Below are 144,179 nucleotides of genomic sequence, written 5' to 3'. Positions count from 1 at the left end.
TGTAAGTTTCTCAACATTGGTCAAACACTGCATCACAAGGTGAATATACACCTAGGTCTTCAACTGATATCATTTCACTTGATGAATATTTACTTCATTAGACTCTTGTGACTGATATCATCATTATCTCGCAGACATATTAGTTAAATTAAATCTCTTCGCTATTTTAATCTTTGATGTTGCTGTTACTTTTCCAACTGCATTATAACAGGTACTACACAGTCTAATATTGTATCTGTTGCACATTATTTATTGGACTATGAAACTCTAGCACAGTGGTTAGCACTGCTGCCTCACAGCACCAGAGACCTGGGTTCAATTCCCACCTCAGGCGATTGACTGTGTGGAGTTTGCACATTCTCCCCGTGTCTGCGTGGGTTTCCTCCGGGTGCTCCGGTTTCCTCCCACAGTCCAAAGATGTGCAGGTCAGGTGAATTGGCCATGCTAAATTGCCCACACAGTGTGAGGTAAGGGGTAAATGTAGGGGTATGGGTGGGTTGTGCTTCGGCGGGTCGGTGTGGACTTGTTGGGCCAAAGGGCCTGTTTCCACACTGTAATGTAATGTAATGTAATCTCTGTAGACAGAAATAAGTCCTGCCATCGAAGTGGTATTAATTTAAAGCATTCAAACATAGGATAATTCAATTGTTATTCACTCAAATCAAGCATAAAATATAGTTCCATGCTTCTTTAAAAGGAAAACACTACTTTGACACATTTTCATAGTTTAAGCTTTATGCATATAGGGTCTACAAAGAGTTTAGCTCATTCTTTCCAGTAGTCTTCAATGCAAGGCTTTTTAAAATGAGAAAAAAATTTGGAAGAACAGCAGATGCTGGAAATCAAAAACAAAGTCAAATTGCTGGAAAATCTCAGCAAGTCTGGCAGCATCGGTGGAGAAAAATCAGAGCTAACATTTCAGGTCCAGTGACCCTTCCTCAGAACACATTACAATATTAGATTTCATTTCACTGCTTCTCTTTTTAATCCCTCTTTGTATTCACTTTATAACATTCAGTATACAGTCTCTGTTTTGCATGTGATAGAGTAATTTTTCAGTTTGTTTTCATATATAGTCATCAGACTCTAATTTGGCATTGACAGGCTCAGAAATTCACAATGATATGAAAGTGTCATTACTGAAGTTGTATTATAAATAATCTGAAGTTAATTACAAGGAAGATATACATACAATATATTCTAGAACCTTACACAACTTGCATCTTGACTCTTAATTTCTTCCATTAACATTTCACAACATAGGAGACCATTCAGATTTCACAAAATGACCATGTCATCTTAGCAAGCGATGCATTAACATCATTCCAGCTGATACAGCAGCCATACAATATAATATGGATATAATATGGTTCAGAGACTAACATGATCCCTGCTGAAATTGTTTCAGTGTGTGAAAATGAGACAAACTGCAAGATAGTTGAAAAGCGAATGAGTATCCAGCCCCAGAGAATCATTTTCTTCAAGTATCAGACATCCCAATTCTGAAGTTCATATGTGACAGAAAAAGTTGTAAAAACGCCCGAATGCCATCAAGTTTCAAACTTCAAACCACTTGCCACAGAGAGCAGCTTAAAGTACTTTCTCCAATATATTAATTTTCAAATAAGATGCAACTGAGTAAATCAAAAGTGAACACTGTACCTGAACCACTGGATTCAGGATGTATTACTTCAGCATACACTTCAAATATCTTCTCTGGATTTTCCCTGTATCAATAAAAATCATTCTCAGCATTAGTCACACAGAAAGGAAAACTGAACTGTTACAGTAAATCTCAGCAAACAACAGCAATACGAAGGTACTCTTAAAATTCAGGAGCTTTCATTATCACGTTACACCAGTTTGTTTTCTGAGATGATAATCAAGATCCCATTTTTTAATGAAGAGTGAAATGTAATAATCCGTCAAATCTGTTGTGATTTATTTGGGAGTGATGGTTTCCATTCCAATATAGCAGCTTACAAACTTTTTCTGAAAGCCAAGAGAAAATTTATCACTATCTACGGAATGCTTTCAGTTTTGCATTGGTAAGCAAGCAGCCAAATTGTTTTAAGGCATAATCAAATGTCACAAAGCTAGTAATTATTTTACTAAAAGCTGTTCCTTGGCTCAAGGAAACTCTGCCGTTTTTTTTTTCAGAGGGGCAGTAAACTGGGCCGGGCTCCAATCAGTCTGGTTTGGTACGGAGATGAAAAGGATTTTGAGAGGCCTTTTGTTAACATGTAAGCAGATAAGATTTCAGGCCAAAGTGGTCATGGTTTAGAAGTGACCTGTATAAAAAGAGAAGAGTGGTCAGCTCTCCAGCTGAGCAGGTTTAGTTCAGCATTGAACTAGGAAGTTCAACAGGGAGCTGTGTGGAAGCTCATTTGCTTTTCTGCCCTTCACCTTCAACCTGTAAGCATGTGTTCCATTTATACTGGGGTTTAAAGGGAGTTTGCGTATTGTGTATATTCAGAACAGCATAATTAAGTCTAGTTGGATAGGTTCAGTTCTCAAGGGGTTCTTTATTCTGTTCTTTGTGCTTCATTGTGTAATTTTGTGAATAAATTTTTATCTGCTCTAAAATCTAGTAGTCAACCTAGCTATCTTACTCCGGTTAATTTTCACTGTGCAATTTGTTTCGGTAAGTGTAATGTTATGGTCTGGGGCTGCCTACTTAAGAATATTTTGAGTGGTCTGGCCTAGTCCATAACACAAGCATAACAAACTCAGCTTCTGAGAAGATACCTCTTCCCTAAATTTCTAATAGTTATTAAAGAAAAAGGAACCATCTATTCAAAATTCAAGTAAGGAATTACATTAATGCCCTTATCTGATTTCTTTTCATACTGTTTCATTGTAATACTCCAATGCAAGATGTAGCGTCATAAAGGTACAAGCATCTAAAAAAAATAAATTAACAAGCAGAATATTTGAAGCGATGTTTACAACAATTTAGGTCATATGAGTGTCAAAATATATACCATTGCTGACAATCAGCCAAAAACATTACAATTTTGCTTAGTACCTTTCACATAGAACTCTTCAGATGAACTTTACAAAGGGGAAGTATTTGATAATGTCTATCTGAAGATGCACAGTGCTGCTCATGTTCTTTATAGTAACACCATCTTCTGCCATTGGACTAAGTTAATCATTATATTTCTACAAATCATTCAGAACATAAATATGGGGCCTTTATTATGCATTAAAAACCTTGATTTTCAGGAAAGACTTAATGACATTGATTAAAGAAAATTTGATATAATGCCAAGCAACACAAATATTAACACCTTCTACAGTAAGGGGAAATTTCAATAGGACCACAACAGAAAGAGGGGACAGATATGACTTAATGAGTGTATTAACGTGACAGTATGGGGTATTGGCAGCAGTGAAATATTACCTCAATTACCATTTGGACATTAGGCTAATAAGAATGCTTTCCTCTGTCTTTGTAATCTTCCTCATCTCCTGAAAGTTTGACTTATGGCTGATGCTGACATTTGTTACCTCAAAATGAGTGAGAGTGTGGTGCTGGAAAAGCACAGCCAGACAAGCAGCATCCAAGGAGCAGGAGTCGACATTTCGGACATTAGTCCTTCAGAATTTCGACTCTGATCTCCAGCATCTGCAGTCCTCACTTTCTCCTTACCTCACCATGAGTCTTGATCATAAGAATTTGGCAAGTTCTTCCAAAAGTTGAGATGGCAAGGCAAGCAGACATGATTCTGCCTTCTATGACATCCACACATAGACAGTGATCAGATGTGGTAAACCACAGCTTCTTTTACACTCCTCTAACCCAAAGATATTATAAGCAATTTGCGTTGTCTTTAACCATTAGATTCAGAAGAACCCCAAATTTAATTCAGTTTGGTTTTTGCTTGGAAAAAAAATGTAAACAAGTATTAATTATCACAGGAGAAAGTGAGGTCTGCAGATGCTGGAGATCAGAGCTGAAAATGTGTTGCTGGAAAAGCGCAGCAGGTCAGGCAGCATCCAGGGAACAGGAGAATCGACGTTTCGGGCATAAGCCTGAAAGAAGGGCTTATGCCCGAAATGTCGATTCTCCTGTTCCCTGGATGCTGCCTGACCTGCTGCGCTTTTCCAGCAACACATTTTCAGACTATTAATTATCACAGTCAGTAAATGTGTACATTTGCTATGAATGCACCAATTCTGGGTGAATACATCTCAAAGCCAATTTTGCCTCTAGTTCAGTAATAGATGCACAAACAGCTGGTCAGATTTGGAGTGCTCTAATTTCAATTACAGGACTGATAATTTAGTTAATAGCGCATGTGAGGTAGTTGGCTCATGACAATTAACCACAACATTTCAGAAATACAAAACTAAGTGGAAGTTGGCTCTTGCCCTGATCAATATCAAAATGACCCCCCAGAAGGACCACTTGGGCAACATACCACAAAGATGCTAACTTTCACAGAAATATGCCAAAAACATGAATTAGAAATATTATGGGAAAAATTAGGAAAACTCACCAAGGATGCTTCTATAGCACTTCCAAACCCACAAAGGGCATCAAGTATAAAGAACCACCATCAGCTCCAAGCTCCTTGCTAAATTACAAAATGTTCCTTGCTCAGCATCTTGAAGCTACCTATTAAGTGGTACGGTGGGAGCACCTTCACCGTGCAAACTGTGATGCTTCAAGACATGAAATCACAACCACCTTCTCAGGGCCAGCGAGGGGCAAAGGATGAAGTATTAATAGTCTAACATGAAATGAACTCTTGCACAGGACTATGACCTTGAAGAGATCTTTTCTTTTAAATTGTGTGTTCGCTTATTCCTCAGGTATATTTGGTTTATAAACGCATTACACTGGACTGAATGTCACTCTTAAAACAAAGTATTTTTAATCTGTGATTACAGTTTATCATTTTTGGCTATTCCACCAGTAAATCTCATTAATAAGAACAATATCTGTTCTATTTGCTGCTTTTTATGAGGGTCTACTGTAAATGCTAACTGTTCTTTACTTTGAGAAACTTTGCTCAAGATATTTGCAAGAATGACCATTGCTGATTTCAACAAGATTACACAGCAAGGCCCAATTAACACAGATAATTACCCTGAAGTGACAAAAAAAGCTGAGTTACAGCTAATATTTTTAAATACCACTCCAAGTACACAATGTCAAATAAAAACAGAACTGCTGGAGAAACGCAGCAGGTCTGGCAGCATCTGTGAAGAGTGAAACAGAATTGATGTTTCAAGACCAGTAACTCTTCTTCAATTTCTCTCATTTTTTGTTTCATAATTTCAGCATCCACAGTTTTGGCTTTATAGAATGCTGTACGTTGTGCCACTTCAGACAAATCAGTGAAGCTTATCTGATGCATTAATCTAAAGATATACAAAGACTTACATTATAAAAGTATCGCCCTAGACCTAAGGTCAGATGGACCGGTGGGAACAGGCTTGTGTGAAACTAAATATTAGAGAGAGAGAGCGAGAGAGCGAGAGAGCGAGAGAGCGAGAGAGCGAGAGAGCGGGCACTTGGCAAATTCTATGTTGTACACCTCCTTGCTCTAACATGCATCAATTTTTGTAATTGGTGTCTCCTTGCAGGTCTTTTGAAATTTACTTCTGAATTATCAGATCAATAACAAATGTCATGTGAATAATAAATGCATAAACATTTCTTTGCAAAGACATAACAAATGATTGGTTGCAGTTTAATGAAGCTTTGCTATTTCCAAAGAATTAAAGGCAGCATTTTGCATAAAGATTAACATTTAATTGTCGCTTAAATTACAGATAATTAGCTGCTAGCCTAAATTATTGTTTTAAAGTTGCACCCTGTGGCTCCTCCTTTGAACCATTAATTATAAATAGAATTCACACATGACAGGGCATTACAAAAAATTCATCAAGAATAGCAGAGTTAAACTACAGGTTTGATTTCACAAAACTGATATTTATTCAAATTCTGTGCCACACAACACATCAACAACAGTTTTCCAAACAAATCTATAGTACCATTACTTATTCTTTCCTGTTGCTAATAGCAAGAGTTAATGTCAGGTGTAGGAACTCACAAGGATTACTTCCACTGGAACATCAGAGAAGCACACACACATTTCCTCATTAGTTGTGGAAAAAACTACATACATTAAAAGATTTTTCCAATTTCACTTGTTAATCAGAATGAACATTTAGGTTATTTCTTTTCATTGTGCATCTTCTATTTTCCACAACCACTATCTTCCACATTCTTAGTTTACAAAGGCATCATTTCGGATATTACTTTATAGGCTCCACTGGCTGGAGTGGAAAGAAACATGAATCTTGCTGTGGGAAGTCAATCATTTCAGCTTAAAGGACATTACTGATGTATTTGTTTAGGATAGTAGCCAAAGTTCAACTATTTTCAGTTTTGTCGTCATCACTGTCCATCCCTCCATCAAAAGTTTAGAACTGGAATTGTTTACTGAAGAATGTACAGGTTTCAGTTTTATTTACAACTCCTCTGATGATGGAACAGTCCATACTCACATGTGATAAGACCTGTATTACATTAAAGGCCATGACTGATTAATGACAGAATCTGCCACAAAATTGAAGGCAATGGCCAATTCCGTAAAACAGGGAGAGTCAGTGACACCATAATCGTTAAATTCCCCCTACTATTAATATCCCATTAATAGACTAGTCTCAAAAATGCTATGGCTGCAATGACAGCTCAGACACTGAACATAATGGTGAATAACTCACTCCCTGACTCCCCAAAGCCTGGCCACCATCGAGAAGATACAAGTCATCAGCTTAGACTGCAAACTCTTAAAAACTTGCAACAAGCTTATGAACATCCAGCATTTCCCAAGCCCGTAACATCTACTTCCTAGAAGAACATAGGCAACAGGCTTAAGGGAACGACCAAATTCCCCTCCAATTTATACACTGTCACAACTTCATAATACATTGCCATTCCTTTATCAGTACTGGGTCCAAATTCTATGATTTCCAACTAATACACCATGCAAGCTACACTTACACATAGCCATAAAGCAACACAGAAGATACATCCCAGAAGTTCTCTTTTAAATACCACATAGGTGCAGTTGAATCAAAAACATTTTTTAAATTTAAACTTTATTGTTCACATGTACTCAAGCACAGTGAAATGTGTACAATGTCACCATACACGGCACCATTTTAGGTACAAAGCTAAGACATAAATAGTAACATACAGAAATAAATTTAAAAGTAAAGCGTTACAGCTGTTCCTAGTATAAAGTAGGAAAATAAAGAAATAAGTTAACATTACAGTTCTTCCTAGTATGAAGTAGAAAATTAAATGAATAAAGAGAAAATTCAACAATCTTTCTTAACTGCACCAAGAGCAAAGGCTTAGCCTCCTCCACGTTGGCCCACTCTCTGAGAAACCTTGAGCTTCCTGCTCTCAATGCCACAGATCCCAGGGGACTGACACTTCAGGCTTGCTCTAGCCACACTGGACTCAGGCCCACAGCCACTTCCATGCACCGGATCTCGTGCCAACATTAAAAGTACTGTGCATTCCATCAATAAGCCACCTAGTAAGTTAGAGGAGAATTTGCTCCTTACTTAAGCACTGTGAGTCTATCTTCATTATACAGAGTCCAGTTACTCAATAAAGCAGCCGACCATCACCTTCTCAAAGCAATCAGGATATGTAATACTAGACCCATCATCGATGTCTACACCCTGTGAATGAATGCATTTCATGGATCAAATGCTTTATCTCCGTCAGTTTTTCCTTCCTCCCACAATCCCATAACTTTCAAGGGAGGTGCCAGAAGACTGGAGGGTGGCTAACATGGTACCATTATTTAAGAAAGGTGGGAAGGATAAGCCAGGGAACTATAGACCAGTGAGTCTGACGTCAGTGGTGGGCAAGTTGTTGGAGGGAATCCTCAGAGACAGGATTAAATGTATTTGGAAAGGCAAGGACTGATTAGGGATAGTCAACATGGCTTTGTGCATAGGAAATCATGTCTTACAAACTTGATTGAGTTTTTTGAAACAATAACTAAGAGGATTGATGAGTGCAGAGCGGTGGACATGATCTTTATGGACTTCAGCAAGGTGTTCGACAAGGTTCCCCGTGGGAGACTGATTAGCAAGGTTAGATCTCACGGAACACAGGGAGAACTAGCCATTTGGATACAGAACTGGCTCAAAGGTAGAAGACAAAGGGTGGTGGTGACCAGTGGAGTGCCACAAGGATCAGTGCTGCGTCCACTACTTTTCGTCATTTATATAAAATGATTTGGAGGTGAACATAGGAGGTCTAGTTAGTAAATTTGCAGATGACAAAATTGGAGGTGTAGTGGACAGCAAAGAAGATTACCTCAGATTACAACAGGATCTTGATCAGATGGGCCAATGGGCGGATGGAGTTTAATCTAGATAATTGCAAGGTTCAGCATTTTGGGAAAGCAAATCTTAGCAGGACTTGTACACTTAATGGTAAGGTCCTAGGAAGTGTTGCTGAACAAAGAGACCTTGGAGTGCAGGCTCACAGCTCCTTGAAAGCAGAATCGCAGGTAGATAGCATAGTGAAGGAGGCATTTTGTATGCTTTCCTTTATTGGTCAGTGCACCAGGTTTTGGAGTTCAGAGGTCATGTCTCAGCTGTTCCAGACTTTTGTTAGGCCAATTTTGGAATACTGTGTGCAATTCTGGTCTCCTTCCTATTGAAAGGATGTTGTGAAAATTGGAAGGGTTCAGAAAAGATTTACAAGGACGTTGCCAGGTTTGGAAGATTTGAGCTATAGGGAGAGGCCCGAATAGGCTGGGCTGTTTTTCCCTGGAACGCCAAAGGCTGAGAGGTGACCTTATAGAGGTTTATAAAATCATGAGGGGCATGGATAGGATAAATAGACAAAATCGTTTCCTTGGGGTGGGGAGTCCAGAACTAGAGGGCATAGTTTTAGGGTGAGAGGGGAAAGATATAAAAGGGACCTGAGGGGTAACTTTTTCACACAGAGAGTGGTGCGTGTATGGAATGAGCTGCCAGAGGAAGTGATGGAGGCTGGTGCAATTGCAACATCTAGAAGGCATCTGGATGGGTATATGAATAAGAAGGGTTTAGAGGGATATGGGCCAAGTGCTGGCAAATGGGACTTGATTAGGTTGGGATATGTCAGCATGAATGAGTTGGACCGAAGAGTCTGTTTCAGTGCTATACATCTCTATGACTCTATAACGAAGCTGCATGTTACCCAATCATAACTCCTTACAAGACTCATTTTTTTTCTTTAAAAAAAATGTAGTGATGCTCTGAACTAAGGCTTTAGATTTATTAGGATTTTACAAATTAAGAACAAAAAAAAGTGAAAATATTTTTCTTTATTCCAGATTATTCTTACCATTAAAACAGGAATCTAATTTTGAAGCTCAGGTGCATTTTAAAAGTATCTCAGTTCTTTCATTACATTTTTGAAAGTACAGGACACCAAAAAAACTGCAATTCTTTTTCCACAGCTGTCAGACCATTATTTGAAAGTCTAACAAGACATAAATTGCCTGTGTGGGTATTCATAATGGAAGGATGAATCTGACCCAGCCAATAACATTGTCCCTATCAATAAAGTGAGCAAAGAAAATATCAAAATTAAATTCCCAGCTGTAGCATGTGGAACAGTTTATCTGGTGCCCACTATTCACTCTGAGGAGTCAATCTCTCAAACATAGTAGTTTCACCATACATGATCAGGGTCATGTCCAGCATCTGTGCTCTTTGCTCGTGTAGAACTCAGAAACCTCTCCCATCCACCTTAAGTGGGAAGCAAGCCATGTTGACAGTTGCTTGTACATAACGTACAAGATGATGGTGGCTCGTGCGTATTAAATAAAATAAAGGCCAAGACGGTGCCTGGGAGAAACTGACCAACATCCAACTAGGTTCCAAACCGAAGCATGGGCATCAATAGTCCAGGTATTATCAGCTCATGTTTTTTTCTTGTTTGCTCGCCCAGTAACAAAGATAGGTCCTGTATTGTAGTAATTCATGGTCTGCCTCTTAGCAACCAAAGGCACATTGCTATCCTTACTGTACTGAAGAGACTAGCTGCTTGGGTTGGATGTGTTGTCCTGTTAGAGAGCTGGGTGAATAGAGCAAGCAAGCTCCTGGAACGCCGCGGCCTAGCACTGCTCAACAGGCTGAAGAATAGCACAACGTCTCGAAATCCTCACAGCACAGAGAGAGAGAGAAAAATAAACTCACCTTATCCTGGATCCCATGGTTGCTCGCCGTATAACCACGCTGGTGCTCGCTTTTAAAGAACCGGCACAGAAAAGCCGAGTATTTGCTCCTTCAGCGTTCACGCAAAACCAAGGAACGACATGGTCACCAAGGCGGAGAGAGCACCCGCAGAGCTACAGGGTATGCTAGGAGCTGTAGTCCAGCCACCACCACCCGCCCCCTTATTCCGATGACAAACGTCACGCTAATACCTACAACTCCCAAAGTGCACCGCGCCCGGGGTAAGGTCGCAAACATAGCCTCACGCAGCATCTGGACTTTGCCAACTTTTTCTCCCTCAGTGTCAATGACCAAACAAGCCCGTTGTGATGTGACACTAAAACAACTGACTCCCTTTTTATTGATCCACATAAGTTTGCAAACATTGCGGGACTAAAGTGATAGTCTGATATGTTGTCACGGCCATTGCTTGTGTTTTGATTGCATAACAAAACTTGATGAGTGTGGCTCAGTCTGAAGAAATCAGTGCTTGAATTACATAACTACAAAGGACTGTGTGTGCTTAGGTGAGGTGAAATGTTTCAATGCCAGGAGCTGTAATGGGTCTGGAGGGTTGGCATTGGGGTGAATTAACGGGCAGTTATGAGTCTTTATAATTCTGGATTCCTTCTTTCCTATTTTCCGCATTTTGCCAAAAGTGAGTGCACAGCAGGAGGAGCTTCCAAAATAAAATTGGAAGACTCGATCAGTTAGTGTGAAGTGTTCCAACCATGACAAGGCAAGATGCTGCAGTTCAAAACATTTCTTCCCTCAGTGTGTGCAATCAGGTTGACAGGTGACCTCCAGCTTCACGGAAGACACCACATATTTATAGCAGTCCACTCACATGCAACAACCTTGCTACTTCTTTCAATGGAAATCAAGGAGTATAATTTTAAGGTGAGAGAAGAAATCTTTAAAAGGGACCTTAGAGGCAATGTTTTCATACAGAATATGGTTCGTATGTGGAATGAACTGCCAGAGGAAGGGGTACCAGCAGGTACAGTTACAACATCTAAAAGACATTTGGATAGGTACATGAATAGGAAAGGTTTGGAGGGCTATTAGCCAAACACGGCAAGTGGAACTATTTTAGTTTGGGAAACTTGGTCAGCAAGGAAGAGTTGGGTTGAATAGTCTATTTCCATGGTGTATGACACTATGGCATGGAATTAATTCATTGAGCTGCACCTTCTACATATGGTGAGAGCAAGAATAGAAGCCACATCACTGCCAACTCAGTCAATGCCCTTCTAAAAGGCAGCTGTGATGGACACCAAAATACATCTGGAAGGAAACGAGACCCCAAATGCAAAGAATCACTTCTCTCAGAATGCCTATCCAAGTTCCCCTTGCCTCGAAGTGAGTAGTGAGTTCTCTTCTGCAATGAAAAACTGCTGAGGTATGAATACTGGTAACATATGTTATGAAGATGTGGGTGTACTGTACCTTTAAAAAAATTAAAAGCCAGCAGAACTACCTGACAGCACTAAGTGTTCTGAACAAGATACAATGTAACCTTTTGGTCCAGCAACTAGTGTAGCTGGTTGCCTAGAGACAGAAAAAAACAAATTTAAATTAGGCCAATCAGTTTAAGTTATACCCCCAAAAAAAACAAACTCCAATCAAGTTTGAATTTAGTTTACTGACAATATTAAAAGCCAATGGCACAATCCAATGAGTTATAGAAAGGAGTTGTAAATCGTAGTTAGTTAATTATTCTCTGTTATAATTAAGAAATAAAGTTGTTAATTTTACTTTAAATACAGACCTTTGGGATAATTCTTGGCCTCTCGAATTTTCATAGATTACTGCATGGGATAAATCTTTTGTGTGTTGCTGGTTTAAATTAAGCAGCAGGGTTTACCCATGTCATAACAGTTTGGGAGCTCATCATTGGGATTTGTACTGGTTTAGACAGATTTGAATAGATTTGCGGGTATGAAAAATCCCAGCAGATTTAAACACTTACAGGTTAGTGTCCTCGATCTTTAAATAAAACATAGGTGGGGCAATTTGTTTAATTTCGGTAACTTGTGGTTGGTTAAATTAAAAGTGAGAGAAATGTCTCTTAAAATTGCTAAAGAGGTTCTAGGATTTGAACGTGATTCTCAAATTTGCCAAGAAAGTTTAGAAGGAAAGAAAAAGGCCATGCTTTTAGAATTAACAAATAAGTTAGATTTGGGTTTAACCAAGGACAAAAGCCAAGCTGAAATTGTAAGGGAATTACTCAAACACTTAAGTGTGTCGTATAAACAGACAAGTGCAGTAGAGGTAGAAAAACCTAAATTACACTTGAGGAAAATGGATTTAGAAGATAATCAAAGGGAGAGAGAGAGAAAAAAAAGAAGCGAGAGAGAACGAGGGAGAGAATTTGAACTTAAGAAGTTGCGACTTAGCAAAGTCAAGTTAACAGGATGGAGATTAAAAGAGAAGGTAGTGATGTGTACAAATATGTCAAAACTCTGCCGCATTTTGATGAGAAAGATGTTGAAGCCTTCTTTATTTCATTTGAAAAATTAGCGAGGCAGATGGAGGATTTATGGGTAATGCTAGTTCAGACTAAACTGGTAGGCAGAGCAAGTGAGGTATTTGTCGCACTGTCAGATGAAGTGTCAAGAGATTATGAAGATGTTAAACAGGCTATTTTAAGTGCGTATGAATTGGTACCAGAAGCATATAGACAGTAGTTCAGAAACACAAAGAAGGAACCATGTCTCACTTACGTTAAGTTTGAAAGAATTACACATAGACATTTTGATAGATGGGTGCATGTTTTAAAAAGCAATAAGATATTTGAGGCTCTAAAAGCGATTATTCTGCTAGAGGAGTTTAAAAACTCACTTCCAGAGATGGTAAGAATTCACATACAGGAACAGAAAGTTCAGGAAGTGAGAAGGATTCCAGAATTAGCAGATGAATACATGTTTGTGCATAAGACCAGCTTCTTGGTGGACCATTTAGGACAGAGATGAGGAGAAACTTCTTCACCCAGAGAGTGGTGGCTGTGTGGAATGCTCTGCCCCAGAGGGCAGTGGAGGCTCAGTCTCTGGATTCATCTAAGAAAGAGTTGGATAGAGCTCTCAAGGATAGTGGAATCAAGGGTTATGGAGATAAGGCAGGAACAGGATACTGATTAAGGATGATCAGCCATGATCATATTGAATGGTGGTGCAGGCTCGAAGGGTAGAATGGCCTACTCCTGCACCTATTGTCTATTGTCTATTCTAAGAATGTAAGAGGATCGTCGTGATCAGTATACACAATTGTCTCTGACACATTGCTTGTGACATACACGATAAAATGTTGTAAGGCCAGTACCAAACTTGATAGTTCTTTTTCAATAGAGCAGTATTTCCTCTGGTGAACGTTGATCTTCTTGGGTGGCACAGTGGTTAGCACTGCTGCCTTACAGCGCCAGAGACCCGGGTTCAATTCCCGCCTTGGGCAACTGTCTGTGTGGAGTTTGCACATTCTCCCCATGTCTGCGTGCGGGTGCTCCGGTTTCCTCCCACAGTCCAAAGATGTGCAGGTTAGGTGAATTGGTCATGCTAAATTGCCCATAATCTTAGGTGAAAGGGTAAATGTAGGGGAATGGGTTTGGGTGGGTTGCTCTTCGGAGTAGCAATGTGGATTTGTTGGGGTGAAGGGCCTGTTTCCACACTGTAAATAATCTAATCTAAAAAAAAGCAACCAACTAGCAGTTCAATCCCATCCTCATCTTCCTATAGGAGTACAGCTCCAACTCCTATATCACTAGTATCGATTGTGACTTTAAAAGGTTTTGAAAAATTTGGTGTCGCTAAAACTGGTTTTGTGGTTAATATTGATTTCAAATGGTTGAATGCCTCCTGTCATTATTCGGTCCACCAAAACTTTGTTCTTCTTCAGCAAATCAGTTAACTGTGCCACTATTCTGCTGAAATTTGAAACAAATTTCTGATAGAATCTGCTGAGTCCTAAGAATCGAAGCACCTCTTTCTTCGAGGTTGGTCGTGGAAATTCCTTGATGGCCTTTGGCACTCACCCATCCACGGAAACATGTTTCCTGCCTCCAGACTGTCCAATCCTTTAATAATCTTATATGTCTCAATCAGATCCCCTCTCAGTCTTCTAAACTCAAGGGTATACAAGCCCAGTCGCTCCAGTCTTTCAGCGTAAGGTAGTCCCGCCAATCCAGGAATTGACCTTGTGAACCTACGCTGCACTCCCTCAATAGCCAGAATGTCTTTCCTCAAATTTGGAGACCAGAACTGCATACAGTACTCCAGGTGTGGTCTCACCAGGGCCCTGTACAGCTGCAGAAGAACCTCTTTGCTTCTATACTCAATCCCTCTTGTTATGAAGGCCAGCATGCTATTAGCCTTCTTCACTACCTGCTGTACCTGCATGCTTACCTTCATTGACTGGTGTACAAGAACACCCAGATCTCTTTGTACTGCCCCTTTACCTAAATTGATTCCATTTAGGTAGTAACCTGCCTTCCTGTTCTTGCCACCAAAGTGGATAACCATACATTTATCCACATTAAACTGCATCTGCCATGCATCTGACCACTCACCTAATCTGTCCAGGTCACCCTGTAATCTCCTAACATCCTCCTCACATTTCACCCTGCCACCCAGCTTAGTATCATCAGCAAATTTGCTAATGTTATTACTAATACCATCTTCTATATAATTAACATATATTGCAAAAAGCTGTGGTCCCAGCACTGATCACTGTGGTACCCCATTGGTCATTGCCTGCCATTCCCAAATGGAGCCGTTTATCACTACTCTTTGTTTCCTATCAGCAAACCAATTTTCAATCCAAGTTAGTACTTTGCCCCCAATACCATGCGCCCTCATTTTGCTCACTAAAAGAACGCTTTAAAGACAAGAATGTGAGACTATTTTATTGGAGTCTTATAGAGTCATAGAGATGTACAGCATGGAAACAGACCCTTCAATCCAACTTGTCCATGCCAACCAGATATCTTGACCTAATCTAGCCCCATTTGCCAGCACTTGGCGACATCCCTCTAAACCCTTCATATTCAAATACCCACCCATATATTTTTTAAATGTTGTTACAGACTTTTAATTTAAAAGTCGTACATGTTGCGGGTCATAAGAATGTAATCACAGATGCATTATCACGGATTTAACTGATAAAGTTCAGATGAGATTTATATTTATTTAATGATATATATAAGGTATATGGGAAAAAGTTAAGGTGAACTTATATTAAAGTTATCTGTATGTTAGGGTAATGCGTTCAAAGAATAGAAAAAAAAATGAAGCCACCTTTTCATTATGATGGTACATTTTTTATTAAGGGGGTAAACGTTATGAAGATGTGGGTGCACTGTACCTTTAAGAAAGTTAAAAGCTAGCAGAGTGGCACAGTGGTTAGCACTGCTGCCTTACAGTGCTAGAGACCCGGGTTCAATTCCTGCCTCAGGCGACTGACTGTGTGGAGTTTGCATATTCTCCCCATGGGGAGAAAGTGAGGTCTGCAGATGCTGAAGATCAGAGCTGAAAATGTGTTGCTGGAAAAGCGCAGTAGGTCAGGCAGCATCCAGGGAACAGGAGAATCGACGTTTCGGGCATAAGCCCTTCTTCAGGAATGAGGAAAGTGTGTCCAGCAGGCTAAGATAAACGGTAGGGAGGAGGGACTTGGGGGAGGGGCGTCGGAAATGCTCCCCGTGTCTGTGTGGGTTTGCTCCGGTTTCCTCCCACAGTCACAAAAATGTGCAGGTCAGGTGAATTGGCTGTAGTGTTAGGTGTAGGGGTATGGGTATGGGTGGGTTGCGCTTTGGTGGGTTGGTGTGAACTTGTTGAGGTGAAGGGCCTGTTTCCACACTGTAAGTAATCTAAGCTACCTGACAGCACCAAGTGTTCTGAACAAGATACAATGTAACCTTCTGGTCCAGGAGCTAGTGTAGTTGGTTGCCTGCAGACAAAAAGAAACAAATTTGAATTAAGCCAATCAGTTTAAATTATACCCTAAAAAATACCAAACTCCAATCCAGTTTGAATTGAGTATATTGACAATATTAAAAGCCAATGACACAATCCAATGCTTTGGGGATATAAGACCAGGAAAAATTGAACAGTTGGGGGAGAACTGCCAAGCCACCAGCATGTACAGACTGCCCAAAACACAGCTCTCTTAAAGGTGTATTTATCTATCAACGACCTGTGAAAGAGAAATCCTAAGAAGAAAATCGCCAGAGGAAGATACAAAGAGAAGATTTGACAGCTGCCTGGGTTTGGAATTTTGAATTTTTGGTAAAGCTTAATCAGGGGTTTTATTGGACTAGTATTGTAGAAGGGGAAAGTAAAAGCTAGGTTAGAGAAAGGAGTTGTAAATCATTCAATAATTATTCTCTGTTATACTTTAAAGTTGTTAATTTTTACTTTAAATAGTGTCAATTTGGGATAATTCTTGGCTTCGAATTTTCACAGATTACTGCACAGAATAAATTCTGTGTTGCTGGTTTAAATTAAGTTGGGGGGTGGGGGGGGGTTACCCATGTCACATATTTTATGCAGAGAAGAAAGGGCACCATTTGGAAAGCTTGATAATGAAGTGTGGAAGAAGAGACTGAAAATGAGTCATGACTGCTTAGAAGAGGATGTGAGGAGCTTGCTGAGGGACCAGTGGAGCTTTGGACTGTGGTGCAAAGGAAAGCTGGGCAAGATCGAGTGTGGGGATTGGCATCTGAAAGTGTGATAATGCACACTGGCCTCCTTTTGATACATTTCTATCCTTCTGAAAACTCCATTCTATCCACTAATACCAATTCTCTGTCTTGATAACAGTCTGAAATGAAATGTATCTTTGGTGCCATATTTGACTCCAAGGTGATTTATGACATACCTCAATTAATACCTTCCTAACCCTCCAAGATATCCTATTCATCTATGGGCCCTTAAACATCCATGAGTTAATTGTTGCACCATCTTCAACTTCCAATGTATATATCTTTTGTATCTTATACTTCTTTTTATTATGAACAATTTTTATTTGTATTCTATATGAATTCTGCATCGATGATGGGTTAATCTTAAGTTTGTGACTTGAATTGTTGCTTGAGTTAAACCAGGGTCGCAATGTAACAGGGCTTGATTGTGTGAATTAACATTATGAATAAAAGACGGGTGGAAGGGATAGATGTTTGAGCTGTGTCACCAGCTGTGATCAAAGATATACTTTGAAAGATAATTTTCAGTTATATCTCAATATGGATACCAATCATTAAGTTTGAAGAATGTTTACACAGGAAAATGTTACAAGTGGGGTGATGAAACCTCTTTTTTGATTCTACTTGTGCCTTTAATTATAAGGCTTGTAAAAATTGTAACAAAATCACTTGATAATCCACTACTAGCTACATTGATTCTGTATCGTAATAGGGGAAGGTTACTGTTGGACTGTTTTAATTGGACATTCAAACCTGCCTGTAAAAGAGTTGGTATTGTGCTCATGACTAAGTGCTGGATGCAGTCTCGGGAGCCCAGAGGAACACAGTCTTAGAGTGCTGAACGAACCACTGGAGCAGACGTTGCAACATTCAATCAATATCAAGACTGATCTTACACACTATTGGGCTAATATGTTTCAACATGAACTTCCAGAGGAAGTGGTGGATGTGGGCACAGTTACAATGTCTAAAAGACACTTAGATAATAGGAAACGTTTAGAGGAATATGGGCCAGGAATGGATAGGTGGGACTAGTTTAGTGTGGGATTATGGCTGGCATGGACTAAAGGGTCTGTTTCTGTGCTGTATGAATATAACTGCCCACAACAATATTTGTGCTTATTTTGGCATAAATGTATGTTTAGTGTTTCCAAATGCACTTTTTATTGGTTTTAGATTTCAGTAGACAAAGTGGTGTGTCTTTTCCAGATTTTAGATGATCATTGTAGAACATGTTCATATTAGTCATTTAAGACCATAAGGTATAGGAGCAGAATTAGGCCATTTGGCCCATCGAGACTGATCCACTATTCAATCATGACTGATTTTCTTTTTAACCTCATTCTCTGCCTTCTTCCTGAAACCCCTGATCCCCTTACTAATCAAGAACCTATTTACCTCTGTCTTAAATACACTCAATGGCTTGTCCTCCACAGCCTTCTACAGCAATGGGTTTCACAGATTCATCACCTTCTGTTTGAAGAAATTCCTCCTCATCTCAATTCTAAAGGGGCTGTCACTTCATTCTGAGGCTGTCCTCTCTAATCCTAGTGTCTCCTAGTGGAAACATCTTCTCCACGTCCACTCTATCCAGGCCTCACAGTGTTCTGTAAGTTTCAGTCGGATCCCCCGTCATCCTTCTAAACTCCATTGAGTACAGATCCAGAGTTCTCAATCATTCCTCATATGATAAGCTCTTTAGCCCTGGCATCATTTCTTTAATCCTTGTTTGGACCCCGCAAGGCCAGCACATCCATTCTTTGATGCAACACCCAAAATTTCTCTCAATGTTTGAAATGTGGTCTGACCAGAGCTTTTTACAGCCTCAGCAGCACATCTCTGCTCTTGTACTGTCGCGCTCTTCAAATGAATACTAACGTTGCATTTGCCTTTGTAACTGCCAACTGAACCTGCATGTTAACTTTAAGAGAGTCCTGAACTTAGACTCCTAAGTTGCTGTGCTTCAGTTTCCAAAGCATTTCCTCATGTTCAACCACAATTTAACCAATATTTACCTCATGTTGATTGTGGATGTTAGAGTATAAATTATATGTCTAGTAGATCATTTTACTATTCTAACTTTATGTAGTAAAGTTTATTTCATTTAATTAAAAGGCCTGGAAATTTGTTGCATTATTCTCTTAGTGAGTACTTTGGAACTCAAACTTTGCCAAATGAAAATAAACAGTAACAGGTCACTAGTCGGATCCCAAAATAAATTTAGCAGTGTCATCCAGGATTGTAATAATGAGCTGTTTAAGTGCTGAGGTTTTTTTATTTGTTGTGGGTGGCAAGGTCAGCATTTATTGTCTATTCCTAAGTGTCCTTCAACTGAATTGTTTGCTCAGTCATTTCAGGGTACAGTTAAGAGACTACCACAATGCTATGAATCTGGAGTCACATGCAGGCCAGACCTGTCAGAGTTTCTTCCATAAAGAATATTTGAGAACCAGATGGATTTTTGTGGCAATCAAAAGTGGTTACATGGTAGCCATTAGAATAGCTTTTAATTCCAGATTTTTATTTAGTTCAAATTTCACAAGCTGTCATGGTGGGACTCAAATCCATGTCTGCAGAACATTAGCCTGGGACTTGGAATTAGTAGTCCAGTGACACTACCAATATGCCTGCACTCCCCTCTTTGGGTTGCAACCACAGTTCCACAACCACTAACAAATGAAACAACAAAGTCAAACTACAACAGCAATACAGTATATTAGAACATTAGCACAATATTGGAATATTAGCAAGTCCCGTGGCTGCAGAGGATAAAATGAGACACTTGAAGGTATTTGGTGTAAAGGTTCAAAGTAGACAAATGGAGAGAAAAAAGGAAGGAGTCATGAGCTGTCTATACCCGGTAGATTTACCTGAACTAAGATATCAACTGCCTTCTTTGGTAAGTATATCTTTTGATGCTTAATAAATTATTATGACAGCTCCACTCTAAGTGATTCCTTGTCCAAAATCTATTATCTGGTCTGTGGATTTCTTAAATCAGAACCTAAGGTCCGGAGTTTTGTTCTTAAAGCATTCCATCTCTCTTCTGTCCTCAAAACCTGCCTCTTTGGGCAAACATTTGGCCATCTATCCCAATATCACCTTTTGAGGATCAGTACCAGACTTTACTTTATAAAGGCAAATGTAAACAAAATGTTGTAGATGCTGGAAATCTGAAACAAACACAGAAACTCTCCAGCATTTTCTGTGTTTGTTTACTTTACAAGGCTTCTTTGAATTACTCTCAGGTATTTTGTTATGTTAAGTGTGATATATAATGACAAATTGTTGTAGAAAAAATAAAATTGTTCACATTACATCTTGGTGACATCTCATTAAAACCCTATGAAGTTGTTGTAAGTTTTCTTTTTGTTTATACACTACAGTAGTCACTTTTTAATAAAGTACAATATCCCATTTGCTTTCCTAATTGCTTGTTGTGCATGTATATTTGTTTTCTCTGGTTCATGTACACAGACACCAAAGTAACCCTGAATACCAATATTTCCTATCAAAGTGATTAACTTCAGATTTTTCCCAAGTTCTTGTCCAAACAATTAACCTGTGTAATTTTATTTTTGCAATTTCTTTGCAAACTCATCACAGCTTATCTTCCCTCTTAATTTTCTATTATCAATGAAAATTCAGCAGATCAGTTAGAGTCCTTGGAGAGAAATAGAGTTATGGACAAAATTTAATTGAGCCCACTGTAACAGGCTACGTGATGAAGTGTTGGGGGGCTGCAGCAAGGGAAAAGGATCAGTAGTCAGGCAGGAGTACCTGCACAGAATTTTAGGAGGAGAAACAGTCCAATGTGGATATCATGAATGAGCCACTTGGCACTAATTACACCTGAGCCCACTGGAATTCAATGTTGGGCAACAAGCGAGCCATGTAGGGCGTGCCTTTGTTCTTGTGGGCTTGGCACCTTGTCAAGTATTCATTGCCCAATTAGGGTACCTGGCATTCAGACTGATGGGGCTGCTACATTATGCATAATTAAGTTCATGCCTCTGCCCTGGCCCCCACCCAGCATCTCCAGTTCTACCATCCCATACCCCACTCATCTGTGTCCTGGCATCCAGTGTCGATCCTTGGATTATCCCACAGTCACCAGATGCACTGATACTGCTGAAAGTAGAAAGTCTTTAGCATTTTGACCAGCAGCTTTTAGCACGTGTTATCCAAAATCCAGCAGAAGCCTAATGCTGGCCAATTGGGAATCACCCAAGCAAATAAAGCAGTGCTGCCACTGATTCTGCAACTGGGTGGGGGGCCCTCACCCCTACAAGTAAATCCTGGGTAAAGTGTCAATTCATTTGGATTCCATAAGAGAAGAAATGATCCATTCAGATTCACAATGTCTGACTTCATGGTTAAGATAAGAAAAGCTATTCTATTGTAATTTATGTTTCATTATACAGGAAAGTTTTTAAACGTATTGCAAAATTTTATGATTTTATCTGAAAAAACTTTTGCCTGTAAAGGAAAGCTGACAATCAAGGAGAAGAAGCATGTAAGTAATTAATCAGATGTCAAGTTTAATCAATAGATGAGAATTGATGCATTTATGGACCATAAATCATTCATAATTGTTCATTTAGTAGCAGACTAGGGATTTTTTATTAGTCTACATTAAAAATTCCAGTCCAAGTTAAAAAAAGTTACAAAAATATTTTCTACATATGAATGAGGATTAAGCTTGATATAGATTGGCATATTACAATCATATAGATGATAAATATTGATAACGGTCATGGGGATATGATGTGAATGAGGAATAGATATAGTGTGTACATGTATGCAGCAAATATTTTGATGAGGTTAAAAGCTTAACACACAGGTTGGGATTTCTTACTTTAGTTTCAGGAAAGTATTTGACAAAGTGCCACCTCAAAGGTTACTATGCAAAATAAGAGCTCATGGTTTAGGGGTAGCACATTAGCATAGATCAGGACCTTCCCCCCCAGCTCGACCTCCCTTTCCCATTTATCTCTCAGTCACCTTCCCCCCGCCATATTTCTGATGAAGGGTTTATGTCCGAAATGTCGATTCTCCTGCTCCTTGGATACTGCCTGACCTGCTGTCCTTTAGCAGCACCACACTCACGACTCTGACCTCCTGACATCTGCAGTCGTCACTTTCTCCTCCTCCCCATTTATTGGCTAAGGAAAAGCAGAGAAAAATAAAAACAGAAAGTGCTGGAGAAACTCAGCAGATCTGAAAGCTTCTGTGGTGAAAGACATAGAATTAGAGAAACAGTTAACATTTCAAGTCCAGCAAAACTCTTCTTCAAAGTGGACATTTTCAGGTTGGCATGATGTGATAAGTGTCAAGATTGGAGTGGTGCTGGAAAAGCACAGCAGGCTAGGCAGCATCCAAGGAGCAGGAAAATCGACATTTTGGGCAAAAGCCTTTCATCAGGAATGAGCCTGGGAGCCTCGGGTGGGAGAGATAAATGGGAGGGAGTGGGGCTGGGGAGAAGGTAGCTGGGAGTGCAATAGGTGGATGGAGGTGGGCATAAAGGTGAAAAGTCGCAGAGGAGGGTGGAGCGGATAGGTAGGAAGGAACATTGACAGGTAGGACAGTTCAAGAGGGCGGTGCTGAGCTGGATGGTTGGAATTGGGGTAAGGTGGGGGGAGGGGAAATGAGGAAACTGATGAAGTCGTGATGCCATGGGGTTGAAGGGTCTCAAGGCGGAAGATGAGAAGTTCTACCTTCATGGCGTGATAAGTGGTGTGTCACAGACATCAATGTTGGGACCTTAATTATTTATAAATTACATCAACACCATGAATGAAAGGATCACATACAGATGAACCTCAATTATCCGAATATCAATTATCCAAATATCGGATTATCCAAAGGAGATCTCAAGGTCCTGATAGAAACATTACATCAAAGACATGTTTCCAACATCGATCGTGTTTTTTGTTTACAGTGATTAAACAGGCACTGTCTTCAAATGATCTACCGCCCGCTCTCTCTCTCTCTCCCCACACTTTCCCTGGAGTTCTACACAGGGGTAAACCCTGAACCCCTTTCCCCAGATAATTTCTCCAACATTGTCCTGTACAGGGCAAAGGTGGAACCTGTCAAAAAGGTGTGTGTGTGTGTGTACACACATGCGCTGTTTGGAGACATATCCCCCCAAAAGGCAGCAGCAGCAGTCTTGTTGTTGATGTCCAGTCCAGCTGCCCTGGAGAGGGGGCGGGGCAGACATGGGGCGGGGCCACAGGAGGGTGGGTGGGGGCAGTGTTGGGAGGATTGGGGGTCAGGGTTGGACTGAGTTGTGGGCAGGCGGAGGGGGCGGTGTTGGACGAGGTTGGGGGGGTCAGTGGTGGGCAGGGACGGGGCCTTGCAGGGTGCTGCTGCCCTGCCTCCTGAATGGGGAGCAGACTTTAAAAACTCCAAACCCCAGAGGAAAGGCATTTAATCGATTAACCAAATAATCGATTATCCGAACGAAATAGTGCTCACCCATCTCATTCGGTAACCGAGGTTCCTCTGTATATGGTTTCTAACTTTGCTGATGTTACAAAAAGTAGCTTATGAAGAGGAGCTAAGGAGTCTGCAAATGGATGTGTATAGGTTATATGAGTGAGCAAAAATTGGCAGATTGACTAAAATGTGCAAATGTGTGAACTTGTCCACTTTGGTCGGAAGAATACAAAAATCAATATATTAAATGGGAAAAAAATTGCAGAATTCTGAGGCACAGAGGAATCTGGGTGTCCTGGATGTAAAAGTATAGATGTTTTGCCAAAGTTTATAAGGCTTTGTTGAGGTTGCATCTACTTACATCTGTGCTTATAATGTTGGTCTCCTTAATAAAGAAAGTATCTAAATCAGGTCAGAAAAAAAATCACTCAACTGATACCTGGAATGGGAGTTATCTTACAAGGAAAGGTTGAACATGCTGGGCCTGCATCTATTAAAGTTTAGAAGAATGAGAGGTGATCTCATTGAGAGGAATTAGAACATAGAACATAGAAAAGTACAGCACAAAACAGGTCCTTTGGCCCACATGTTGTGCCAAGATTTAATCCTAATGTAAAATATAATAATTTAACCTATGTACCCCTCAACTCACTGCTATCCATGTGCATGTCCAGCAGTCACTTAAATGTCCTTAATGACTCTGCTTCCACCACCACCGCTGGCAACACATTCCATGCATTCACAATTCTCTGCATAAAGAACCTACCTCTGACTTCTTCTGTATACCTTTCTCCCAATATCTTAAAACTATGACCCCTCATACCAGTCAATCCTGCCCTGGGGAAAAGTCTCTGGCTATTGACTCTACTTATTTCACTCATTATCTTGTACACCTCAATCAGGTCTCCTCTCTTCGTCCTTCTGTCCAGAGAGAAAAGTCCGAGCTTATTCAACCTTTCTTCATAAGGCAAGCATTCCAGTCCAGGTAGCATCCTGGTAAACTTTCATTGCACCCTCTTCAAAGCCTCTGTATCTTTCCTGTTATAGGGCAACCAGAACTGGATACAACATTCCAAGTGTGGTCTCACAGGGACTTGTAGAGCTGCAGCAAAACCTCGCAGCTCTTAAACTCGATCCCCCTGTTAATGAAAGCCAAAACAGCATATGCTTTCTTAACAACCCTATCCACTTGGGTGGCAACTTTGAGGGATCTATATACTTGCCCAGATCCCTCTGTTCCTCCACACTGCCAAGAATCCTGTCTTTAATCCTATATTCAGCATTTGAGTTCAACCTTCCAAAATGCATCACTTCGCATTTATCCAGGTTGAACACCATCTGCCATTTCTCAGTCCAGCTCTGCATCCTGTCTATGTCGCGCTGCAGCCTGCAGTAGCCCTCAATACTATCGATGGCACCTCCAACCTTTGTGTCAACCGAAAATTTACTAACCCGCCCCTTAATCTCCTCATCCAAGTTATTTATAAAAACTACAAAGAGCAGAGGCCCAAGAACAGAGCCCTGCGGGACCCCACACAACACTGTCTTCCAGGTAGAATACTTTCCATCTACAACCACTCTCTGCCTTCTGTCAGCCAACCAATTCTGAATCCAGATAGCCAAATCTCCCTGTATCCCATACCTCCTGACTTTATGAATCAGCCTACCATGGGGAACCTTATCAAATGCCTTGCTGAAGTCCATATACACCACATCCACTGCTTGACCTTCGTTGACCTGTCTTGTCATTTCCTCAAAGAACACAATAAGATTTGTAAAGCATGACATACCCCTCACAAAGCCATGCTGACTGCCTTTAAACACACTATGCTTTGCCAAATAGTCATAAATCCTACCCCTCAGAATTCTTTCCAAAACTTTGCTGACCATAGATGTAAGACTGACTGGTCTGTAATTGCCAGGGATTTCCCTATTACTCTTCTTGAAAAGAGGAACAACATTCGCCTCCTTCCAATCCTCTGATACGACTCCTGTGGAGAGTGAGGTGGCAAATATCCTCGCCAGCGGCTTAGCAACCTCCTTTCTCATTTCCTGGAGCAGCCTAGGATAAATCTGGTCTGGCCCTGGGGACTTATCACTCTTAATATTTTCCAAAATTTCCAGCACATCAACTTCATCAATCTTGATCTGGTCAAGACTGTATCCCAGCTCCTCAAAGTTTCCATTCACAGCAAGGTCCCTTTCCTTAGTGAAAACCGAAGCAAAAAACTCATTTAGGGCTTCCCCTTTCTATTCAGACTCTACGCACAAATTCCCTCTGATCGGCCCTACCTTCTCCCTGATCATTCTCTTATTCCTCACGTATGAGTAAAATGCCTTTGGGTGTTCCCTCCTGACTCTCCTCAGTCCATTTCTGACCTCCTTTCTAGAAAGCCTATAATCCTCTAAAGCTGTGCTCGATCCTTGCTTCCTCCACCTTACGTAAACTGCCTTCTTCCTTTTGACAAGAAGCTCCTCTGTTCTTGTCATCCAATGTTCCTTAATCTTACCCCTTCTTACCTGTCTCAGAAGAACAAATTTGTGCATCACTCGCAACAACTGCTCCTTAAATAGTCTCCACATGTCTGCTGTGCCCTTTCTGTGTAACAATTGCTCCCAGTCTGTACTTCCCAACTCCTGTCAGATAGCGTCATAACTTCCTTTTCCCCAATTAAATATCTTCCCTCGGTAACTGCTCCTTTCCCTCTCCAAGGCTATGGTAAATGTGAGGCAGTTGTGATCACTATCACCAAAGTGTTCTCCCACCGCGAGGTCTGACACCTGTCCTGGCTCATTGCCGAGCACCAAATCCAAAATGGCCTCTCCCCTTGTCGGTCTGTCTACATACTGAATAAGGAGAAAGTGAGGACTGCAGATGCTGGAGATCAGAGCTGAAAATGTGTTTCTGGAAAAGCGCAGCAGGTCAGGCAGCATCCAAGGAGCAGGAGAATCGACATTTCGGGCATGAGCCCTTCTTCAGGAATGAGGAGAGTGTGCCAAGCAGGCTAAGATAAAAGGTAGGGAGAGGGACTTGGAGGAGGGGCGTTGGAAGTGCGATAGGTGGAAGGAGGTTAAGGTGAGGGTGATAGGCCGGAGTGGGGGTGAGGGCAGAGAGGTCAGGAAGAAGATTCCAGGTTAGGAAGGTGGTGCTGAGTTCGAGGGTTGGGACTGAGACAAGGTGGGAGGAGGAGAAATGAGGAAACTGGAGAAATCTGAGTTCATCCCTTGTGGTTGGAGGGTTCCTAGGCGGAAGATGAGGCGCTCTTCCTCCAGTCGTCGTATTGCTATGGTCTGGCGATGGAGGAGTCCAAGGACCCGCATGTCCTTGGTGGAGTGGGAGGGGGAGTTGAAGTGTTGAGCCACAGGGTGGTTGAGTTGGTTGGTCCGGGTGTCCCAGAGGTGTTCTCTGAAACGTTCCGTAAGTAGGCGGCCTTGGACATGCGGGTCCTTGGACTCCTCCATCGCCAGACCATAGCAACACGACGGCTGGAGGAAGAGCGCCTCATCTTCCACCTAGGAACCCTCCAACCACAAGGGATGAACTCAGATTTCTCCAGTTTCCTCATTTCCCCTCCCCCCACCTTGTCTCAGTCCCAACCCTCGAACTCAGCACCATCTTCCTAACCTGCAATCTTCTTCCTGACCTCTCCGCCCCCCCACCCCCACTCCAGCTTATCACCCTCACCTTAACCTCCTTCCCCCTATCACATTTCCAACGCCCCTCCCCCAAGTCCCTCCTCCCTACCTTTTATCTTAGCCTGCTTGGCACAGTCTCCTCATTCCTGAGGAAGGGCTCATGCCCGAAACGTCGATTCTCCTTGGGTGCTGCCTGACCTGCTGCGCTTTTCCAGCAACACATTTTCAGCTACATACTGAGTAAGGAAACCCTCCTGAACATACCTGACAAAAACTGCTCCATCCAAACCATCTGCACTTAGGAGGTTCCAGTCGATATTGGGAAAGTTGAAATCACCCATAACAACAACCCTGCTACTTCTGCATTTTTCCAGAATCTGCCTGCCTATGAGTTTTTCAATCTCTCTACTGCTATTAGGTGGTCTGTAAAAAAAACCCCAATGCGGTGGCTGTTCCCTTGCTGTTTATAACTTCCACCCATACATAACCCCATGTTCTGGGGTGGAATCAGGAACTTGGAGTTGACGCCACAATCTGATCAACCATGATCTTATTGAATTTGAATGCAGGTTAGAAGGACCGAATGGTCTTCTCCAGTTCTAATCAATATATTTGCATATCTTCTTATGTGTTTGCCAGGTCGTAGTTTTCTGTTTATTCACCATAATAAATGGAAATCCTGAATGATGATGCAGCACAAGAAACTGCATTCAGTGTGCTAAATTCTTATTAATATCAGCCTCCTAAAATGTAAAGTGACTCAAGTCACTCAGAAAGTATAACATCTATTACATGCTACCAAACATCCAAATATAAAAATTCAATTTAGCTCTAATTTTAGACAGCTGCAAAGTGAGCATATCTTTGCATCTTCGACATAAAACACTGTGTTTACTCAGTATATTCATCATCACATGCTGCCATAAAAAAACCTATCTTTCTTGCCACAAAAAATGGGAATGCTCATATGTATCATAGAATCATACAGTACTGAAGATGCCCTTCAGCCTACCAAGTCTGTACCGCTAAAAATACACTGCTACTGGCACTAGTCCCATTTTTCTGCACTAGGCCTCAAGCTTTGAAGTAGCTACCATGCCTGAGTTTTCACAAGGCAAAGACCTTACCTGCCATGTCCTGACTCACAAAGGTGGTGCAATGGAAGTCAAGTCCCACTATTCATTTAATGCGAAATTTTGTGTAAATCACCAAATTGTCCAATTCACCCTTCTACTTTAGATTTAAGAGTATGCACACGATGTTTTCCTTTAACAAGAAAATAACAATTGAGTGTGATCAATCTGTTTTTAACCGATGGCAAAGAAAAAAGTTAAATTATGCTCTCTACTTAGAACTTTGTAACTTAATCAGCTTTATAATTTCATATTCATTCAGACAGATGCACAAAAACAGACCAGACATGAATATTGTAGGTAGAAAAAAAGTTTAGGGAAACACAATTCAATAGCACCAGTTCAGACCACAGACATCAATCAGCTATTTTCTTTCAGTACCTTTCAATTCCTCCTTTGCTGATGAAATAACATTGTGGATATATGATTCTCAGGGTAAAATCCTATAAAGACTTAAACAAGGGGAGCTATGGTGAGAAATCTGGATGAATCAATTGAGAAGTTGATCAAGGCCTTTCTCAATGGCTGGATGAAGTACCTTTATCTAATAGAGGTTCTGGACATGAAGACAAGATTCTTGTTCGAAAGTGGCAAGATGGCCCGTTGAATTCTCTCTTTCCTGATACTGCTGGGCTTGCTGTGTTCTTCCAACCTCCTGCCTGTCTACTTTGGATTCCAGCTACTGCAGTTTTTTTGTCTCTAACCAAGATGTCTATTGACAGGAAATATTGTTCACTGTCACCATCATTCCCCCCAAATCTCACCTCTTCAATGTGCAGGTTTCTATTCAACCATGTGCTAGATAGAAACAAGACACTGAAAACTCATGAAATGAAAGGCAGTGTGAGTATCTGGCAACTCCAGCTTGCTCCTCCACTCCTCCATATTGGACGCTTCGCACAAACGTCTCAGGGCACGTTTCATGGCATTATCTGCATGCAACCTATCTCCATGGATGTTGGCATCCAACATGTGCCAACCTCTCTGCACCTCATGACTTACCTCCAATTCACTTACAGTGTGGTTCTGCAGTGTAATATTGTACTTTGGAGTGCACCAGCTCTTCTCAATACAATGTTGCTACAAGGGCACTTTACTCACAGGGACAGGTACCCAGCTCATGGATTTGTCCAGGCTCCATCTTCGGGCTGTTTGTTAGCCTTCCTAGCACACTCTCACTTTGCAGCTATTTAGATGCCTTTTATTTGACTGCAGTCACAAAGCTAGGCAGCTCGTCATGGTTGTCAGCAGTCACCATTGAGTCATACAGCACGAAAACAGACTTTTCGGTCCAACTTGTCCGCACTGACCAGACATCCCAATCTGACCTTGTCCCAATTGCCAGCATTTGCGTCATACCTGTCTAAACCCTTCCTCTTCTTATATCCATCCAAATACTTTTTAAATATTGTAATTGTACCAGCCTCCACCACTTCCTCTGGCAGCTCATTCCAAACACATACCACCCTTTCCATGAAAAAATTGTCCCTCAGGTTCCTTTTAAATCTTTCCCCTCCAACCTTAAACCTAAGTCCTCTGATTCTGGACTTCCCTAACCTGGGAAAAAGACCTTGGCTACCCACCCTATCTATGCCCCTCATGATCATATAAACCTTTGTAAGGTCACCCCTCAACCTCTGATGTTCCAGGGAAAATAGCCCCAGCCACTTCAGCCTCTCCCTAACTCAAACCCACCAGTCTGGACAACATCCTTGTAAATCTTTTCTTCACCCTTTCAAGTTTAACACTGTTTCTCTAGAAGAGTGACCAGAATTGTATGCAGTATTCTGAAAGCAGTGTCAGAAATGTCCTGTACAGCCACAACATGAGGTCCTAACTCCTATATTCAGTATTCTGACTAATGGAGGCAAGTATGCCAAAAGCCTTCTTCACCACCCTGTTCATCTGTGGCTCTACTTTCAAGGAACTGTGCACCTTCACTGCTAGGTCTCTTTGTTCAGCAGTTCTGCCCAGTCCCTACCATTAACTGTATAAGTCCTGCCCTGGTTTACCTCACAAAAAGAGAAGAACCTCATATTTATCCAAAATAAACTCCATCTGCTATTCCTTGGCCCATTGGCCCATCTGATCAAGATCTCATTGTGCTCTGAGGTAAACTTCTTCACTGTCCAGTAAATCACTAATTTTGATGTCATCTGCAAATTTACTAACCATGCTACGATATTCACATCCAAATCATTTACATGAATAACAAAAAACGGTGGTTCCAGCACCAATCCTTGTGGCATACCACTGATCACAGGTCTCCATTCCGAAAAGCAAACCTCTACCACCACCCTCTATCTCCAACCTTCAAGCCAACTTTGCATCCAATTGGCTAGCTCCACCTGGATTCCATGTGATTTAATCTTACAAACTAATTTACCATGCAGAACCTTGTTGAATATTTTGCTGAAGTCCATATAGACATCTACTGCTCTGCCTTCAATCATCTGTTGTTACCTCTTCAAGAAAACTCAAACATGTTAGTGAGACACATCTTCTCACTAAAGCCTTGTTGACTGTCCCTAATCAGTCCTTGTCTTTCCAAATGCATGTAAATCCTGTCCCTCAGAATCCCCTCCAACAACATACCCACCACTCATGTAAGGCTCACTGGCTTATCGTTCCCTTGCTTTTCCGTACAGACTTTCTTAAATAATGGCACTACATCAGCCAACCTCCAGTCTTCTGGCACCTCACCTGCTGTTGATGAACCAGTCCAGGAGATGGACACATCGCTGAATGTCACTATGTTAGCTTAGTGTTACAACTGCACCATATGTCAACAGTGTATACAGCAGACTCACAGCATATGCTTCAACCAAATAGTCACAACTAAAAGTCAGACAGGAATAATGCAGTCATACCGAGGAAGACACCCTTCAGTCAGAGTGTTACAGCACAGTGAGTCAAAAGTAGCCTCCAATGTCAACCCAGGGAGTTGCAACTGTTACTTGGCTGGTCAGAATCAGGACTCTCTCCTTGTAGGGGATGAGGGGCTAAGTGTCACATGCTCCACCACTCAGCTCTTTCTGCCCTTTAAAACCATATAGTCCTGGGATGAAAGGGGGTGACATGGCTGTTAACGTTGGTGAGGATAGGGAAGATGAGTGTGTGCTGAGCCAGTGAGTAGGACCCACAGAGGTCATGCAGGGTTTAAAGTGTGGGTGAGGCAAGTGAGGAATGCTGTTGCATACATGGAGCAAGAACTTTGAGAGATGGCTGCAAAAGCATAGGTGTGTGTGTCATTGACCTCCTTCCTATACTACTGGACATCCTCCCAATGGTTGGGACAGCATTTACCCTGGTGGCAACCTTGGACCAGGCTGGCAGGATCTGGTGAGCAGCCTCCTCTACTGGGCCTGGGGGAAGTTTACATTCTACCTCTGCACAATCATCTACAGGGAACTTCAGGTCCCTGCTTGCAAACGGGGTGTCAGTTTCCTCTTTTCGATCAAGTCCATGGCAAATGTTATGAACTGTACAGGGCTGCTCTGGAATGCCAGTGCTTAGCTGGGTACTCCACAGCCTTTTACAGATGGCGCCGGAACTAGGAATTCTGCGATATCCTGGCAGTAACAAGCTCTTTAGGTTACAGAGAGTGGTAGAATTGGGTTAGCTTTAGTTAAAGGAGTGCTATAGTGCAAGAGTAGATAGTTAATGAGGCAAATGTAAGATGATAGAACAAGAAAACTGATTAGGTCTTACAGAGAGAAACCCTCCATGAAGCTCAGTGAGAAACATTGTAAGACTCAGCCCTCAGTCTTTCTTTCAGCGGTTGAGGATTTACCCTTTCAGTGCCTCTGAATTTGTTTTTTTTTCTCTTTTCCATTCAACAGGGGATTTGTGACACAGCAGCTCACAAGAAAAGGTGAGGGACAGCAGCTAGCTCCTCGGGAATTTCTTTTACTTCTCCACACAGAAGGGAGAGAGGGAGAGCTGGATGCTTTCTCTGGATTTTTTTCTGTATTGTTTATGCTGAGGAACCTATCGAGTGGCCCTTACTATACAGAGCCCTCCTGAGCCAATAACAACTGATGCTGAATGAAAATCCAATCAAAAGACTGAGCAAAATTGCCTTGGGTATGAACAGGCAGTGGTGATTTGTCTGGAAATTTCCCTCACTGCTCATTAAGACAGCATTGTAGAAACAATTACAATGTGGTCCAGTAACATGTTTTCTAAAACCACAAGTATATCCTTACACAGTTTCCTTGATTTAAAGCCATATCTTCTCCTATCTAAGTCCAAATGTAGTCCTTACAGCTGAAACAAGCATTTTCTGTCAAACCAGTGATACAAATCAGATGAAATACATTTAATGATGTAAAAAGAAGCATTCAAAAACTACATCTATTGGTAACAATCAAGTATGATGCAGCACCCAGAGTTAATGGCCATCAGTTCAAGGTCCAGTTCACTGTTAAGTTTCCAGTTGGGAGAAAACTTTCTTGGTACAATGCTACACAAATGACTGCATCAGTATTTCAAAAAAACACTAAAAGGTAAGGCAGAGAAAATATATCTTTAATCCTCATGCAAATAATTTAGAAAAATAGTCATAGCTTGGAGATGAAGAGAAAAGAAGAACTGCAACAGATAAAACAAAAACCAATGTATAATTACAATTCTGGATGACAGAGTAGAGACAGAAAGAGGTTCGATGTTTGAGAGCCTCTGATTATGATTGGACAGCTAAGTGTGACACCAAACAAGGGTGGCCTCACTGTGCTGGTTTAATGGAGGGACAGTATGGAATGTGATCAAATGTGTTGAAGGCTGTCGAGAGATCTAAGAAATACAGAAAAAAAATTACCTATGCCATGGGAGTAGAGACCTGATTGGCAGGATTGAAATAAACTGTGGGAAAGATAGTGTTATGATCGGAGTCAAAATGGACCACCGATATTAAATTCTCAACACTTGACTTTAATACCTGAGAAATTAATGAACTAAACCTAATAGAAGTTTATAAAATCATGTGGGATATAGATAAGATCAGTGTCAGGTGTCTTTTCTCTCAGTTGGGGGATTTCAAAGCTAGGGGGCTTATTTTTAAGGTGAGAAGAGGAAGATTTAAAAAAGACATGAGTGGCTTTTTTTTAAGTTGAAACTTTATTGCTGGAACAGCACAGCAGGTCAGGCAGCATCCAGGGAACAGGAGATTCGACGTTTCGGGCACAGGCCCTTCTTCTTGGTACAATGCTACACAAATGACTGCATCAGTCCCTGGATGCTGCCTGACCTGCTGTGCTGTTCCAGCAATAAAGTTTCAACTTTGATCTCCAGCATCTGCAGACCTCACTTTCTCCTGGCTTTTTTTTAAACACAGAGTGGTTCATGTATGGAATGAACTTCCGGGTAAGTGGAGATGTGGGTACAGTCACAATATTTAAAAGACATTTAGGTAAGGACATGAATAGGAAATGTTTGGAGGGATATAGACCAAGCACTGGCAGGTGGGTCTAGTTTAATTTGGGATTACAGTCAGCATGGACTGGTTGGACCAAAGGGTCTGTTTCATGCTGTATGACTGTATGACTCTAGTTTTACAACAAACACTGCTGACTAAAATTTCTGTTCTGTCACACTGAGAAGCCCAGGCAATGTATATAGATTGAACAAAATCAGCTGCCTTGGAATTACTATTTTAACAAGAGGCTCAGAAGCTCAGTGAAGTGTAGAAATTTATGTTTCATGTTTTATTTAAAGTAGCATGATAATTTCACATATTGAAGTTAAAACCTTACCTGCAGAGTGGTCAGTTTGAAAAAGTAAATGGATCTAGACTTAGAATATATAACAAAGCATCATTCTGTCGCTTGCTTTGAGCAATTAAGCAGATAACGACATGGACTGATAACAGCAAGTATACTGGAAGTCCTTCACAACTTCTCTCTCAATCACAGAAACCAACGGCAGTGAAAAAAATGACTGTTCACTGAGAATTTAAGATCAGCAAATGTTTTTATTGCTCAGGTCTTTTAATTCTTGCAACCTAAGAGATTCTTAAGATCTATAACTACATTTGTCTTTATCTTTTTGTTTGTCATTGACAACCCTCTTCCTCACTTATCTCATTACATTTGTATGTGTGCATTTGATGCTATGCTTTATTATGCTTTGTCAAGGAATAGGTAATCCATGTCACTCATTTCCACTAAAGAAATCCTTGCAATTAGCTCTCATGCATTTTTCAGCTGGTTAGCTAAGTTTAATTGAAGTGTGATAGCTACGTGCTAAGAAGAAAGCTTTAAAAACACAGTTGTGACTGACCAAAGGGGATTAAAAAGAGTGGTGCCATGACCTCTTCTCACCTGGTCATAACAGTGGGCAAAGATTTCAAAACAACAGTGTGCTGAATTATTTTGGGAAAGAAACAAAAGTTTGAAATGGAGCAAAAATACTTCCTATGAATAACACCAACCAACCTGGAAAGAGGGATTAAATGGCTTTGGAGAAAAGTCACTTGTCAGATGGAATGGTGATCAGGAATGCAAATGGGAATGGGTTAAAGGATTTATGACTAGGAATCATGGATTAAATGAGTGTGTGGAGGAAGATTGGAGTGAAAAGTGAGAAGAAAGATTCAGGGAGAAATGTAAGGCAGAATATAATGTGGGACAGGTGGCCCTGGCAACTAGTTGCTTCAGGCCTCAGCTGCTGGCTTAGCCAACTACACGCACATCTCATGAGTGAATAAAAAAAATGGTCAAAACTTGGTCAAGGTTTTAAGAAGTGTCTTAAGAGAAAAAGGTAAAGGCAAAGAGGTTTATGACAGACAATTCTAGGGATGTGGATCAAGATGGCTGAAGAATCGTAGAAGATTTAAAAAACAAGGTGACGTGATAGCACTTCTGCATATAGATAAAAGAAAAAAAATTAACTTGGGCACAAAAGTCTCTTGTAACACAGTGTTAATATACCTATCTCTAAGCCAGGAGACCTGGATTCAAGTTCCACCTGCTCCACAAATGTAGAAGGACAGGTTGATTAGAAATATCTTGAAATCAGGCACAAAACACTCTTGTGACACAGTGGTAGTGTCTCTACCTCTGAACCAGGAGACCTGGGTTTAATTCACACCTGCTCAGAAGTATGAACAGGTTGATTAAAAATATCTTAAAATCAGGCACAAGGCCAGAATACAGAGACAAAAATTGAAATAAGGCATGAAAATAGAAGGCAAATATTTAGGGCTTTTTGTGCAATAGTAATGTCCAATCTCGGAGCCAGCGGGGCTGAGTTCAAGTCTCATCTGCCATGAGACATGTGTAACAACATCTGTGAGTTTTATTAGAAATGTCTCTCGGAAAAATGAACATCAGAAGCAAAAGCCTGAAAAAAAAGTAAACAAAATTTTGACAATTACATGAACTGTCCTAGGGACTCCAATACTTTTTTTGAAAACTTAAATTTATTGAAATGAGCCAGGGTCTCAGGATGCAGCATCAGTGTTTGTTCAAGAGATGTTGAATATCTTGGGTGGACCCAAAGCGTGAAATTTCAACTGGAACTCAGAGACAGAAGTGGTTGCTGAGGAAAACGTTGTGGTTGTGAAAGCAGTAGCTGATACAATATGAGAAGGAATTAGCAGTCAAAGAAGGTAAAAGAGCCAAGCAAATTTTCTGTCAGAGAGAAAAGCAGAACTTTCTCAGGGGAGGGATACCTGGAAGAGAAGTGGCAATGGATTAGATACAAATACAAAGGCAAAATATTGCAGGTACCTGAAACCTGATGAGGATTTATCCATCTGAAATTGTATCTTTGCTTCTCTCTTCACCTTTGCTGCCAGACCTGCTATGTTTTCCAACTTTAAAAAAAATTCAGATTTGTGACATATGTAATATTTTGTTGTTTTTTACATTTAGGGTTTTTGTTGTTCACAAACAAGCATACTCAATATTTTTTGTAACATAAATTATTGATGTAACATGCCAAATGTCATTTATGCAAGAGAAATAAAGAATGGTCATCTCAACAGTGATTATATAGTCTAAGTTTATTTTGTACACCAGTGCTTTTGCTATTGTCTCCACTGTCCCAAGCGCCAAACTGCAACTCTCTATTTGCCTCTCAAGAATGATTCATCTCCAGAATTCAAGTATTGTGTATCCTAAAGTTGAAATTTGGGAGCATGTATATGTTGATATTTTTAGCAAAAAAAAACAAAGAACTGTGGATGCCAGAAATCTGAAACAAAAACAGAAGTTACAGGGGAAACTGAGCAGGTGTTCCAGCATCTGTGGAGGGAAAGCATAGTCAGCGATTTGGGTCCAGTGACCCTTTTTCAGAATTGACTTACCTGCTCAGTTTCTTCAGCAATTTCTATTTATGTCGCTATTTTGGTCTACTAATTGCTTATCCTAAATGTAAATTGTTTAACTTCTAATTGTGTGATCATAACACATGATGGTTCTTCTCCACACAGGTGTATAGTCGAAACCTGCTATGGTTTAATGTTTCCTCAGTGCATCATTGTATAATGCTTCTTCTAATATCCTCCTTCCTAAATATTTTTGAAGATGCTTTGACCAGAATTTGGTATGATAATTCAAGCAGAAATACATTAATAAATCACAACTTCTGAGTATTTTCTTCTGGGATTTGTAAATCACAGCTCTGATTATGCAGTCTGGTTTTGTTTAGCCTTTTCATTTCCATTCTTGTATTTTGGATCAACATTTTTATAAATATATACCTCAGATTCAGCGCAATGTGTGATGGTGAATACATGTAATTGCTAAAAAAAAGTATTGTCTCATATTGCTAACACAGCATGTAACTTGATAATCATGCATTCAGATGGTTAAGTCTTTATTCATCTATTCAATTGATATCTTGTCCATGATTAAACTTATCCTTTTAGGTAAATTAGTATCATCTGCAAATTCAGACATTCAAAATAGAGAATAGACTGACCTCTTTGAGATGCAGTATATCATGGAGCCCTAAATAAACAATTATTCTTTATAAATTCTTACTGTTTTTTAATAACCAAACAAGCTCACTACCTTTTGATTCCCTTTGACATTACTTAAGCTTTGTATGTACAGTTTTGATGGAAGTTAAGGTAGGTTATTTCTACTGCACTATTTCACTTACAAACCCAAATATATCCTCAGAAAATTCCAACAATTATTTTATTTTGTAAAGTTGTGACAGGCTTTTGTTTATTACCTTCGAGGAGAAAGTGAGGACTGCAGATGCTGGAGATCAGAGCTGAAAATGTGTTGCTGGAAAAGCGCAGCAGGTCAGGCAGCATCCAAGGAGTAGGAGAATCGACGTTTCGGGCATGAGCCCTTCTTCAGGCTCATGCCCGAAACATCGATTCTCCTACTCCTTGGATGCTGCCTGACCTGCTGCGCTTTTCCAGCAACACATTTTCAGCTTATGTTTATTACCTTCAGTTTTCCCACATTACCTACTTTAGCCTGTTGAGTCTGCTTCAATATTTAACTTGATCCCGAATTAATTCGAAAGCAATGATGCACATTTTCAATAGCTTTCTAAATTTATGGTTCTTATATTGACTTACAAAGATTGCAATCTAAGACATTAAGTTGGCTCTGAATGCTACAAACTGATGAAGGCAGACATTGTAATGGGGAGATTTTTGCAAGACATAGCACAACAGCAGGCACACTCAAACTAGGAAGTAGTGCCAGATCTGACGGAAGGGTAAGTGTGAAGTATGAAAACTTCCATGCTTAGTGAGAATAACATCAGTTACTTCATTGCCACAGATAGAGAAGTCTAGTTTTTTTCATGCACTTTCTCCAACGAGTAGCTGCTAAGTACATCAGAAAGGTTTTAAGTTCAATATTTCTTTTGTGCTGTGTTATCTGATCTCAGTCTAATCTGCAATAGCAGCTCTGTAGTTGGGCCTAAGTCACGGGGTGGGGGGAGTGCAGGGAAGGGCAATTGAATGGCTATTTCTCCTGAACACCATCCAGCAGCACTTTTTAAATTGATGTGGTGTGGCCATTGGGTGGTGATAGCGAAGTGTTAGGCTGTGATACCCGTATGGGTGTGGCTTGAAGATGACAACACCATTTCGACAACACTTTGCTACTCATGGAAATGATGTTCAATAAGACAACAGTGGTTTCAGGATAATAAGAGAGATGATTAGTGAAAAAAATAGAATGAGTAAAAGCAATTGTTGAAGCATTAAAAAATTAGAAATGTATTTTGCTTTTGTAAGGTTGATGTTATTTACAATGTGTTGCATGGTAAAGGATATATATAAATGTTTTAATTTTTTTAAGTGATGTCAGTATAAGGGATAAGATATGGCTGCAGTTTTCACAAAAGAACTCAAGAGTTCAACATCTTGTTCAAAATGAGCAATATTTGTTAGATATGACCATAAAGGAGAAGTCCTACACTCAGGAATTATGTTGGAGCGTGTAGCAGTAGAAGGTTTGGACAATCAATTTATACAATTAAAAGAAGTTAACTTGACCAGCTGCTTCACCTTTAATTCAATTTTTCCACCTTATTTTCTTAAACTCGTCTTTCCTTAATCGCATTGTCATATAAATCTCCATCTCCTCTTCCCTGATTTCATATCCTCTTGATTCGATCTTTCATATGTCTCTCAAACAAACTTCTTTCACATCTTATCAGCTTGAGTTAAATGCTAAGTATTCTCATGATCCCCAGTCGTCAGTCTCCTCTCACATGAGCATCACTGGCAAGGTCAAAATTTGTCACCCATCCTTGATTCCCATTTAGCTAAGTGGTTTATTAGACCAATTCACAGTATAATTGAGAACTATCCACACTCCTGGGGTGGGCAGGGTGGGGGAGGTAAGGTCAGATGTAGTAGCCCAGATCTGATGAGTTTTTACAATGATATATAATAGTTTCATGGTCACCATTATTGAGACTAGTTTTCAATTTCTGTTTTATTAATTGAATCTATATTGGACCATCTGTTGTGGTTGATTTGAACCTATCCACAGCACTAGTGAAGGCCTTGAGATTATTAGTCCAGTAACATTACCATTGTGCCACTATCTTGCTCTAAATTAATCAGAATTTTTAAAATGTTTAATTTAATATTACGTATTGAATAAACTCAGATTTTGTACTTTCATATTGACAACAAACAGTGTAAGATAGCAATTGAAAATGTGCCTACACTATATAGAACAGGTGAAAAGCAGCAAAAGGAATGGTTTTGAGCTAATGTATAAAATACAGTTTCTGGCAGGTGGGTAGGTTAAATTCAACCCATATAAGTACATTTTGAGAGAAAAATTATGCTGCCTGGGATATACATGTCCCTTTCACTTTAATAGTTGCACATTGCATTTCAGGACTAAATTTGTTTAAGAGCGAGTGCTAACAGCTTTACAAAATGGCTTTCACAAAATCGGTTAAGAACTGCACAACTTATTTGATCATTTTACACCCTGAATTTAAAATTGACATTTTTTTTCCAGTTTGCCAGAAGCAAACATATTCAATAAATCAAAATTGTACACTGAACAAAGTAGATATTAATTTCTATAACAAATGTTTATGAAGTTTTTACTTTGGATGGAAAGAATATAATGAAATTCACAAAACGCTTAATTATTCCTTACTGTCACTTAACCAAACTCTTCACCGAGAACTAACCTTCACATATGTACAGGAAGGGCATAGAATTATGTGGAAACTGTGGCACACAATCGTGCCATTCAGCCCAACCAGTCTATATTCCACTTCAGCCTCTCCTATTTTTATTCATCCAAATCCAATTTCAGAATCATATGTTTGCTTCCCCCTCATATGCACATCTAAATGAATTTCTACTAATAGTTTAATCAACTCCCATAGTAGCACTTTCTGTGTTCTCACTACCTTTTGGGTAAAAAGATGTCACCTTATTGAACTTCTTGCCGATTATCATATATTGATTGCCGATTATCATATATTATGCTCTTCCCTACAACTGGAAACATTCTCCATGTCCAGTCTGTCAAATCTTTGATCATTTTAAAGCCCTCTATTAGATTATCCCGTGGCATTCTTTATTAACATGGAAAAGATATGTAGCCTGTTCGTCCCTTCCTGACATGTATACTCACACACCTCTGTTGTCATCCTTTTACATCTTTTCTGCGCCCGAGCAAATGCATCTACATTCTTTCTATTGTATAGAATAGGAACAACGTACAGTACTTTTAGGTGTGGGTGTGGCCTTAGCAAGGTTCATCAGAGGTTTAGCATAACAAAGCCAGTACCTGGTTTGCTTTTTTATCACCTTGCTAACCACACTGCAAATCCCTTTGTACCTCTAACCCACCCAGATTTGAACCTTCCTATTCCTCCTACACCTCACATTTATCTGCGTTGAAATTCAATTCCTAATTATTTGTCCATTCTGCTAGTTTATTCATATTTTTCTATAATTAGTTGCAGTCTTCCTCAGTATTGACTATCTGCCACAATTTGCAGTCACCTTCAAATTTAGAAATGTTGTCTTTGACTACAAAGTCCAAACCATTGGTGCCAATCGTGAACATCTGTGATCATTATGGAACGCTCTTTTCCACCTTCTATCACTCTGAATAACGACTCTTTATTCTCAACCTGCCATTTGCCCTTGAATTCAAATTCTCTGACCTTTATTCAGTAGTATATTATGGGCATCTTAATAGCATCCTTTTAAAATTCCAGATACAGTACATCTACTTCAATACCTGTACCTTCTCAAAAACGAACAGTAATATTGGTCAAGTAAGATTTTTCTATTGAAATCCAAGTTGACTATTTATTGCTATGTTTGTTGTCTTTTCTAAAGTTTCTTCTCTTCTATCCTTTAGTAGGAATTCCATAATTTTCCTCCCCTGATTTAAGCTAACTGCCATGTTCTGCCATCTTCGTTTCTTAAATAGCGAAATAACATTGCAAGTCACCTGGCACTGCACTTTTCAAACAAATTATTAAATGGGTGTATTCAGACCTTTGTACATCTTTCCTAAATTATTTTAAAATAAATAGATTTAGATTTACTATAGCCTGGAAACAGGCCCTTCGGCCCAACTAGTCCACACCGATCCTCTGAAGAGTAACCCACCCAGACCCACTGACTAAAGCACCTATTGCTATGGGCAATTTAGCATGGCCAATTCACCTGACCTGCACATCTTTGGACTGTGGGAGGAAACCAGAGCATCCGGAGGAAACCCATGCAGACACAGGGAGAATGTGCAAACTCCACATAGACAGTCACCTGAGGCTGGAAGCGAGCCTAGGACCCTGGTGCTGTGAGGCAGCAGTGCTAGCCACTGTGCCACCCCGATATAATCCACCCTGATGAGAGTTTGTGACCTTTGGGTTTTTAATCAATGTATCCTTTTATATGTACGAGAGATCATCTAATTATTCATCTTATTATTCACTGATTTTTCATTATTTTGAGCAAACTGAAACTGTAACCCTGATTGGCTGTTTCAGAAAACTAACCAAGAAACCATTGTCGACATCTGTGGAACAACACAGCGTGAATACCACTTATGCAATCTAACCAGTTTTGTTACTTTCTTTTCTTATCCTTTAACTGCATTTGTTTTTTTTTTTGTCTGCCTGTATTTTATGTGAACAGGGCTAGAAACAGGTTTCGGGGTTTAAAGCATAGACCAGTTGGATTTTTTTGTATTTTGATTTTGCTGAACTAAAGTCATTTTATTGTGAATAAATTGTTGAGTCTCTTGTTTAAGATACAAACTCTTATTGAGAATTGATTATTTGCAAAGTCTGGTATTGGTTATTCAAAATATCTGGCTAGGAAACATTGGGATCAATTTTGAGGGTCTTTGAAAGTTTTAATTTTAATATGTTGCTAGAAGCAGGTAGAAAGTCTGATTTGGTTTAGCTGTCTGTCTCCATTTCATTATAAATGCCATATCTATCAATTCTATTTCTCTTGTAAAAATCAAAGTAAAATAGAATGGAATGTGGCAAAATAACAGGCTGTACACTTTGGCAGGAAGAATTGAAGAGCTGAATATTATTTGAATGGAAAAGACTGAAGCCTAGGAATTTGGAGATCCCAGTGCATGAATCGCAAAAAGTTAGTGGGCAAGGCAAATGGAATATTGGCCTTTAATTCAAAGGAACTGGGGTATCAAAATAAGGAAGTCTTGCTAAATTTATATGACATCATAGCTGGAATGCTGTAAATGTTTTTAATCCTCTTTCCTAAGGAAAGATATTTTGATATTGGAGCCAGTTCAGAGAAAGCTCACAAGGTCGATCCCAGGTAAAGAGGAATTACTTTTATGAGGAAATGTTGGATGTGTTAGGTCTGCACTCATTTGAGTTTGGAAGAATGAGAAGCAACCTTGTTAAAACTATAGGATCCTAAGAGGGCTTGGTAGGGTAGATACTGAGAGGTAGTTTCGAGAAGCAAAAGTTATAATCACAGAGCAAGGGATCAACTGTTTTAGGCAGAGTATCAAAATGTCTTCTGTCACAGGATAGTGAATCTGTGGAATTCTTTACTACAGAGTGTTTTCCTTTAAGTTCAATACAATGTTCCAGGATACAAATGCTAAAGGAAGGATAGAAAGGGAGGCAAGAGAGAAGAGGGAGTGGCATTTTTGATAAGGGATAGCATTACAGTTGTACTGAGGGAGGATATTCCTGGAAATACATGCAGGGAAGTCATTTGAGTGGAACTGAGAAATAAGAAAGGGAGGATCACCTTATTGGGATTGTTTTATAGACCCCCTAATAGTCAGAGGGAAATTGAGAAACAAATTTGTAAGGAGATTTCAGTTAGCAGTAAGAATAATAGGGTGGTTATGGTAGGGGATTTTAACTTTCCAAACATAGACTGGGACTGCCATAGTGTTAAGGGTTTAGATGGAGAGGAATTTGTTAAGTCTGTACAAGAAAATTTTCTGATTCAGTATGTGTTTAGAGAAGGTGCAAAACTTGACCTACTCTTGGGAAATAAGGCAGGACAGGTGACTGAGGTGTCAGTGGGGGAGCACTTTGGGGCCAGCGACCATAATTCTATTAGATTTAAAATAGTGATGGAAAAGGATAGACCAGATCTAAAAGTTGAAGTTCTAAATTGGAGAAAGGCTAATTTTGACGGTGTTAGGCAGGAATTTTCGAAAGCTGATTGGGGGCAGAAATTCACAGGTAAAGAGATGGCTGGAAAAATGGGAAGCCTTCAGAAATGTGATAACGAGAGACCAGAGAAAGTAAATTCCTGTTAGGATGAAAGGAAAGGCTGATAGGTATAGGGAATGCTGGATGACTAAAGAAATTGAGGATTTGGTTAAGAAAAAGAAGGAAGCATATGTCAGGTATAGATCGAGTGAATCCTTAGAAGAGTATAAAGGCAGTAGAAGTATACTTAAGAGGGAAATCAGGAGGGCAAAAAGGGGACATGAGATAGCTTTGGCAAATAGGGTTAAGGAGAATCCAAAAGGTTTTTACAAATACGTTAAGGACAAAAGGGTAACTGGGGAGAGAATAGGGCCCCTCAAAGATCAGCAAGGCAGCCTTTCTGTGGAGCCGCAGAAAATGGGGGCAATACTAAACAAATATTTTGCATCTGTATTTACTGTGGAAAAGGACATGGAAGATATAGAATGTAGGGAAATAGATGGTGACATCTTAAAAAATATCCATATTACAAAGGAGGAAATGCTGGATGTCTTGAAATGCATAAAAGTGGATAAATCCCCAGGACCTGATTAGGTGTACCCAAGAACCCTGTGGGAAACTAGGGAAGTGATTACTGGGTCTCTTACTGAGATACTTGTAGCATTAATAGTCACAGGTGAGGTTGTGAAACTTGCAAGGGTTCAGAAAAGATTTACAAGGATGTTGCCAGGGTTGGAGGATTTGAGCAATAGGGAGAGGTTGAATAGGCTGGGGCTGTTTTCCCTGGAGCGTCGAAGGCTATGGGGTGATCTTATAGAGGTTTATAAAATCATAAGGGGCATGAATAAGATAAATAGATAAAGTCTTTTCTCTGGGGTGGGGTGTCCAAAACTACAGGACATAGGTTTAGGGTGAGAGGGGTAAGATATAAATGAGATCTAAGGGGCAACTTTTTCACGCAGAGGGTAGTACGTGTATGGAATGAGCTGCCAAAGGAAGTGGTGAAGGCTGGTACAATTGCAATGTTTAAAAGGCATCTGGATGAGTATATGAATAGGAAGGGTTTGGAGGGATATGGGCCAGGTGCTGCCAGGTGGGACTAGATTGGGTTGGGATATCTGGTCGGCATGGATGGGTTGGACCGAAGGGTCTGTTTCCGTGCTGTGCATCTCTATGACTCTATGACTCTATGACATTCATGAAGGAAAAGAGAGACATTTCTAATTTTGTGAGAAGATTTGTAACTTGGGTGCTTGTTGCTGTGGTTCTGTTCGCCGAGCTGGAAGTTTTTGTTGCAAACGTTTCATCCCCTGTCTAGGTGACATCCTCAGTGCTTGGGAGCCTCCCGTGAAGCGCTTCTGTGGTGTTTCCTCCGGCACTTATAGTGGCCAGTCCCTACCGCTTCCGATTGTCAGTTTCAGCTGTCCGCTGTAGTGGCCGGTATATTGGGTCCAGGTCGATGTGTTTGTTGATGGAGTTTGTGGATGAGTGCCATGCTTCTAGGAATTCCCTGGCTGTTCTTTGTTTGGCTTGCCCTATAATGGTAGTGTTGTCCCAGTCGAATTCATGTTGTTTGTCGTCTGCGTGTGTGGCTACTAGGGATAGCTGGTCGTGTCGTTTCGTGGCTAGTTGGTGTATTTCTAATAAGGAAATCAAGGGTTATGGGAATGAGGCAGGAATGTGAAGATGATAATGATCAGTTCAGCCATGATCTCATTGAATGACGGAGTGGACTTAACGGACTGACTGGCTTATTTCTGCTCTTGTGTCTTGTGGTTTTATGATTTTACAGCCTTTTATCTCTGTATATACAGATTCGAAAGTTATCTTCCTGATAACTGTTCTCCTTCTCTTACTGCTAATGTATTATTCCTTCTAAGAACAACTACTCTACCACTCCTTTTTCCCTCTTTATCTTTTGTAAATATTTTATTCACTGACATGTTTAATTCCCAGTCATGATTTTTATATAGCCATGACTCAAAGTAATTCCTGTTATGTCTGGTTCTTTCCAATGCATGATTGACTCCAATTCCCCTGTTTTAACATGAATCTGGTTAAAGGTATCACTTCAAATAGCACCCTTGACTCTCACTTCTCCATTTTCTCCAAATTTATCCTGCGATACCTCTCCTGTCCTGAGTAGTTAATCACACAGGAATGTGATTCTATATGCCCAGCAAATTGATAGGAAGAATTCTTGTTCAGTGGGCCAATTTTCCTTTGTTCATAATGAAATCTTTCCTTTCAGAGAACTGCTCCATGTAGAAACCTGCTATCTCTATTGTTGAATGAGAAACAGCTTCTGCTCAATGCATTAATGGGTTCTTTCTTCTTGCAGTTATCAGAAGATTCCTGAATATAATCCAACAAAGCTACAACTCTAACTTAAAATTCCATTGATTTGGAGCAATTTTATAAATGAGTTGACAGCACTATGTGCGACTGATTTCTTAATTGAAATGTAATTGACTGTGCAACAATAAACATAAACATGTCATAATTACCAGAAGAGAAAGCATGTTCCCATGTACTTCAATTTTCCAAGGTTACAGATTATAAGGTTATTGTAAAGTCTCTCATTTCAGGGAGACAGAATGCCTAATATTCTGACAAACAAATGATTACTGGAAAAAGTTTGAAATGGTTTCCATTTCTCTGCAAGAAAAATGACCTTCTCCATAATGACGTTTCAAACCCTTTTAAGATCACATGACAAGTTTTGCATTTCTGTGCAGCAACCATAAAATTCACTTTTGTTCCTTTTTTGCACTAAAGACTTTTATTTTGCCTCTCGTACCAATACTTGAATACGAGAGCTGCAATTTTGAGATTTTTATTTAATGAAGCTCCTGGATGAAGTTTGCAATTAGAAGTGCAATATTAAAGTTGGAGGAAAATGTTGTAATTGTTGATAAGATCCTGTGTTTTGTGACATAATATCTGGGAGTACATTATTATTTCTAATCACATTATCCTGTCATTCTCGTGGTAATCTCTTCATCTAAATACTGCTCCTACAGGTAGTTCAATTCATTTGTCATATTCTCTGGGATGGAGTAATGAGAACTTTGGTACATGAAATAGGATGTAGGAAATAAAAGCTGAATGCCTCAATGTACGAGCATTCCCTGGGTTGTAAATGGGTTCTATTCTGGAGTCATTTGCAAATTAATTTGGACCACAATGCAGGACAATATAAAGGAGCCATTTGTGAGTACAGATCCTTAAACTTATATCCCTGTATGAGATTGCGTTCGTGAGTATGAATATTCATAAATTAGGGAACCCCTTTATATAAAGAATTACATTCCAGTTGTGCTCCTACAGAAATGGCTGGTTACCAATAAAGGGCAATATTAGCACGTAATAATATGCATATGTAAGGGATACTAAGTTCTACTATGCTAAAATATGCCAGTTAGCTGGTTGGGGAGTGAGGTGGTGGTTAGCTCAGATGGGCGGATAGCTGGTTTGTGATGCAGAATGACACCAACAATTTGGATTAAGTTCTTCCACTGGTTGAAGTTACTGTGATGATCCCACTTTCACAATCTCACTCCCTCACCTGAGGTATAGTGACCTTCAGGTTAGGCCACCTCTCCTATCCCTTGCTGTGATAGATAGAAGAATGTTCTCCAAACCTGGATTTTTCAATTCCAATTCTTGAAATAAACCCACAGCAAAATTCTTTGCTTTTTATTTCCACATGCACAAGCAGTCAGGAAATTTAGGAAAACTGGATGGAAGAAGAGATGGGTTATAAAAATTGCAAGAGGTATTAAAATCGGTTCATCTGAGTTACAACTTCCTGGAGGTCAGTGCCATCTAATAGTTTCTGCAGTCAGCTAGGCCTAGTTGTGTTTCTTCTTGCTGGCAAATGGTAGACTTCTCTCTGGCCAGTAACTTCTAGACAGAATGGCGTGTCCAAGGCAGGATGCCAATTCAGCTTGGAAACCGACTTTCCCTCTGGAGGTCAAACAGCAAATGACTTAGACTCCCAGAATTTTATATTTAAGTTAATCAACAAGCTTTAATTTTAGGCTTGTGACAAATATCAGTATTACAGGTCCAGATGGCACAATTTGATTAATTGGAAGTTTAGGTTAACAGTGTATCTTTAGCGTCTTCAATAGAGTTTCCATTGTGAGGTGGGAGGCAAGTGTAAACGTATTGGCACTCATTACAGTAACGTGATGGGGATTTATTCGTAGGTATTCCTTACATCCATATCATTGATTATTCATGGAATATGTCCTGGCAAACCTCTTTGGATATCTTTAAATTTCCCAAGTTGGGGGGTGGGGCTCCGTACTCTCCCAATGCTATTTGGTCAGGACTGGGAATGAGCTTAAGACTTTGGTGTCAGCCAGCCTGGCAACTTGATGTTCACCTGGAAGATCTTCCAGTCTCTCCTTTACAGTTGCCTTCTGGCAGACTCTCATCAGCTACCTGGGCTGCATGGGAATCTGTTTTATCAGTGCTTGAAATTCCTCTGTGGCAGTCACAAGTGTAGTGGAACTTCAGGGAACCAAACTTACATTGTTCTGTTTGGTGAAGAGCTGGCCCAGCAAGTCCTACATCCTTTGGCATCCTACTGCCCTCAGGTGGCTGCGCAGCTCTGGTGGTGGTACACTGTGGTCCTTCCACTTGATGATGCCTTTCCCTCACCATCTGCATACCTCACTGGGCAATTATCTGGTCTCCATCTAAATTCAGGAAGATGGCCTTTGCTGGCCAGACCTCTGCTCATCCTGCAAGGATGGGGGTTTCCTTCCCTTTAAATTCTATTGCCTGGATTTGGGATTTTCCTATGCCCCTATTCTTTAGCAGTTCCCAGTTCACAGGAGGCTGGCTAGCTACTATTGCTCTGCTGTGTAGCTCTTTTAAATGACAGTCAGGCAGTTACCTAGATCTATTTGGAGATCCCCATTAAATTTGGAAAGAATTCTTATTCTCAGGGGCAATTAATGATGCGGGAACAAATGCTGGCCAGGTGGTGACTCCTGTTTCTCTGAAAGAACAAATAAAGGAAAGGATTCTCGGACATACCTGATGACTACTGCTGGTGACACAAAGACTTGGAACTTAATGTCCATTCCCCGGCAAGCTGGTTGGAGATGTCAGCATATGTTCTCAATGGGGATTGATCTCTGTCCCTATTTGCTTCATTGATCCAAAATAACTTCTAGGCCAAAGTGTTTGTACAATAACAAAGTTCACAGTAAATTTCAATCTCATTTTAGTTCCTGAAATTTTAACACGAATAACTTCTTTAAGTCTGCTATTACATAGAGCATTTATTTCTAACCCTGAGTTTCCCAAGCCTTTTACCGGTTACACTCCATTTTAGTGCCTCAGGTTCGTTCTGTGGTGGCCTGGGAAAGGAGGACAGTTGTTAATTTGCTGGCAAGATGATCAAGTGAGTGCTGTCCACTGCAAGGAAGGGGTGATGTTAAAACTGCTGGGTTTGTACCTGAAACAACTGATAGGTTGTAAGGTTTTTGCAGGGTGTGATTAGACCAGCAACTGGGCCTTAGAGAACAGGCAACTAAGCCGTGCCCACTGACAGGAAAAGAAAGTACCTAAACATGGGCCAGCATGGTGCCTCAGACCACAGAGACCCAGTCCATTTCCAGCCTTGAGTCACTGTCTGTGCAGAATTTGCATGTTGCCTGCTTGGGTTTCCACCAGGTGCTCCAGTTTCCTCCCAAAGTCCAAAGCTGTGCATGTTTGGCAGACCAGCCATGGTAAATACAGTCTTATGGGGATGGCAGCAGGGAGTATTTGTCTGGGTGGGATGCTCTTTAGAGAGTTGGTATGATTCAATGGGCTGAATGGCCTCTTTCCACACTGTAGGGATTCTACGATTATAAACATTTGAAGGGCCCTTGCACTGTCAAAACACTGTCAGGGGCAATAACACAGCATGGGTCCTAGTAGCCAGTATTACAACAGACCAGTTAGCTTAACATCAATGGTAGGGTAGGTGGTGGAAATCTTTATCAGGGTTTAGATAAATTTTTATTTTAAAAGTTAATCAAGAAGAGACTCCATAGGCCGATGTTAGGGTGACATAGACTATTGAGGGATTTTGTAGCAGATTCAGATGAGACATCCAGTAAGATCTATCTCAACATTGAAAACATCTCGCACCATATTTTAGATTATTGGCAAGTGACGTAGGGAGTTTCTGTCTCGGCAGCATTGAGTCGCTAATAAGGGGGATTGTTGCTTGTTAATGATCCAACCTGCCTCGTTAATGTTCAACTTCCTATCTTACTAATTTTACCAAACAAGCTAAGTGCAGAGAAATGTCAATGTGGAAATCACAGTAGGTACCTGGCGACTGGAGATCATGCTTATCCACAGGCACCAGCTACATGCGCCCTTCATCCCCAGGCACTGGCATCTGGTATTTGCCAGCCCCGGAGGACGATCATGGCACTTTCCCAATCCACTTGCAGCCTACTCATGAAGCACAGGTGTGCACTGCAGGGCACAGGGCAACATGACAGGCTGCTGCAAGGACACTTTGCACATATGGACAGGCTCCCAACTCATGGACCCAACCAGGCTGCTTCTCAGGGCTGCTTAGTTGCTATCTTTGCTTTCACTCACTTAGTGCCTATCTGAATGCTCACAGCATCTGTTGCTTTGCCGTACCAGTTGGTGCAGTCACGTGACCAGGCTTTTTGCCTTGCTGTCAGCAGTCCTCCATCAAGGGGGGGATTTCTCTTGCTGTGCAGTGGAGTACTATATCAATCTTGCACCTGCACGATGGGCCAGTGGTATATGCTGCAAACACAGCACATATGCAACAATCAAGCAGCCATATGTCAAAGTCTCAAGAGAGTAGGCCTCACAGAGGCACACATCAGTCAGGGGTTCCTGGCAGAGAAGCTAAAAAGCAGCCTTCAACACCAGGGGATAGGTCACGGTCAGAAGTCTTGTTGGGGAGTCCTTGCCTCCAGAAGTGGATCAGGCTCATCCTCCAGTAGATATCTGGTGAATGGTGAGTTGTTCCAGGAGCAGCACACATTACAGTTTGGACAGATTTGAAGTGAGGGAAGCCATGGGTGTGGGTGAATAGTTAATAGGAACAGGAGTGTTTTTTTTTCAGCCTGTTTAGCCTGCTCCACCATTTAATATGATCATGGGTGATTGAATATTTCCATGATGAGGAGGGAGTAACACGCAGCCTCCTCAGCCTAGGAGCCCAGAGTTCATCTACTTTGTCTGCTTTCCTTTTGTTTTCTCTTTCTATGCTTTTTTTTAAATGTTCCCATTTATTATTGCTCCTTACCTTCTTTTAATGACTTCGGTGGAATGTGTCTTCTCCCAAGCTGTATAGGCCCGATGCCTGGTGGGGCAGTCTCCCAGTGTGGCAGACCCCAAACAGGAGAGTCTAGAATTATGTTACCTGCTTGTCTATCCTTTTAAATATTTTGTAAATTTGAATTACCTCACCTCTCTTTCTTTGAAGCTCTCAAGAATACAGCCCAAGTTTGCCCAAACGCTATTGAGCGGTCAGTACTGCTATCACAGGAACAAGTCTGGTCAATCTTTGTTACATTCCCCCTCTGGCAATAAAATCTTTCCTGAGATGAGACCAAAACTGCACACAGTCCTCCAGGTGCAGTCTAAACAAGCTCCCTTCCAACAGAAGCAAGACTTCACTACTTAGGACTCAAATACTCCAGCAATAAAGACTAACATTCCATTAGCCTTCCTAATTTCTTGCTGCAATTGCATGTTAGCCTTCAGTGACTTAGAAACATGGACATTTGGGTCCCTTTGTAAGCCTACACTTTCCTGTCTCTTACCATTTTATTCTGTACATCTGTTTCTCCGACCAAAGTGAGTAACTTCCCATTTCTTCACTTTGTACTTCATCTGCCATGTTCTTCCCATTCACTAAGCTTGTCGAAATCCACCTGAAGCCACATTTCATCTTCCTCACTTTGTATCTTTCGCAAATTTGGAAATAATACATTTGGTCTGCAAATCCAAATCATTTATATATTTTGTGAACAGTTGGGGACCAAGTACTAACCCTTGCGGTTCCCCGTGAGTTAAAACCTGCCAACCTGAGACTGACCCATTTATTCCTAATTTGTTTTCTGCCTGTTAGCCAATCATTAATCCATGTCAGTACATTACCTCCTATCCCTGTGTTTTGTTTCTTTCTAACCAGTCTTCTGTGGGCCTATTATCAGAAGCCTTCTGAAAATCTAAGAATACTCTGTCCATTGTCTTTTCCTTGTCAATTTTGTTAGTAATATCTTCAAAAGCTCCAAGAAGTTCAACAAAGACCATTACCCATTCACAGGTTCATGCTGATTATGCCCAGTCTTATTGTGTGGATTTATACGATTCTTCATGATAGATTCCAGCATTTTCCCAACCACTGGTGCAGGCCAACAGGTCTGTGATTGTGTTTTTCTCTCTTGCTCATTTCTTAAATAGTGAGTGATACTTGTTACCTTCCAAATGAAGGAGTCATTCCAGAATCTGTGGAATTTTCAAAGATAATCACTAATGCATGTATTATCTCTATAATCCTATTCCCTGTGCTTTGTTTCTTTCTAACCAGTCTTCTGTGGGCTTATTATCAGAAGCCTTCTGAAAATCCAAGAATATTCTCTCCTTCAATGTAAACAATTAGGTCTGGGGGATTTATCAAATTTTGGTCCCAATAATTTCTGCAGTACAGCCTTCTTACTAATAATAATTTGCTTCAACTCCTAAATCTCCATTTCTATTTGAGGCTATAGTTCTGGGAGATTTCTGGCATCTTCATGAAAACAGATGCAAAGTAGTCATTTCGCTTCTCAGCCATTCTTCCCTTCCCCTTTATAAATTCTCCTGACTGTGTGTGGAATGGACCCACATTCACTTTAGCCAGGCATTTTCTTTGTGCATTACTGTAGATGTTTTTACAGTTTAATTTTATGTTTTCTGTCAGATTACATATATATTCTATTCTCCCTTTTTCTTACAAGCTTCTTGGTCCTCCTTTGTTATATTCCATATTCCTCAGAAATACAGCTTTTTTTGGAAACTCTGCAAGCCCTTTCTTTGAATCTTATGTAAGTCTGAAATTCTTGTAAGCCATGGTTGACTAACGTTTTAGATTTTGCACCTTGAAGGAATGTATTGTCACTGTAAGTCATGTCATACTTATTTAAAGACTATCCATTGCCTACGTCTTATAATGTATTTCCCAATCTACCTCAGTAAAATTAATGCCCCATGCCTTCATGATTTCCCTTATTCAAAATTAACATCCTTGCTTCAGAATAAACTATCTCATTTTCAAACATAATGTAAAATTCTATCATACTGTGGTCACTCATCCCTAAAGTTTATTATAAAGGATGGTTAGTTAGCCCTTTTTTTATCACATAAAAGGTAAGATAAAGTTATCATAACAGTCATAGATCATGGGGCAAACAACTGGCAGTGATTTAACCTGTAGGTCACCAAGCAAGGGAAGAGATTACAAATTGTGAATTTTATGTGGTAACCTCAATTGGTGTAGGAATTGAACCCATGTCATTAGTATTACTTTGCATCACAAACCAGCTGTCCAGCCAACTGAGCTAAACCTAATATAAGCATTTCAGGTGTTTGATAGATAGCAGCCACTATCAAGAGCTGCCTGTTTAACTGGGCTATTTTAGCTTCCTTAAAGGCTATTGGTTCTAGGCCTAATTTCGATTTTTACTCCATAATTGAACTTGCAAAGCATTTATTAGTTGAATTCCAACATAGACCAAATTCCCACTTACTCTTATCTCAATCTCAATCTCAATCTCAATCTGACAAGCTCTGTCTCACTTTGACCATGTGGCTTACTCTGACCATTCTCCTTGAGCAAGCCTTTCTTATATCAGACCATATTGATAAGGCACGTTTGGTAAAATACATTGAGAAATCTCACTGGGCCTCATAGTGAGAATCCCTCCAAAAAAAACCAAGCTTTCATTTAGGCAAAAAAAAGTAAGGTTCAGCCCATAAATTTGTTAAAAACAATTTGTGTTGGACAGACTCAATTGGAATTCTTTGAGAAGATGGGAGAGAGGTTTGGTCATGCTACTAAAGTACATGTTTATAAGGACCTCCAAAGATTTTTGACAGAAGCGCAAGGCAGTAAGCTTATTAAGAAGAAAACAATCTATGGAAATTAGTGGAATGTTGTATGGATATGGAGGTAACTCAGTGACATGAAATAAAGAAAAATGATGGATCGATGATCTTCACACTAGGATGATGTTTAGCATAGTGCTCACTTGTAAATGACCTTGACCACCTGTGGGGGAAACAGTGTTATAAATTTAATTAATAAATTATCTTGCAGATTTCATGAAACTTAACAACATTGTAGTAGTATTGTGTATATTTGTAGACACAAGCTTATAGTTAAATAAATGGAAGTATTTGGGAAGAGATGTGTAAGATGGTGTGCTTAGGGAGGACTAGTGTATAAGCCCGAGTAATGATGAAACTTATGTATAAATTAATCCAAATTTATTTGAGTAAAAGTACAGATTGTTTGTGCTTATTATCCACTCACCACTAAACTTACTGGTGTGAACCTATCTGATAGAATAGTAGAATAACACACCGTTAAACACAGCTGTCACTCTCTCTTTTCTGTTCATGTTAACGTGTCATGGCAATTTGGTTCACCCCATATAACATCAGAAAATGACTAAAGGCACTGGATACTGTAATGGATATGGGCCGTAGCAACCCCAGTCCTCTAGAACTAACCAAGACAATAATTAAGTCATTCCAGTGCAGTTATATCACTGACATCTGGCCAGCATTATGGAAAACTGACCAGGTATGGTCTTTTGCATTAAACAGTGCAATCAAACGGCACTAGCAAATGGATAACCAGCACATTGATACTCAGCAGGTCTGGCAGCATGTGTCACAAGAAAGCAGAGTGACTCTTCATCATTTACTAGATTCAAAACTTTAATTCTGCTTTTTCTCCACAGGTGCTGCCAGACCTGTTGAGTTTCCCCAACAATTTCTGTTTTTGTTTCAGATTATGAGCATCTGCAGTTCTTTGCTTTAGTTGAGATTTGTCAGGCTCACTCAGCTCCTGACCTCTTTCGCTCCAAACATGATCAAAAGAGATGGAGCTGGAAAGGGAAAGTGAGGTTTCACTGTGCATCAAGGCAGCATCAAGGCAGCATTTTTTGACCAAATGTGGCATCAAGGAGCCTGAGCAGAACTGGAGTCAATGAGAATCTGGAGAAAACTCTATGGTAGTTGACGTTGTACCTATTACAAAGGAAGATGGTTGGGGTTGCTGGAGGTTAATTATCCCAGTCACAGGACATCTCTGCAGGGGTTTCCTCATAATCGTAGGTCCCACTATCTTCAACTACTTAATCAATGATTTTCTCTCATCATAAAGTCAGATTATACAATGTTTAGTGTTATTCATAACTTTTCAGATACTGAAGTATTCCAGGTCCAAATGCAGCAAACCCTGGTCAACAGTCAAGCTTGAGCTGATAAGTGGCAAGTAGCAATCGTGCCACACAAATGCCAGTCAGTGCTTATCTCCAACAAGAGGGAATCTAACCCATGTTCCTAGATATTCAATGCTGTTACCATAATTGAATTCCCAACTATCATCATCCTGTAGAAAATGAATTGGACCAATTACGTAAATACGATGATGACAAATGCAGGTTAGAGGCTTGGAATCCTGCTAATGAGCAACTCATTTCTGACTCCCCAAAACCTGTCCACCATTCACACGATACATGACATAAGTCAGGAGTGTGACACCCCACTTGCCTAGATGAGTGCAACACTCAAGAAGCTTGACACCATCCAAGTCAAAGCAACATGCTTGATTGATATCCCATTTAGTAACTTCAGATGTTCACTGTGTCCACCACCAATGCACATTGGTGGCAGTGTTTGCATCTACAGCTGTATTGCAGCAACTCTCCAAGGCTCCCAAGAGAACACTTCCAAACTCATGACCTTTAACACCTGGAAGCACAAGGTCAACAGATACTTGGAGTACCACCACCTACCTGCATATTCCCATCCAAGCCAAACATTGTCCTGACTTGGAGCTGCATTACTGTTCTTTCATTCTTACTGAATCAAAATCCTGGAACTCCGTCCATAACAGGGTGTATCAATGCTAGGTATTCAAGAAGGCAGCTCACAACCACTTTCCCAAGTGCAGTTAGGGATGAGCAATATATATTGGCTTAACCAGTGCCATCTACATCCCTTGAATGATTAAAAATAGTGACTATCTCATTGGTGCATATTGTGTTCTCACCAACCCCACTCCTTTATATGGCAACATAGCACGAAGGAGAAATGGCAGGTGCATAGCCAAGTTGAAACTTAAATATTGCTGATGGCACAGAGTGGGCAGTTTGTTGTGCAGAAGACTATTAGAGTTTGGTGGTAGATATCCAAACATCTTAGTCAGGTGCCTAAGAATAAATGATGCAAATGGAGGAAAACCTATAATAAAATAAAATTGCAAAACATACCGATCAAAATTGCCAGAATGGACCTTCAGTTTCTTGAGGACCTATGTGAATTTTCATTCTGAAACAAGCAAATTAGGGACTCTAGATTTTATGCCAGTTCTGGTTTATGAAAAAAATCTTCCAGCAGAAATTGATGATGGGCTTAACAAGTTTCAATGGTTTCGAGTCAAACATCAACAAAAGAATGGAGGAAGATTGGAAACACATTTAAGATCCCATGAATTTTGAAACAGCACCCAATCAAACAGTGAGCAAAATTGGAGCGAATATAATGTTAGTGAAAATAACTGATTGTGCAAAGAGTAGTACATGTCCAATAGTACAAACCTTAAGCCAGTGGTGATATTTAAGAGAAAATCTTCTCAAATCAATTCCCAAAATCAGTGGTTACTCACATTCACAGTGAAAGATGGATAAGTGAGATGTCTTGAAAGTAAGACAAAGGAATGTCTGGAATTTAAGACCAAGAGCATTATGTAAAGAAGAAACATTCTCAGCTGGAACCTGTTCAGGTCACATTTTGTTGTTGATGTTGTTGCTAAAGTTGTCATAAAACAATGATATTGCAGTGATTCCTTGTGGTCTAACCTGTTTTGTTCAACCACTGCCCATCTCTCTGACCAAGCCCTTCTAGGCGGGCATGAGAAAACGTGAGATGACTGGATGATCAGTGAAGGGAAGACATCTTGTTGAGAGAAAGGGTTACTCAACCCAGCAATTTCCATTTTTTGTTTCACCATGCAAAACTGTGTACAAGCTCCAATATTAGCAATCCGATGTGAATAGGTTTCTTAAAACTTAGGATGTGATCAGAACAGAGATTGTCATCAAATCATTCAAAAAATGTGGGATATCCAATACACTTAGTGGCACAGAGTATGGTTATTGGAATGACATGGCCAGTGTTAAACAATTGCTCCTGAAAACGATCTTCATTATCCATACAACATTGCTATTCAAGAAGCAGATAGGGATGAGTTACTTGGTTCAAACATGGTAAAAAGAGCTGAATTGCAGAGGGGAGGTGACATCAAGACTGCATTCAACTGAATGTGGCATCAAGGAGCCCTAGCAAAACTGAAATCAATGGGTATCAGGGGCAAACTTTCCAGTGGTTAGAATCAAACCTGATATGTAGCAAAATGATTGTGGTTGTTGGAAGTCAGTCATTTCAGCTCCAGGATATTTCTGCAAGAGTTCCTCAGGGTAGTGTCCTAGGCTCAACCATCTTCAGCTGCTTCATCAATGATCTTCCCTCCATCATAAGGTCAGAAGTGAAGATGTTTGCCGATAATTGCACAAAGTTCAGCACCATTTGTGAGTCCTCAGGGACTGAAGCAGTCTGTGTCTAATTGGAGCAAGATCTGGACAACATCTAGGTTTAGGCTGACAAGTGACAAATAACATTTGAGCCACACAAATGCCAGGCTATGATCATCACCAGACAATCTAACCACCATCCCTTGACATTCAATGATGTTATCATCACTATCAACTATCCCACTATCAACATCCTGGGAGTTATCATTGATCAGAAACTTAACTGGACTCACCACACAAACACAGTGGCTACAAGATTAGGTCCAAGGCCAGGAATACCGCAGTGAGTAACTCACCTCCTGACTCCAGAAAGCCTGTCCACCACTTACTAGGCACAAATCAGGAGCATGATGGAATACTTCCCACTTGCCTGGATGAGTGCAGCCCCATACATCTACAAGCATCCACTCCCTCCACCACTGACACTCAATAGCAGCAGTGTGTACTATCTACAAGGTGCGCTGCAGAAAGTCACCGAAGATCCTCAGACAGCATCTTCCAATCCCAAGACTACTTCAGTCTAGAAGGATAAGGGCAGCAGATATATGGGAACATCACCAACTTCAAGTTCCCCTCCAAGCTATTCAGCATCCAGACTTGGAAATATATCACTGTCTCTTCACTGTCACCAGGTCAAAATCGTGGTATTCCCTCACTAATGGCATTGTGGGTCAACCCACAGCAGATGGACTGCAGCGGTTCAAGAAGTCAGCTCACCCATTGAACCTTTGCAGCATTTGCTCCAAGCTTTCGACCATTCCTCAGCATTACTGGACTTATGGGCAGATGTGGGGTAGTGATAGTGTCCCTACCTCTGAACCAAGAAACCTGGGTTCAAGTCCTACTGACTCCAGAGATGTGTCATAACATTTGTGAACAGATTTACTACAACATATCTAAAGTACTGGATCATGAAAAGTACCTGTCTGTACTCAGTCGTGGACAGCTCCATGCATTGCATGACCAGCAAATTCCTAGCAGTCCAAAGAGCACCTTTCAGCTGATGGCATCCAACAACAGTTGAGAATTTATTGTGCATCCTTGGGAACAGCCCAAAGGTCAGCAAGTCCTGCGTTATGGAATTGTGTGGGATGAACTTCTGCAGTAACCACCACATCTCTTTTCAGAACTTCTTTGCAAGGAGGTGGGCAGCAGTCTCATTTTCACCACAGCTGCCTTTGAGAGCTGTGTCAGGGTGGTAGCCCTGTCATAGGAGATTTATTTGCTGGAGCTTAAAATGAAGGAAAGTCTCATCACCAACTGAGCTATATCTTGCTGCTTGATGGAAAATTCTGGCAATGAGGCAACCTGACAAATAACTTTGACAAAGTCTGCTCAGGGAGCTATCTTCCATGATCCATTATCTCCTTTCCATGCAGGGCCTTGAGGATGTTACATGAAGACCACTGCCTGATGGACTTCCATTCTGAATGTGCATCAAAGCATTCCAGTGTGAGAATATGGTCTGTGGACATATGCAATCAGAGTGTAAGTGTAACACCTTCCACTACTTATCTCAGTATTAGATATGAACAGTGATTCATAGCAGGTCAAAATTACATTTAGGTATCATGCTTGCATTGATAGCAATTACCAACATTAATGCCTGCAGTCATGACAGTGTTGATAGCTCTTATGTAATTGTGGTGCTTTGTGTTTACCATTTTAGATACGATTTGAATACTCAAGTCATTAGACATCACTAAACAAATACTGTATGTAGCAAAACAACAGCTTGTGAAACAGCAGGGTTGGGAACTGTGGTACCAGTTCTGATCTTAACGTCAAACTACAGTAATCTATTTTACAGTTTAATACCTAATGACTTCTTTTATGCAATAAAACAGTTAGTGCTTTCACTACTACATAGGTCAATAGTTGTATACATGTATATTTTGGACTAAAAATTATTTTTTTTATTTAGACTGAACATGTGTATTGGTAATGTTGATACTTGAGGCATCAATGCCGAAGATTAACACTACATTTATACCACCACTAATTCATTAAATTTCTGATCTTGATGTCCAAGCATATTTACACTGTTAGAAGATAGATTTGCATCAATTTAAGTTCAGTCCAAGTGCAGTCTGACTCCAACTTGATGTAAAGCTGAATTTTACAAGAGCCACCAGCATTTTATTGGACTTTTCGAGAATTTCTGAAACCTTTTCTATTTTCACTGCTGCTAAAAAGATCAAACGCTGTTAATAATATTTGCCACACCAAGAAGAGAGTGCAAGATGTGGTTCCAAGAGTGCATTACAGAGCTCATTTATAGTGGAAAGTATTGGGAACTGGAAAGATCTGCAGTTAGATGCAGTTTTCCAGATACCAATCTGAAAAGGTGAGCTGCAGTCTCTCTATGTTACATATATTGTGAAGAATTACAGCAATTTCTCTTCTGAAGTTTACTGGAAAAATTGAAAATAAAATAAAATTACCCCTGTTGCAAACAATATATTTTTGACTTAGTGTCATTTTGATCACGATGTTGGTTTAGACATTAGAAATTGCTTATTATTGTAAATTTGACAGAACTGAGTTAAAGTGTAAAAGTCTGCTTTCTTTTTCTATTCCATGTGATACTGTTTAAATATTACGCTATTAAATGCATCACACTCACTTGTGATATGTAATTGACAAACTTCTGTGGAAATCTAGAAGGAAGATTTACCTGGGCATCTTTGACAGACATTTAATAGACAGATCAAGGTTTTATAAGTTTGGTTAAGATTTGGAATGCTCAAAAGGCCAGAATTAGAGGCAGGTCGGTAATTGGGAGATTTGTGTGTCCGGAGAAGGTTACAAAAGTAGTATGGTGAGGCCTTAGACAATTCAAAAACAAGAATGAGCATTTTAAAATGGAGGCATGGCTTGACCAGGAGCCAAGAAAGATCAGCAAGCATCTGGGTGGTGACCGAACAGGATTTGGTGCAAGTTAGGACATGGCCACAAAATTTGGATGACCTTGTGTTTAAAGAGGGTAGAACATGAGAGACCAGTCAGCAGTCTACTGGAATAATCAAGTCCAGATGCCACAAAGGCACAAATTACAATTTAAGCAGCAGATGAGCTGGGGCAGGGTTATATTTAGGTGATGCTCCAGAGATAGTGGGAGACAGACTAAGTGGTGCTAATATATGATCGAAAGCTCATCTTGGGGTCACGTTTCATGCCACGATTGTGAACAATCTGGTTAGCCTCTGACAGTTGCCAGGGAGAGGGCTGAAACTGGTGGCTGGGGAGTGGAGCTTGCAGCATGGACCAAAGCCAATGCCTGAAGTCTTCCTCATATTCAATTGGGAGATAGTTAATGAGGAGATAATCTTCCTGGTGTGTGCAGCTTAGCAAGAGACTCATGACTAAATTGAGAAAGGAAGTCAATTAACTAATTTTCTCGACTTAATATTTCTGGCTTATTTTCCTACCCCACAGCTTGAAACTAGTGCAATGGGTGAGAGAGGAAAATGCTCATTTTTCTAATTATAAAGAACTTACTAAAGACTCGTATTTAAGACCTGCAGTTTCTGGCCATATCAGGAGATGAATAAACTTTGTGAAAGAAAGCATAAAAGTGTCATGAATCAAAATAGTATTGTGCAATAGAATTTCTTTTCATCCCCAGAGAATGTGTGCAATGGCCATTTTAGACAAGTGATTCTGAAACAACTTGTGCAGTCATACACGTTAACTGAGGCAGAAGATTACTATTAAACCCTCAGCAACAATTGTATCATATTGCTGTCAGTTACCTGGGCCAGCAGTACAGCACTGACAGAGCAAGCATGCTATAACTGAGATGTGTTAACTAGTTCCTGAAGGCACAAATTGCTATTCATACTGCAGCAATGAAGAGTACTTCTTCTTTCAATATTTATTCTACAGATGGTTCTTCAAACACCCGCAGGTACAAGAGACAGATACTGCATCACACATTATTGCTTTAACAAGGCTTTCATTTACCACATATACAACTCTATACATTTAAAGTGCCATCAGCAGATTGAGCCCCAACAATAGGAGAGCATGTCTAATTGTTCTCCAAATTCCAGTGAGCACTATAAGTCAATTTAACCACCTTCTCTTGGATAGATTTTCAATTTTGACCTGTGTTATGTTTTCCCTTCCACTAACTAAACAACTAAAATTTGCGAAGTTCATATTATTCTAGCAGGTCTCATAATAAAAAGAATGAAGGTCTACACCTTAGATAGATAGAATTCACTTGCCTGGTATACAGGTTTTCATTCTGTGACATTATGGTATTTCCATTACTGTACTTTTTCTTGTTCTTTGCCGTATGTGGTCCTATTCTACGCTGGCATGACTAAGACCGTGTGTTTCATAACCTCAATTCACAATGTGCTAAGTGGAGAATCCTACAATGTTTTTGCAGCATTGATGGGAAAAATCTTGCTCAACTCACTGCGTTTAGCATTTTCAAATGTTATGCCAGCAATTATGTGTGCATGGTTACATGTTGGCATTCCATTCTTATTGGCCATTGTTAAAGTTAACATTCTCATAAGGACTTCATATATTCTCATAGTCCTCTCCATTTATTACTCAAACTCATTGAAGCTATCCAAGATTACTTTGTGCAAACTATCAGTTGGATATCAATTCAACAAGGTAAGTAGGACTGGTCATTAATGCATGTGTTGCAAGTAATAAGTCATGACTTACAATGGCTCAATTTAGAGCCCAAATTATCTAACTCCAGGGACCACAGAATAGTCAGGAAGCCCACGACTGCTTAAATCTTGTCTTTTACCCTTTCATAATTTGTGTAATTTTAAAAAGAATCTTAAAAGAAGCTAGCATCTGAGCTGGTGTAAAAGCAACTATAGAGGCTTCTGCACACTGTGCGAAGAGAGAATGATAATTATGAATACTTGAATTCACATCCACATTGATGTTAAATTATCATTAGATGAACTATTAAGCATTTGTGCACAACAAGCCTGTATGGCTATGAGGGGATAACAAAAAATAATCATAATAATATATTAATGACTATTTTCTCCAACTTAATCAATCCCTAAACCTCCTAATGCATTTATTCATATTAAAACTAAAAACCTGGTCTCGGGGTTGAAAGATTATTTTTTCCGCTTGAATCGCTGTTATCTTCTTCCCAGCATTTCATTTCTGACAGGCGAAAGTGTGCGTTTGGCAGGGTAAATTAGCAACTTTGAATTCACATCTATTTCTGAATTGATGCAAGACAATCAGTTTCATGCATATTTTTGCAAGCCATACGAGTCTTAGAGTCATAGAGATCTACCGCACGAAGGCCCTTCGGCCTACCAAATCCATGCCGGTCAAAAACATCCACCTAACTATTCAGATCCCAGTTTGCAGCATTTAGTTCATAGCCTTTGTATGCCTTGGTACCGCAAGTCGACAGCTAAATATATCTTCAATGCTCTGAGGGTTCCTGCCTCTGCCATGCTTACAGCCAGTGAGTTCCAGATTCCCATCACCCTGTGCGTGAAAAAAGGTTTTCCTCACACCCCCTCTAAACCTTTTGCCCCGTACTTTCAGGCAGCATAATGTGGCAAGACTGGAGCACCAATTCACACCAAAGTTTCCCCATTTCCATCAGCCCCTACAGTGACTGAAGATAGTTATTACGCAGATGCAGCTAACCTTGCTGGGCGGGGGGGGGGGGGGGGATCTCCTTTTTATAGAATTATTTTTTACTGGGTGAGTCTGGATTAAGCGGGTTTTTTATGTCACTAAAATCAAATGAATATTTAAATGGTATTTAACGATTTCCCTGCTCGCAGAATAAGGAAAAGTTGCAAATGTAATTTCCTCTATTAGACTTGGAAATACATGATCTAACACATTAAACCCTGGCTGGAAGGTATTTTTGTTATTAATCAGTGTGTTTCGCTATTCATCTCCCAACCTATATCACACACGCCAACTCTGAATCCATTTGGCTGATGTTTTGCAAGGGATATATTCACTCTTTCAGTTGCAGCCTTGTTTGAATAATTTAAATATTTTTGGAAAGGATTTGCATTACATCTGGTATTTCTCAATGGTTGAGGTTCTTTTTACAAAACTACTTACGTACATGCGGGCGCCTTAAATATCTCAACGCACTTCACACAACGAATTACGTTTTGAACAGAGTGACTGATCTGTTTTCTTCAATCAAACATTGCCCTGAAGATGTGCTGGGCCGGAAGTCGGATTATCACTTGCAGAGAGTGTATTAAGGTTATGCTGCTAAGAATTGACTGTACGCATAATATGGCGGGCCTTGCAGCTATCAACTCGACAAAACATTCCTCTTTTGTGTACCTTGGCAATCTCACACCGTTCAATGTACTGTCAGGAAACCTAGCCAGATGACAGCAAGACGATAGAAACACTTGTTATTCAGGAGCACATGTAATTGCACTACAGCCTTCAAAGTGTTTGCACTTCTTTCTATTTGCTCCAAGTACAGACAACGTTCCAGTGATGATGGGCAGACTTCCGAAGCGTTTTCTGATTCCTGTCACTTTGGAATTCCCACATGAGCAAAGAGAGGAGCTGGTTCCGTGCTGTCTGCAGTTACATTGTCTCTCCGTCAATTCTCCGGGGATTACCTTCACATCCAAGATGAATCTGTCATGATTCGGAGATGCTGGTGTTGGACTGGGGTGTACAAAGTTAAAAAATCACACAACACCAGGTTATAGTCCAACAGGTTTAATTGGAAGCACTAGCTTTCGGAGAGCTGCTCCTTCATCAGGTGGTTGTTACCTGACAACCACCTGATGAAGGAGCAGCGCTCCGAAAGCTAGTGCTTCCAATTAAACCTGTTGGACTATAACCTGGTGTTGTGTGAATTTAAAAGATGAATCTGGGCGTTCTCAGGACCGTGCTCCCAGCGGGTATACGTTCAGTGCACAAAACTGCAGGAACAGTCAGTCAAAATGAGTACAAAAGTTGTCATTTTTTTCCAAGGGGATCAGCTTAAAGTAAAATATTGAAGTCTGCTGCAAGAACACACATTATACACATGTACTGTATACACACACGTACAAAATAATGTTATTTCCCCTTGCATGCTGCCTACTGCGAGGATACCATTCAATTGTAAACGGGAGTCACTTACACATGAAATTGCCGTTCCGCATTTACCAACTTTAACATGCGGGGGGCAGTATTATTGAGCAAGGGACTGGGCCAACTCTGTCCGCTTTGTTGGGGAGTGTTTGCCAAATGCATGCAACCCTTACCGTCTACCCATAGGCCGTTTGTCAACAGAGGAATCTACTTCGCTCCGATATCAGCAGCCGACCGGTCTCTTCCCCAGCTTCCCCCGGCTACAGAGTGAGGACACGACCCGCCACACCCGGTTGGTCCTTATTTTAGACTCTCCTAGCTTCCTCCAGAACTTTTCAAGTTTCTTACCCTGCACTACCTTCTCCCCCCACCCCTCCCCTCCCCTCCCCCAAACATTACCGGAAAAACGATGAGAAAAGTAAAGCTTAAAAAGAAAGTATGCCCAACGATAATGTGAAACGATTGACAGTGTGATGAAATGGAGCTACAAGTCCAACTGTTAGCAGCAACCTTGAGTTTTTCTGTAGGTTTCAAAGAGCACAGTGTATAGTGAATGAAGAGTTCAGGCTCAGTCAAGTTCCCACTCCAGGCAGCAACTCCGAGAAATGAGCAGCTTCAAGGGTTGAATGCCACGGGTTCTCCTTTTTTTTGGGGGGGGGGGGAGAACGTGGGTGTGAGGGAGTGCTGCGGTGTACAGGTTCAATGGGAATGTGTTGGGTTTTTTTTGTTTGAAATGCTCCTAAGAGGAACATAGCCAGATGCTGAGGCTGAAGGCACAGTGACCCGGTTTCATGAGTGGCCTCAGCACTCTCCCTGCACATACATCCCATCCCAGGTAAGCCCCGAGGAAGGCCCGAGCAGGAATTTCACTCTTAAAACATGGCCTGAGCCGCGTGTCGCTGAACCATTCTCATCTCACACACAAAAAGACCCAACCACCAAATAATTCAATTGTCACTAGATCAGAAAGAAGTCTCGGAGAGCGTGGCTATCTGTAAAACGGATAGGCTTAATATCAGTCGAGTTCTAAAGTGTGGAGCAGAACACGGGCATGTGGTGCTGAGTGACAGCCTTCCATGGGTGGGCAGTGACAGGATTCATTGCTCAGGCTGACCTAGCTGCTGGTTACAGGTTGGCTAATACGAAATTATGAAAAGAAACCGCGAAATGCAATTGAATCTCATGTATTAGCTGGACCAAGGATAAGCGTTTTCAATCGACTTGTAATCCCGCTGGAGGAGGTGGGACTTGAACCTCAGCGGTAAGGACACTACCGCTGCACCAGAAGATCAGTTACCGGAAGCTGGTAGCACAGCCACTTGATGCCACACGGTGAAACAGCGCAATAAGTAATTCTGTATTACACTCGGGGAAAATCGAGTCACTGTGTTTTAACATAGGCCGCTGAACGTTAGAAATATTGAAGAGCCGCCGGACTCAAAGAGTTAACTCTACTTTCTTCCCCCAAATGCTGTCTGTCATTCTCCAGCAATTTCTGGTTTTGTTTCCAATATCCGCGGTTCTTTGTTTTATTTTATTTGGAAATATTTGTGTTGATGGTGTCATAGCTAACACCTTAAGCTTCAGTCAGCGCGTCCATGCCCCATCTCAGCTGAGATGGAATGGTTTGAAGTCTTACTTCCAGGCATAATCTGGGTCATGTTTGAGGGCGTTGGTGGAAATAACCCACCACCAACTCTTCCACCAGGGAAGAACCCGGCAAGGCAGAAGGGGAAAGGGATATTTACAATGAAAAAGGACAAGAGGAGGAAGGGACAAGTAATGAAACAATCATTATGGACCTACAATAAACAAGATGAAAGCGAGAGGGTACTCGGGAAAATAAATAAAGCATTGATTTATGAGACAGAGAAAAAAAATCAAAACTGAAGGAAATGTAATGCATTGCAAAAAAAAACAGTTTGAGGGGGAATTGTCTTTACAATTGGGATGAAGTCAGGCTAGGGGAATATCGCATGGGGGTGGCTTCAGCATTTAACAAATCACATCAAAGTTGGCAGGACTGCGCATTCATTTCAATGGATCTTGTGAAGGGTACAGTCCAGCGTCGGTGGTGTGTCTTTTTATAGCTGACTTCAACATCTTCGGAGCAGTGCTTCCAAATAAACTTGTTGCACTATAACCTGGTGTCGTGTGTGATTTTTTAACTTTGTACACCCCAGTCCAGCACCGGCATCATGTTCAAGCTCTTGACCACTGATACGAAAATCTATGTTTGTAAGAAAGGAGAAAGTTGAATGAATTCTTGTTGTCTCTGTACTGTCTTGTCGGTCAGAAAGAAGTGTAGGTGCCAAGATTATCTTTTCCAGTTAAATTGTCAGTAAGTTTGCAACAAAATATAAGGCAGGCTTCCTCTCCAAATCGAACAAGCTGGAGTCTTTCCAAAGTTATGTCGCAAATGCGAAAGTTCAACGACTGCGCAAAATAGTACTATATGCCAAAGAATCGACGTTTTGTAATGTTACATTTGGAAACAATTCCAGATGAAACCGGGGTAAGATCATATGTACGTGTGCCACTTAGCAGCACATAGAAACATATTGACCGGCTATTGAAAAACTGACAGAGATAAAAAGATTGATGAATGGTGATTGGGAGTAAAGAGCAGAGAGAGACATTGACAAACAGAATTACAGACTTTAGAGTCGATTGTTAAACGAGGATGGTTGCAATGCGTAGTGATTATGTTTTGAGCAGCTAATTGTTCAAGATTGACATTATTGTACAAACTCGGAATCTGAGAAGGCAGGAATAACATCATCTTTCACTGACTGGCAAAAGAGATTGCTCCGGTTCCACTCCGATCTGGAGGTTGCTTTGAAACCCAGATCATAATCCCTGAGTGTGTTTGGTCTTCTGGTGAACAATGTAACTCTAAAATCGGGCATTTTTTAAAAATCTGGATACCTCGGAGAAATTGCAACCATAATGGCTCATAGGCCATCAATTTTAATTTAGATAAAAGCTTCAGCGTCCTATATTTGGCGAGGTATTGCATAGCTTAGGAGAAAAGTTTCTTGGTAAGGTTCCCTCTCACTGGCATTGTGTCCAGACTTTTGGACTGTATGTCACTGAGCAGTCACTGACTGGTTCCAACCTGGCCTATGACAAGAGCTGACTACGTATTCAGGTTTCTACTTCTCTGGGAAATTTCAAAACCAACTCAAGATCCTGGTCGAATGTTTCTATTTTAGCATGGACCATTTCGTTCGATGCAATTTCAAGCGTATTTGTTATTATCCAAAGCTCTCTTTTGCTTAAATACTGATTCTGCACATTTCTTGAAGAAATGTTTTTGTCTCATATTTTGCTTTCTCTTTCCGTGCCGTCTTCCTTGACTCCCCCCCCCCCCCCTTTAACATGCTATTATGTTAAGCACTCCCCCGCCCCCTACACACGTGACAGTGTAATTTCTATCTGACGGACCCTGGTGCACCGAGCTTTATTTAATGAGCACATCTTCAGTGACAGATTCATTATTTGCATTCAGTTGCTTTAAGTCAAAACACATTAGTTACACTTACATTGCAATACAGATTTAATGATTTACTGTTTAACACCAATTTATTTTGATTAACATCTCGCTATTGGCGATTGTAAGTCCAATTAAATGCAGGACAACAGCGATTAAGTGTTGTATAAATTAAAACTCCAACAAACACCAAATGTTACGGTTTATGAATATAATTCTATATGTAATTTCAAATCGTTACTACGTTAAATGCAATGTTGCAATGAAAGGAAACGATCACAGATGACCCTTTTAAGCAAGTTAATGGTATATAATTCGAGGACGGTGCTTACATTTTTAATGCCGCTCCAATATAGGACTTGTTGTCAATTGTGTTGATATATTGTTAGTGATTCTGTTTTAAGTTCATTAAAGCGACATGCATAGTCATTTCTTGATATTAACATTGAAACATATTTAAGCCAGATTTGCCAAGGTGCCAAATGATGTAAGGTTTTGCAGCACATGAATTTCAGAGCGTCTGTGAAAGTGTCAATCATCAGAATGTCATTTCTAATGCATCATGTGAAAGAGCTCGGGTCATCAGCTTGTGCACAGGAGAGCCAGTGGTAATTTAAACCGACTCGTCCTGCTCTCTCAGATATGCCAACCTGGGATGGATGCAGGTAAAGCAGCCTGAGAGCTGAACTGCTTCTCTTACATTACTGCTAGAGTGAAAGAGCGCTGTCATACGTTGGGACTTTAAGTGGGTTCATGTAATATGAATGATGTAAATGAAGTGCGTGCTTACCATTCTTGTCACTTCCAAACAGACTGTTTTCACAATAATGACACCACAGAACTTTGGGAGAGGCTGTGTGGGATAACCGGGCACATGAAGCGTTCAGTTACATCCTGGAAATGTGGATTGTGACAGAATAGATTAAAGACAATTCGCGTGGCAGAAAATAAACTCTAACTCAATTGCGTAAATAAAATAAAAGCTGTTACAAGATTAAGAATCAATAGCAATTACAAAACCCCAAAGGAGCAGCCATTTGTCCATCAAGGAGTGCACGTTCATAGTAATAATCAACCCTTTCGTTTTAGCTGTAGTTATTGCTCTTTCTGTCTTTGCCTCTGCGCGCATTTTAAAGACATTGCCAGCCGCCCTTCTCTACCGGATTGTATCAGCTCAACTCATAACTGCAAGTTTGTAAATCCCTTTTTTAAAACAAAACGACATTCTCTTTTCGCTAACGACCCGATGTTTGTCCTCAGGTTAATGCTGTTAGAAGGACAACTGCTTGGTTTTCAAGAGGCTTTGCTAGATGAGGTGGCTGACCATAAAAAGCTAATAAAAACCATTTGTTGTAATGGGGCGAACATGATTTTTCCTGTTAATAGACGCAACCGACGTGGAAGTAGTTATTCGTTTCCGGTATAGCACTTCATCGGAAGGATTTGATTTCCACTGAGTGAGTCTAAGGGAAATAAAGGTAAAGGGCATGTCTTGAACTTATTAAACGGGCGGTGCATGGGGTCTTTTGCTATCCTGAGATAGTCTGGCTGTGCAACAATTATACCAACAATTGTACGTTTTATTTCAGTACCATTAACATTTTAAACAGCCTGTCCCCGGTACCTACTATTATTAAGATAGTTCTTTGAAACCTCGCCAAGCAGTTGTTAGGATTAATTACAATCCATTATAAAACGTTTCTTTTCATTGTTGTCCAATGAGTTGCCAGATTTAAACCCGAGTTTTTTTTTACTGTGCAAGCCACAATCGAAAAACTGACGAATGTGAGGTGTGTTGTCTTTGGCGATACCGAGATCATGATCAAACGTGATTGACTCGACTGTCACAGACATTTTTAACAGGAAAAGTCACCCGATCCTATTTCATAAAGTTCAAAAATGGATGAAGAATTGATGCAACCAAGGAGTTTGACGATGCGGCTGGGTCAGAGGTCAGTTATACACAATGATTATAAAGGGAGTGAGGCTCTAGATCACAGCTGAATGTGGCGTTTCGCCTGAGTTACTGAAGGTTGAACAGTAGATAATCCAAGTGCTCGTAAACAGCCAGGTTACAGGCTCGTGAGGAGACAAAGTCTGGAAATCTCTGTGCAGAGGACGACGCTGGTTGGCGGTAAGGCATCATTTATCCAATGGTGGCGTGATGTTATTCGAGTCAACTGCAAATTTATTAGAGTGTGAAGATTTAGCACCAGTGATTAATTTATGCTTGGTTGATGCATTAATCGTTTGCGAATGTTGCAATATCATATTTCATACACGCCTGCAGACATCCTGTGTATAAGAATGATGTATAATGTATAAACCAACATCCAGACGTTATGATGCCCTGATAGAATGTGCATGTATTAAATATGTATTTATTCAATTAAGCATTCTGCATGTTTTAATTTGCATGAGGTCCGTGTAGTACGAGGCCGATCTTTAAGCAGTTGCAACACTATTATGTAGATCCGGGGACGCTTTAAGGTTATTGATTTTAATCCTCATCATCATGAAGTAGCGTTAAGAAGACAGATAGATGTGAAATTACATACAGTGATGGTAATTGCACATAACATGGGCATACAGACCATTCTATTGTCAATATTTGGGTCAAAGTATTAAGTGCAGTTTTCTGTCAAGACATAACTGAATGCTGTAAAGTACTGAGAGTGAAAAGAAATGATCCGATGTATTGCTGCAGTTGTAAGATCCGTTTGGTGTGTTTTTTTTTAATTGAAAAAGGTAGTTCAAACCGAACCAGAATACAATTAGCTTACCGGCGCTATAGTGGGTACCGGACCTTTGGAGTAGAAAAGCATTTAGATCGCTTTAGAACGGTTAATCCTTTGCTGAGTGAGGTTTCTTTTGTTTTGCAACTCCACTGTGGGGTTTTGTTCTGCTTTTTCTGCTCGCTTGATTGACCGTTCAATGGTGGCTAATTATCCAAATGTCGCTTCCAGATAGTTTGACTTGCTCCTAGAGCGCTTTCCCGTTATTAGCATTGCCATATCCACTGTCAGGACAGAGCAGACGGCATGCTCCTGCTTTCCCAGAAATATGGTATCCATATCTCGGTCGTTTCAATGTCCACCTCCAGTGACATGTTTATAGTTATACACATTTACAGTTCTTTGATTCACCAAGGTCGGAACGTTCAAAATCGAACACTTTCATTGAATGTGTGTTGCTTTATATCTCGTCCAGGACAAGAAATCTGGTGAGGTCTTTATGAAAATAAAAGAGCATTATGCACACTGCGATCTACTATGCTTATTTTATCCTTAATTGTAAAATGAAGATGAGCAACCATTCAGAACTTCGAAATAATCTGGGTATATTTAACTACCCAAAGAGTTTGCTTCCTATGTTTAACAAATGATGGAACTGTTGAGTTTCAGGCAAGCACGATTCTCTGTTGCGACTGAATTTTGTAATTCTGTCACATCGAAAGATGTTAAAGAAATAAGCTATTTTAAAGAGTTAAGTCCGATATGAAATGCACATTTGAGTATAACGCAAGTAAAACTTACATAAGAGTTAAACTTGGTAATGTACCATATTAGAGTAGATGTGCAGATCTGATTTGTTGTCAAGTTTGTAAAAAATCTTCAAAGGGAACATTATCGTTTTGTAAGTCCATTTGCATTTACATTTACATTCGGTTTATAGAAACTTTATTTTAAGTCCACGTTAATGTGTTACAAATCCGAAACTATGTATTTATCTGTGTTTGTTATCATTAAGAAATTCTAAACTAGGCTGAGTACAGTGAGGTCAGTCTCCTCTTCCCAGTGGGATATTCAGTTTCACTCACAATAACACTCGTGTTGATTAAACTAGTTAACATCCAAAGGTACAAACCATTCGCTTTAACTTAGTGGCATCCTAGAATATATAAAGTAAGAACGAAAGTAAACGTTTGCTTTGCTTCCTTGGTATAAGTTAAACATCAATGGAACGATACAATTGCTTATAGGTTGTGAACGATGTCACAAAGATGTTAATTTTACGGATTATTGGATAACATTGCAGTTTGGATCCAGAGCAGTTTATGACCAGCAGCAGCATCTCACCATGTGTTTCTGGCCAAGGCTTTGTTTTGCGATCCACGTTAAATGTGCGATCAGGTAACTGTTTATATATTCACTGCACTATGAACTTTCTCCCGGGTGATCAATTTCTGCAAATGCAAATCCATCTTTCAACGCAAGTTTGGAATCAAGTGCCACATTGACAAGTTGGAATTATACTTGTCAGATTTCCACCATATACTACTTGTCATTGAAAATTATACCAACCCTGTAGATATGGCCTACCAGTGTGTTTTCAAATATCATGCTATGGTTTCGTAGATTAAAATGTCGTGGCTTGGGATATGTTCGACACATTGTTTATAGAGTGATTGAACACAGTAGCTGTACTTATTACCTCTGACACCTTTCATCAGAAGTTAGTACACTTTAAGGATGTGGATTGTTGCAAACTTCAGTTTCTTGAATGAAATTGACATAAGCATCACGAAGAGAACGGGAAAATGGTTCTTGTGAGCGATTAGAATAAAAGGCGTGAAATACAGTAGATCTAGTTAGGCTAGCTAACCCAAACTGTTGATTGATCCATGGACTGCATTAATGAATCAAGTGTGAAATGAATTGATGTCACAACCAAAATGTACAGCATAGATCATATTATGAGACAGTATAAGACACATCAATCGCTGACAGCTTGCACTGGCTTTTTGATGGATTGGAAAGACACCTATTCAACGTCATGAATTACCGATTACGATTGTAAAGCAGTTAATCAGCCAGAAAGATGGCCTTTCTATTGCAAACCTCTACACCGAGTAATGATTTAATTGTGTATTAAAACAAAACTATGGTCAGTAATCACTATTGACTTTAGCTATGGTCCAGGAAGTCTTCATGTTGCATTTCACCCTTCCCACACTATCACACAATAAAACCACCTTTTAATAGGTTATGGGCATTACCACTAGACCAATCTAACAATATCAATTATGCAGGGATCCACAGATTGGCAAAGGTAAATCTACCCACAGATTTCAAAAATCAGAAATTATGTATACGCAGAGAAAATAATATTGAATTTGAATTAGTGTTGACCTAATCAAAGGAAAGAAAAGTCCCAAAAATCTAACAAATGACACGTTTTACAAGAGCAAGTGGCAGCAGGTGCGGAGCGCTGGTTAAACCAGGTCTCTTCATCCAAACTGTGAAACACAAATGTTTACAAATGTCTCGCATCATTGACTATTCTTATAACTCACCCTGTCCGCTAGCTCTCAATGTTTGATCAAGGCTTTTGCCTCCCTCAATCGGCAATTGGGAAATTAGCTTCTAAATATTTGCTCCTTTCGCTTCAATGCTTGCTACACCATATCGATATTTGGAACCTTTTAAAATGTAAACAATCAATACCTACTTCATATTGCATCTTATTCTCTCCATTACTATGAATATATTGAGCCTTACACAAATCCCTCGTGTCTAATTCCATGGTCAACCCATAGTTCCCCATTGGCTCGCATCCAAACTTCAATCTATCAATGGCACAGTTGTGTTCTGTACAGTTGACCCCTTATCACCCTTGCAATGTTAACAGACAGTATTAATTATTCTGGTTTACTGTGTATTAATGGCTTGACCGGTCAGGTCTTCTCAATTGATTAACTAAAGTAACTAATGATTGTAAAGTCCAATATGCTTGAACTGTTTTATCAGGCCAATCGCCTTGTTAGGGTAGAGAGGTAACAACTGGTCAACAGATGTCAGTCAGGCTGAATTAATGATTAATCTGTTGTACAACCGGGACCAGTTACTGCAACAGACTTGTTCATATCCAGGATCAGACGTAGTCAGCTGACCAGACAGCTCCCAACACAATGCGGCTGACAACAGGGTTCGTCGGTGTTCACCGTAACAGCTTTTTGGGCCTTAAACGTCTATGTCAGGGGCCTAAATGAACTGCTTCGACCACAAACGTAATGAGTTGCTTTCCAAACAGTGGCTTGCAGTAAAAGTTACAGTGTAGCTTTCACAGTACACGTGGTCAGAGGTGTGAACAAGTCCATTTAATAGATTGGTTCCTGTGGTGGGTGTGTGAGTTTCAGCTACTTATTAAGCAAAACGAGTAAACAGAGTCAGTAACTTCTTGCACAAATAACGGGCGTTCCTATTCAGTTCGGATGAATTTCCAAGTAAAAGAAATAACTTAAGCTGCTGGCAGTGTTCCTGTACTAAATTTACATATATAACATATGCGTGTGAGTGAATTGAAACCTGTGTACTTTAACTAGCGAGAATTTAATGTTTAACCTTGCCTAATCGCCAAAATTCAAATTAAATCACAATCTCCAAATATGTGAGTTTATTTGGATCAAGAAAGACCTGAACACATTCTTAACTTATTGACACAAAAGTGAACTAAATTATATTGTTGAACGCTGATTGTAAAGCATAAAAATAAAACATTGGGCCCTTGATATAGTTTCATGAGATCAGTGATAACTAAAGTACTTTGTAAGATTAAACACATCGTCCTTTCACTAAACTGATAACGTGACTACCAGTAACGAAAAAGACACCTGTCGAAATATTCTCTCAATTTGTATCAGTGTAAAATAATCCGGATTAACACAAGTATACGCAAGGAATATAGAAATTGGTTCATACTGGTCCTGCATATTTACCAAGTCTCAAAGAAGTGTGCTGTTTGAGGTTAAACAGCCTTTGATTGTATAAACTGTTCTCGCTGAGGTAAGTAAACTGTGTTAGACTCGATCCTTTCGAGCTCGGCTGCAAACAGGTTCAGCCCTTAAAAGAACAAGATTCCTGCCCCGCATGATGTGGCAAAGCGATGGTGGTCTGGCGAAACAAAAATATGATCACAAATTAAATGCACCTCCGGTTGGATTTGTAAAACTGACAAAAATACTTCGATTTGAATACTCTCCACTCCTACATAAACAGCGTTGAAATTGTGTTGGGCTGTACTAAAATGGTCATAATCGCACTCAACTCGTATAGCTGACCTTTCACCTTTTTATGTTTGAGTTGGCACTTAATTAATCTACTTTCCCGTGGAAGATGTTGACGCGTTTCACATCAAAGCAGCAGTTTTTTTTAAACAAAACGCAAATTCAGTCATTTCGCTGCATTCCTTTTCTCGTTGGGAGAATTATTAAATACGTCTCTATTCTTTTCACATCTTCCTACAATGGAGTGTGCTGGCCTGCCCTCAGTATAATCCAGTAGGAATAGTTAATTAATGAAACGACCAGCTAATTGCTCCTTGAGTTGATGTGCAAAGATGTAAAAGTACTTTTGGAATAAGGTCAGTTCTCAATGTGTGAAGTGTACTTTCTAATTTTGTTTGAAAGCGTTTATGTGTGTGGACCCTTGGACATTTTGGCTGGCTTCTCCCTATCATGAGGCAAGCGCAACATTTAAGTGTTCAATTGAGTTTTAATTAATGGCACAAGGTACCTCTCGACCTTTTGGTTGCAGGGTTGATGTGAGGAATATTTTCTGCAAGTGGCTAAATTTAAAGAGAAGTGGGACAAGGAAACTCGAGTATAGCAGATATACTTCTCAGACGTTCCAAAATAGGAAGTTACAATTATTACCAATAATGAATAAGATACACGTTAAAACGCATGTGTCGTAAACGATAAGACTCATTTTCAAGAAGAAAAGCATTTTAGAAGTTTTTTCTAACCTCTGCTGGCCGAATCAGTTAGTGGAAACAACGCTGAATGTTTAAATGATTATTTTTGCGTTCCATACTCTCACTTCGATTAACTTCTTCTGGCGTTACAGAGTTAAAGGTGTACACCTCGACCTTGCCATGCGTCCCCGTTATTTATTTCTTGCCGATTAAGAATCTTTCAGGTATTCAGGAACTCGTAAAGTCACACATGTAGCAATATCGGTGCCTTTTTCATAATTTGGAACACAGTTTTCTTTTAAATTATACATTTGTGTAAAATCACATTCTGAAATAAAGAACTTAATATCAAGATAAAGTGTGAACCCAGGGAGCGATTGATGAAGCGGTTCGGCTCCATATAGAATTATTTGAGAAGAAGACAAGTTCCTGGTTGTTTGCTTTGTACGTATCACTGGAAATCTATTAGTGACGGCTCATGACACAGAACTGAAACTCGGTTTTGAAAAACTCCCCACGCGCTCACATTTTCGGGAATGTTATAAACTGAATAGATTTGGACCGTTCTGAAGTTCCAATCGCTTTATTTAAAAAAAAAACCCTGGAAATGTTTCAAACCAAACAATAGGATCGGGGAAGCGACCCTCCCATTTCTACTTTAACTGGGCGATTTTAGGACTCAGGCTAGAGGAACAACAGCATCATTTCGAAGGGGAAACAACATCGTTTCGCTGATTTGTTGTTACTTCAGACCGGAATGCTGGGTCTCCCGGAGCCCGCGGGGTAATCAGATACTGTTGTGTGCTGTTCGAACCAAGAAAGCGAATACATTGAACATTCCAGTAACACTTCTGCGTCTAAAAATTTCATTTGTAGACAGCTTTCCCGCAGACGAATACTCCCTGCAGCGAACCTCATAACTCTGCTAATAAAAAAGGGAAACGTGCAGAAACACATCAAATAAAATGGGATTCTTTACTTAAAGAGCGACATAATATTTCCTTGAAAGAATACATTAAGCGTCTTGAATCCTTTTGATGTCGAGAGGAAATTATGAAATCGTCCACCTCTTATCAGCAGCCTCCTGTAAACTCGCCTGAAAGATTGTTTTTAACTAAGTCTGCTCATTGTATGAATGTACTCCATAGTGGCTGAGCTGATCAGCGAGTAACGGCAACGCAATGGATCATACAACTCTGATCCTTGTTATACCTTGGTGTAAACATATCGGGAATTGCGAATCTCCCGCAATTCTGAATTAGTTTCACTGACGTTTTTTTCAGTTGTACATGAGGCCCTCTTTTCGACTTGTTCATAGGTCTCCATGATTAATCAAATTAACCAGTTAAGACAAATCGTTACTATCCAGATCATAACGTTCGCATCTAATTAAATCAGATTGGGCGTTTTTTTTATTATCCTGGCATATGATAATTTTGGAGTGTTAAATATAGAGTGCTGGAGGGGGAGGGGTAGCAGGATATTTCAATCCAGTCAGATACTGTCCCCAGTGAATCACACGCACACAGACACGGAGGTACAGTTGTATCGTATTTGGACACTCATGAACTTGTTAACTACCAGGAGGAATGATGCAAGTAATGCATTGCTGCTGACAACCATCTCAACAAGCTGCATTTTCTAATTAATAGATATTAATCGAGTCAGGAATATATGAGGCATATGATTATAATCAAACAGCTTTATTAGTAAAATATGCTCCGCTTGGAAGATTTTTTAAAGAAAATGACGTTGAAAAACAAACTGGGAACTGTTTAGCAGAGGCAGGGTTCTGCCAGCATCGTCTGTGTGTGCCTGGGCGGCTGAAATGGGAAAGTGCCGGAGGACTCGGGCTGAACTGGCCCACCCTGATAATTCAACACCTCAGAATCAATTTCCTCACCACATCGGGCAACCTGAAATGCCAAACCCGGAGCTGACCGTTCAGAGCCTTTGTTTTTCAAAAAAACGAAGCGACCGAGTCTGTGCATCTCGTCTTTCTAAAATAACATGAATTATTCATGTCACTGGTATGGTTTCATCTGACTTCCATGGTGAATGGAAACTATGTATAGGTCCGTTCAGAGAAGTGAGGGAGACACTGATCACTTTTTTATAAATTCGTCGAGTTGTATCGTAGACTCCAGCCAATTCAGAGCATGAACATGTGGGACTTTGAACTGAAATCTTCCGCTCATGACACGTGCAGAGTTATTTAGTCCTAGCTAGCACTCTACTTACTGAACTACACATTAGTGGTAATAGGAAAATAATTTATGATTTATACCTTCTTCATTTTGTATTTATGTTTGATATTGAGCTCACGGAGTATTGTAGAGTTTGCATTCCTCACGTCTTGGGATCCAGTTTCTGAAATGAAATATAGGCACTGAGACCATGACAGATGAAGTTGTCAGTACGTATTAACAATTAAAGTAGGTAGGTTTCACAATCCTGACATACACTGCCTGGCATCCACATATTGTTTAATTTAAATTATGTTGCTGAAGTTTACCAGGAGTACATAGTCTGAATGGTTGCTTTGTGGTTGTACAGTTACAATAAAAAGCTCCTCACATTTCTCTGGGATCAAGAGGTCAAATGCTTACGTAAGCTAAATTTCAACTTGAGCCATTAGTGGGAGAATTGTAACAGTTCTTAATTACGTGGAAGAACCGTCCCGCTCACATCGTACACCCTTGTTGTTCTCTGCAAGCTTGTGAGCGCCTCCTGCAGCCCAACCTGAGCACGCCTTCCACTCAGACTTGGGAAGTGGGACAGGAGTGGAGAATTGATGCAGTGAGCAGAAATTGCCCTAGGTAAAAGACCCCAGACGCTTAACACTTTATTTTGGAGAATCAATCTGAGTTCCCCTCACCGCTCCGATTGCTGGTCTAAACTAAAGCTGTGACTGTAATGATGCCGGTGTGCTTTTAGGATGTGTTTACATTGAGAAAGTTAGGCCGTTTAGTCGATAAACATGCACTGCAAAGCCATACACTGGAGTGAAATGTGGTGTCCCTTCTGCCTATCACTGTTAACATCCCCTTTCTCTCCTCTCCAACCAAGTGTCTCAATTCAAACAGACGCAATCACTTCAACTTTCCATTACTGACCATCACGAATGGTTCCTTCCACAGGAGGAGAGAGGCGACTGTTTAGCAAACCAAAATGTAGATGAGCCTAACAACCGACATTGCAAGAGGGAATGAAACAGGGCTGGAAATCTAAATATTATTCACAGGGGTTTCCGGCAATCAAAATGTGTCGTTAATGCACCATTAAATAGTTCGTGTAAGCATATTATTTGCAATTTAATCTATTATCCTATCAATTGATTTGAACAAAAAAACACACGAAAATAAAATGTCTAATTATTGTACTGGAAAAAAATTACTGATGAGCGCTTCAAAATAAACGCACAGTTACAAGAGCAATAACGATGATTAATTACAGCTTGTCAATCACTATGCATGAAGACACAAAACCAACATCAAGCAATATATTAGGAGCCTAAAGCAATTACAGGTTTTAATTCACAGTTCAATTTCGATCAAATGAAGTACTTGCATTTTCTATTCAGATAAAATCATTTAAGAAGGGAGGAATATAGTGATAGGTGTGTCACATATTAATATCAAGAGATTCGCTAGATAATTGTAACTAATCTACAACCTGTCAGTTATCTGTGCAAACCTCGATCCCGTGGATTAAGCAGTCTGCGATTTGAATTCTATTGTTAGGAGTTAGTCACGGTTACTGGTTGGAAGCTGGTACCTTTGTGTGTCAGTGTGGTAGCCGGCTGACAGCAGATGGTACTGGAGAGATGGTGACGTTTACAGAGAGAGGCTGTTTCTAGCAGCTCCAGGCCTACGATTTGTTCACCTGTCACCTTTTACCCGTCGCACGAAATCCAACCTGCTAACACAATCTATACTATCAACACCTACCAACACACATACTCCTGTTTTACTGTGAGAACAGCCCTTATCAATCAATTTAATGAATATATTTCCAATTTTTTTTCAAACCTACTAGTCCATAGTCAATTTAAACCTGTTCTATCTTTATATGATTCCGTGCGATGGAAGTGAAAGCAGAGCACATTTGAATGTCATCAAATTAAAAATACTAAACTATGATTACCAATGGTAAACAGTGAGAATGCCCATCCGTAATTAGCACCATGGATGAAATGGCAGCAGAAACTCGGCCAAGGGCCTGTCCCTACACATGGATTCCATGTAACCATGACTTTGCAAATTGAGAGAGGCAGAACCGTGGACAAATACGATTTGCAGGATAAATGCACACATACAGTATATACATGTTTGACTCTGTGGATTAGATGTGGCGCTGGTTTCACTTTAGCTATTGTTTGAATTACAGCTGTATCCAGTATGGCCCCCGGCTTCTTTGTAATCACTGCAGAAAGCCTTGATTTCCAAGTTTAATCTTGTTCTGATTGGGCAAGCTCTGTTCCCTGGACTAACACGATTATTTCTGTTTTTGAAGGCGATCTGGTGGTAGTCTGTTGTCAGACAAGATTCCCCACACCCACCGTGCGTTCTGTTGGCGCTATCAGCTATATTTGCAATACATGTCGTGTGAATATTCCGAGAGGAATTATTTTAATTGCAATGCAAAAAAAAGAAAGTTCAGACGTCACGCCTGGGATCCACGTCTTGGGGATTTAACGAAAACATGGCACCGGGCCAATGTTTGACTCATTTTTTTCAGTTACTGTAGGATACAAGATCTTCACTGTTGGAGTACACCGTACGGACGTATATGTTTACATTCCATTTGACGCCTTAAAATTGTAGTTACTGTATACGTCAAAGAAATGATTTAAATTGGAGCACTAGAATGATTTCTAGTTCAGGATGAACCGCATACCCAGGGGTAGCAGGGAGATGAAGCTGCAGAAAGGACTAGGTGCAGCGTATTCACTCGCCTCCGCTTACCCCTGCGACGTATTCAAAGCTACCCCATAGGTGCACAGCGAAAAGGGAATAAAGTTTCATCTGTCAGAAATGGAGGTTTACAGTGGAAGTACAGGTAAGTATAGAGGTAATGCACAGACCCGTTTATCTCAGGATTATTCAAAAATGCTTTAACAATTTGTTTAATCCAGTTATACGCCCATAATTACTGTGCACTACAGGTACTTGCATTTTCAGTTTGCGACATGTGGGTCTCGCCAGTGATATACACATAGATGCGCACACAGACACAGGCACAGTCACACATAGGATATCTTTCTCTTATTATACATACAGTAATTTAATCGGCCAATCATATAACTTCTTCCCATTTGCATTAAGAAACACGACCTTCCGAAGTGTCAACGTTCTACAAATTATCCCCCCGTTTTGTCCTGAGAAATGGAAACGATCATTAATCCAGCTCCTGTCAGCATGCTATTGTAATCGAAGGCATGCTTCTGTATGCGGGTTGGTTTAACAGTTTTATGAAATGACTATTCAAGTAGAAAAGCTTGAACTTGTTCGACAACATGCACAAGAATGGTGTTGGACCATCACAGTACAATCCGCCAGACCTCGGGATACATTGTTAGATTTGTGCTCCCACCCATGCACCAGGATTTTGTAAATTGGTTAATACTGAAACAACTGAATCATATTGGCTCATGTTCTCTCCCTCTTGTTCTATCTATCTATCTATCTATCTATCTATCTATCTATCTATCTATCTATCTATCTATCTATCTATCTATCTATCTATCTATCTATCTATCTATCTATCTATCTATCTATCTATCTATCTATCTATCTATCTATCTATCTATCTATCTATCTATCTATCTATCTATCTATCTATCCATTTATCTATCTATCTATCTCCCTCTCTCTGTCTTCTCTCTCTCTCATACACACACACAATATTTTAAGAGACAGACCTAAACTTGACCGTCCCTCTCAGCTGGCTACTACTGCTGAGGGATATATACAAGTCTGATGACGTTGTCACCAATGGAGTACAGCACAAGGTTGTGTGCAATATTCCACCACAGGTAGTACAAGCTTGACAGTTACACAATTCAATCTGAGTTTCGTTGCTTTTTGGGGAAAAAAAAACGGATGATGCTGTATTCGCAATTCAATGTCTTTTAAATATACAGCCGTCCATCAGTTACATTGTGAAATTGAGAGGTGGCACTGTCGATTCTGTCGTAGGAAATTAATATAGTTTCTGGAGAGTTGTGTCCATATCTGGCCACTACCTTGTATCAGATCGTGTTTAGTGTGAGGTGGTGCTGTTAAGAAGATACTTCTGAAGATAAGCTAAAACCAGACATCAACACGTTCTGGTACCTAAACTGTTCCCATCCTCAGAGTTTAAAATATTGAAAACAAAGCAACTCGCATAAGACGAAACGGATTTGTAAACTGGGGCAGATGAAATCTGCGTGTTGGAGATAACATGGTGTTGTGTCGTTTATTTGGCATGGGGACACTGGCAATCTGAAATGCTATCCTTCACATACAGCATGCCGCACTGCCTATATTGTTCATGTTATCATAAAAGCATGCAGTGATTTTAAGACAGAAAGAGGCTATTCAGCCCGCCGTGTCCGGGCCAGCACTCTGAAATCCTTGCTGCAGTAATCCAACAATGTTTTTTTCTTCCTGAGATATTTATCCAATTTCTTTTTGAAAGCCACAACTGAACCTCGCGCCAGTCTCTCAGCCATCGTATTTCAGACTCGAACTACTGGCTATTCGGGAACAAAGGGCGGTTTCCTTATGTTACCCTTGCTTCTATCGTAAACACCTTCAACCAGTGTACCCGGGTTCCCTAACCTTCCTCCAAAAGGAAAAAATTCTCAAGATCTACTTTGTCTGATCTCCTCATAATTTTAGCCACTTTCAATTCTCCCTGTCAACTTCCTTATGGTAAACAATCTCAGCTTGTCCAATCTCCTACCCTGATGAAGGATGTTTCTCAGCCTTGGAAACCTTTTCTATACCTCCATAACTGGAGGTAAACCAGTTCGAAATTGAGATTTGGACAAAATATGCGAGTTGAAACCGAACTATTGTTTTAATATGGCTCATCACACCTTCTGACCTGCCTTCTCTATTTGTAAACCCTGAATTCCAACACGTCTCAATTTGCTCTGTCACCATCACCGTGCACATATCCCACCAGGTCTCTCTAGCGCTGCACCTCCTTTAGTATTGTGAATTGCGCCCCTACCAACATGTGTCACTTCCCTACATAATGTTCTATCTGCTCCATGTCCACCCATTCCACCTCCGTCCGCCATTCTTTTCCTCACAGTTCACAACACTTGTAAATGTCGTTGAAACTTTAATCCAATTTTCTCAAATGTACCATTGTAGCCAGACATCGCTGATATAAACAGCTTTCATATAGGTACAGGATGTATTGTCTTGTTCCAGGGTAACTATTACTTGAAAAGCCTGTAGGGTGCTGTGTATTCAGTCTGCAGTTATGGATCCCAGGCTTGGCTGGAATCTGCTATCTCGTTAAAGGGCTTGTTGAGGATGCACTTGAAGAATTGGATTGGTTTTGTTAAGAGACATTGAGTAACGGGTACACCTGCCTTTACTTGTCTCGGTCAGTTGAATCCGTCATTCTAAACCAATTTAAGGGAATTGATAATCGATAACTCAAAAAGCAGCTGATAGTCCCAGTTCTGATCTGTATATTGTCAGGAAATGACCTGCCTTATGCAATTGATATACCCGCTGTAACAGACAGCTGATGGATCTCTGCTTTCTGTTTATTCCACATAACTGAGGTTTTCTGGTAGCTTTCTGGAAAGGGACAAAAAGACCTGCAGAGGCATGGAAAGGGGCTCTGGGTGGGGGGGGGGGGGGGGTTGGAGGGGGAGCACGACAGTAAAGAACCGCACACGTGCGATAGGCTTACGATTGATTTAAAGTAAAACAATGTGACTCACTCATTATGGGACTGCGCCTTTAACTCTGTTCAAAGTGTTGAACTGTAGAAATGTTTCTTTTTTTTTGGTCCAGGACACCTTAAGCAGTTTCCCTTTAAAAGTGAAATCGCTCAGCAAACGCAGCTATCATAGGAAGGAGGTGACGTGCCGACAGCCAATAGGTATCCGGGAGGGCGGCGGCGGCGGCGGTACGTCCAGATAGAAAAGGCGCGGAGTCCGCGCTACTGCGACCCGTCAATCAAAGAGAGAAAGAAAACGCTTTGCAAGTCGGTGGCGTTAAAGGATTACACTAAATGCAGAGCGAACTCCTCCTCCCCAATTACTCACACAAGGTTGCGCTTTGCAGAAGAGTAACTTAGTAAAAACAACAAGCCTTCAAGTCTGCAGCTTTTTCTTTGCATGGAGATCAGACATTGCAAAAAACAAACCCTGTATTTTTTTTAATGTGATCAACTAACGGCAACACATCTTGATGGGAGCTGTTTAAAGAGAGCGGACTTCTCCTCCCTCCCCCCCCCCCTTAAAAAAAGGTTTCAAGTGACGTGATTATTTTTATTTCCTGCGCTTTTTAAGAACGGAGCCGTGGTTTGACCTCGCTTGTCTTTTCAAAATCAAAACCATTGAGGGAAGACATTGTGAGAACTGTGGCTTAAATGCATGGGCTAGGTCTGCGTCTTATGGAAGTTCTGGGCTCGAAATCTGAACAAGACACGTGTAATTTCCGTCAGTCAGCGATGCTTTTCCACGGAATCTCGGGGGGTGAAATGCAGGGAGTTATGGAGGAGATGGAAAGACGATCCAAGAACGAGCCAGGAATCAGCTCGGGGGTAGACATGGGGGAGAGAGAAACGGTAGGCAACACAGCTTTAACAAAAAATCTATAGAGGACTGCACTGAGATTGGGCAATTGTTATTTAAAATCATTTTATGCATCTACTCTTCACGAAGTAAGTTCTGTGTTTTCATTCCTATTTCTTTTAATTAATTGATAGCATAATAACTGAAGATATAAATGAAAATGACTAATGTTACAAGGAAATAACTAACAGTCGGTCTGGAGTCTCATTTGGAGTGTGTATCAGATTTGCTTGATTAAATTAGGCATTATAATTAATTAGATTTTAAATGATGTACACGGATGATCCAGCAACTTTAGAGATTTTTAACGAATTTTTCTTTGTCTTAAGAAAACTCAATATATGAGCAAATCCGATTGGTGTGAACCAACTTTATTTTAAAATTGCTTTTCCAAACCAAAACAGAAACTTTAATTAAAAAAAACCCACGGAAATACGACTCCGTGTTCCCCTTTGAATTTGGTGAAGACTTATTTATCAAAAGCGATGAAAGCTTTTGGTACATTATAACTGGAGAAGATCGGGATATTTTAGAAGCTGTTTTATGTGAATGTATATTGTTTGTGTTCCAGGTTTCAAAAGAAAGAAATAAAAATCTGATTTAACTTCGTAAAACCTGTTCAAATTAACCCATTTGGAAACAGTCTGAACACAATCCATTTGACAAGTAAACTCTCAGAATGCGGTCTCAAACGATTCGCAGGCTTTAACAGAGTACACATACTTGATTTGGTTTCATTCGGACAGGTTTATTCCACACCGCTGCCGTCTACATTACTAAGGAATTGCCCGGAATGGGCTAGTTCAGTCGCTTGCATTGACTTCAGGATGAGTATAGGTCAGGAAAGGCCTGTCTCATAAATAATAACACATGGCATAAAGCCGCGACTTTAAACTTGACAGTTATTACAAGGCAACATGATTAATCGTTTGGAAAAGGAACCGGAGTCTATGTATACGGGAAATACTTTGGATATGGATTTGGTGTTGTTGAAGTAATTTTAAACTGCACTTATCATCATGATGAAAGTCTTTGTGTATGATGGAGCAGATAGACCTCACTTACCGGTGTTGTTCCTCTTACTGTGCGTGAGAAATTCAATGTCATGGTATTTCGAGGACCGGCGTGTGTAAATGTGCGATTCTCGCAATACGGCCAAGTGCGAGAATGAAACGAATATTTGCAATTATGATGAATAATATAATTAGCCGTTTGGTTAACTAGTAACTACACAATAGGGAGCACAACTTCTCCGAGAATATATCCCTGAAACTTCTTTTAAAGACGGTGAGCGTATCATTTGCAAAACAAAATCATTGCGTTGGAATGTAGACGGCATGACCCACACTTTGTATCCCTTTGAAAAATTATCTGATACATGGTTGGTTTAATGGTTGGTGTGAGCTCTTTCCCCCGATGATAAGTTGTAACTCAATCTCTGGTGCGTTGCAAAGTGGGTGCTGATGGGGTGTATCCTGCTGGTGTTTTTGCAGACTATGCCGTCCATTAGTAACGAGAGACCGGCTCTGTGTGCAGGCTGTGGGGGGAAGATCTCAGATCGTTATTATCTGCTGGCTGTGGACAAACAGTGGCACATGCGCTGTCTCAAGTGCTGTGAATGCAAACTGGCCCTGGAATCCGAACTGACCTGCTTCGCTAAGGATGGCAGCATCTATTGCAAAGAGGATTACTACAGGTACCTAGATATGTTTTAAAAAAAAAACAGACAAAATGTCATCTGTAACTGGCAGCAAAACAGAGGCCCAATATTTTGCATGCAGTGAACAAGACAGAATATTTAGAATTTCACAAGTACATTGAGTAGTTGATCCTGATACACAAACAAGTAACGATACACATTTACCGGCTCTCTTGTCTGCACATCTACTAATGACTTTTTTAAAACAAGAAGAATAAGCCATTTATTACCCATTGAAACCGAAGCAAGTGGGAGCGTTGTTTTCAATTGGCAGAGTGGGTTGGAATAGTTAATGCGGAGACTTTTCTTTAAATATTTTATATAATGGGATATCAAGGTTTAAGATTTATTCACTACAGAGTCCTACCACAACGCTCAAGAGTATAAACGCGAATGGATTAACTATCTCTGGGAGAAATAATTCCGAAAACATCATGCAGACAGACACTCAGATAAATTGCGAAGTTGCTCGTAATCCGTTCTTTTTAATTTTAATTTTTATTTTTACATGAAAACATTAGCATTTAAAAAGTTGAAACCAGGCTCTAATAGAAAGCAAAATGGGTTTCAAGAAGGTTTAATTGCGTTAGATGAAATCTACCCGCCGTCAATTAAGATTCGTGTGGTGAAATGAACAACACCCAGTCGAGAAAAGTCTGTAAGAATAAACTGGCAGAACACAGGACACATTCTCGGTGCATGAGGACGACAATGAGAGAACCGTAGCTGTTTAAGCAGGAGCCAACCTGCGGGTAGCTAGTTGTAATGGTGCTGGAGTGTTTACAACATTAAATGGACAATGATCTGTTACTGATCTATTAGCTGAATTTAACTTGGTGCGCTGTTTTGATTTGCCCGAATGGTTCGCAGTGTAGCTTTTTCAAATATTGATACTGGACAAGTAAAGACAAGAAATTCAAGCTCCTTAAACTGGGAGCCGAACATTCAGGGCGAGTTGAGCACCAGTTGCTGTTGGCCAAGACTGTATTTTCTTAAAAGAAACTTTCCGTATTTTCATTGTAAGCCATTTTAAAAAAAACTAAATGCTCCCCTCCCGCATTAATAGGAAATAATCAGGAAAGCAGGGCCTTTCTAGAGTCGGGATACATATATGTTTATGGATGACAATATTGAAAAAGAATAACTCTAATTAACAAAATCCGCATTCAATGCGAATTCGGTGAACTCTTACAATCAGCTGATAGCGGTCTAAAGGTTGGGGCTATATCCTGGAGATATCGAAAAGCACGGTCAGATTGTCCCGTGCCATAATTCCGCTGAAATCTCTTTCATTTGCATAGTTCATTTAAACGGTTAATATTTTAATGATGCTGTTTGCACCGAGCGTAATGTTTTATGCATGATCTTCCAATTAAAGAACCGCGCCACGAAATTTAAATTTAAGCCAAATGCATACCTGGTGTAGATTTCAGGAGCACATGCTCTTTTATCGCAGACACAGGACTAGCCAAACACATTTGACTTGTTATATGAGACAGAAAAAAATGCAGTGTTTACATACATTTTGTGCAAAATAGACTTGGATCACATGGATATGTTTCTGTTGATCTTAGAACGACGAAAATTAACAGTAATGCCATTAAACTGTTCCAATATTTAGCGAGAAAACTTACAGTTTGTGGACTATTATTAAGCACTCGGAGTTTTCCCAATGTAGATTATAGTTTAGCTTTAAAACCAACTTGATTTTTTTAAAAAAAGCCTACTTGCTCCGTTATTATTTGAATGGTTAATGGAAGTGGAACTGCATTCGAAAAGTTCAGACATTACAATCCGGACTTTAATTTTCCAATGGACCCGATCAAGTATTTCAACTTTGAACTCCACAGAGGAGCAATTTATTATCAAAATAAAACGAAATAAATGTATTTTAGCGGTAGAATTGGGGTCCTATAATGTTCTTTTCTTAAAATACCATAATCAATTCATAAACAAAGGAAGACGTGTTAAGATTCAGAAGGCGCAGCAGGAACAGCTTTCAGTAATGTTTTGCCCCAACAGCATCTATCCCACTTAGAGATGGTCACAACTGCCCCACACAAGGATGACATTACAAACCCAATCGCCCCTCGCAATGATATTGAAATTGACATTTTCTGACAGACAAATCTCGTCAGTTTCACGGTTCATTTCGGGGGGGACAGTATATTACCGCTGTGTAAATCACAGCTGGTAAAAATTCCCCAGCACGGCGGACAGGAACTGGCTTTAAGTTGCTGGGTGGACTACCTGAGCTGTTGCTGTTTGCTTGGGTGGGTTGTGGGGGATGCAGGTGGGTCTACCGAACCGTCCTAAATGCATTCCCAAGACAACCTGTTTATTACACACCACACGGCGACGGAACACTCAGAGCGACACTAGAAGCATGCTAGACTCTAACTGATTCGACAAAAAGGTAGCAGAATGTTTGAATATTTGTCCTTTCTACATCATCCCTCCCCCGAACCCCCACCGCAGGAGATTCTCCGTGCAGAGGTGCGCCAGATGTCACCTGGGCATCTCAGCATCAGAAATGGTGATGAGGGCAAGAGACTTGGTCTATCACTTGAACTGTTTCACGTGTACAACCTGCAACAAGATGCTGGCAACCGGGGATCACTTTGGCATGAAGGACAGCCTGGTGTACTGCAGGATTCACTTCGAGACTCTGATTCAGGGGGAATTTCAGGCTCACTTCAATCACACAGACGTGGGCACCAAGAGCGGCGCTGCCCTGGGCCTACCATTCTACAACGGCATGGGCACTGTTCAGAAAGGACGGCCCCGTAAGAGGAAGAGCCCAGGACCGGCGGCTGACCTGACAGCTTACAACACAGGTAGGACTTTCTCAACTCCCACCCTGACAGCCGCCTCGGCCATGGCTGGCTGCTGAGGGTGGGAACTGCTTGCTGTTTGTGCTAAGGTGGTGTCTGAGTGAGTAATCCATCCCTGGGACAGGACAGCAAACATCAGGCAGCGGCGGAACACGATGCTGCCTTTAGCTGGATGCCCACATGACAATTAAAAACATTGGTTCATAACTAACTCCTGTGCTTGAACCTACCGGTTGTGGCTCCCAGTTAGTGACAAACAGAAGCACAGTGTTTCTGGATGTGATTAAACCCTGTCTCCCGAACCCAGCTGCAAGGGCACTGTGTCAGTGGGAAGCCTCTGGCGTCCTCCCAATGAAGGGTCTACCCCACTCCCTTCAAACCCCCACCCCTCTTACCCCCCCACCCCTCTCCCCATCCCCTCTCCCCATCTCTCTCTTCTCTCCCCCCACCCTCTCCCCATCCCCTCTCCCTTCTCCTCCCACCCCTCTTCCCCCTCCCCATCCCCTCTCCCCATACCCCCTCTCCCCATACCCTTTCTCCTCTCCCCTCTCCCCATCCCCCATTCCCTCTCCCCATCATCTCTCCCCTCTCCCCATCCCCTCTCCCCCATCTCCTCTCCCCCATACCCTTTCTCCTCTCCCCTCTCCCCATCCCCCATCCCCTCTCCCCATTCCCTCTCCCCATCCCCTCTCCCCATCCCCATCCCCTCTCCCCATCCCCATCCCCTCTCCCCATCCCCTTTCTCCTCTCCCCTCTCCCCATCCCCCATCCCCATCCCCTCTCCCCCATCCCCTCTCCCCCATCCCCTCTCCCCATACCCTTTCTCCTCTCCCCTCTCCCCATCCCCCATCCCCTCTCCCCATTCCCTCTCCCCATCATCTCTCCCCTCTCCCCATCCCCTATCCCCTCTCCCCCATCCCCTCTCCCCCATCCCCTTTCTCCTCTCCCCCATCCCCTTTCTCCTCTCCCCTCTCCCCATCCCCTCTCCCCTATCCCCTCTCCTCCCATAGTGGGTTCCAACCTCCGACTCCCAGCAACACCTCTTGCATGTCTTGTTTACTCGGGCATTTGTACAGCGCCGCTTCTTAAAGATACACCGGTTCAGGCGGCAACTCTCCAGTAAAGCGGAATGTAATGCTCGGGGAGTTCTTGCTGCTGGCAAGAGGCGCTTTGGGAATGCAGCCTGTTTGTGTCACGTGAAGGGTGAATGCTTCAAAACTGATTCAACCAAAAAAAAACCCAGGGGCGGACGTATTTATTTGAACTTTATTTGGAAGTATTGCTGTGCCGAGCTGATAGTGAAGCGAATAAAATACTTTCTCCCTGCCCCCACTCCAGCCTCTCAGACTGCTGGCGAAGGTTGGTGTGAGTCGTTGCCTGCAATGATTGCGCCTCATACACGGTATTCACGTTTGAATAATAGGCAGGCTCGATTCTTTGTGGTGGGAACTATTTACGTATCTGAATTTATTTTAAGACATTCTGAAAAGCAGCCGAGCCCAGTGCATGCGGAAAGTTACAAAGGGTCTGTTTTCCTCCAATGCCGTTTGAGAAATGTTTCTGTGGGAGCCCTGAAATGTAAACACGCTTACGTGTCCCTCACCACCTCCTCCCCGAACCCCCACCCCCACTCCACACACCTTGCTGATTATTTAAACACGGGTGAGAGATAGTTGTGGAAAATATTGCGCGGCCAAAATCCCTCAGCGTCTCTCTCTCCCATTGAAACCTGGATGCCCGAATTGTCCGTTCTGACAGGGAGGGCAGTCGCTGGAGATAGAAGGTGTTGGAGGAAAGGGAGCTGTGTACGCACACAAAGTGCACCCCCGCCATCCCAAAAGAGGTCGCATTTGGCCGGAATGGTTGATGCGTTTAGTTTTGTGACGCTCTTCTTAGAAGCCCATCTGAGCGATTTGACACTCCCCCCCCCCCCCCCCGTGTATGTTTTGCAAGGCCAATATGTAGGCGGTGCTGGGGTATCTTTATTTAGAGTTACATGTGTGTCTTCAGTCCTGGGAACCAGGGCAACCTTATAGAAAAGGGTTAGGCCAAACAGAAAGGGCTGACCTTTTGAATCGACTCCTTTTTGGAGCTTTACAATGGGAGCACTTCCTCCTCCCTCCCTCCTTCCTATTCTCTGCCCCAATAATTAAATGTTCCAGAAATTCACAGGGCTGCTCAAAAAAAGAGGGGGTGCCGCCCATCAGGCATTTTGATCATATTTTGTGTCAGGTTCCAAATTTGAGTGGAACATTGCTATTTCAGATTTCCTTCAATGGCCTATTGACACCACATATATACAGGACCCCTGAAATCGACAGGTAACCGATGTTAAATGGAAAGGCACATGTTGCACTCAGTGGGAATGGGCAATGACATACACATCAGTTTCTACGTAGACATAATCATTAGAAGTCTGTCCACATTCTAACCCGATTGAGTGGAAAAGTCTTGCAATAATGACCTCAGATCCTTTCATAACCCCAAACGCCGCGAATTCCCCTTCAAAGAGTTTACTCGCAACTTTTACCAATGTTAAGCTTTTAGTCTTTAGAGAATTGGGACTGAGGGGGGTCCTGGCCAGGTTTTAGATGGAGATGGAGGCTGACAAGTGGAAAACAGCTCAGATGGATGCCGGAACTTCAAACGCCTCCTTTGCTAATGTTCTTCTTTTAGACTTTAATTTTTTTTTTGCCCATCATGGGGAGGGGGGAGTGGTGGGGGAAGGGAGTTGTCATTTTTTTCCTGGCGGCCTTCCGGGAGGCCAGTAGTGTTTCTGGGTCAGTAAATCAATGGGTGAAACCTTGTGGAACAAGCTTCTCGCTCAGAACTAAATACCTGTTGTACAAAACTGCAAATCCCTCAGCGGATTCCCAACAAATACAAAAACAAAACCGGCCAGTTCCTAAAGAGCATCAGATTGGCTCTTCCTTCTTTGCTACGATCGGAAATCATCTCTCATAAGCTGCCCTTTATCTTGAAGATACCGTTAACAGCACGTCATCCTATAAACGAACCTGCACTCACACGCTTACCATTTTACGGAATTTCTAATCAATTGATCCGAAATCTCCGAGCCACTGGTGAATTATAAACTACTTAATTTGTGCCGAATATTGAAAACCCGTTAAAAAGCAAGCCGAATTACTGCTCATGTAAATTCTTTCATCACTAACCTGTTGGACTATAATTTGGAGAAAGATTAGTGATATAGAGAATGCAAGTTTCATGACCTATTAGAAAATCCACAATCTTGGTTAATACTTCTTTTTTCGTTGACAGCCTGTTCGCTGTGAAAATCATTAATACTCACTTGGAGAAAATAACAACGTGGCACACGAATTCGTGCTTCCCCACGTTGGAATGCTGGCACAAGTTATTTTGCAGTCAATGAACTGTGCGTCTGCACGACCTCCCCAATGACTGCTTTTCGGCAAAGCTAAAAATCACACAACACCAGGTTACAGTCCAACAGGTTTATTTGGAAGCACTAGCTTTCGAAGCGCTGCTCCTTCGTCAGGTGGTTGTGGAGTACAGGACACAGAATTTATAACAAAAAATTACAGTGTCATACAGTAACCTGGATTGTTAAATATATCACTGTTTGTTCAATATATCACTGCATGACACTGTAATCTTTTGCTATAAATTCTGTGTGCTACGATCTTATACTCCGCAACCACCTGATGAAGGAGCAGCGCTCCGAAAGCTAGTGCTTCCAAATAAACCTGTTGGGACTATAACCTGATGTTGTGTGATTTCCTTTTAATTTTGTCAGTTCAGTTGGCTGGATTATTGGTTTGCAGAACAGTGTGATACCAACAACGTGGGTTCAACTCCCATCACTGGTTTGAGGTTACCATGATGGACTCTCCTTCTCAATCTCTTCCCCCATCTGAGGTCTGGATGCCCTCAGGTTAAATCACCACCAGTCGCTTGTCTCTAATAAGAGAGCAGCCCCCTATGGTCTGGTAAGACTATGGCGATACAACAGCCAACACCGGCTCCTCCACATCATGCATTTTGGGTATTTAGCTCCCGGTGTTCTCCCTTCGTTGAAAAAGGCGCTTGTTTCTGATCCATCTACACCGAGAACGCCTCTGGGCTGGTTTGTAAAAACGCCATTTAAAATTAGCTTCGTGGTTCTAGATAATCTTTTACTGACTTTTTTTGTAAAATTATCCTTTCATAGTTTTAAGCTTTTTTGTTTTCTTAACGTCTTTGCTAACAGTAAAACTGAAAGCAGCGGTTTTCTCTCGACTTGTCAATGTATTCATGCTTAACTCATTACTTAATTCACCTCTTCCCATTTACAGGCTTCAATTATGCTAATTAGAATCTATTGCCTAATAATTACATATTTCCATCGCTAAACAACTTGTTGGTACACAAAAAAAACGGGGCATTGCAATTCTGAAAAGATAGAGAAAAAAAGCACCAATTGTTCCTCTAACGAACGAGAAAATTTCAGGGAACGTGGTTGAACAGATAAATAGAAGCAAGTTTCATGAGCCTAATGTCCTCAATAGCGACACTGGTTGCATTTAATATTTACCGAATAGAAACTTTTCTAAGAAAAAGGTTGACAACATTAAATGTAAGTAATTACAATAAAATATTCAGAAAAAGAAAACAAATTACCCTTGTAGTTGCTGACATGAGTGTTACTTTCCACATTTCATTGAAACCCTTCCTATTTCTCTCGTTACATTATGCGCGCGAAGTCCCAGATGAGAGCTATCGCCGACCATTGGTTTTAATTGAGGGAAAGTGGTCGGAAGTGAGAAATAGACTTGGGTCAAGGGGAAAGTGCCCATTTTCTGCACCTCCCCTTCCACTCTCCTGCAAATAAAACATTTATCCACATTCGATTCGCCTTTGCTATTAAACCTTTGCTAGCATCACAGCGCTTTCCCTGTGTAATAAACCTTTGATTTATCCCCAGCTTGTAACTGTGGGATTGGCGAGTCCACTGATGAGGTGCCAACACTGAACGAATCTTATCCTCGAAAAAGGACATATAACCTTTACCTTCTCTTCAATCAGGCTCTATCAGGTTAGGATAGGTCCGGAAAATCTAAAGCCTCGTCATGCGACATAACCATTCCTGTTTTTTTTAAAAGAAAAGCTGGCTGGAACACTGCAGCGTCAGATCAATTGCAAAACGAGTTTTTGAATGCAAGACTGAATTTCCAAAAAATATAAATGATATTTATGATTTGGAGATGCCGGTGTTGTACAGGGGTGATCAAAGTTAAAAATCACGCAACACCAGGTTATAGTCCAACAGGTTTATTTGGAAGCTAATGGTTCCAATTAAACCTGTTGGACTATAACCTGGTGTTGTGTGATTTTTAACTAAGTAATATTTACATTGATATATCCTTCTGTACTGGTGCGAACTAAACAGGAGATTACAGAGTATAGCAATTTGAACTTGCAGCATTGTTGATGGTGTTTGAAAGGGCAAAACGAGAAAGCTTTTAAAACTAATAGATATCCCAGTGTTTTCCATAATTTTGGAGCTTTAATTGTATATTGACTGTTAGTATGTGGAGTCAATAATGCAATAGAAAAAGCTGTGGATTAGTGTAATTAATGTATTCATGTATTTCAGTGTTGTTGCTTGCTTACGGGAGCTCTTAACCCTTTGAACTTTTCTAATTGAAAGGAAACTCCCTGATCACAGCGGTCCAAACACCTCCACTTGCTTTTTAACAGCAGGTTGTAAATTGCAGGATCATTATGTGGTGAACCGTGGTTAATTTTTAAATGCGCGATCGATAATTGAACAGCAACTAGTTTTATACTGAGCCACATCAAATGTAGAGCAATTCCCCAAAGTAGGGTCGTGAGAATCTGATAAGCAGCGTTTATGAACTGTACAAAGGGACATTAATATTCATTTTTTAAATCTACCCATATCTCACAATTGCAACGGAGTCTTCAATACCTTTTCTTCGTTGATGATCCTAATGAAAAAGTAGTTGAACCCATCGGCTCTGGAACACTGTCTCCCCCTTGAGGTTTCTAAAGTACTATTTCTGCTGGTCCCACAGCACAATCGACAGTTGCTCAAACACGAAGAATTTAGGCGCAAAATGCCATTTTCAAAATTGATTTCAACAAAATAAACTTCCGGTAGTTTTCTGAACACTGGATAAATCAAACAAAGCTGTGAATAGTTTTCGCCCTGTGTTGGAAACAACTCAAGATGTGAAATAAAGTTTTTTTTGTGATAATTTAATAAGTTGTTGCGAACTGAATATTGTCACTGGGAATAACATAAACTATAAATACACCAGAAAAGGTCGTTTCTATCAAAACAGATTGCAACACTTTTCCATAGCCTGGCCTGAACATTTAACAATGAAAGGCAACATCATTTCTTTTTAAGAAGATTTGGCACTTTTTGAATATGGGGAAGTAATTATAAGTAGGGAACTCTACGATTTGTGGCTTTGAGAGTAGCTCTCAGCAGTAATATCAGAAGCCAGAACACTAACATTTTGATGATCCTGACATTTTCTCATAATACAGATCTCTCCAACATTAGCCAACATAAAGGAATCATTTCAGCACGAAGTTAATGCTGTTAAACATTGTGAAAAATATGAAAACAACTGTCTACAGCTTTCTGTTCATTTTGAAATAATGTGATGCTATTATTTGATTAGTTAATTATAAATAGAAAAATTCTACAGTGAATAGCAGTATAAGTGCACCACTTCTCCTTAAGAACCATTTATCCTGAGGAATGGTCTTCAGAGCTGTATCACTTTATGTATTCTCAAGTCCAATGAAATCCATCCTTGGGCCATATGTGTGGCCTTTTGCTTTGTTTAAAGACATTTGAATAAAGTCATTGCTTGCCAATGAAATGGATGCCAGAAATTGTGAAGAATCTCGCATGTACACCACTTTTGATGAGTCACAGCCACTTTCTTAAAGCTGCAGTGCCCCAAGTTGGCAAGATATCACTGACTAAAACATCAGTGAGCATTCCTACAAATTGGAAATGTTGGATTGAGCTCTTGCTTACCTGAGTTTCAGATCTTCATGATGGCAAAACAGAGTTAACATTTTATTCAAATTTACTCTTTGGAGTTCCAAAGAAGAGTAATTTTATTTAAAACATAACTCTGTTTCTCTCTCTACAGATGCTGCCAGTCCTGCTGAGTTTTTCCAGCACTATCTGTTTGTATTATGGATTAAAAAATGGCCAGACAGTAAACTCAAGAACAGCTCAGTACTTGCAATACTTTTTATTATCTTGCAGCTTAGAGTCATGACTCAGACCAAACAAGATTGTTATGAGTCATAGTCATAGAGATGTACAGCATGGAAGCAGACCCTTTGGTCTAACCCGTCCATGCCGACCAGATATCCCAACCCAATCTAGTCCCACCTGCCAGAAATTCACAGTATTATAACACAGGTCCGATCAGAAAAGTTAGGTCTATTTTTCTGATTCATCGGCGTTCATTTCTAAGAGACTAGGTTCTGGTTTTTAGCAGAAACACAAGGATGATGAGTGAGAATCAATGTCATGATAGTACAAACCACGGTGTGCTGAGACTAACTGCCTAGAGAAAAAAACAGAAATTCTGTTTCTCAATAGTTTGCTTTCCTTAGTTCTGAATGATTTGTTGTACAAACAATACAAAACTGTTGTCAGACTACAGTTTGAATATTGTGAACAGTTTTGGGATCCTTATCTAAGAAAAGATGTATTGGCATTGGTGGCAGTCCAGAGAAGGTTTCACTAGGCTGATCCTGGGTATGGAAAGGTTTCTTATAAGGAAAGGTTGAATATGTCATTCCTGTACTCATTGGAGTTTAGACAAGTGAGATAAAATCTTATTGAAGCATGGAAGATTCTTAGGTATTTTCACAGGGTAGATGTGGAGATGTTGTTTCCCTTTTTGGGAGATTCAAGGACCAGAGGGTATCTTCTCAGGGCAAGGGGTCACCCGCTTAAGACAGAAATGAAGAAGCAGTTTCTTTTTTATCTTGGAAAAAAATCAAACTGTGGAATTTTTTTTACCACAGAGAGCTGTTGAAGATATGTTATGAAGTATATTTAAGGCTGAGGTAGACTAAATTTTAATTAGTAAGGAAATCAAGGGTCATAGGAATAAGGCAAGAAAGTGGAGTTAAGGCTTGTCAGATCACGCATCATTTCATTGAATGACAGAGCACATGCCATGGACTAAGTGGCTTACTTCCACTCCCATATCTTATAACCTTATTATAGGAATATATAATGGTAATTCAACCACAAGAAATGTTCAGTTTGAAAGTAGTTGCAGTTTGAAAATTTGCGCTTATTTCACAGTAATCCTAAATTTGTGAAGTGGGAAGGAGTCATTTAACACAGCATTACCTTATTTATTTTTAATTATTGTGCTCTATCACTTATAGTAAACAAGCAGCAGCTTGCACTGAGGCACAATTTTACATAAAAGTTAAATTGGGGGATTCAGTCAACTAGTCTGTGTTAGTATTAATATCCCATGCAAGCAGACTTCCTAAACCTGTGTATCTAATGTCTATTTATTAATCTTACTTTCAAGTGCCAATTTAACCTATTCTTAATGTTACTTTATCTCTAAACCAGTCCCTATTGTAATAATGCATTCCACAACTGCAGAACATCCTGTTTAGAAAACTACTCCTGTTGTGCCCTTAACACTATTTAATTTAATCTTATATCTATATCTCCATATGACAGACCCCTCAATCACCAAAAAAATTTACCATTTATCAAATTTTAAGCACCTCTATCAAATCATTATACAATCTCCACTTTCTAATGATAGTTTGCAATATTTACTTTCTTGAACAATAAGCTCCAGACCTCCTATCATATTATCATTTTCATTTTATGATACAATGCCACCCACATTTAAAATTATGAATCTTAATAGATGCTATTTCATGTGAAAATTGAGAAGTGGGATTGAGCCATTATATACAAAATGTTGCATTGTTGTCTTGAACAACTGTGAAATAGGAGAGAGTGAGGACTGCAGATGCCTCCTTCACTGCCAAACTGTTACCGCCCGATGCCTGGAGGAACACCCCATATTCCACCTTGGAACCCTGCAACCACATGGAATAAATATGGATTTCAACAGCTTCCTCATTTCCCCTTCCCTCACATTATCCCAGTCCCAAGCCTCCAACTCGGCACTGCCTCTGGATCTGTTCATCACTCCCCCCTCTGACCTATCACCTTCTCCCTCACCTTCATCCACCTATCATTTTCTCAGCTCCCTTCCCCCCCAGTCCCACCCCCTCCCATTTATCTTTCAGCACTGACCCACTAGCCTCAATCCCGATGAAGGGCTTTTGCCCAAAACGTCGATTCTCCTGCTCCTCGGATCCTGCCTGATCTGCTGTGCTTTCCCAGCAATACATTCTCGACAACTGTGAAATAGTTAAGGCAGAACAATGTTGTCTCAAGTCAATTGTATTCAACTTCTGCCAGAAAGAAAGTCTTCACAGAGGCTTTAATTTGTGGATCTAGGCATTAAAGAAATATAATCCTGAGTGTTTAAAGAAAATAGATAGGAATCTTTACTGGACTATGAGGCATGTGCTGCATGAGCAGAAATTTAATAGGAGTGATACATTACTATGATAGTTAAGCATCAGCAAGTATTTTCTTTTATCATAATTATAGAGATACTACATGTGGCAATATACATGCAAAGAAATTAACTTTAATTTATCATTCATTCTTTTATCAGATGTGGGTGGGACTGACTAGGCTAGCATTTATTACTCATCCTGAACCACCTTTTGGGACCATCACCCTTCATGTTAGCAGGGGAGTTTCAGGATGTTGACCTGACTGCAATAAATGAATAATGCTATACCTGAAATTCAGTGCAATGTGTGGCTTAGAAAGAAGGAATATTTGTGCAGGAATAGGTCATTCAGCTCCTTGAGATTGCTTTCCTGTACTAGATCATGTCCGATCTTCTACATCGACACCATTTTAAAAAAATAGAATCCCTACAGTGTGGAAACAGTCCCTTTGGCCCAACAAGTCCACAGCAACCCTCCGAAGAGTAACTCACGCAGACCCATTCCCCTACCCTGTTATCCTATATTAACTATGGGCAATTTATCATGGCCAATTCACCTAACCTGCACATCTGTGGACTGTGGGAGGAAACCGGAGCACCCGGAGGAAACCCACACAGATACAGAAGAATGTGCAAACTCCATACAGACAGTTGCCCAAGGCTGGAAGTGAACCCAGGTCCCGGGTGCTGTGAGACAGCAGTGCTAATCGCTGAGCCACTCTGCTGCCCATTTTCCAAACCACCACTACATCCCTTAACATCATTAATATGTTGTAACCTATCAATTCTTATCATGAATTTCCACAGCTCTCACCGGTAGAGAATCCCAAAGATTCATTGTGCTCTGAGTCAGCGTTATCTCAATTGATATGGCTTGTCCCTTATTCTGAGACAGTGTCCCCTGGTTATGGATTGCCCAGCCAGGCCAAACATCCTTGCTGCATCTACTCTGTCTAGCCCTTTAAGAATTTTGTAAGTTTGAACAAGATCACCTCTCAACTTTCTAAACTCTCAGGAATACAGGCCCAGTCACCTCAGTCTTTTTTCATTGTACAGTGCCATTATCCCAGGAGTTAATCTGGCAAATCTCCATTGCACACCCTCTCTAGCAAGTACATCCTTCTACAGTAAGTGGGCTAAGACTGCACAGAATACTGCAGGTGCAGTCTCACCAAGGTTTAAACATTTGAAGTAACACATTTTTACTCCTGTACTGAATCCTTTTGCTGTCAAGGCAGAAATGTCATTTACCTTCTAGTTCTTTTGAACCTGCATATTAGCTTTCAGTAATTATGTAAAAGGACTCCCAGGTGCCTTTAGCTATCAATATTTCACAATCTTTCGCCATTTAAGAAATGCTCTATACCCCTATTCCTCTGACCAAAGTGAATAACCTCAGATTTATCCACATTACATTTCATCTGCTATGTTGTTTCCCACTCACTCAGCCTGCCTAAGTCCACTTGAAACATTTTGCATCATCTTTACAACATACATTTCCACCTGATTTGATGTCACCTGAAAATTTGGAAATATGTTTAGTTCTCCCCCAGCCCCATTCAAATCTTTGATATAGATCGTAAAGGGTTGGGACACAAGCATTGTGATTTTTGTCATACCCCATTTATCACAGCTGGCCAATCTGAAAATGACACATTTATTCTTACTCAGTGTTTTCTTTCAATTAACCATTCCTCAGTCTATATCCAAATATCACCACATATCCCATGTGCTAGCTTCCTGTGTGGGACCTTATCAAAGTACTTATGGAAATCCAAATGATCACTTCTATTCTAATAAGATTATCCTCAGAAAATTCCAACAAGTTTGCCAATCATGATTTCCTTTCATAAATTCATCTTGATTCTGCTCTGAGTATCCAATTGTCACATCACTCAGAGCAGATTGTAACATTTTCCCAATTACTGACATCAGGCAACAGATCATAGTGCCTGCCCCCCCATTTTTTCTCTCCCTCCTTTGTTAAATTTGTTAACCCCCAATCTTCAGAGACTGTTCCAAAATATACAGAAAGATGATCACTAATGTACCCATTATCTCTATATCAACTTCTTCCAATGCTCCCTAATATAGATAATCAAGTCAGAGAGGTTTGGTACATTTCAGACTCGTTCATTTATTTTTTATTACTTTTTTGCTGTTACTTTTAGTTTTTTATTTTCACAAGTCCCTTGGATCTACTATTTCTGGGAGATGTCTTATATTTTCGTCCATGAAGTGAGGCACAAAGTAATTATTTGCCTTATCTGAGCATTTCCCTTTTTCCCATTAGAAATTCTTCTGCTCTGTCTGTGATAGACAATTGTCTTTGGTAATCTTTTTCTCTTGACGTACCTATAGAAGCTTCTACATTCTATCTTTACATTTCTTGCTCATCTGTATTGATTTTATAAATCTACTTTTCTTTGTCAGTTTCTTGGCATTTTTCTTTTAAATTCTAAAATGCTCTCAATCCTCAGGCTTAGTTTTTTTTTGACAACTTCATAAACTTCATACTTTAATCTTATGCCATCTTAAACTTTCTTTGTTAGCCTTGGTTGACCTGCTTTTCCCATTGAGTTTTATGCCTTAAAGGAATGTATGTTTGTTGCAAACTATGCATTAATTCTATTAATACTAATTATTGCCTGTCTACAATCACATTTTTACAAGGATTACCTCAGTGCACCACAGCCATATTTTCCTTTGCCTAGATTTAATATGTAATCTTGAACTAAGTTAGTTCTTTTCCAACCTTGATGGAAAATGCTATGAGGGTCAATCTTCCCTAATAAGATTTTAATTAACCCTTCTGTATTGCATACATGTTCTAAAGTAACCTGTTCCCTAGTTCTGTCAAAAAATTGCTTTAGAAAACAAACTTGTACACTTTTCAATAACTTGTCCTCCATAGCATTGGTGCTCAGTCTCCATGAAGATTGAAGTCACTTATGATTACTGCATTACCCTTATTACATGCACTTCTTATTTCCTAATTTAGTCTGGGCCCAACATTTCCACTACTACACTGTAGCCCATAAAGATCTCCTAACAATTTTTGTTGGTCCTTGCTGTCTATTAGTTCCATCCAAACAGATTCTTCATCTTCTTCCAATCTAAGATCCTCTCACACTAATGCATTGATGTTGTATTTTATTAGCAGCACTACCTTACCTTTGTTTCCTTTTTACTGCCTTGCCAACATGTTGAATATCTTTAAATGTTCAGTTGTAGCCTTGGTGATGCTGAGCTGCATCTTCTTAAATCATACCTGTTCACTTCTATTTGGGCATCAATTCACCTTCCTTGTTGCTAGTAAAAGATCTTGTAGGCGGTTGGATTTCCCTGCATCTGCTTCCCTACTCTCCTGGGTGGTAGTAGTCATAGGTTTGGTAGACACTGTCATTTGAGCCTTGGTGAGATGCTGCTGTGAATGACCTGCACTACTACCACTGGGCATCAGTCGTGGAAAGTGTGAATGTTTAATTTAATCATAGAGTCATAGAGATGTACAGCACAGAAACAGACCCTTCGGTCCAACCCGTCCATCCAACCCTTCCATGCTGACCAGATATCCCAACCCAATCTAGTCCCACCTGCCAGCACCCGGCTCATATCCCTCCAAACCCTTCCTATTCATATACCCATCAAAATGCCTCTTAAATGTTGCAATTGTACCAGCCTTGCAGAGTCTTTCTGTTAACAAAGGAGAAAAACATTTTAATAATGGAAATTCTATTGACAATTCCTGACATTAAAATTACAAAGTAAAAATGATTTATCAAAATATGTTCAATAACTAAAGCAACAAATCTGTGCTAGCATGGGTTGCTGCTGCTGCTTAGTAATGATGGAATCTAATCGCATGTGTAAACAGAGGGGAGGAGCTATTGAATAGGTGACTATTGTTGAGAATGCGTGAGTGTAGGGAAAGCACAACAGCAAGTTGTTATTGGGTGCTCCCTTTTACCAGAGTGATAGCAGCAAAATCTTGGAAGCAGGTGGTTTTTCTTCTCTTGTTACAAGGCTCAGTGGGAAATAGTTTTGTGAATCTAAAGAAAAACTGATAAGTTCTTTTCATGCCCACTGTCTATTGTGTCATTGTCACCTCTTTGTCCTGTTTATACTCCTGAAGAACTGGTTACAGCAGAATATTGTGGACTTCTGTGTTCAGAAAAGATCTTTTTCTTCCAAATTATTAATAATTGCATGCATATTTTTATGGTGCTTCAGTTGGCAGGTCTACATTTTTGCTAGATTTTGACTCTGTCTGAGTCAGACAGATATTCTCTCTGGGTTTTCTTAATTTGTTGCAAGTTATTTCTTAGAAAGTACTATTAATAGTCAGCTGATTAAGTTTTGATATCTGTAGCAATCTGTAGCAAGGTCTTTGCAATTTTATAACTGAAAGGGAATTTGTGAAATTTTATTTATGAAATTACATTTGTTTGCGTTTGTATCATTTGTAGTGGAATAAAGGAGGAGATTGTAAAGCCTCAGTTTTGTTGGGTTGTTATACGTTTAATGTGCCTGTGTTGTGGATCAGTGAAAATTTTCAATGCCAAAGTATCAATTACAAGTACAAAATTGGCCTGTGCAAAAATTTTAGCTGTTTAACAAGAAATGATCAAAATGGATAAAAATATTTTCTAGTATTTGGATAAGAATATTAAGTAGTGGAAGGACCGGGCAGATATGAATGTTTCTTTCCTGGTTTGCATTCATGGGGTTATTCCTGCATGGTAAGGAACATTTTATGGGCTATCACAGCCCATACAATGTGTAGGATAGCACCCACAACCATCAAATCTGTTTCCCGACAGATTTTACTCTGGGATTCAGAGCCTAAGTGGTGGTCTGCGCACATAAGTGTCTGGAGCAGGGCCTGAATTTATTCCTAACTCAGAGGCTAAAACGTTACCACAGATTCTAGGATTTGTTCCTGTGGAGCTCATAAGAAAATAAAATGAACTGTAATCACATTCAATATTCGTTCCAATGCATCTTGAAATAATCTCTCTAACTTCACCAAAATCTGTTATAAAATTGAAGGAGAAGCCACTCTGCAATAAATGCTGAGGAATCTATTTTGTTTGTTTATAAGTGAATGAATTGTTTCATGATATAAAATCTTGAAACATCTCATCTGTTTATGATGAAAATGGTGCTCTCACCTTTTGAATCCCATACTGTTTTGTTCACGGCTACCTGATTCAATGTTACAATAAATAGCTGAGTTAAATGAGAGAGTATTCCATTATTTTGCAATCCCTGATTACATTGAAAGGAGTAATTTAACACCAGAAGCAAGGAAGGTTAGGGAAAATATTTGGGTGTTCTCTTATGCCAGAGTGAAATTGATAACATCTGAGTAATGGTTTGCCTTCTGTCCGAGCTAGTGTGCAATGGGAAATGGCACGGGGAATCATATGAGTAGTTCTTCCCAGTATTTCCAATTGTTAGCTATTAACTTGGATGTTGCTGAAAAGAGAAAAATCATCACAAGATCTGTCTTGCACTCATTGCAACATATGCAAGAAGGTCACATTTCTGAAAATTTAAAAATTCAGATCGTTTGAAAATTGGCAGAAACTCTGGTAATGTGTTGATCAAAGCATGAACTTTTATAAGCAGCTTGTTGCAATGAGTTGTGCAAAAGAAGGCCCTGGGTATCTTGTGGTCAGAAGATCAATTCTGTTTTCCAGTCCTATGGATTTTGGGTTTCCACATTGTTACTTGCATTTTTAACATTTAATAACTTATACATCATTATATTATTTTAATGTGGAAGTCATGAATTTTCAAGGCATCTATGTCAGCTCTAACCTTTTAAACATATAAGATCCAGTTGATGGCAACACATATATAATAATTAGAAAATACTTTTCAATTTTCCTAATTAGGTGATAAGTCAACAATGAGTAACCTATATGATATATTGTATTGTTTGAACATAAGGTTCATTAAGGAATCATTATGATGGATGAGAATAGTTAGGTACCTTCACATCAAAATTCCTTTGAACAGAATCCTTCAGGAAGAAATTCAGTTTACAATTGCTCATTTCTCAGGCCTATGATGGGGGCTAGTCATAGAATATTTGGGTGATGCTCTCCCATTTAGGGCACTTTTCCGAAATGCACACTTGACACATGTTTCTCCAAGTTCCATTAAAGCCCGACGAACTGCCATTAGCCCAGTCTCATCCCATCTCCAGCCCTGCCTTGACTTTACAGTGCCACCTGTTCTCTTGTCCCACGCTACCTCTGAACTTATCTCCAGGTTGGCACAGCATCAGAGCCATCCAGAGTTTGCCGGTCAATAAGCTGCATGGCATGATTAAATCACCACTTTTATTAAATGAGGCCCAAAGTTAAATTTGCCTCAGGTTAGCACAAACTGACCCTGAAGCAGTTGCTTCACCAACATGCTGACTGTTTTGGATCCAAGTCCAATGCCTCATCCTCAAAGTATATGGTCAGACGTGGAGCACCTGGATGAGGTGTTGGTGAGTTGACAGATGCATTGCCTTTTGGCAATTCACCACAGGTAAGGCAGGAGAGAAGGAAAATTCAACAGAAAAAAATCATGGCAATAGCCTTTCCATAATTACTAGGTTTGAATTTAATGCAATGTGTTCAACAAACTCTAAACCAGTATGTCTCTTTTATTTTGGAAACAAAAATTTAAGTTAAATTCTCTCTACTAAGTCAGACAAATGTTTAAAATCAAAACTAATCAGAAACCAAGCAAATCTTTAAGTGACAATGGGATTGTGAATGATTCAATAATGCAAAGGTCAACACTTTCATAAACCAGCAGTAATGACATTCATTCAAAATTTCTTCTTAAATTTACAGTGTATCTTTGTAATATTTTGTAGCGTTAAGTTGTAATGAAAATGACGGTGACCACATGGACAGAGAACAGCAGTACCCTCCCACTCAGAAGACAAAGCGCATGCGCACCTCCTTCAAGCACCACCAGCTGAGGACCATGAAGTCTTACTTTGCCATTAATCACAATCCTGATGCCAAGGACCTGAAACAGCTAGCACAGAAGACAGGGCTTACAAAGCGAGTTCTGCAGGTAAGAAACCTCTGTTGAATTACTGTTGAAATTCTGTTTCTCAGGCAATCTGTCTGTTTTTGTTCTCCCAACCTCACTGTTTTTTTTGGATAATATGTAATTACATTTATATTTCAAAATAACATGTCTTCACACGTGTGGCACTTTTTCAAGCGTAAGTGGTCATTTGGTCGAACTTCTCAATCACATCAGTGGACAGAGGTACATTTTTACTGCCTATTTCAGGGGCCATCCCGAGTAACCTGTTCCACAATCCAAGCCCTTTGCAAAGAAAAAGTTGCTTCTGATCTCCTTTCTTACTAAAAAAATTTTGATTCATTTGGTATTCATACTTTTTACAAGAGGGAACAATCACTACTTTTACTAAAAGGAGAACTCATGGACACCTCAAAAATATTCTGTAACAATTTGGTTTAATTCCTCCCACCATCCTCAATTTTCTGCAGATAAATGTGCTGCATGGTGCAGGACATAGCAGTACAAATTGGGAAAGTATTACATTCGATTCACAACCTGTGTGGTTTTGGCACAGAGGGCATGGGACTGCTGCAGTTGGCATTGGTGACTTGTACACAAGGGAATGGAAAAACCAGCCTGAGTTGCTGTTCCTGACTGCAATGCAGCAGTTATTGTTGGCATGTATGTTGGATGAAGAACAGGTGGATTGCAGCTGTAAAGTCCCCTTTGGCCAAGTAGTCCGCTGAGATTCACTGTTTGGGTTCATCCCTTAAGAACGGCAATCACAGCCTGTGGCATTACCTCTCAACAAGAGACACCATTCAGATTGGCAGATCGGGGTAAGAGTAAAAATTAGAGGAAAAGGTATCATTTAACAAAAATAGCTCTAACATTTTAAGAGTGACACAATTTTCTAATCTTTACTTACATTTCTTACTTGATGAATGTGTATTTTAATTTGATAACATTTTGGGAGTTGCAATGAGGCAGTGATTTCAGTGCAGAATTGGAATGGGGATGGTGTTACTGCAGTGCAGAGTAGGGCTGATCTTTTGTTATGGTAATTACTTTGGCCAAGCTCCTTCTGAGACATCCCGATCTCTGGCCTGTAGTTCCACCTTTGCTGTAAAAAGTACATGTAAGAGTTGGCGTTTGACGTTACATATACCATTAAAGTGTGGGTCTGTAAATTGGAAAGCAGGAGATGAAAGGGTTGTGGCTGGTGGTTGGGTCAAACTGCTTGTTTAGCCTTTTAGTCTTCCACAGGGGAAGAAAAGATTAAACTGACCAAATGGATCAGATAGCAAGATTCCAGAGTCAGCCCTTGCTTTATGCTATCTTTGCTAGTTACCTGGGACAGAATCAATGTAGCTGACTTAAAGCTGCCTGGATTAAGTATTTGAATTCCCATCCAGAATTTCAATTCCTTGTAGCTGTTCAAAGTAAAATCCAGTTTGGTTTGAAAAAATTGGCATATGGATCTTCACCATTGTTTACAAACTCTCTGCTGTTAAGTCTTCGAGGCAGGGCTTGTTTTGGAACATCCCATTCCAGTGTAAGTACAGGGTGATCGTTCCTATAGGGAAGGGAAGACTAGGAATGTGTAGGCAGCTAATATTTCCATTTGTAATGGAAACTGGTAAGCATCATAATACAATACACAAGAAGAAATTGCCAATCCTTATTATTTTACAGATAGTTGTTGGATAGTACAGAACTTGAGTATTGCTGCAAAAATATGCATTTTGCTGAAACTTTTCATCTTGAACTCATCAGGCTATTCACAAAAATTCCACCGTGGAGGAAGAGCTGTATTTTATTCTGTATGAGAAGAGAGTTCTGATTGGTAGGCATGTTGACTTGAATAATAGAGCTGTTGCTACTGGAGATGGCTGACAAGCCTTGTTTACATTTGAACCATGTGGGTTGACTCTAGCTAATGATTGCCCTGGGGAGTGAACCAGAGAACAGTTGTCCATTATTTCATTATGTTGAAAGAAGTGCAAAGCATGTACATGTTCTCTCTATCAGCTAAGAACAAGGCCTTGTGTATTAACACAGATAGCCTCAAGTACACAACTGGGCCACACTGTGAGCCCAAGTGATAGTCTTAAGTTAGTCATCAATGTAATTACGAGCACACTCGGTATTATTTTTCACTTTTTTGATCAACTGCAGAATGATATCTAATATTGAACACTGTATTATAGTTTTTGCAAGTGTAGGTTAGAGGTATACATAGGTACCTCACCTACTGAACTGTTTGATAGGATTCATGCCAGTCTTTGGCATGTATAACCCATTCATCAAACATCCCACTGGCACTAAAATATCAATAACCAGAGTGTATTCATGGACAGATCCTGTCCTTTGCAGATAAAAAGAGTGTGTACACCTTTTTTCAGCTTCACAAAGTAGAAGACAGCTATTCTTTGGTTCATTCCTCAGGGTCATGGCTTGATCAATCAGCTGTGCTCTTCCAGCACCACTAATCCAGAATCTGGTTTCCAGCATCTGCAGTCATTGTTTTTACCTCGTTGATTTTAACCCTACTGCGAATCCTCTTGCAAGGATGCCTGCCTTGAAGAAGTTTTCCTCCTCTCTCTATAAGAATCTCAGGGAGTCCCTCTCCCACTGAAACTCCCAGGTCATTTCCTCTGCCCTGAAGCTCTTCAACCATGTCCTGAAACAAACTCACGGAACACTTCAACCCCAGGGCATCAATGTGGACTTCAACAGTTTCCTCATTTCCCCTTCCCCCACCTCACCCTCTTCCAAAATTCCAGCTCAGCACTGTCCCTATGACTTGTCCAGACTTGTCCTACCTGCCTATCTCCTTTTCCACCTATCCACTCCACCCTCTCCTCCCTGACCTATCACCTTCATCCCCTCCCCCACTCACCCATTGTACTCTATGCTACTTTCCCCCACCCTCCTCTAGCTTATCTCTCCACGCTTCAGGCTCTCTGCCTTTATTCCTGATGAAGGGCTTTTGCCCGAAACGTCGATTTCACTGCTCCTTGGATGCTGCCTGAACTGCTGTGCTCTTCCAGCACCACTAATCCAGAATCTGGTTTCCAGCATCTGCAGTCATTGTTTTTACCTCCTTGATCAATCAGTGTCAACCTGCTTACTTTAAATTGAAACAAAACTTGGCAATTAACTGTCAGTTATTGTCTAACTGGTGCATTCTTCATGGCAATGTATCTACCAATGATAATATACTTGCCAAAAAAAAAATCATCACTCACTTTGTATTAGAGTGCCCAAGCTATGGCCTATGGGGTACATATAGCCCACCACCTGCTTTATTGGTAGATGGATTTACATTTAATTTAACTGGACTCTCCATATAAATAAAGATCAGAGGCTAGGAATACTGTGGCAAGTAACATACCACCTAACTCCCCAAAGCCTGTCCACCACCTACAAGGCACAAGTGATAGCATACTCCCCACTTGCCTGGATGAGTGCAGCTCTAACAACACTCAAGAAGCTTGACACCACCCAGGTCAAAGCAGTCCGCTTGATTGGCTCCACATCCACAAACATCTCCTCCCTCCCTCACCGATCGTCAGGAGCAGACTATCCACAAGATTCACTACAGAAATTCAGCAAAGCCCTTTAGACAGCACCTTCCAAACCCCCAAGCACTCCCATCTAGAATCATAAAATTCCCGCAGTGTGTAAGCAGGCCATTCGGCTCATTGAGTTCACACCAACCCTCAGAAGAGCATCTCACCCAGATCCACACCCCAACCCTATCCCTGTAACCCTGCATTTCCCATGACTAATCCACTTAGCCCGTACATCACTGGACACTATGTGTAATCTAACATGGCACATTCACCTACCCTGCACATCTTTGAACTGTGGGAGGAAACCAGAGTACCCAGAGGAAACCTATGCAAGCACAGGGAGAATGTGCAAACTCTAGGCAGTTGCCGGAGGGTGGAATTGAACCCGGGGATCCCTGGCACCACGAGGCAGCAGTGCTAAACACTGAGCCATCATGCCATCCCCTGAGGACAAGAACAGCAGATACATGAGTACACCACCAGCTGTGAGTTCCCCTTCAAGCCACTCACCATCCTTTCTTGGAAATATATTGTCATTTCTTCACTGTCACTGGGTCAAAGTCCTGAAATTCCCTCCCTAGCGGCTACCTACAGCATATGGACTCCTGCAGTTCAAGGAGGCAGCTCACCCCCCCCCCCCCCCCCCCCCCCCCCCCCCCTCGCAGCACCACTCAACGGCAACCAGGGACAGGCAATAAATGCTGTTCCAGCCAGTCATGCGTAATGTCCTACAAGTCCCGAATGAAAATCAAATTGCAAGGAGCACCTCCTTCAATCAATGGCTCTTATCTCCTGTGATTGGAGAAGCACCGAACAGCCTGGGATGTGGAGCTGCTATGATGAGCCTATAGACTTGGTCTGGAAACAGGAGAGAGACTCTGGCCTGGGGAAGGAGAGGAGGAGATAAGGATTGTACCATGAGATGATTGCAATGGGAGTCGGTTGGCTGAGTGGAACAACGAGTAGGACTGTGACGGTTTTGGAACCATAGTCAGACTGTCTGGTCACTCCCAACATTCTTCCTTTCATTTCATTTCTTTAAAAAAATGGCCTTTTGCCAAATTGCAAGTCTGTCTAGAAAAGAAAAACATGGACACATTTACTTCTATGCAAAACATTTCCTAGTGGGATAGTGGTGCTGGTGGAAACTTTTGGAGTGCAGAGCCCAATGGATTATTTTCTTCAGACTAAAGACAGACAGAGTGAGAGGGTTTAGACAGAGGGCCAGAGGGTATAGAATAGAAGTTGGAGAGTGGGGTGGAGATGGGAGCGAGAGAGAAGGTGGTGAGAGAAACAGAGAGAGAGGGATATGTGGGGAGGTGAAGAAACCCTGTGCTGAAGGTCAACACATGCACTGCTTCCACATATATCCCATTGTCAGCCATTAATGGCCCCATTCGCAGCTATTCATTCCCCCAGGCTGATGTTCCCCCATGGAACATAGAACATTACAATGCAATACAGGCCCTTCGGCCCTTGATGTTGCACTGACCTGTGAAAACAATCTGAAGCCCATCTAACCTACATTATTCCATTATCATCCATATGTATCATCCATTCCTTTGTCTTCCCAACATTCTCTCTCTCTCTCTCTGGGCTCATCTTTCTGTTCTCTTGTTCTGCTTCTTAACCAACAAAGCGAAAAAATGGCTTTATTATTAAGCCTTGCTGCTTGGCATTTTTAAAGCCAATTTCTGTTACTTAATTTAATTTTCAAATTATTAATTTCGAATGTTTTTGATAAAGTTCATGTTCACTGATGTAGCATGAGTGCTGCCTGAAATTTGTTCACCTGTTCCAAAGGAAAAGATAAAGTGAACTGTGCTCCCCTGTGCAGAAAGGTTAACCAGTCCTTTTGTACAGTATAGAATGTTGTTCTTCCTCTGCATCGGTACGCCTCGTGAAAGTCCTGATGTGTACAAGAGTAAAAATTTCAACAAAGTGTATCTTTCTCTGCAATACTGACCAGTATTTTGTTTCAACTGTGAAATATTCAAAGTACATGGAACCAATGCTTAAAAGGTGAATGTTAGAATTTAGATTTAAAGTTTAAGCTATTTCCAAGTCACAAATGGATAATTCCATTCAACAAATATTTTTGGATATTATGGGACAGGGTAGGAGGCAGAGGAATTCAAAATATGAATCAACAAAATGTGCCCAAATCCTGCTCCACTGTATTGAAACCTTTGTTCCGTCTTAATGATGTGCTGGTGCAGTACATGACAGTGGTGGCTGTTTATATTTCTTACTCTCTATAACAAGCTTTATCTCTTTTTCTATTTTCACAATCTCTTCTGTTAATGTTACACCGACCCCTTTGCTGACTGTTATTCACCTAACTATTCTTTCCCCTAATCTGTTGCATCAACACAATAGAATAGAAAAGTAGTTTTGCTTGTCGACTTTCTTTCTCTGAGAGCTTTTTTTTAAAATTGCTGGTACTTCAATCACCCTTGGGAAAAAAAGACTGTGCTAAAAATGATATCTGAGGAGTACAGGTATCTTCTTCCAGAAAAGAAATTAAATTCAGTACCTATAATAAAATAAATCCTTTTTTGATCCCTCTTCATCCAGCTATACAGTAAAAGATCAGACAAGGACATCTTAAACAATTTTGTTCATATTTGACCAACACTTTTCTATTTATATTCGAAGATATTTTTTAAAAGCTAAACCAATGCAATTCTGAAATTTGGAGTATCTGCCAGTTTTTTTCTCTACTTAAGTGTAATGGCTAATTTGGTGATCTGCTTTCCCCAGAGTGGAAAATAATTGTTCAGCAACACTGCTGACAAAAGTTGTTGCAGATTTTTGGAGAAACAAGCATTGTAGGCAGATATTACCCTGCTGTTAACCATGAGGAAGTATTGTTTGTGGATCTCACTGACACCCAATATGCTGCTGTTACAACTGTAATAATATCAGAGTTCTTTAAACTTATTAGAAGTTTACTAGCCTCAAACACTGGAGTAATAGAACCAGACACAACTTCAAGGGTTGTTTTAATATGTGAAGTCCCATGTACACATACTCACACACACACACATATATCTTTTTTATTGATTTGAAATGGGTTGCCTGAAAATCACAGAATTTAACATCCTTTATTTGACTTGCATGCTTATGTGTTTGTGTGTGTTGTGAAGTTTAAATTGATCTGTATCATTGTAATTACAGTGCTCAAATGCTAGGGTACTAACTTAGGGAGTTGTCTGTTAAAGGGGTTGTTCAGTGGTTCTTGTGTCAATGTTGGAGGATGTATTGTATTACTGTTCCCTCTCTGCTTGGAAAATGCACTGAAGTTGAAACTTTTGTGATGTCAATTTCGAAAACACCCCCAGTTCACAATATTAGAACGTGCTGCAACATTTAGATTTAACTATTTTTGTTTACCTTGAGACAAATTCATCAAGAAATGCTTATGTGTTTTACATGCTTAGAATCAAGTGATAATTCCAAGTCAGGCTTCTGGTGATTGAAATGCTGTGCCCATTGCATTTATTTATTGAAAAAGACAATAGGTTATGTATTTTACTTATGGCAGAGAATTATGAGGTCACTGTTATTGTTTATCATTAGATTCAACAACCAACATCTATGCAGACAGAACTTTCTTTAATCATATAGGAGATAATGGTATAATTTATCACTTAAATTTATCACATTAAGGATTAAAAAATATCTTTTGTGAAAAACACCTTCAATAGGATGTCAATAACAATACAGGCTCTTATTTTGAAGTCAGTTCAGCTATTTTCCTTCAGCTTTTATCTAAGTAACACTGTTTAAACAGAAATTAATATTAAATTTTAAATTAAAGCCCAGGAACAGAATCTTCAATTTTTACTTATCATTACCTTAGAAACTTAAGGTTTTAGTGGTACGTGAAGTGAGTTAAATACTGTAAGTATGGAAGAAGTAGGTCAACATAGCTATGAGACCAAAATTGTAGAGAAAAAAGCTGAGAGTAGACATGATTTTGATATAATTTTGTGTCGCTTTGATTTATAACAGAGTAATGAGCTTAAAGAGATGCATATTCTAGAAATAAAAGTGTCACAGTAGTGTCTGGTGCTGCTTTTTTAATGTGAAAGATTTAAATTTTCTTGGCACACTTTGTAATCACTGAGTGACCCCTATAATTGTTCAATTCCTTTAAATAGATTCTTGTCAATGAAGAATCCCCTTCACAGAATCTGATTTGCTGTTCTCCTTTGCACAGTTATAGCAATGATTTTCAGAATGTGCCTTAATTTGCTGTCCTTGCAAAAAAAAGCAAGAAACTAATTAGAAGTTAATTTAAAAAAGGTGGTAGAATTTCAAAATCTAATATTGCAGATTAGAATCTTCAGAACGATAGTACTTATTTAGTGTGTGACAGGTACAATATCTTTTCTGTTGCGATCGTTTTACGTAATTTAAAATCTCTTTGGGTTCAAAACTGGTACAATATTACATCAAATTGGTTTGCAGGTTTGGTTCCAAAATGCAAGAGCAAAATTCAGAAGGAATCTATTACGGCAGGAAAATGCAGGGGTTGATAAAGCATCTGATGGCACAGTACTTCAAGCAGCAACGCCGTCTGGCCCAGCATCAGAAATTTCCAACGCCTCTCTTAGTCCTTCAAGCACTTCTACTACTTTAACTGACTTGACTAACCCTTCTATGCCAACCGTGACGTCAGTTTTGACGTCTGTGCCTGGTAGCCTCGAGGCCCACGAATCCCGAAGCCCTACACAAACTACTCTCACAAACCTTTTCTGAGAACTCTTTTACATGATTCCTATGGAGAAGAGGAAATTCTTAGTTTAATTATAACTGTATTTTTATTAGATGCTTTGTACAACTGACTAACAGCACTATGGATCTGTACTGAAAACTGAGACAAGTCAATGTTCTGGAAAAAAAAAGTTTACAAGCTGCGGAGAACTTTTGCAGAGTTAACTTCGATGCCCTTTTGTGTAACTGTACAATTTTGTGGACTGAACAAGGGAATGAGATCAAAATCTGAACCATTCAATAAAGTTGGCTAGGAATTATGTGTACTCCTAAGTTTTCAAAGACTGTCACGTGCCTTATACACTGTCTTATAAACACACAATGGACTGCATCTGCATTCAATTCAGATTTATGGGGTTGATTCTTACCAGTTGTCTTTCTGCTACATTGAAGGTTCAGAAACCTTTTTAGAATGTCAAAGTAAAAGGTCAGTATCAATAAGGTTGTGCTAATGTGTGAAAAGAAAAGAATATTCTGAATATTGAAGGATTGCTATTTGAGGCTGAAAGCTAGGAAGGGTTGCAGTGTGTCATATCACCTTTGAATTCATTTGGGGTAAATGCTATATCTTTGTGATCACTGCAAATTCAGGGGTATTTAACTGTTGCTTGGAAAGGTAGCATTTGATTTTATTGGGCTGTTTCAAAATCAAACCTTCAATCATTCCCTTTTGATGTTGAGCTTTTGTCCCATGTACATTTGTTTTGCATTATTTAATGCATTCATGTCTGGAGATTGTTAAATAACTTTAAAATACTACAGGGTGCCCAGTTTAGCTCACATAACAGACCGCAATGCTTTCAATGACATGAAAAGCCTCTTTAATGAGCCCATAGCTGTCTGGGGGTGAAATCAGATAATGCCAGTAATAACAAGTAGACGTTAGCAGCTGATTTTTTTTCAATCTCCCCAATCTTCTTCGGATTGAAATTCATAGATTGAAAATTTAAACTCGATTTGCAAAATCAATTCCAAGTCATTCTGTCACATTTGCTTGTTTTGACATTAAAAACCTGGGGAATATTTTCCAAGTCAATAGAAAATAAAAACAGACGCAGTGTCTAACAGGCTGCTGTTTCACTATGAGCCTGTATTTTTGCAGCTGGCATAGACCAATTTCACCCCTTTTGGTTCTTGCCACTCTGAAGGAATATCCATAATGCATCTTCTGTGATAAAACACTCCTTTTTTAAGGTTAATCTATTTTACCTTTCCACTCTGGTTGCATTTGGCTTATTAGCTGATGATTTGCGACAGTAAGTTATCTCAATCTGGGCAATGAAATTATCGTTCAGACTCACTTTAGCTGGTGACATTATGTTCAACTCCATATTCATACAAAATGCTTGGAAGACAGTAATCTATTGATTCTTACCAACAATGGATTTACAGGATTTCCTCTTTCAGTGGCATTACTGTACTGTTATGAAGTACTTTATCGGGTCTCAAATGGATGGTTCCACTTGTTAATTATATGAAACAATTGAAAACAATTTTGTGATTGCTTTATGTAGCAGAGGGGATGCATGAAAACTATTGCATTAGTCTCAGTAAATCAGAGTTCTCATTGACCATCCTGCCCTTTGTGGAAAAAACTATTATGTCCAGAAAATAAAGACCACAATATGGTAAATTTTATATTTACAATTTAAAAGTAATATATTTAGATTTAATAACTTCATGTTACCAATACTTAAAAGCAGAAGTGAAATGTTAATATCTTGAAACAGTAACTGTGCTGTCTTTTGCCAATGGCAGAAGTTATTCTAATTGCATAAAGTTTTGTTTCAGTTCAAAAACCTCACTAGCAAACTTTGCTGATTAACTCTTCACTTTCCATCCATTTTGCCAAAATATTCTGACAAAACGATTTTGTTTTTGACATGCAAGAGTCACAGAAAGTCGATTTTGTGTTTCCTTTTGGCTCTGCTTTTATTGAGCACTGCTAATTCCTTCTGTTGTGATGGGAGGTTCAACGTGATGTGTAAAACTGCCGTGATTGCTGTCTGTGCAGCTCCATGGTCAGCCAGCAGGAGGCAGGTTTGAAGGCCAGACCTGTCAAATGTTCAGACAAACCACCTCACTAGTTCCCCGTGATTTCCTGTTGACTGCAAGTCAGGCAAGTTTGAATGAGTTGAATAATAGGCCTGAATCCCTCTGTGCCTGCTTGTGAATCTAGGGCTTAGTTTTTTGAATTTCCAAGTCCTCAGAATTCCAATAATTAGAACAAGAATGTCTTAGAGAGACGTTGGGGGCGGGGGGCGCGGGGGTGTTGAATAGTTGCTCATTTTGTAAAGTTGTTACATGAGTAAATAACGTTTTAAATTTAAGTTTGCATATGAGTTGGATGATAATGGATAAGAAGGGCTGCTTGTGTTGAAGGCATCTGCCACACTGGTTATTATTTTGGAGAAACGAAGCGACTGTAAGCCTGTCTTCCAAATATATTAATTGGCATTCAATAAAAATAAGAGCACAGTTTAATGTCAACATACAAGAGATCCAAGAAGGCTGCATTTGTGATTACTGGGATGGTTTTCATTTCTCGGTGATTTTTGCAATCCTATTTAAAGATGTTTAACAGCATACAGTCTATATGAAAATAGTTATGACAAAAGACACCAGGTTTGTATTGGGTATCCAAGACGTAAGATGCCAACTTAACACCACATGTCTAATGTAGAAATTGTTCAAAACTGAAACAAGCATTTAGTTTGTATAAAACACCGTTAAGTACAATGTTGCCAAATGGTAATCCCTTTTGGAGGACCTCAAATGCTTGTCAAGGGAATTCTTAGTGTCAATAGATAATTACATTTACAACTTTAACCTTTAATTTTAAATTGAGGTACAGGTCCCCTTATAGACAAGGGAAGTCTGATAACTGTTGGGATGTAGCTGCCAAGGGTCATAAAATGATTAATAATAATATTTGTTAAAATGAAAAGTATCAGAAGTATGGCAAAATGTACAGTGGAAAATAATATTATATAAATAATGTTTTACTGAAAGTGTGGATATTTTAAATACCACATTGTGGAATTATATATTTTTATTCTTTGAATGTGAGTGGTAATTTCACTGCCCAGATGACTGTGACTTCACATGTATAAAAATTCAGTGTGCCATTTTCGATGTGAGTGGTAGCAGGCAGAAACCAAACATTCGTTTGAAGTCCCAATTCCCTTTCTAATCACAAACATTGACTGTAGAGTAAAGGGGCTACTTCTCCCAGTGAGGTGAGTGGCAGTGGTTCACTCACTTATTTTGATAGCTGTCAAAAGTCAATAGCATCAGCAACACACATATGTTCTGCGTTTTTCACAATGGTGAACCAGCTGTCAGAATGCACTGTGGTACAGTTTGTGCAGTGTACACTATCGGAATTCATGGTAAACTCAAGCCAATTTGCCAAAAATTGGAAGTATTGTGGGTATCAGTATCTCATGATAAAAAAGGAATTATAGATTGGTTAAACATGTGTCAACTACAAAATGGATTACATATTTACATCTTTTAGTATTCTTTAAATAATGAAAACAAAATGGATGAACTAAGTAAAGTAAAGGTTGAAAAGATATTTGACTTTCCTATTGAGGGAACTGGAAGTACATTTATAGCAGCAAGTTACACAAGAGATATGATCATACGTTTATGAAGAGACTATGGAATTTCACATATACACTTTACTGAAATTGCTGACCCTTTTTATTGTTTTGATGCTTGGTCTTGTCTGATTATGAAAAGCACGCTGGCTTTGAATGCTGTACATTTTCTATTATACCAATTGTACTGTCCTGTACACATTCTTGTACAGTTGAATGTGATGTATTAAACAGTCTCCATTTTTGTTGACACGTATAAATTAGCTTAACGTAATTTACATTTTTTAAATGTTTCCTTGGCAATGAATTTTACCAACAAATTCATGTAATTCATACAAAGAAAAAATTGTGGGCATGTTTCCTATGGCAGAAGGGCACACCCGTCTCAAAGATTAAAGCTATAAACCCAACATGATATATGTGATATAATTACAAGAGGAAAAAAAAACGTAACTCCCATTTAGTTCGAGTCATTGCCATTCTTTCTTTCTTGAGATATGAAAGCTCTTAGGTTAAAGCAAAAGATTAGACATTACTTAGGGGTTAACCAATTTGTAAATATGATTTTTTTGCAGGTAGAGCAAGTATTTGGGCCAATTGAGACTGCCATTCCCGAAGTTTGAAATGTCCTATCGTTAAAAGAATGAAAATTTTAAGACTGGAAACTAGGTGACTTCAAGACAGAGGTCATTTGAAAAGTGAGCTGCTTATATTAGTTTACTATATTGATGTTGAAAAAATGTAAAATGCTTGCTGGGCATTTTTTCAATTAGAAGAAAGACTGCTACAAAGGTACAATACTTGCTCTTGCTGCAAAGTAGAAGGCAAACAATGCTCCCAAATGGGAAATGTGCTATCAAATAATAACAACAATGAATTCATGAATAATAATACAGTAGGTTCTTTCACAGTCTTCTGCAGTTAGATCCAACCAGTGGCATAATACAATAAACTACCCATGACAGAGCTCAGCTATTGTTCTTTATCTAAATACTGAGGCATGCTTTTCTCAGTTCTTCTGAAAGATACCTGGTTTTCAATTTGTCCTCATTAAAACAGGTCCAATATTGGATGAGGTAAATGTACACAGGCAGCTTTTTGATTAATAAATCAAAGTCTTCACACATGTTTATGATGAAAGAGTTCCTATTGTCTGAATTCAGTTGGCTTTAGTATTTTTAGATTTCTAGCTGCATTGAAGAACTGACTAGAATTTTGCATTTGTGTAAATCACGTAATTTATTATACTGTTTTGGGAAAGCTCCAATAACTCATGGAAGTAATGCGTATAAGTTGGTCCCTTGACACTAAAGTACAACACTGAAATAGATATTGATCTGACTTCAGTTAATAAAAGCTTTGTTCAGTATGGCTGGAAATGGTATTGTTAGATAAGTTCTTCATTGTCAGTGTTTTGATAGATATTAGATGGAGGGATAATTAATCTTTGCAGATATGGTGCATTTTACAAATTAATGTTTCCTCAATTTTTGCCTCCACATCCTTGCCTTCACACATGCTCCACCCACTGGAACAGTGTGCTCCAAGCTATAGGTTCCCACCACAACCTTAACTAGTGGCCCTCCATGATTGCTGCTCATAGTATTCTGCAGTTAACCAACGCAAAACACATTTGCAAATGATATATAATGCTGCTTTTTTTCTCCTGTGAGATGTAGTGATTTATTATTATGTACTGGTTTATTGATCAGTCAAAACCATATCATTTAAAATGGTCAAAAGAGCCCAATTCATAGCCAACAGATCCTTTGAGAAGTGGCTTATTTGAACCAATGTCCTAATGAACCAATGTTTCTGATATGGGATCAGTTGGTGCAGAGTGTGCTAGAGTCCACAGCTGTGAAGCAATTGGTTTTAGGTCTCTTGTTGGCAATTCCTCAATAGAGAGCTCTGTATCTGTATGGTATCATCTCTAGAGGCAATCAATGACAGCAAGTCCTTCCTCATAAGTTGTCAAAATCTCAAGGAAAGTTAATAAGCAGCTCTTCTCTCTCTGCTGTCAGTTGGTTGCACTTTGGGAACAGTTTACATGCCCAGTTGCTGTATTGGAATAACTGCATCAAATGAAATAGTGGAAACAGAAACCAAAAAATGACGCATTTAAAGGAATAGGGGGATGTTAGTGAGCTTGTGGAAATGGGAATGGGAAGAGAACATTAAGCTACAGTTCATTTTGTATGTTCCTATAATTCCATTTCTGTAATATTATTTACACTGGAAAATGAAGATATTTTTGTTGAGATTGCACATTTATATAAAATATATTTATTTACAACTTTCAAAAACAATTTGATTTTCAAAGGGATTGCAGTTTTATGGTATTTAACCCTTTCCATACTTAAATAATGTGAACAAAGTTATTGAAATCTTTAGAGAAACTTAAATCTGCAAGAAATGAAGAAAAACAAGAAAAAAACAAGCTCTGTATTTGTACTGCATAAATCCTCCCTCATATCTATAATATATGATACTTGTGCATCAATACACTACTGGACATTTTTGATGTATAATATTTTGGTGTAGTTCAGTTATTACAAATGTACTTTTTTTCTCAAACATACCTAATGGAAGGAGACTCAGATGTAGCATCAGCAGAAGACACCAAGTCAACATGAATGAACTGGGTAATTTAATCTATTTGAACTGTTTTTCTAAACAAAGAACAGAAATGTACATATTAATTGCAGTGATGCATTACTTGAATAGTTGTATTTTGGTTGTATTTGCTGTCTGCTTTCTACCTTGTATATTATTCACTATCATGTCTCTGATTTTCGAATGAAACTCTAGGGATTGGGCAAGACAGGTTCATGACAATAATCCTCAAAACCTTTATGAGATGTTGTTTCATGGTCAGCTGGAAATGTGGTGGGGTTTGGCTTTTGGGAGAGTTAAAAGTGATTCTAAGCTGAACGGGAACAAGCTGATGATGTCCTTTATTAAGTATAATCACATAACTGAGATTGCTAACTCTCACTCAGGTATTTCCTTACCATAAATAAAACAGACAGAGTGCTTCAAAGACTTTGGACTATAAAAAATCTTCAAAAAGTCTACATGAGAGTGAAATTACATTTATTAACTGCTTAAAAAATTCTTAGAAATTGTGTTGTTTTGTGCTGTACTGCAAGCACAATATGGGAAAGAAGTAATTTGTTTGCAGTAAGTCACCATGCATGGTATGGCCTGAGAAGAAGCATTTTATATGTCCAATTTTTGCATTTGATTTGGAATGTTTTGATTTGTTAAGAGGGACACTGGGTGGAAGAGGGTGGGGGTTACTGTCTAGAATTACAGGTGGTTTAGAGGTCCAACCAGTTTATTATATTTCATTTCCATTCTGAAGAAGGATCACCTGATCCAAAACATTACCTCTGCTTTCTTTCCACAGATGCTGTCAAATCTACTGAGTTTTTCCAGCAATTTCTGACTTTGTTTCTAATTTTTTTTCCATTTTCTGTTTTTTGTTGGGCAGCCAGACTGTCAGATGGGAAGGCTTGTGCTGGAGTAGAATATTCTAGTGAGTTTCTGGGTGGGACTGAGAACATGAAAGGGTTGAACAGATCACAGGTTGGAAGATGGTTGATAGAGGAAACAAGTTTGCTTTTGTTTTGGCTGGAGGGGGAACCTATTCCTCTTGGCCCACAAGCTGTGCTGGAAAAACACTTTCCTGTTGGATGCTATCATTCCTATATTTCTTCAGGTGCCAGCTTGGCCAATTCCTGGGAGACTCAATCCATAGCTGTTAAATCTTATCACCTGTGAAATTTTGAGGAAAAATGTAAACATTACCAGCATATTTAGCTTCTCAAGAGTTACTCTTCCCCAAAATCACTTTGTCAAAAGTTAATGTGGTGGCATTTGGGCTGGCCACATTGCCTTTCAGATTTTTGAAATTTCAACGCTGTCTCCTCCTGACCATTTCCTTGTGTCATGGGAGATTAAAATTTAATCAGCCTGTGCCCACCTTCACAGCATTTCCCAAACTTTAGAGACCCAGACTCTACTTCATCCTTTCAGAATCTCATTTTCTCCATGGCTTTCCATGTGGTTAATTTTATCTGATGCTCAATGATAATATACTTAGGGGGTAATGGGTTTAAGCCCCAATCCACATTCCCTAGCGTATACTTCAATGCAGTACTAGGGACCACTTTTCAAAGAAAACATTAACTGTTATCCTCTCTCTGGATGTCAGAGATCCCAAGACACTGTTTCAAAGCAGGACCTGGAAGTTGTTTCTGTCCAATGCAGTTTCCTCAACTGCCGTCACTAGCAAACAGATTATGTGGCCATTATTGAATTGCCAGGTGTGACACTTGTCTATGAACTGATTGATTGCTTTTCGGTGTGTGCTGCCTGTCATGTCTTTAAAGTATGTGGGCTCCTCAGGGGTTTTCATGGCCTGCTGTGCACAAAGATTGCCACTGTTTAATCTAACAAAAGTCTTGTAGAGTAAATAAAGATATAGACTATTCCATCTCTGCAATTATTTATGGTTTGTAAAAGTAGGCTTTACATTACTAGAAAGACTGGCAGGATCTAGCCTTAGGTCTATCTCCCACAAGACCCACTTTACTCTTCTACCAAGCCTCCATAACATCATCACAGTGGGTGGTGCTTTTTGCTCTCAAATAAGTACTAACCCTTTCAAACCCTATGCAACAGCTGTCTTTCTGTTATCTACATTGAAAAAATGTATACACTTCAAAGGAGCACCCCATTGGCTGTATACCACACGGAAGCATCCTGCAGTCATGAGAGGCTCCTGATAAGTGCAAATCTTTCTTAATTTCCTCTTTCTTTTGTTAAATCCACAGGTTCATCTGGTTTGTTGTGGGGGGTGAGGGGGGGTTGGGTGTGGGCCAGTCAACAGAAATAAGGTACTGCCCAGATAAGAAGTACAAAATGAATCAAATTTCTTTGCCCGGTTATTGAGTGGCCTTGGTAGAGGTCACAGGTAAACCAGATGTTCATATTTCCAAACAGGGAATAGCGTAAGATATGGGAAATTTTAACAGGGATGTAGGTAGGATGCAGCATGGAATAAGAGTCCAATAAGAAGATAAAACAGATAATCTTGGAGTTTTAGAAGAAGTTTTAAAATAACCAATACATAAAAATCTGGTTTAAGATGTGTTTTAAAACTGAAATGTGTATTGTGGGTTTGTATTTTTACTTGCACTGAGCTCAAAGCACAGTGAAGCATGCACTTACCTGTCATATCAGACAAAACACCAGTAGTTCCCAGTACAGAATGGAAGTTATTGAATAATTGACAATTTGACATTTTGAACTTACCCCAAATTTGGGAGTGAAACCAATGAGAGTAGTGAGTGTAATCATGCTTGGGCTGTGAGTTTGATTTATATGAAATAGAGAAGTGGGTTCTGGCCATTTTTCTTTGCAGCTTGAGTGGTAAGATGATTAACTGGACTGCCCACTTTGTTATAGATTCCATTCCATTTTGAAAGCTACCTCAATTGGTTCATTCCTAAGGTCAGGATTTTACATTTTGCAGCTCGAGGGTGAGGGAGGAAGTGTTCAGTGGTGACAAGAATATTTACTGGATTACTTCCCATCAGCTTGTTAAGAGCTGACCAGTGAGCTCCTTGGCAAGTCCCGGATCCGGAGTCTGGGAAGCTCTTGACCAATCAGAGTCAAGTAGCTTCTTGGTCTTAGAGATGGTTGCTGGGGACAGTCTAGACTTCAACTGATCTAATGGTGAGATAGCGTCTTTTTCTTTCTGGTAAGGTGGGTTTTGGGGATCATTGGAAAGGCTTGGTGGCTTTCAGCAATCAGCCCCTTTCCCACGATCTTGTCCCTGATTGAGAAAAATAGAGGTCTGCTCTCCCCTCATTCTAACAGGGGAGCCACTTCTCCCAAGGAGGCAGCTAATTGAACCAGTAGTGAATTAAGGCCTGAAATATACCGGCCACTGCAGCAGACAGCTGGAACTGACAACCGGAAGCGGCAGGTACAAATCACTATAAATGCCGGAGGAAACATCACAGAAGCGCTTCACAGGAGGCTCGCAAGCACTGAGGATGTCACCTAGACAGGGGTCGAAACGTGTGCAACACAAATTCCCAGCTCGGCGAACAGAACCACAACAACATCTATCATTTACCATTTAAGGGCCTTAATTCCGAGCAAGTTGAAAAGGTACCAACAGACCTTCTTCCCTGCAGTTGAGGGCTATTGTGGTACAGTGGTAGTGTCACTACCTCTAAGCCAGGGGGTTCACATCCCACCTGCTCCAGAACTGTGCAGTAACATATCTGAACAAATTGGTTAGACAAATATCTTCCCGGCACTTAATTCGTGAGAATTGGGGTGAGTATTTGTCCACGGTCAACTGCCAAATCATTTTCCCTTTTCACTTCCATGGAGAGGAAAACTGTGCCATGAGTTTTGTTTGTAAAAGTTTCATTGGATAGATGGACACTTTGGTGGCAAAGGTTGCAAGGTTGTACTAATATTTAATTTGGAACCAATGTCCACTTATTGTCTATGCGCCTTACACATTTCTTTCCACTTCACTCCATCAAAATCCATCAACATATTCTATTTTTTTCCCTCACATGCTTATCTAGCTTCCCCTTGAATACGTCTATGTTATTCACCTCAATCACTTTGTGTGGTAGTGAGCTTCATGTTCCAACCATTTTCTAAAATCATGTGAAAGTGCTAATTTTTACAATCCTAAACAATCAATTGAAAATAACACAGCAAATATATTTATTGCTTTCAGTTGACTTTCTTATTTAGGAGGTCAGCAAGTAGGTGTTTTGACAGATAATCACCATCAGTGATCCTAATTTGGTAAACTGTTACATCTTTCAGTTGGTTAACCTTTTGTTTTGCTGCTTTGTCATGGATTTTGCAGATGTATTCCATGGGTGCTGCTAATTTAATTAACCATGAACATTATAATTCATTGCCGTGGAATAAAATATGAAGATTCAGTAATAACATAAACAAAATATTGATTAAGTACACTATTCCGTCATTATTAGTGAATTGGCAGCAATCATTCAGGTTTCATCGTATCAACAGAACTCATAAATAACAGACCCTCTGTAGTCATACAAGAAGTCCATTACAGATATTTAATGGTACAATATCGTTCCTTCCACATTTGTTAAATTAGTTCAGGTAATATTCCAAAGATGCAGTGTCTTTTTACAACCTGAATTGTCCTGAGATTGAAGGGATTGGGATGACAGAAGACTTTATTTAGTTTAGCGAGATGGTTGATCAGTCTTCATGTTTGTTCTGGAAGATGGTAGGTGAAACTGACATCAAGTACTCATACTGTGATAAACTGAATGTGTAAACAAGGCTAAATAATAATATGAACCATGCTTTTTAAACAGATAGTGAATAGTTTAATGGTTTTTGTACTAGGAGACAGAGTTTAAAAATAATTCAGGCAGTGAGCCCTGGCACCTCATACAATGCAAAATTTGCCTGATCTTTGACTTAAATCATTAGAACTTGATTCAAAAAGAGTTTTGTTTTAATTTGTTTAAAGGAAAGGCTTTGTTTAACCTGTGGTCAGTTAGATTGCTGTGTTTTTTATTCTCTGCCCCTTTCTTTTAACTGGAAGAATTTGTAATCCTGCTCTCTGAGGCAACTGAGGAAAATTCAACCTTTGTTTAATCCAGGTTTAGTTACACATAACAAATGAGTCTGTTGATGACGTATCTTGTAAGATTTCACAGATCATTTGTGAAAGAAGACATTGTGCATGTATCAGAATGTTTACTGCAGCATGCATCATATTGGTAAGACATGAAGTTGATGAAATAAATTCTTACCATTGTAGTAAAAATCCTGCCATATGGAATGTTATTGTTTATTATTGCCATTAGATCTTGTTTCTTTGGTATCTGTTGTAAAAATAAATTTTAATAAATGTGCAATGCCTTTCCACAGAGGTACATCTATACTACAGTGAAAGACTCCAAATGGAATTTCCTTGGTGACTGTACTAATGAGTTTTACATATTATAATGACACTGTGCCTGATCACAGTCTGCTCTTCTAAACATTACAAACTTATGGATAAAAAGAATGACACTGATTTGCTGCAAAAAATACCTCATAGAGAGAAAGCAAGAATTCATGTTAGGGCAGCATAGACAGATTATGGAAGATTGAGGGATGATGGAAGAACACCAGGAATTCAAAGCCTAAAGTGTAGATATTGAAGTTAGTCTTGCGGATTGATAATTATGGTGATTATGTCATTTTGTTCAGATATTGTGGCCATTACTAGCCCTGAAGGTGTTACCACCACCTCATAACTGGCACACTAATGACAGCACATTGATATAATGGTGATTTTAACAAGATTAATTAGAAGGAAGTGAATCTAACGACAGTAAAGAAAAAAAGCATGACAGTTAATGAAGATAAAATTCAAACAGGATTATATGAAAATGTATCACTTCAAGTATTTTGCACTGGTTTGACTGATAGAATCTGAAAGCAATGAAAATGTGAATGATATTCATTGCACTAGTTGGTGTTTAACCCAATATTATAACACCATGGTACTACTATAGACTGTGTCAAACTGTTAAAATATGACCAGTGCATGTGTCTGACTAAATGTCTAGTGTTCTACTAGTTTGCATTACAAGCAGACTGCGAAAAAACACCCATGGTGCAATAATTAGTGAGTGGATGTGTAAGAAATGCTTCAGAACAGTGACAACTAGAACAGAATGAGAAAGTTATTTTAGAAAAAAAGTGTTTTCACATTTAAAGTTTTTCATCTTGAAATGTTTTGGTCATTTTCATGTTGCTCTGCTGACATTCCAGCACCAAGCACAGTTACATAATTAATCCAACTTATTTCTACTACTCCAATATATGAAGAAATTGTCAATACAGCCACTTTCAGAAGATTTATTAAAGGCATTCAAAATTAAAAAAAAACTTAACACAGTGGCAAAGACAATGAAGTTTACAGAAAACTTACTTTGATTAATGTTTTGAACTGAGACTGTAAGAGGTGAAAAATACAATGACCAACTCTTGTCAAGTTCATACAGTGAGAATATCAAAATGCAGCAGCTCACAAAATGAATTTAATTTCAACTAATTGAGAAATAGTATTTATTTGTTGTGTTTTAAGAATTAAATAAATCAGCCAGATGCCCTTTTTATTCATCAGTTTAACACATGAAATAGGAAAATTATTTAATTACAGTCACAACATAAAAATTTATCCTCCCTCGCTATATGCAGTGTATGAATTTTCCTTGCTTGTTGAACATTGAGTATTGTTTGTGAATTGCTGATATTACAGTGAATTATATGGAATATAATATCTCAACTTTGCAATTTGTTGTTTTTTTGTGTGTGTGCGCGCGAGAGAGAGAGAGAGAGAGAGAGTGCTTTTCCTGTCATGCAGATATAAAGAAACTAAAGATTATTTACATTGGAACATGGGAACAAGTTGCTGTATCTTTATGCTATGAAGAACCAATATTCAAAAATAAAATACATTTTCATATGATGCTCGGTGTCCATCATTTTGTATTTGTGTTGTATTGCAAAATTGAGAAATGCTCGAACGTCTTTGTGAATCTAAAAATTTATTCTGTTATGTAACATCCTGAAAGAGATCATTGTATTTCAGCTCAGTTTTTAAAACCAAACAATGTATCATTTTAGGCCAAAAACAGAAGAATATAGTAATTAACTTCTTTTAACAATATTTATATTTTTTCCTAGCTATTTCCACAAAACATTTTTGAATTTAAATATTTTGTTCCTTCCTTCTGTTGTGTGGTTTTAAAAGACCTGGTTGTTTAGTTAAGGAAATCAAAGTAATATGGTGAAAAGGCGTAGAATTGAATGTGCAGCCAGATATAACATTGTATTCTGAGTCAAACTTCCTCAATTCATTGCAAAGATGAATGGTTCAACAAGGAAAATTCAGTTAGATGCATCTTCATTAGAAATTTTCCAGTCAGAAAGAAGATCTTGCCTTAGGGGATCCTCATCTTCAGGGCATTTTAACAGGAGTGCCATCATGGTTATGTTGGTGGATCTTTGAACGGGTGGAAGTCCCAGTCACTGAGAGCTGCCAGCCAAACGTAGATGGGCAGGTCTGTTGAGTTGCAGTGCCACCCAGAAGGTGATGGCTGATGCCATGTAACATACCGAGGTCTAGGATACTGTTGTTAAGCCAATAGGATTGTTCTGCCTACCACACAATTTTTAATTTCAAAAATATACTTTAGTCATAAAAATCTCTTTGTATATGTACATTGCCACAAATGCAGTTCAGTTCTGTACAGTTGCATGTGAAGTAAACAAACAAATGTTTGAATTTGACTCCAATCCAACAAACCAAAGTCCTCTCTTGCACATACAATACTATACTTACATGCATTGAGGCTCTAGGAGTGTCTGGTCACTGAAAGGATCCCAAATTACCTTCAGCAGCTGCCCCAACCTTTAGTGCATCCTCCATACATAGTCCTGGACCTTCGAATGTGCCAGCTCTGACACTAGTTCGAGGTCAACTCCTTGTTATGGAAGACCAACGAGTTTCAGACAGACCAAAGAGTGTCTTTCACCAAGTTGATGGTCGTCCAGGGCAGTAGATGTTTGGCTTGGTGTGCTTCCTGAGGAACAGATCATAGAGCACTGAGTCTTGCATCATGGAACTGCTTGGGGCGAACCTTTTCAAAAAGCTGTGGTTGGTGAATTTCACTGCAAGTGTGATGCCAGTTATATAATTTATATATCTCCACCAATGGCTGATCAAATCAAACAGCATGTGAATACAATAGACAGAGTACTAACTGTACTTAACGCTCTCTGCTTGCAAACCTCAGAACACAATATCTAAATTTAGATGTGATTTCGCAATTGGAAAGCACTTACTACACAATCTAGAATGTGCTAAGAAATACATATAAAACTAATTTAAAATTATCAGTCAAGCTTGTAATGTGGTTCACTTACATCTGCCAGAAGCTAGATATGTTCATATCTCAGGGTCTGTCCCCTGCAGTCAAAAGGAACAAGTCCAGGAATTGCAAAAGTTTTGAAATAAATGACAATAGTTTCCTGGTGCATTCTCTGGGGCAAATCATCAACCAATCAGAGTTGACTTACCAACCAGTTAGAACCCCGTTCACATGCAGGATAAAAGAATGACTTCCTCCCAGCTGTATTAGACTTTGGAGTAGACCTCTTAAACGTTAATGCTGATCTCTATCTGCACCTTCTCAGCAGCTGTAACAATGCATCCTGCAGTCTGTTCTGTTACCCTAATGCACTTGAATGGTATGATCTGCCTGCAAAACACTTTTCACTGTTCCTTGGTATATGTGACAGTAATAAATCAAATCAAAGTTGTTGTTCCCTTTGAGATTAGGTTTTTTTTTAAAGCTTACTTACAGTGTGGAAACAGGCCCTTCAACCCAACGAGTCCACACCAAAGTGCAACCCACCCAGACCCATTCCCCTACGTTTACCCCTTCACCTAACCCTACAGGCAATTTAGCATGGCCAATTCACCTGACCTGCACATTCTTTTTGGATTGTGGGAGGAAACCGGAGCACCCGGAGGAAACCCACACAGACACAGGGAGAACGTGCAAACTCCACACAGGGAGTCGCCTGAGGCGGGAATTGAACCCAGGTCTCTGGCGCTTTGAGGCAGCAGTGCTAACCACTGTGCCACCGTGTCTCTCCTGATGAATGTAAGACTAAAAGATTTTACAGCATGTCATTTTACTGAGCAATACTCCGTTTCATCCACGGCAGCAGTGACTGTATTTCAGAAGAATGTTCTTGATTGTGAAGTATTTTGTGATTTCTTATGGTTTAAATGCAAGTCTTTCCAGCTGTAATACTCAAAGTGCTATAAAGTGCTACTAGGAGATACGACCCAAAGGCAGGTACAGTATATGAAGTTAGACCTCGGATCAGCCACTATCTCATTAAATGGCAGAACAGGTGAATTCTTCTTCCTATGTTCCTATATATTCAGTTGCCAAAATTGGTTACATTATGAGTTAGTAGGAGAAAGTTAAGTATTTGCTTTTATAAATAAAAAAATACTATGTATACTTGTAGCCATTTTTGTCAATATTCTGTGACTATCTAATTTATATTTTGCAATGGTACAGGATAAGATAGACCTCTGCCTGGATGAGGAAGAAGGTAACAGACTAATGTGCACCAATGGTCAACAGAATATTGCATACATCCTGTTGTAACTCTAGTTAATTGTATTTGGTGAACCTGCTCTGAAATTCCAACTGCTACAGTAGAGCAGAGAAAACAAATGACAAGTACTGTCTCATGGAACAGGTTTGATCGAACATGAGGTTCTTTTGTTCATTCACAAATTGCTTGCTGGGCCAACATTTAGAGTCATAGTGTCATAGACATGTACAGCACGGAAATAGACTCTTTGGTCCAACCCGTCCATGCCGACCAGATATCCCAAAACAATCTAGTCCCATCTGCCAGCACCCAGCCCATATATCTCTAAACCCTTCCTATTCATATACCAATCCAGATGCCTTTTAAATGATTCAATCGTACTAGCGTCCACCACTTCCTCTGGCAGCTCATTCCATACATGTACCACCCTCTGTGTGAAAACGTTGCCCCTTAGGTCCCTTTTTTTCCCCCTTGCACCCTAAACCTATGCCCTCTACTCCTGGAATCCCTCACCCCAGGGAAAAGACCTTGTCTGTTTACCCTATCCAATTCCCTCATGATTTTATAAACCTCAATAAGGTCACCCCTCAGCCTCCGACACTCCAGGGAAAACAGCCCTAGCCTATTCAACCTCTCCCGATAGCTCAAATCATCCATTCTTGGCAACATCCTTGCAAATATTTTCTGAACCCTTTCAAGTTTCACAACATCCTTCCGATAGGAAGGAGACCAGAATTGCACGCAATATTGCAAAAGTGGCCTAACCAATGGCCTGTACAGCCGCGACATGACCTCCCAACTCCTGTACACATTACTCTGACTAATAAAGGAAAGCATACCAAATACCTTCTTCACTATCCTATCTACCTGTGACTCCACTTTCATGGAGTTATGAACCTGTAATCCAAGGTCTCTTTGTTCAGCAACATTCCTTAGGACCTTACCATTAAGTATACAAGTTCTGCCAAGATTTGCTTTCCCAAAATGCAGCACCTCACATTGATCTAAATTAAGCTCCATCTGCTACTTCTCAGCCCGTTGTTCCATTTATTGCCCAGAGTCAACCACATTATTGTGGTCTGGAGTCACATGCAGCCCAGACCAGGTAAGGATGCTAGTTTCCTTCCTTAAAGGACATTAGTGAACCAGATGGGTTTTTCTAAAAAAAACCCAGTAGATTCATGATCATCATTAGATTCTTAATTTCAGATTTTTTTATTGCATTCAAATTCCACTATTTGCCATGGCAGGTTTCAAACCCAGGTCTCCAAAAAATTACCTGGGTCTCTGGATTAACAGTCCAATAATAATGCCACTAGACCATCACCTCCCCTTGTTGCTTTGTTAATATTGCAAGAGCATGTTGCAGCATATCTCCATAAAATAGTTCCTGCTGTGTCTAAAGGCCAGTATAAAGTGAACCCTGTGTGCATGTTCGCCACCAGGAACCAGCATTGTGGAGATCACAGCCATAAACCAAATACAAATAAAAGTAAGGGTTCCTCCCTGTGTACCAACTTGTAATTTGTTTGAAGAAATAATGGAAATTGAATTGCATGCTGACAGGTAAAGACTGTACCTTTATATAAGAGACTGCCGCATGTACTGTGCTTCAGAAAACCGTTACCCAGTACAAAATAGCAGAGCCTATTGATTGTATGTTATTTAGTCATGATTTGGAGATGCTGGTGTTGGACTGGGATGTACAAAGTTGAAAATCACACACACCAGGTTACAGTCCAACAGGTTTATTTGGAAATACAATCTTTCGAGCACTGCTCCTTCATCAGGTGGTTGATGAAGTGGTTGACAACGACCTGATGAAAGAGCAACGCTCTGAAAGCTAGTGCTTCCAGTTAAACCTGTTGGACTATAACCTGGTGTCGTGTGATTTTTAACTATGTTATTTAGAGTCTCCAATGTGGCAAAGGATTGTTGTTCACCTTACTGAGAACATACGGCAATTAGGTGCTTCCAAATTGTGACCTGATTGTTCTTACCTCTCACTCGCTTGAATCCTTGGCACATGCCTGGTAAAATGATCAGAGATTGCATTTAAATAATATTGCCTGCTTGCTTGTCAGAATATGATTTTTTTTTTGAGAAAAGTTGCAGGGAAATGTGCTCTTGAAAGATAAACAAAACCAGAAAGGTATGACAGAAATTCCTATTATGTTACTTGAGGCAAGTCATATCTGACAGGGCTACAGTTATGAGGCTCCAAGGAAACATCCATTTTGTGGCAGAACTCTTTTATTCTCAGCAGAGTTTAAGAGATTAAATCAGGGACCCATTCTCCAGTCTCTGTCTGAGTGCAATACAGAACCACAGCCACTCAGTCGATGCAAGTGATGTAATACCAGAATCATCATTAGAGGCAGACATCTTGGTGAGAGGACTGGGTGTGAGTTTTTTCTCTCACAGACGACAGTTTTGAGGTTTCAAAATACACAACAGTGAAATGCAGCCGACTGTAACAGAAACAGAAAGTCCTTCCAGATCCACACGTACAATGGCAGTGTTTGAACGGCAGGGAAGATGCTTTAGGAAAACTGGTTCCTTTAAACTTTGATTCTAACCATATTACCCCTCGAAAAAGACTTTTAAAATCTGGTCATCACCACACTGCTCTATGTGGGGTTTTGCTATTCACAAATTGGCTACTGGCTTTTCGACATTGCAGCAATATAAGTACTTCATCAATCAGTAACAAAGTGCTTTGGACTCACCTGAAGCCATGAAAGATAGCATATAAATGTAGCTTTTAATTTACAGAGAGAGTCTGCTGTGAGGTGTACTCATTACAGGCAAACATGATAGTAGATGGAGCATACGATGGGAGTTATTCACGGATAGAAAGAACAAAAAAGAAGGACACTTTTCAATTGATGAGAAACTGTTGAATTTTGGTTATCAATGGGATTTGTCGAAGAAACTCAGAGAGTTAACATGCAGGTACAGCAAGACATTAGGAAAGGAAATAAAATATTAATCATCATTGCAAGGGACTTGGAGTACAAGAGTAAGGATGTCCTCCCACAAATATATAGGGATCTGGTGAGTCCAGACTTGCAGTTTTGGTGTCTATATTTAGGTAGAGATTATGAGCTGGATTATCCAAGGTGTGGCAGTCACATGCGGATTGCCCACCAGTCCTTTTACTTTGAAGGAAAGAAGCTCCACATTCCTGAGAGGAGATTCCACTCAGGACACCTTCAGAACTGTGGTGCTGAACATCCACCCTGATCATTGTTTTGTAATGACGACCCACCCGAGGAAGCTGCTTTCAAACTGTAAGTACACAGGATAAATATGATGTTAGGGTGCTGGGAGGGTACGATAGCAGGAGGGTCAGGAGATAAAGTGCTAGATAAGTAGAGTACCAAGGAAGTATGGTTCCAGGTAGGGAAGGTGCCTTAGTGACAGATGAGATAATCTGGCACTGAGTAAGGTGATGGATAAGTATGTTCTCAAGTGTGAAGAGGGTAGGGTGCCAAAGGTAGGGAGTGGGGGTGGGGATACAGAGTACCTCTGGTGTGTCGGAGAAAGTGAGTTGGGTCTGTCAGCGATGGGGAGGGGTGTGCGGGATTGACGGGTGTTTCGGATCCATTGTGCAGGGGTAAAGGCAGAGTGCAGTGGGGGGGTGGGGTTCTGTTCCCAGAGGGCAGTGTCAGGTCAGATTGGGGAAGAGACAGATTGAGTCGGGTCCAGTGGAAGGGTGGGGGGGCAAGAGCAATGGGTGCTAAGGGACAGAGTTAGATAGGGTCCAGTGGTGGAAGTGGAGTAACCAGGCCGGGTCAGGGTGCAGTGGAGATGGGTGGTGGTGGGCGTGGGGGTGAAGTAGGTGGGGTCAGGGTCCATTGGGGGAGCAGGCCAGGGCAGGGTCCAGTGGCAGAGGATGATAGAGGAGGAGTAGGTCAGGTTAGGGTGTAGTGGAGGAATAGGAGGCAAGGTCAGGAACAGCAGGGAAGGTGTCAGATTACGTCTGGTGGGGATGGGGTGGGGGGGGGGGGGGGGGGCGCAGGTCAGTAGTGTCTGGCCTGGTTTAGCAAGAATGGAAGAGGGGTTAGGTTCCACCGTCAAGGTGGTGGTGGTCTTGGGTGAGGTGGTTATGTCCCAGGTGGGGTCCAGTCCCCAAGGACTGTCAGGTTTAGGGATGTAGGGTATCTGGGAGAGGTGTTGGTGGTGTCTGGAGTTAAACGTGGGAGGTTTTGAACACATATTCTCAACTTAGATTATGCATATCTAATATGTATATTTCTATTTTACTGAATTTCATATCAACCTTCCAAAGTTTCTGATTTAAATGGAGTCTTTCCAAGGATTTCAGGTGGGGAGGGATTGCCCAATGGAAAATTCAATTTCACAGACATTTCCATCAAAGTATTGCAGCACAACGTCGATATATGCTGCAAAAACAACACTGGCCAGCAGAAAAGCTGTGTTTTAAAGTGTGTTAAAAGTTCTAAAGAAAGTACAAGCAGGTTATAGAAGAAGGCTGATGGATAGTATTATGACCAGGTTAGGAGGGATAAAATGACTCCTCTCTTTGTCCCAGTCCTGGAATGGGAATAACAGAGTTATTTTATCCTTTATGTTTTAAAGTACGAGATATTACCAATCCAGCATGTATTGTGTGTAGCTCATGTAAATAAATGTTCCAGGTGAAAGTAGAGAAAATGATTAAAATGTAAAAATAAGCCCTGGCTAAAACAATGCACTACAGCGTGACATTCTTTGGGTGGCATTAATTGTGCAGAAATACAATTTTGTTCGGCTTCTGGAGGAAGAAAATTTGTCACGTGCGTATATTCCAATACCGTGCTAGTCATCTTTCCTTGTGTCCTCCTTATAATTCCTTTCCTTTCTGTACTATTCTTTTTGTTTGTTTATGTGCACCTTTTCTCTCCACTGCAGCTTCATCCTGATGGATCGCTGTTTACCAAGTTAATTTAAACCTTTGCCCTTAGCAACTTCCAGGAAGGACATTGGTCCCAACGCTCTTCAGGTATAACCTTTCCGGAATCTGGTGGAAAGCCAACTCTGCTAACCTTTGTTGAGTGGTATTATGCCCACATCGCTGAATTTGGGCTCAAGACAGAAGAGTGAGGAGAAAGAAAGATAAAGTCCCGTGTTTAGGCTTGGATTTTTTTTCACCACCTTGTTTATTACATGTTAAGACTAAATACTGCATGATATTCAGAGATAAACTGCTCTTTGATTTTACTATTACATTATCAAAAGACTGTTCTAACAACATTAACATCTAATGCTACCCCATATGCATCCTCTCACATGTTTCTAACATTAAATGGCTAGATTCAAAGCTTCTCACTTTATCTTAACTACACCCACACTGTACTACTTATGCCCAGTGAGGAGCAGCTCTGTGACATCATCACAAATTTTGTCCCATGCTCCAAAGCCCATACACAATATGCTCCAGCTCCCATTTCTTCCAATTGTATCATCTCTAGCCTCATTCTACAGTGCCCCCTTGATTATTGGCTTTATTTTTCTGTTTTCCATTCCTGTCCTACTGTTCAATTCCTCAGGCTGTACCCCAGATGATCCATGAACAGCACCATAACAGGCACATGGCATTTGTAAAATAGAGAACATGTTTAGAATTACTGTAAATTAGAACTATTATTTGTGACAATGTCTTAGAAAGTGGCATTATTTGAAAATAAATATTGACAGTTTTATTAAGAGCTACCCTGAATTGATATTGCAATTAGTCTGAAAAATGTCTTTCCCTACATAGAGAGAGGTTACTCTATAACATGACAAGCCCCTCATTGATGGTTTGGAGATTGAGCAGTTGAGAAAAAAGCCATAAGAACATGACAGGACTGTTTTTTTTTTAGCTGTTATTAATACACTGCTTCTGGAATCTGTCCTAGAGTTACTATTATCAGTCAAGCCACACGAACAATAGGTTTATTCTTAGCAAGTACATTTAATGGGTTAAATTACCTTTTAAAGAAGTAGTGGGACAGGATGGGGGTTGGGGCTGGCAGTGCGCGTGACAAAGTTTCTTCCTCCAGAAGCCAAATAAAATTGTATTTCTGTTCCAGCCATTAAACTTTCTGATGTGGTTGCCCCAAGGGGCAAAACTCAGCATTAAAAGTTTTGATTAAAAACATTTCCTAGTGGAGCAGACATACTGTGGTACTTTACTGGTCTGCAGTTTTAACTTAAGTTCCTCCCAACTGTCTTTTTTTTCAAACTTATAGTCATTACATATGTTTAAAAATAAAGTTGCAGGAGGTGTATTAAATGTGAAATGACTGTTTTTGGTTCAGAATTTATTTTATTGTATCGAATTTTTAAACTTGACAAGCTAGTCAATCATAGATCCAGTTAAATGTTTTAAGCTGAAGGCATCCCACTTATAAAATCTTCACTCGAGTGATCGACTCAAGTATGTTTAGTGCCTTCTGTTTTCAGATCATGTGTTCACCGTAAATATTAAAATATTGACATTGAACGTGACAGGATTTATCAGGAACATTAATGTTTTTGAAATATGTTTAGTATCATTTCTGTTGCTAAAAGAATAACGCGGTGAAGTAGACCTGTATCCATCCTGTTATGGTGTCACCATTCAGGTCAATCTTTCTGACATGTCATGACAAGAGCAATATAAAATGATGGCATAGGACTTTAGTAGCAATTCGGAGTCTGAAACTTGTGCCTGGATCTGTACCAAGTCCTGACTCCACGCTACATCTTGCATTGCTATAGTGAGCCTATGTTTAAATGCTGATAACTCAATGGGATTACGGTCAGTGTGGTGTCCAGTTAGTGACAAAAATCTCTGGCAGCAGGCAGTAACCGAGTCTGGGTCAATCCTGAAAAGGGTGACAGCAGCCAGAACTCTACTTGCTGCTGCCTCACCCAACAGATGGAGGCAGGAGATCTGAGAGGGCCAATAGCCCCATAGCACAATGAATTGGCTAAACAGCCACTGGACAGATAACAGATCCATTTTTCCCAAAACATGCATTGAGCAGAAACATGACTTAATGGCTTCCTTGCTTCACCAACAACTATGCGCTAACATGCTAGCTAGATTATATGGTTTTGTAGATCCACAATTTGAGATTCGACTTCTGGCCCTCTCCAGCCTATTAACAAGGAGCTTAATGGACAACTAATTGGAGGTGAGCAAGTGTCTGGCTCCCCACTGACCCATTGAACATAGCAGCATTTCCCAGAGCTGTCAGGACACTAACGTAATGTCCGGGTGCACTGTTTTCAAACTGGGCCCATGCCAACCTCATCCCGGATGATTGGGAATCAAGTCTTGCTGTTCCTACCTGTCTTGAATCAATAAGTGTGGCATTGCTTTTCAGACAATGCCCTTGTAATGTTTTGAGTGAACTGGACTGAATTGTACTAACAAGTGTAGTATTATGAAGTGATGTTTTATTATAAAAACAATGGTACGTGTAGAGAGCTTACAAATCGGCAGCATTAAGAAAATGCTATTGAAATATTGAGCTGAGGCCTTAACAGTTCCCAGTTTGAAAATTCACAAATTCAGTCCCTGTACTTCAGATATTAAGTGCAAGAGGTTTTTCCTATAAGCCACAGTAACACAGCACATAAAATTGTTTTTTAATACAAAATGATGTTTGATTGTAACTTTAATGAGAAATCTCTTACAACAGTTTTATTGGAGTAACAGGGAGGGACTAGCTACTCGTGTACAGGTAGAGTTTAATTTATATATGGATGAGTCTCTGAGGTAAACTGTGACTCCAGTGCTAATGACTGCCACAAGTTTGGAATCTGTATTGCTTATAACATGCTGCTCTGTCACCATGTCATCATTTACAGATTGTTAGTAAACATCGTTCAAAAGTAATGCCAGAGTTTTGATCAAGAACCAAAGAACCCATCCCGGAATATGGTAGCAGCCGTGGAATCTAAGATAGCAGTATCTTTTCAGAGGAATCTGAAGAATCACAAAGAATGATTGAATGATCATCAAGCAAGATCAAGCAGCGATGAGACGCATGATGAGACAGAAGACTCTGAATACTGTGGCTTCAAGCCTTGTTCGAAGTCAGGTAAAGCAGTTGAAGATTTACCCAAGGTGAGGTAAAATGAGGTATAATCTGAAATTACAGCATTTCTGTGCCAGCCAAGCCTCGCTGTCCTTTTCAAAGCTGTTCAGAGCTGTTGGATTCAAGACGTTTACATGCGTTTAGATAGCAGTTGAGGAAAACCCATTTCCTCAGCAATAGAATGATCTCATGTCTCCATCTGAAGCAGCATCAGTTCCAGGTTAGTACATTCCCTATTCACTTTGGAGCCCTTTGCTGAGGAAGTGATGAAATAATTACAAGAACATGGAGCAACGCTTACTGTTTTGCAAGACAATTTGGAATGGCTTCACACCATACATCTTCAGCCAACAAGAGTCAACCTCCATGGTTTGGGAGGTCATACTCTTTCAGTTAATGTGTATTGAAGCAACATTTAACCAAGATGGTAAAGATATAAGAAGCCTTGTTACTGATTGCAGAATCAGGAAAAAGCATTATTGAGTTGACAAGCATGTGTTCAATTAAATCTTCTTCAACAGCTACCCGACATTCCAGTCCAGGTAAAATACACCTCAGGCCAAGATGATGATCACATTCTGTTCTTTGGAATTATCCCGGCCTCTCCAGAAATGTGAGCTTTTCATTAAAGAAGACCAGACAACATTCTTGAAGTATTGGAAGAATTGTAAACTGCGAGGAAGACAACATAGAACTTCAAAAATATCCTGACGAGTTGGTGCAGTGGGCAGGTAAGTACAGATGCAGTTCAGTGTGGAATGTCAAAATGGTCACCGAGACAGTACAGACATGATGGGGTTAATGGTCTCCTTCTGCACCATAATAATCCTGTAATCCTTCGATCTTGTGAAAATTTCCCATGCTTTTCTCTAGCTATTATAGTTTCATGCCAAGAGGTTTGGATAATGCTTTGTGAGGCACTTCTTCAGCTTTTCCAAGAGTTAGTCAGTTTTATGATACTTCTCCAGTTGTATTTGAAAAAGATCATAGAATCCCAACAGTGTGGAAACATGCCATTCAGCCCAACAAGTCCACATTGACCCTTCTAAGAGCATCCCACCCAGACCCATCCTCTTATCTTATCCCTGTAACCCTGCATTTCCCATGGCAAATGCATCTAACCTATTCATCCTTGAGCATTATGGACAATGTAGCATGGCCAATCCACCTAACTGGCACATCGTTGGACTGTGGGAGGAAACCGGAGTACGCAGATGAAATCCACATGGACACAGGGAGAATGTGCAAACTCCACACAGACATATGCTTAAGATTGAAATCGAACCTGGGTCCCTGACGCTGTGAGGCAGCAGTGCTAACCACTGAGCCTCTGTGCAATCTGAAAGGATGAGCCTATTTCTTGACAGATTCCTGACCAGGAGGCACATCCTGAAAGTAGGCCTGAAAACAGTTCAGGAAGAAAATCCTGAGCTATCTCACTCTTCAGGCCTTATTGCTGTCCATCAAGATCCCTCCAATATGCCTCTAGATCAGAGAGAGCAGAATTCTTCATGTACTGCCAGTTTATGAGGCTGGCAATGTCTATAATGAAGTGCTGCCTGTATGAAGATGTTCCAGTAGTTTCAGCTTTACAAGCTGGTCATGATGATCTTCCAACTGACAACCAACAGAATGATGCTAATGAGATTTTATACAATTCCACCGAACAGTCAATTCTGCATGTTGTAAAATTCTTTGGCCTTACTGAGGCAATGGAATGACACTTGAACACTTGAACACTTGTATGTGAGTCCAGACAATTCTTTATCTTCTCCCAGTGTCACATATATACCATGAGAAAGGACAACACTCGATATTGAACTTCCTCTTTTCATCCAGAGTGCTTTGCAATAACTACAGCTGTGGTCTTGATGGTCCAAATCTTCCTATGAGCAGATTTTTGGTTATCATTTGGAGTCCTTTGTGTGATTCTGATGAAGAAGTGAGTCTAGGCTCAGCCATCTTCCTGTTGGTTATTCCTGCCTTCATCCTAAACGCGTGAATGTGGTGCAGGAGCCTCAAGATGTCACTACACAGCTGAGTGGTTGTGACTCTCAGTTCTTTTTTGATGGTGCAACTTCACCATTCAGTGGTCTTCCATTGTCAGATCTTCCCTGGAACAAAAGGTATTGTGAAAGAGATAAAATGGATGGGCACACAGTTGAGTAGAAAGTGGTGCCCCCCCCTTGATGAGCATCCATTTGTCTTATCTGGTGTGGCAGTCCACTGGCCACTGATACTTACAGTACAGTGATGTTTGGGATAATGTGACCAATCCTGTTGTTTCCATTTCAGCTCCTGGCCAGATTGCAGGCTGTTACCTTCCCACACCATTTCAAACAACTAGATTAGGGAGAACCTCATTAGTACTTGAATCTGTGAACAACGGGTTTTTTGGTGAGGCGTTGGTGTTGAAAATACATTAAGTGGGAATCCATTCAGTTAAATGTTTCAACCAATAATGTCAAAAAAGTAATTTTACGTCTTGTTGGAAACTGAGAAAGGGTTTAATGAATGTGTCGCTGTGTCTCTGAGGTAAGTTGTGATATAGCTCTCACCTCAGTAGTCATGTTCTGCTAAAAGGTTGGATCTTTTGTAGTTCAGAGTGTGCTCCTGTGTTTCCTTGCCATGTGCACAGTTTGTTAATAAACATTGTTTAATAGTAACCTCAAAATTTGGACTAAGCCAAAGAACCTATAACTGAACATCTAACACAAAAAGCTGCTTGTTCCAAAATGAGAACTTGAAATTGAACAGAATGGACACAGAAAATTCCCATCCAACCCCCATCAGCTAAAATGTCTCCACTATCATTTTTCATTATGGAATACAATGAATAACAATACTAACATTGGGTCAATGTCTTGGTACTATCTGACCATAATTAGCATGCTGTTGGAAAGCATTTTGGGATGTTATTGCTGCATGTGACTCTGATGAAGATTTTCTCACAACAAAATGACCCTTGGATTCTTTTACTCAAACCCTGATTTTGGCCCTCAACTTAGCATGAAGGATGTGGTAGCAGTGTCATTTGTGCTGAAGCCCTTTATTATCCAATGCTGTGTTTGCGATGTTTTTGGAGATTATTGTAAGTAAAATAGTTAGGGCCTCACCTGGATAAATATTTTAAAGTGGCAACAAATACAAATTTCTTTAAAATGATATAAAGTAGAAAACAGGAGTGAAGGATTTGCAAAAAAAAACTACAGTGACTTTAATTTTTAAAAAATGTGTGAAACAATTTAGTTTTGTGGACAGTTGATTCCAATTGAACCTGAGACTGAAAATAAAATGCATGGCTGTGCTTTTTACAAGACACATGTCTAATGAAATAATTTCAAAAATCGTGTCAGCAAAACACAAAATCTCTTGACTTTTATTTTACTTTTCATATTCAGCATGTTTTGTAATGTGTTTTCTTCCTTTGACAAAATAAGTGAAATTCAAAATTACTTCCCCATTCACCCCTTCCTAACAAAAGAGCACCATTTTCACAGCTTTTATGAGTCACTTGTAAAAGGCAGTTTCCTTTATTATATAAGCTGTTAGTTGGATAACATATGATTCAATCCCTTCCTAGCAGCCAGAGCTTAATGCCAGACTGGTAGCTCTGTGCATTTATGTTTTACTGCTCCACATTCTGCTACTTTCTTAATGGTCGCCTGTATCAAATTAAAAAAAAATAGAAAGCAAGCCAGTTTAAAGATCTGCTGTCAAAATATTAATGATGTTCCTTGTCGTGTTCTTTAGAGATGCTCTGGAATATCCACTGGACTGCTTTGTTGCCACAATAATTCTAGAAGGGAACTCACTTCTTTTGTTTTCAAATGCAAAACAAGAGCAATTCTTTGTCTTGTGACACTCCACCACAGTGTTCGCCTCTGTTAATTTCATAATAATGGCAGTGAAAATATCAGCCTTGCTCCCTGCCTCTTTATCAAAGCACTCCTCCTCCCCACCCCCCCCCCCAACTCCGTTGTCCCCTGAATAAAATGTCTCATCAAAAATCTAATTTTCATGTGTGGATGGAAGACTATATTTTGTACCTTGGTTTTACTAAGATAAGCAGACTGCAAAGGAGTGCTGCTTCCAGTTTCTTTGGGACAGTTGCTTGCTAGTAACCATTTCAGTCCATGTGATTCTATCAGAACAGACAGAATATGTGTCTCTGACATGGGAACAGCTGGGCAATTAAAATGCAGTGATAGCCAGCTTCCTTCATCCTTTCATACACCTTCCTGCAGATTAAACCTCAAATTCAGGCACTGCTGACTCTGTTCATCATTGTGCTTGGACGGGAGGAACTGTAGTGCACCTTGGTCTGGGATTGAGGGGCCCAAAGGAGCTATTAATATCTCTGGAGTTGTTGCAGAATGCTCAATTCATCGATGACGGTTCCTGCTGTTGCCCTAATGACTGGTTCTGCTGAGACTCTCCGAATGCTCCAGGCTGCTCCAAGAGCTGTGTTTGTGATCAGTAATTTATGATGATAAGTGTGAGTTCGTTAGCCAGCTGCCTTGAGTTTCATTTGTGAGAGTGTAAGACATAGCAGAAGTGAAATTCCTGTCTATGCTAATATCGCATCACTACCCCAGCCCCCCCCCCCCCCCAAAAATGGGCAAGCTGATAAATGTATTTGCATGAAAATGGAAAATAATATTGACACAGGCTTAGTGCTGTCATGACCATCCTTACCCCATAAAGATTGGCAAATTGTTTGGGGAATGTATTAAACAACCACTGCTTCTTTTCTTCTGAAATGTTATATGAGATTGGGTCATGTGTGTTGGATTTATGGATCTATGGGATCAGAGGTTTAACACAGAAGGTGTCCGTGTGGTAAATCCAAACCAGAGGTGACAGTTCAAACTCCAGCATTGTTCCTTTCATATTTTCAATAATCAAGCGCTTATTTCATTCTTAAATGCTGTGCTTGACTTGGGGTGACAAGGTCTGAGGCTGACCATGAGGGTGGATGTTGGCTCTCCAGATGGGAAAATCAGGTACCTGAAGCGAGAAGAACGATTAGCAGTAAGATGTGCTGATCAAAGGTGTGCTACTTCGGCCAATCCCGGGCTAGTCAGAATGTGGGCTTTCAGACCTGAAAGTCTTATGCCCCTCACATTTCCTGGGCCACTATCTCCAGGCTGGGTGAACAACCCTGCTGCTGTTATCTCACTGAGCCACTTCTATCCATGTCTGTTTTCTCGGAGAGATTGTCCTCTTCCTCCCATCCTCCCTGGGAGAGCTCACCTCATTGCAGCCCATCAGACCTGCAGCAGGCCCTTCAGGTTAGAATGAGAGACCCAGGGAATGGTCTTGGCAGCTCTCCTCTCCATTGCTGTGGTTGCTGTAGACTGTCTAATCTAAATGCACCCAAGCCATTCTAAATGGAACTGGGGTCCCATTAGTTAAAATCCTTGGCCATGTCAAGCATTGGGTCTCAGATGCCCTTTGTCCTTTCTATGAACTCGATCTCTCAGTTATTTGTGGTGCAAGATCTTTTGCGTTGAAGGGTGAGGAGAAAATGTCACTTTGTAAGATCTTCCACTGCAGTCACACAGATATTTTACAATGGAGCGCTCAATATTGCACGGTATACTAGCTATCATCTTACACCCATTCTTACACATCATCTCATCCTGCTTCAGTAAAGTTCAATGCTAGCTCAAGGAGCAGCATCTCATCTATCAACAAGGGACTTTACAATCTTCTAGACTCAACATTGTGTTAATTTCAGACTGTTATCTCAGCCACAAAATGTGGCTTTTCCTTTTCTGATTTGATTTGATTTATTGTTGTCACATGTACCGAAGTACAGTGAAAAGTGCAAACAAGGACGTACAGATCATAGAGCGCTTAGACAGAGTGAGGCACACAGGGTTACAGCTGCACAGGAGGGGCACAAAGCAAGTTCAAAATTATATTGAAATTAGAGAGGTCCATTCAACAGTCTAGTAACAGCAGGGAAGAAGCTGTTCCTGAACCAATTGGTGCATGTGTTCAAGCTTCTGTATCTTCTGCCTGATGGAAGAAGTTGGAAGAAAGTATTATCGGGGTGGGAGGGGTCTTTGATGATGTTGGCTGCCTTTCCACGGCAAGGAGAAGTGTAGATGGAGTCCATGGATGGAAGGTTGCCTTCCATAATGGTCTTGGCTGTGCACTTAACTTTCTGTACTTTCTTCTAGTCCTGGGCAGAGCAGTTGCTGTACCAAAATGTGATAGAATGCTTTTTATGGTGCACATATAAAAGTTGGTGAGGGTCCTTATGGACATTCCAAATTTCCTGAGCTGCCTGAGGAAGAAGAGGCATTATCGTGCCTTCTTGACTGTCACATTTACGTGTGCAGTCCAGGACAGATTGTTAGTTATCGTCATTCCTAGGAACTTAATGCTCTCGAACCTCTCCACCTCAGCTCCATTGATGTAGATAGGGGTGCACCTTCCTTCCTTGTTCCTGAGGTCAATGTTCAGATCTTTTGTCTTGCTGACATTGAGAGAGAGAGATT

The 144,179-nt window shown here is 40.1% G+C and overlaps 2 protein-coding genes across 10 annotated transcripts in view; one reads left to right on the top strand and one right to left on the bottom strand.

Moving 5' to 3' along the window:
• Window positions 1–10,395, bottom strand: part of dennd1a (DENN/MADD domain containing 1A) — a 533,820-nt gene extending 523,425 nt beyond the window's left edge. For 4 of the 5 annotated variants that reach the window (XM_043720136.2, XM_043720139.2, XM_043720138.2 and 1 more), the window contains exons 1-2: window positions 10,240–10,394; window positions 1,663–1,727 (exon numbers count right to left, since the gene is read on the bottom strand). In XM_043720136.2, coding sequence (XP_043576071.1) covers window positions 1,663–1,727; window positions 10,240–10,256 — 82 coding nt within the window. In that variant the 5' untranslated portion in view covers window positions 10,257–10,394. Of the gene's footprint in view, window positions 1–1,662; window positions 1,728–10,239 lie in introns of all 5 variants that reach the window. The other variant, XM_087998441.1, reaches the window with a different exon arrangement.
• Window positions 10,396–69,315: 58,920 nt separating this feature from the next.
• LOC122564833 (LIM/homeobox protein Lhx2) lies at window positions 69,316–122,280 on the top strand. 5 transcript variants are annotated; one of them, XM_087998437.1, is made up of 5 exons: window positions 69,316–69,850; window positions 85,717–85,919; window positions 88,401–88,759; window positions 105,236–105,441; window positions 113,454–116,013. In XM_087998437.1, the coding sequence occupies exons 2-5, from the start codon at window positions 85,720–85,722 to the stop codon at window positions 113,742–113,744; spliced, it is 1,056 nt and encodes a 351-aa protein (XP_087854563.1). In that variant the 5' UTR covers window positions 69,316–69,850; window positions 85,717–85,719; the 3' UTR covers window positions 113,745–116,013. The 5 variants fall into 5 exon arrangements, with proteins under 5 accessions (XP_087854563.1, XP_087854562.1, XP_087854564.1 ...); XM_087998436.1 differs by lacking the exon at window positions 69,316–69,850 and adding an exon at window positions 80,036–80,472; XM_087998438.1 differs by lacking the exons at window positions 69,316–69,850; window positions 113,454–116,013 and adding exons at window positions 83,612–84,216; window positions 117,940–122,280.
• Window positions 122,281–144,179: the final 21,899 nt, after the last annotated feature.

This window comes from Chiloscyllium plagiosum, unplaced genomic scaffold (assembly GCF_037043375.1).
Source record: "Chiloscyllium plagiosum isolate Xiang-an unplaced genomic scaffold, Cpla_swu_hap1 HiC_scaffold_21, whole genome shotgun sequence".
Classification (NCBI taxonomy): domain Eukaryota; kingdom Metazoa; phylum Chordata; class Chondrichthyes; order Orectolobiformes; family Hemiscylliidae; genus Chiloscyllium; species Chiloscyllium plagiosum.
Note: the sequence above shows the minus strand (reverse complement) of the source record. Positions and strands in the feature narration are given on the sequence as shown.

Excerpts from the sequence above, each read along its gene's own strand:
- LOC122564833 (XM_043720143.2), top strand. The coding sequence starts at position 84,019 with ATGCATGGGCTAGGTCTGCGTCTTATGGAAGTTCTGGGCTCGAAATCT. Across the intron at positions 85,920-88,400 it reads TGCAAAGAGGATTACTACAG|GAGATTCTCCGTGCAGAGGT; the intron begins GTACCTAGATAT and ends CCCCCACCGCAG. Across the intron at positions 105,442-113,453 it reads TTACAAAGCGAGTTCTGCAG|GTTTGGTTCCAAAATGCAAG; the intron begins GTAAGAAACCTC and ends ATTGGTTTGCAG.